This window comes from Triturus cristatus, chromosome 1_1 (genome assembly GCF_964204655.1).
Source record: "Triturus cristatus chromosome 1_1, aTriCri1.1, whole genome shotgun sequence".
Lineage (NCBI taxonomy): Eukaryota > Metazoa > Chordata > Amphibia > Caudata > Salamandridae > Triturus > Triturus cristatus.
The window spans coordinates 41375350-41487427 of NC_140579.1; the positions used below are offsets into that span (position 1 = coordinate 41375350).

General features: G+C 45.3%; 1 pseudogene across 1 annotated transcript; it reads left to right on the top strand.

The window, feature by feature from the left end:
• The first annotated feature begins 603 nt into the window (after window positions 1–603).
• Window positions 604–94947, top strand: LOC146869309 (E3 ubiquitin-protein ligase TRIM39-like; annotated as a pseudogene). The gene is made up of 6 exons (XR_014979798.1): window positions 604–1068; window positions 27368–27463; window positions 47407–47637; window positions 73049–73071; window positions 80612–80661; window positions 93835–94947. The product of XR_014979798.1 is annotated as an E3 ubiquitin-protein ligase TRIM39-like (transcript).
• The last annotated feature ends 17131 nt before the right edge of the window (window positions 94948–112078 follow it).

The following is a 112078-nucleotide window of genomic DNA, read 5'->3' on the forward strand; positions in this document are numbered from 1 at the left end:
TCTTTAATAATAAGAATCGATTTCTAGCCAAATTAACTTTTTGCAACATTAATCAATGTTCTAATAATGTATACTTTGCAGTGTGTTTGCAGTTCTAGGATGAAAGTTAATAGCTCACTGTTCTATATTAGGACTTCAAGTTATAAATTGCAAGTAACAAAAAAGATGTCTCTTTTGAAAGCAGTAACCTGCTGATCTGTTTACATCATAACACTCTGTAATCTACTTGGTACACGTTCTTTGCAGCAGGCACATTAACCCTCTGCACTAACTTCACCTAAAAGTCAAACCTCAACTATACAAAACGCTCATCTCTCTCCAGGAAGATAATTAATCACACGAGCTATCTTGACATTTATGTGAGGCCTGGTAATTGCCGGGGGAAAGAAACGCTGCAGCAGGTGCTTCAAAAGCATAATAAACTTTCAAACACGGCGCCCCAAGGAAGCCAGCACCCGGTGCGGTGGCACCGGTCGCACCGCCCTAAAGCCAGCCCTGGGTAAAGCTCAAGCAGCAGAGATGTCATTTCTCTGCTCTGACTGTAACATGAACCCGGAAGTCCCAGCGCAGCCAGAGAGGGGCAGACGCACAGACACGCCCACTTCACACAGAGAGAGAAATGAAACTTACCTTTACTTCCTGCATTTCTGAATCATGGCGGCGGCAGCTCAGCTCGGGAACCTCAAGGAAGAGGCCACTTGTTCCATCTGTTTGGAATATTTTACTGATCCTGTTTCCATAGAGTGTGGACACAACTTCTGCCGCTCCTGCATCAACCAGAGCTGGGAGGGAAGAGATGGAAACTTCCCCTGTCCACAGTGCAGGGAAATATCTTCTGGGAAAAGCCTCCGACCCAACAGGCAACTGAAGAACATGGTGGAAATGTTAAAACAGCTTCATCTGCCCCCCATGAGGGCCCCGGAGGAGAATCTGTGTGAGAAACACAACCAGACACTGCTGCTGTTCTGTGCAGAGGATCAAAGGATGATATGTTTGGTGTGCCGGGAGTCCAAGGAGCATAAAACTCACTCAGCAAGTCCTGTTGAGGAGGCTGCAGAGGAGTACAAGGTATGTGTATGGGCAATTAGGGATTGCAAAGTCACACTGTGAGCCCCATTGAGGAACCTGCTAAGGAGCACACGGCGGTGTGTGTGTGTGTGGGTGTTCTGGAACTACACGTAAAGATCACAGGGTATGTCTGTCTAAATTCAGGGATCACAAGGCCCTCTGTGAACCCCATCAAGGAGGGAGCCTGAGAGCAGGAGCTATGTGTGGAAGGTTTCAGAGGTGACAAAGTAATTCAGTATACCCCATAGAGGGAGCTGCAGAAGAGCACAATGTGTGTGTGTGGGTGTTCAAGATTCACACGTGAATACACTGATGGAGTCTCTCAGAAGATGCAGTGTCCCTGGGTGTTCAGGGATCAAAGGCACCCTGTGTGTCGGTATGTAAATAGGTGTTCAGCGTTCACTAATGAAGACATGCGATGAGTCCCATAAAGGAATACACGGTATTTAAATCAGATTGTTAGGATTACAGGTTAGTTGGGCCTCATAGAAGGGGCTGGAAAAGAGGACACGGTATGTCTGTGATCAATCAGGGATTACTGTCCACTCTGTGGGTCTCCGCAGGTCCCTAGAGAAGGCTGCCCATAAGCATAAGATACGTTTTCGAGTTGTAGGTGAGTGTCAAAGTGATACCTATGTAAGAAACTGTAGAAGATCGCACTGCGTGTCTGTCAGTGCCCCGAGATCAGAGGGTGCGCACCTTGCACCACATAAGCAGTTGTAGAAAATCATAAGTCATATGTATGTGGGTAGTTTGGTATACAAAGACAGACTCAAAGGGTTTAATGGGTAGTGCAGTGTGTAGCACCTGGGCTCACACATTTGTTAGTGTTACAAGACTTGATGCGACAATACAGGGGCTCATATGGCCATGGTACACAGCAGACGAGGTGCAGTGATGCAGGGTGTAGCACACGTGGTCTCATGGTCATGGTACACAGCGGACGAGGTGCAGTGATGCAGGGTGTAGCACACGCGGTCTCATGGTCATGGTACACAGCAGAAGAGGTGCAGAAATGCAGGGTGTAGCACACACGGTCTCATGGTCATGGTAGACAGCAGAAGAGGTGCAGACGCAGAGGTGCAGTAATGCAGGGTGTGGCACACAGACAAATGGGTATGGTACACGGCAGAAGTGGTGCAGTAATGCATGGTGTGGGACAAACAATCTCATGGTTATGGTACACACCAGAAGAGGTGCTATAATGCAGGGTATTGCACACACATGATCTCATGGAAATAATACGCACCAGACGAGGTGCAGATGCAGAGGTGCAGTAATGCAGGGTGTGGTACACATGGTCTCGTGGTAATGGTACACAACAGCAGAGGTGCAGTAATGCAGGGTATTGCACACACAATCTCATGGTCATGGTAAACACCAGAAGAGGTGCAGACGCAGAGCTGCAGTAATACAGGGTGTGGCACACACTGTCCCATGGTCATAGTACACAGCAGAAGAGGTGCAGTAATGCAGGGTGTGGCACACGCTGTCCCATGGACATGGTACACAGCAGAAGAGGTGCAGTAATGCAGCGTATGTCAGACACGGTCTCATGGACATGGTACACACCAGAAGAGGTGCAGGAATGCAGGGTATGGCACACACAGTCTCATGGATATGGCACACAGTAGATCAATCAAACCAATCAATCAATCAATCATTTGTTTGTTAAGCGCGACTACTCACCCGTAAGGCTCTCAAGGTGCTGGGGAGAAGGGGCGGTGCGGGTTCCAGTCCATCAAGGAGGGGGGTCTGTCGAAGAGCCAAGTTTTGAGGTTTCTCATGATAATGGGGAGCGATGTTGTCTGTCTGAGGTGGAGCGGAAGGGCGTTCCAGGCTCTGGCCATGAGGAAGGAGAAGGAGCGCCCTCCCGATTTGGTATTTCTGGCGCGGGGGACCACGGCGTAGGATAGCTGGGCTGATCGTAGGGTCCTTTGGGGTGCGTGGAATTTGAGTCTGCTGTTCAGGTATGCTTGTGTTGTGGAGGGCTTTGTGTGTGTGGGTGAGAATCTTAAAGGTGATTCTAGCCTCGATGGGGAGCCACTGGAGTGTGTGCAGGTGCTGGGAGATATGGCAGTGTCTTGGCAGGTTGAGGACCAATCTTGCGGCGGCGTTCTGGATGTTTTGTAGCTTGCGGTCGAGGTTTTTTTTCATTCCGGCGTAGAGTCCATTGCCGTAGTCGAGTCTGCTGGAGACGAGGGCGTGAGTGACGATCTTTCTGTGCTCGAGGGGGATCCATTTGAAGGTCTTATGTAGGAGGCGGAGGGTGTGAAAGCAGGAGGATGCAACAGAGTTGATCTGGCGGTCCATTTTGAGCTCGGAGTCCAGGATGATTCCAAGGTTGCGTGCGTGGTTCGTGGGGGTGGGTGGGCTTCCAAGGGCGGGGGCCACCAGGTGTCGTTCCAGGGCGTCGGGGTTTGGGCCCATGATGAGTACTTCTGTTTTGTCAGTGTTGAGTTGTAGGCAGCTGCTTTTCATCCATTTGGAGACAGCTTCCATGCCTTCTTGAACGTTGTGTTTGGCTGCGTTGGGTTAGTTGGATAGGGAGAGGATGAGTTGGGTGTCGTCTGCGTATGAAACAATGTTGAGTCCATGGGTTCTGACGATGGGGGTGAGCAGAGCCATGTAGATGTTGAAGAGCGTAGGGCTGAGGGAGGACCCTTGGGGGACTCCACAGGTGGTTGGTGTAGGGTCCGAGAGGAAAGGAGGGAGTCTGACCCGCTGCGTTCAGCTGGAGAGGAGAGAGTGAATCCAGTCAAGGACCTTGTCCTGGATCCCTGCGTTGTGGAGTGTTAGGGTGCGGTGAGAGAATTTGATGAAGGCTGCTGAGAGGTCGAGGAGGATGAGGGCTACTGTTTCTCCTCTGTCCAGGAGGGAGCGGATGTCGTCTGTTGCAGCGAGGAGGGCGGTTTCTGTGTTGTGTTTTTTTCTGAAGGCGGTTTGGGAGGAGTCGAGGATGTTGTGCTCTTCGATGAAGGTGGCGAGTTGGCTGTTCATCACTTTCTCGATGACTTTCGCTGGGAACGGTAGCAGGGAGATGGGTCTGTAGTTTTTGAGGTCATTGGGATCCGCCGAGGGCTTCTTCAGGAGGGGGTTGATCTCGGCGTGTTTCCAGTCATAGGGGAAGGAGGCGTTCGCCAGGGAGCGGAAGATGGTTTGGGGAAGTATGGGTGCGATGGTGTCAGTGGCTCTGTCGAAGATGTGGTGGGGGCAGGGGTCCGTGGGGGCCCCGGAGTGGATTGTCTTCATCGTCTTCAGTGTGTCTTCGGTGGTGAGGGCTGTCCAGCTGTCAATCGTTGGCTTCAGGGCGTCGGAGGTGGCTGGTGAGGGTTCTGTGTGTTGGTTGTCTTTGTCGAAGTTGTCGTAAATGTTCTTGCGGAGGTTTAGTGAGGGAGGAATGTCAGTAGCCTCGCCAATGGGGTTGGGGAACTCCTTGATGATGGTGAAGTGTTCTTTGTGTGGAGATTCTGTCTTCGATCGCTATTTTTCTCGTATTTCTGATGAGTTGGTGGTGGCTGTGAAGTTGTTGTGGGCTTCTGTGGATTTGGAGTTCCTCCAGGCCTGTTTGAGGCAGCGGCATGTGCATCTGGACTTTCGAATCTCGGTGGTAAACCATCTGGCTTTCTTGGCGTGTGTGTTGTTGTTCTTCTTGAGGGGGGCTATGGTGTTTGCGCTGTCAGAGATCCATCTGTGCAGAGTTCAGACTGCGGTGTTGGGGTCGTCGTCTTCTGCGGTGGTTGGAGTGGAGTTGCCGAGTGAGGAGGTGAGCTGGGCGGTGATTTTGGTCCAGTTTCTTTGTGGGAGCAGGTGTGTGGATGGTGGGTGTTCTGAAGGTGAAGTGGATGCATCGATGCATCGATAGTCTGTCCACTGGAGTTCGGTGATGTGGCTGAAAGTGATGGAGTTTCCTGTTGTGAAGAGGGGGTCGAGGGTATGTCCTGTAACGTGCGTGGGTTCGGTCACGATCTGGCGGAGTCCAAGGTTGTGGAGGTTGTCCGGAACAGGATGTGGTGTTGCGGTCTGGTTGGTTGTCGAGGTGAAATTTGAGGTCTCCCAGCAGGGTGTAGTTGGTGGATGCAATGGCATGTGGGGAGATGATGTCCGTGATAGAGTTGGTGAAAGGTCCACGGGGTCTGATAGATGAGTCCCTCGGAGGGTGGTGGTAGGGCGGGCCTGTATCTTGAAGTGTAGGTGTTCCATCAGGTCTGTGGACTCGTCGGGGAGTGTGCTCAGCCGGAGGGTGGATTTGTGGACGATGGCGATTCCTCCTCCCGGGCGGGTTGGGCGGTCCTTCCGGGAGATCTTGTATCCTTGAGGAATTGTGATGGCGATGTCCGGTTCCGAGGTGCTGTTGGTCCAGGTTTCTGTGAAGAATGCTACGTCCGGCGTGGTGCTGTCGAGGAGGTCCCAGATTTCGGTGCCGTGTTTGTGGAGTGATCGGACGTTGACGAGGATGCATTGCAGGGTCTTCGGTTTGGTTTTGGTCTTGCGGGCGGGCAGTGCTGGGTCCGTGTTTCTGGCGGTGCTGCAGGTGTGCTGGCAGCGGTGACAGCTGAAGTGTCTGTGGGTGTCGGCTGGTGATGCTAGCTTGCAGTTATTGTTGCGGCCTGGGTTGAGTGCGTGGAGTGCCGCTGGGTTGTAGCGTTGGCAGTGCATAGGTTCAGGGTTCCTGCTGCTGGTCGCGGATGGGCGCAGACGGGCTTGCCTTTGGCCCGTCTTCGGCATGCCAGCGGCACGCCCGCTGCGCGCGGCTGCAATTAAGTAGGGGTCGGGGAGGGCTGGACAGCTGGGAGGCAGGATCGGGGAGGGGAACTGGCTTGGGCTGGTTGCACTGGGGGGGAGGGGCCGCGGGGGCAGCAGCGGCGGAACGAAGAACAGGCACAAAAGTGGGAAAAAGGAAAGTGGAGAAAAGAGTGAAAGGGTGAAAATAAAAGAGTGAAAGGGTGAAAATAAAAACGAAGAGTGAAAAACAAGGAAAAACGGAGCAGAAAGGAGAGGTTAGAGCGGAGCGAGAGAAGGAGTCAGAGGTCCACTGGACCACCAGGGATGAGGCGCAGGTATAACCTCCGGGTGGAGGAGGGCCTCAAACACCAACACAGAGTGCAGGGAATCAGGAGGGCCTCACTTAATGGTGGAGCTGCGAGGGAGGGAGAGCAATTTCACTGACAATGTGTCAGTGGTCTTGCTCGCCTGTCCTCGCAGCGGCCGCCATTAAGTAGGGGTCGGGGAGGGCTGGACAGCTGATAGGCGGGTTCGGGGAGGGGAACAGGCTTGGGCTGGTCACGCTGGGGGGAGAGACCGCAAGGGCAGCAGCGGCGGGAAGAAGAAACAGCGCAAAAGTGGGAAAAAGGAAAAGTGAAGGAAAGTGGAGAAAAGAGTGAAAGGGTGGAAATAAAAATGAAAAACGAGGAAAAACGGAGTAGAAAGAAGAGGATAGAGGGGAGCGAGAGAAGGAGCCAGAGATCCACAGGACCACCAGGGGTGAGGCGCAGGTATAACCTGCGGGTGGAGGAGGGCCTCGAACACCAACACAGAGTGCAGGGGCTCAGGAGGGCCTCACTTAATGGTGGAGCTCCAAGGGAGAGAGAGCAACTGACTGAGCAGATGAGGTGCAGTAATGCAGGGTGTGGCTCACAAGGTCTCATGGTCAGGATACACAGCAGAAGAGGTGTAGTCGCAGATGTGGAGTAATGCAGGGTGTGGTACGCATGGTCTCGTGGTCAGGATACACAGCAGAAGAGGTGTAGTCGCAGATGTGGAGTAATGCAAGGTGTGGTACGCATCGTCTCGTGGTCAGGATACACAGCAGAAGAGGTGTAGACGCAGATGTGGAGTAAAGCAGGGTGTGGTACGCATGGTCTCGTGGTCATGGTACACAGCAGAAGAGATGTAGTAATGCAGTAATGTAGTAATGCAGGGTGTAGCACACGGTCTTATGGAGATGATACACACCAGAAGAGGTGCAGGAATGCAGGGTATGGCAAACACTGTCCCATGGTCATGGTACGCAGCAGAAGTGGTGCAGTAATGCAGGGTGTGGCACACACAGTCTCATGGTCATGGTACACAGCAGAAGTGGTGCAGTAATGCAGGGTGTGGCACACACAGTCTCGTGGTCATGGTACACAGCAGAAGTGGTGCAGTAATGCAGGGTGTGGCACACACAGTCTCATGGTCATGGTACACAGCAGAAGAGGTGCAGACCCAGAGGTGCAGTTATGCAGGGTGTGGCACGTGGGTGCACATTAGCATTGGCGCACATGGCTCTAGTAGTGCAGGTCGCCTTGTATGACTCGCCAGCTTCACACGATCATCAGGCACAGAGAAGCCAGCAAATGCTGGGCCAGATGTGCTAGAGTTACAGCTTCAAGGCACACTTGGTCTGGGACCCCTCGCAGGATGAATGAATGAATGCATGTCATGCTGGACTGTGATTACAGGGCCTGATCTTGGCAGTTTAGGAGTCTCCGACCTCCTTCCTTTAAGTTTCTGAACACTGACCATGGGCTCTGGGTGATCCGGATGAGTCCTCTCCTCGTAGGCCGTCCACCTCCGGGCTCTTTCAGCAGCAGTGTTTCTTCCTCGGTCCCGGGGTCTAGCACCTCCTGCAGAAGGGAGGCGCCCAGGATCCCTGTCTCTGGCCTCGTCTTTCTCTTCAGTGCTGTGCAGAGCTCCTTGACGTCAGCAGCAGCACCGGATGTGCTGCTGCATTCAGTTTATATCCTGTCCAATCAGATCCATTGTTCACCCCAAACCTTTGAAGGGGGCCTGTGAAGTTGTGAGTGAACCACAAACTATTTCTTCTCCATTCAGGACAGATATTCAAGACGGACAGTGGTACGAGGCCTTGAAACCTTCTAATGGAGGACAGGAGTTTGAGGAGCTGTGAGGGGGCCGGGGTGATACAAAGATAAAGGGGGCTGTAGGCACTGACTACAACTAAGACTTTGATACCCCCTGTTATATTTCATGTATGGGGATCTCTGATGTATTTCTTGTTGTCATGCAATCCACAGTTTCCTAGCAACGGAGTTTCACTGGGGATTCTAGATTGTGGATTCCACAGAGAGACTGGGATGTGGAGCTGGGAGAATACATCTGGGGGTCTATGCTCTTCACTGGAATAAATCTACTTATCATCTACCTTGGAGGTGTCCTGTGATCCTTAAAAATGGCGACGAGGATGGGATCCAGGTAATCATCTATCAATGGGAACACAGATGATCCAGGTGTGATGTTAATAGCTCTACTAGACCCCCAGTTTGAAATTGAAGCCTTCAACAAAACGGTTTACATGGAGAATCTCAAGATTGCTGAAGACCATGTATGATTACTTTGCTTTCAAGTACTGAGAACTACTTTTGTGAATTGATAAGACAAAGGATTCACGAGTTGAGACCTTTTTGGATTTAATTGAAGGTTGTGGCGTATGTTTCATCTCAGTGAAACGCGATTAAGCTGTTGGAAAGAAACTAATTCTTGTGTCGAGCAGAAAGTCTAAAAGTGAATCGAACTGTGCCTGGTACCGTGTGAGAAACGTATCTCTGTGTACTGAGAGATTTGAACGGACCGTCACATTTTATGGCCCCGCGCGTGAAGTGAAATTGGGAACGGTGGTCTGAACGGGGAGTGCAGCGGTGAAATAAACGCCACAAGGAAGCATCGAACATCGATCTGTTACCTGTTTACTTTCAAGTGCGTGGAGGAACAGCTGGAGCACGAGTGCGGACATCCCTGCTTTCTTTTGAAAGGTGTTCTCTCGAGTGAGTGCATCGCGGACATTCTTGCCTCCATTCCTGTGGTCTCGAACGGTGGCAGCGTCAGACGTCAACCAAGTGACAAGCGCAGGGATTGGTCGAAGCCATCTCACGCTACGAGCATTCAACGAACACAGCTATTGGTGAAGTCAGTGTTGTCATCAGGTTGCTAGGTGACGAACGATCGCAGTGTCTAACAGGAACAAGTGAGAACTAGCGCAGAGCACAGGAGGGCTTGAAAGAAGCTGAATTTTTTTTTTAATTTGAGAATTAAGCAACTGATGTCTTAGAAAAAAAAACACAAGAGGGGGAATTTTGAAAGATAAATAACGTTGATGTTGTGAGAGTATTTTTCAACTATTTCTTCTTTATCTTGCAAGATCTTCACTAATTTCGTATTCTCTTGTCTGTTGTAAGCTCAAATTAGTGCTGTGCTAAATAGTTTAGGCGCATTGTAAAACTGTTACGTTTGCCTGTATCAAACAATGGCCACACAGAATATTCCTCCACCTCCTACCTTTTTGCAAGAGCCAGGTCCCACGTGCATGGAGTGGGAGGACTGGAAGGAGGCTTTTGTAACTTATCTGGAAGCTATAGGTGATGATGTGTTTTTACCAAAAAGAAAATTCGCTATTTTAAAATTAAGCTTAGGCATTGAAGGCAGGAAAGTTTTAAGTACACTACTAAGTTTCTCGGAACACGTAGAAAACGATAATTCCGATTCTGGGGATGATCAATTTGACATTTTTGAATGTGCATTATCTGCACTAACTGAAAATTTTGGAAAAAAATTGAGTCTCGTGGTAGAGAGACACAAGTTTTTCTCGCGGGTTCAAAAACCAGGGGAGAAAATTGAACAATATGTTGCTGCCTTACGTAGATTGGCAATCTCCTGCAAGTTCAAGGATCTAAGGGATGAGATAATTAGGGACCAATTAATTAATAGGACTAACAATTCCAAAATCCAAGAAAAACTTCTAGATCTAAAAGACCCTACCTTGGATAAATCTTTAGAAATTGCCAAACGTGTTGAGAACACATCTCAATACGTCAAAGAGTTAGCGGATAATAAGTCAAAAACTAACTCCGACATTAGTAAGGTATGTGCAGTACAGGCTCCTAAAAAAAATTCCAAGATAAGCAGTGAGGACAAGAGGGGACCATTTGTGAAACATGATAATGATAGCAAGAGAATGGCATGCTACAGGTGTGGAAGTAGCAAACAAACGGCAGAGGCTAGCCATTGTCCAGCTGTAAAAACCCGATGTTATAAGTGCAAAAGAATTGGCCATTTCTCCAGGGTTTGTAAAGGAGTCAACTTTCATAATGTGAGAAAGTCGGTGAACGTAGTAAATGATGATACCTCAACTCTTTCTGTTGTGGATACCACGAGTGACATAGATTCTGATATTGAAGTGATGGTGGTTGGGGAGGAATCACCTGACAACAAACTTCTGGATATGGTAAAAAGTGATAAGTACATACCACCCAAGTGCATAATCAGTATAAACAATGTAGACGTTGCTATGTGGGCTGATTCTTGTTCCCCATTCTCTATAATAGACAAACAGAAGTGGAAAGAGTTGAAGGGTAATGAATTGATGGCAACTGATGTGGAACCTCAAGGGTACTGTGGGACAAAATTACCAGTCATAGGTTATTTTAATGCGTCTTTGTCCTTCAAGGAAAGAGTAGCGGAAGCAAAAGTATATGTTGTAGAAGCTGGGAAGTGTCTATTAGGATGGGTAGAACAGAGAAATTGGGAATTATCCTCGATCCCAATCATCCCCTTGTGGTAAATATTTTAATTACCTGTACTATTTTTGATGCGGTAAATCTAGTAAGAATAACTCAGTAAAATAAGAGGCAGAATCCGTGGTATTAGAGGTTCTGAAAGGGCTTTATTCCTCTACAAAGGAATTACAGTTCGAACTGCAGGCATCATATTCCATAACCACGGGGGTTCAGGAAGGGAAGGCAATACATTATTGACAGGTAATCGTTTTTATATGAAAAGAATTACATTAAGACAGATGCAAGAGGCGTAACAGCTGATAATAGAGATAACAATACACATACGTAATAAAAAGGGCGTACATTTGGGCGTAACTAGAAACGTCATTATACATGATGTCACAAATGGGTGGATCCATAAGAGAATCCTGCAATGTCAGCAGAAATAATTGACAGAGATGCGCGCGCAGCCGCATGACGTGTGATTGACGTGCAACTAGGGGGTGAAGGGGACTTGACATTTAGTTCTACATGTGGAGACAGAAGTCTGGGGGGTCAAGTCAACCTAATCCCAAATCATATCTAACATCCTATGTTTAAAGAACTGTGTTATCCAAAAGGAAAGGTCTCTCGGACGAAATCTATTCTATACTGACTGTTAGTGCGTGTACAAGCGTCTAAGTGTCTACATGAGATGCGAGGGGGCAGGAATCTTCCATGGTAACAGGGGCTATGAGTTACTTGCATGAGGACAGAGAAGCCGGGCCCTTTGCTCTGTAGCTGGAAGGATGTTTACCTAAACTACTAGACAGGAATGCATTGGATGAGGAGCGGAGCAGATAATCTTGAAGGTGAAATACAGCTTTTGGCAGGCAAACAGGCCGAGTCAGGCACCGTTAGCCGCGCAGGGAATAGGACAAAGTTCATGGATACAGATGCGAGCTCAGACTGGAGCTGTCAAAGGTAGAAGGCAGGAAAAGGCTTGATGGCAGAATTCAGGGCCTACTCGCCTGAACTGCAAAATGGAGTAAATGAACCATATAAAGTCGGTGGCCTTTCATACTTAGGAATGGAATATCCGGCCCATTCATGGCGGATCTGAAAGAGGACATGTTGACGGTGGACGCACATGTGTTTGCGTCTTCATAACTGGAACTGGAGGGAACATACATGTACTTATAGCATATACATGGAGCCGTTGGGGTCTAAGATAGGGGACATAACTGATCACAAAATTCATATTTCCTCATTCCCTCCTTGTCCCCTACGGACCCTCAGGAGATATCAATCTTCATCAATCCATCGATCTGTTCATATAGCATCATTTGTTCTTCTTTCTTCTTCCGGGATCTTGAGCGAAAACTTGGATGTGGAATACACGATGTGGCACACAGACCACAAATCGCTGGCCCACATTGTAGACATAAGCAGCAACTGAATAGTATGAGAAAGCCAATACCTAGGAAGGATAGAATCCTCCATCCCCAGGCTGACAACACGCTCCAGAACCAACCGGACCAAGTCCAGGTGCCTGGACTCTGGTGTATCTGGCTTACAATCTTATGAAGACGAGTTATGGCTTTATATACAGATGGCGAGTTTTCTGGTATGAATACGCAGCAACTTGATCCGATGACCCTACAAGCTCCGCCCCTATCGGCCAGGATGACGTCAAGGACAAGACGATTTTGGAGAACAACAATCCGCATCGCAGACTGCTCCTCTGTTAAGTTGCCTAAGGCGGAAGTAGTTTCATTTACTACTGCTTCAAGGGTTCTAGTTAATCTACGTATCAGCTTACTATTGGTGACTGTACCTATATAGGGAAAGAAACCTTTATTGAAATCTGTATATTTTTCCCATGCCGTTTCAGTGTAATCGACAATTGGGAGATCTCTCCGTTCTCTATTGTGTACTAAATGGGTATTTCTGTGATAATCAGGAGGGGCTAGGAAAACAGGTGGCAAAAGGAATGCGATGTAACAGGTACCATCCCAATCTAGAGGCAAACGTATATATGCAGTCTGACCACATACGAAGTAGGAATGACGGGAAGCTCTAAATGTAGACCTGCCTTGATCACCGAACTCCACCACAGCGGTGCATTCACTATGGCCCATATGTATTGAACCATTCTTTCTTACACATAATTCACCTCTAACTGGAAATACTGACATAGCGGGCAAGATTGGTGCGGCTTCGGATTCAACATTCAGGATCATGAGGTTAAGTGTAAAATTACCTAATCCATATACTTCATTTTCTAGATCAGTTCCTGTTCTTCTGGGAAGTCCCTCCTTGTTAGGGTAGCAGACTTGAAGCAAAACTAGGTTCAGGTTTCCCCATACCCAGTTGTCTTGATAAACTACTGAATTTGAATCTAAGGAATTAATCAAACTAAACCATGCTCCACAGGAGCCATTGTGCGTAAACGGATATGGAAAGAGAGGCAGAACTCCCTTATAGTTCTGATAGGGAGGGAGTCGGCCACATATCCAACAATTGGTAGCATTGCTGGTCTGATGGGAATGATGTAACATACTAATGAAAGTGTTATTGCGCAGCGCAAATCTATAGGACAACTCATGCGGGGGTAATTCGCTAAAAGAATGTTCAGCAGTAACATTGTAAGCACGTTTAGAAATAGGGTAATACATATGAAGCAATATACTAGTCATGATGATCAGAAGACTTAGAAAAAACAAAATTAATAATGTTACTGTGCAATGACTACGCAGTGATTTACAATACGCATGCTTTTTAAGCTGCATCTGTCGATTTCTTTCTCTGTTCAGGTCTAGAGGATACATGTCAGAGACAAATTCAACCGATTCACCTTGGAGAGGACTTAAACAATCAAATTGTCTGACTTGCTAGACCTTAATTTCAGTTTATAAAGTTCAGTTTCTGTAGGTTCAACCAAGGGGAGCTTTGAATCAGTCTGTGAAGGAATGCAAGGCTGAGTGTTCACATCGGACGGTAGTCCATAAAATTTCTTGATATGACTCGAGTGTAACCACCCTTTACGTCCCTCGATCTTCACGGCTGTCCTTGTTGTTAGTAGAACGAGTTTAGGTGCCTGCCACCTAGGCTCCAGCTGGGTCTTCCGGTCGAAATTCCTCACTAGCACAAGATCCCCTGGAACCACGTCATGGGGCTTCACCTCAGTGTTATCGGGAAAAGCTGCAGCTACCTGTGAACGACAAGATTGTAGTGCAGACATCAAGGAAGCCAGGTAATCTGTCAGCATATTACAGTCAACATCGGTTATTTTACGGTGTATAGGCGTCCCCCACATATTTGGTGGTCTACCGAAGATCACCTCATACGGGGATAGCCCTGTTCGAGAATGTGCTACCATTCTCATGTAAAAGAGTGCAACTGGTAAGGCTACTACCCAATCGACACCTTTCTCTCTACATATTTTAGACAATCTAATTTTTAGAGTTTGATTATGGCGTTCCACGAGGCCTGCTGCCTCGGGATGTCGGACACAGTGGAATTTCCATTGGTAACCTAACAAAAGTGAAACGTGTTTCATCAGTTCGGATGAGAACGGCTGGCCGTTATCTGAGTAGACAACACGTGGTAAACCGTACCGTGGGAAGAATTCTCGAACTAACTGTTTGGCAGTAGTCGGGGCAGTGTAATCTGAAACCGGGTAGGCTTCTGTCCAACGGGAAAGAGCACAGACAACTACGAGAACATATTTGAATCCTCGACATCGTTCCATCTGGATATAATCCATCTGGAGGACTTCAAAAGGGTGATCAGGAGGCTGAAATCCACCCTGTTCTACGGGAATGCTTTTACCTGGGTTAAACTGACAACATATCATACAGGTACGAACTTTTTGTTTAGCTGCTGCTCGTAAATGTTTGTTGAACCAGATGTGTTGAATGCTGTCTAGCATAGCTTTCTCTCCTAGGTGTGCTGGACTATGTATTGTGTTAATGATGACTTGAACCATGGAGTCGGGAAGAAACCATATAGATTTTTCCTTCGTCATCCATCCTTGATCCGTTTGGATCCCTCCTAATTCAGTCCATTTCTTTATTTCTTCTGGTGTAGCATGTGTCTGTATGTCAATTACATCAAGAGCGGGATCCTTAACTGTCATACACTGTGTTGGTGTCGGGACTATTGTCTTTGTCATGTCAGTTGTGTGAGTTTGAGCAGTCTGTTTAGCTGTTCTGTCAGCTAGGTCATTACCCTGAGAAATGATATCAGTAACTTTCGTATGTGCTTTGCATTTCATAATCGATATTGCAATGGGTAGATGAATTGCCTCTAATAAAGCATGAATGAGGGGTCCGTGTTGGATGTGGGCACCGTGAGAAGTTAAATAACCTCTCTCTCGCCACAGCACGCTGAAGTCATGTACAACTCCGAATGCATAACGTGAATCTGTGTATATATTGACTTTCTTATTTGTGGCTTGAATACAGGCTTGTGTCAGAGCGATGAGCTCTGCTGCTTGAGCTGACAAAGTGTAAATACAATTTGTTTCAATAATCTCAGTGTCCGTTGTGACTGCATACGCGGCCACTAACTCTCCTGTACTTGTTCTCATGCATGAACCATCTACATAAAATGTCAGATCTGGATCTGACAATGGGATGTCTGTCAAGTCTTGTCTGGGTTTTGTCGTGATAGTAATGACTTCAATACAATCATGTGCTAGTGGGTCTGTTCCATTTACTGGCAAAAGTGTGGCAGGATTTAATGTATTACACCGTCTGATTTCTATGTGTGGCTGGAACAATGTCAATTCGTAACCAGTAAGTCTTGCTATAGTCAAGTGTTGTGTTTGCGTTCGGTTCAGAAGAACCTCTACTGCATGTGGTACTTGTACTGTCAATGGATGTCCTAACTCTATGGCATCGCTTTGTCTGATCGCTAAAGCTGTCGCTGCCACTGATTTCAGGCACGCAGGCAGAGCCTGAGCTACGGGATCTAATGTACTGGAAAAATAAGCACATGGTTTGTGTGATCCTGCTTGTTCCTGAGTGAGTACTGACAAAGCAGTACCTTTGCGTTCTGTAACAAAGAGTGTAAAATGTTTATTGTAACATGGTGTTGCTAAAACAGGTGCTTGACATAAAGCTTTCTTTAAGCTTTCAAAGGCTTGTGTATGTTCTTGAGTCCAAGGGAGGACAGTCGATGTGGCTGCCTCCTGTGTCGTCAACTGAATGAGTGGTTTTGCTAGAAATGCGTATTGAGGGATCCACTGCCTACAGTATGAAGTGAGGCCTATAAAAGCCCTCACCTCCTTTTGTGTCTTGGGTGGTGGCATGTTAGCTATTAACTGGATGCGATCGGGTGTAAGCTGTCTTCCCTCCTTGGACAGCGAGTGCCCAAGATAAACAACTTGCTGGACACAGAATTGCAGCTTAGAAGGGGACACCTTGTGCCCCTTTTCGGCCAGAAATTGTAAAACCGTCAGTGATGCTTTTTCACATTCAGGCTCGCTTCGAGCAGTGATCAGCAGATCATCGACATATTGAAGCAGGGCAGTGTTGACTGGCATATGAATACTGTCAAGTTCTCGTTTGAGTGCTTGGCTATAGATGCTGGGGCTTTCTGTGAATCCTTGAGGTGCGCGTGTGAATTTAAAACTTCGTCCATTTAAACTGAACCCGAACAAGTATTGACTTTCCGGATCGATTGGGACGCTAAAGAAAGCATTCTTGAGATCAATTACAGTAAAGAACGTTGCTCCTGAATCGATAGCTGTCAGTAATGAAGAGATATCTGGGACCACGGGATATTGTGGTACAATGCATTTATTTAATTCGCGCAGATCAATAACTAATCGATATACTGGCGGAGCTTTTGGATCCGTTCTTTTGAGAATCGGAATTATCGGGGAATTACATACATTTGAGTCGGTTTCCACAACCACTCCTTGTGCAATGAGCTCGTCAATGATTTGCAGTAAAGCCACTACAGCATCTGGTGGTAATTTGTATTGTCGCATTCGTGGTAGTACCACTCCTGCTTTTAATGTGACTCGATATGGTGTAATGTTCATGCAACCAACATCAGTGGGGCCTTGTGCCCATAAATGTGTAGGTAAATTCTGCAGTCGGTGATCCATGTCTCTGGACACATAGTGACCTTTGAAGTCACGTAAAAATAATCTTACTCCTTTCGGAGAACAACATATTATGGCTCCTAGAGCTTTCAAAGTTTTTATACCTAACAGGTTTTCTGGACATGATTTAGTAAGCAATAGATCTGTAGTTCGTGTCAATGGACCAACCGTGAGTGGAAGGGGTTGCGATACTTCATTAATGATAGGCTTTCCTGAGAATCCAAGGGAAATATTCTGTGAGCCTGAGAGGGGTGCCCCTGGAACTTCACTGCGTCGTATGGTTGTTCTGCTTGCCCCTGTATCAAGTAAAAACTTTCTGTCTTGGCCTAATAGTTCACTATGTACATAAGGTCCCTCTTGGTCTACAGGAACCTCAATAAGGGGTAAGCCAACTTCCCTCTCTAGGCTGTTTCATGTGTATCGTTGATAATCGGGATAATCTGTTTGTGCATACTGATACATCTGTTGCGTTGTTGCGTGCGTGGCAGCAATAGGCTGCTGCTGTGTTGTAACTACGATCTGTGGTGGAGCTGGCATAGATTGTGGAGCTGGCATAGATTGTGCATGCTGAGGGATTTGTTGTTGGTTCTGATCCTGTCTAGGTGGACGTGGTCTTTCCTGGGTTCTACCTGTGGCGATATTATGTTTCAAGACTGCACAATCGTGTATATAATGACCTGGTTGTTTACAATAGTTGCATGTCCCTTTTGCAGGACCTGTGGTATCACCCTTTTTATGACCGTCAGCTGGAACTGACTGTGCCACAAACATTTTCATTTTCGTGTCTTTCATACGTCTTTGTTCATGTTCTTGTTCCTCTCTAATTCTATTGTGATGATATTGCAACATTTGTAACATTTGTGACGGGGTGTTACCTTGCCAGGTACTCTCGAATTTCAATACTCTATTCTTAACTTGGGGCAGGGAATTTTCAACTAATTTTGTCACAAACAGATGTGGATATGACTCGCTACTTGCTTTTATGCCACTATTTATACCAAAACATTTTTCGAATCGGGAATAGAAATCACTAGTGTCTTCATCTTGCTTTTGTTTACAGGCTGAGATTGCACCCCAGTCTTCCTTTTTCGTAGTTAATAAACGTGGCAGTACCTGCACTAGTAATCCTGGTAATGCTTTAGTCTTGTCCCCAAGCCCTGACCCTGCAGCTCGGGCCTTTTCTTCGTTTTCTAATGCTGTCCAATCTATCTTTTGGTCTCCCACCTCCCAATCCTTTTCTTTGAGTTTTTCGTAGACACCAGCAGGCATTAGTACTTTTAATATTTTCATAATGTCGGGGTAGGTATACTCCCCCATGAGTAACATGTCTTTGATCTCACGGTGGAAACCCGCTGGGTCTTTGTCATGGCTAGGTACTACTTTCTTCATTTCTAATAATTCAATTTTAGTTATAGGTGTGTACACAAATACTCGTTGGAAATTATTGCCGTCGCCTCTAATTGGGTGCACTTCGCGTAAGGGATTCTGTCTGTCCATGTAATACGTCGTTCTTTCCTTGATGGGAAGTGAGACATGTTCTGGGCATACGAAAACAATATACTGGTTTCTGAATTCTAGAATTTCTTTAATTAAATCAGTACCTGAACCTCTCCATCTATTCGTGAGTAATTCAGTCAATATGTCAGGTAAGGGACCAGGATCGGAGTGTTGGCTTTTATATAATATAAGGAGTTGTTGAATCATGTATATACCAGCTAAACGCTGTTCGTCTGGGGTAAGGTTCAAAAACGTGTGTGCTAGTGCATCATCACTGTATTTTCCGGGACTGTCAGCCCATAGGACTGCTGACCTGGCTAATTCTTGTTCGTCCATAGAATCGAGCATATGATACCCCCTTCGTTCTCGGAGTAAATTATCAGCAGCTTGAAATAGGTGTTCAGGAGACCTTATATTTATTATAGGGGTTTGGAAATTTCTGTTACATTCTGGGCGTGTCGGACGTATTGGATCATTAAAACATCTGGTATTATTATGAGGTCTTCCTCTACCTACATAAGCAATCGTTTCTAATTGTCCTGCGGCTATTTCTGATTCTTGCTCCTCCTCTCCCTCTGATTCAATTCTGTCTGCTTCTCGTCTTTCTTTATGTATTCGCTCTACTTCCTTGCGGATCTTTCGGTACATGGCGACTATACATCCCTGTTTATCATGTTTCTCTTCCGATATATTCTGACCCCATTTGGCAAGTTTTTGCATGGTATCATGATCTGCCTCAGGCCTGTCTTGGTTCCTGATCACGCAGTTTATAAAAAATCGTAGTAGTTGTTTTTTGTACATCCACTTTCTGGTATTCCATAGCTTCGCTAATACTTTCAGGGCCGCGCCCTGTTTGGACAAAGTGATATATATTGTCTAGGTGTTCAACCATTCCTGGTATCGTCAGTAAATACAATGTAGCTCGTCGTATACGTAGTGATGACAGTAGCAGTCTGTCCTGCCTACCTGGCACTGGATCATATCTACAATCCACAAGCTGTTCTTTAAACATGTCGGTTGTTGCTAGTTGGGGTGTACGTTGGAGTGCTAAATCTCTAAGGGTCTGTTTATTTCGTGGCGGTGTGGCAAACATGTCTGTCGTACCTCCTGTAGCACCATCTGAGGTGCTGGGCAAGAAAGGATTTGTTGGATGTAAAATAGAAATTGTAGATGCGGGAAAAGCGGTAGAAACGGACGGACCTGCGGGAATGGGTGTAGGAGTTTGTTGTTGCGGGGATACAGTCGGATGGTCTTGGCGTTGAACACCATCAGCAAGCGGTCTGTGTGGTGTGGTATTAGCATATTCGGGAGCTACGTCATCTAAATAGGAGGAAAGGAAAACATCTTTTGCTGTTTTGGGATGCCCTTTTGGATGTGCTTTTATCGGGAGTAATGGAGGTGGCAAGTCTTTCGGTATTTCCGGGATAGCCTTAGGTAACCCTTCGGCCAGAAGAGGATACATACCATTCACAAGGGTATTTCTTTGTCTGTCTACTTGTTCTGATTTTACTCGAGTACCTTCCTCGATTAATAGATTTTCTCGGGCTTTATTTGAATTCTCCTTACTTTTCTCTTCCTGTCTGAGTGCTTTTTCTGTACGTCTATATGATTCTTTACGCCATAATTCAATGGCATCTTTCTGTGACTGTCTGGCTTTCTTTTTCCATAATTCTTCTTCTACTCTCATGATGCAATCTGCATCCCAGGTCCCAGCTGCGGGCCACCTCTGACTTTCTGGTAATTCCTTGGTGTAGTCCACCCATAAATCAAGAAATAATACGGCGTCTAGGCCATGCTTATGATACATAAAGTACCCTGGAGTGTCCCTAGGAGGAATGGGAACAGCTTCTTCGAGTACCCCTTTTCTAGTTTTGATCTGTCTTAATTTCGAAAAGAGCGGCATTTTGAGATCTGGTTACTTAATCTTGAACACACTTAATACAATAAACACAATAATGAACAGTCATTCACACCACAACATGTAGAACGTATTTAAAACATTTAACATTTAACATTTAACGAACAATGATGACTAATAGGAAACTAGTTACTGGCATAATACTAACACTGGATGATACTTAATTTTATATACAAGACATACTAGATATACTGCTAAACAGTACAGATACACTGCTGAAACAGTGCAGACCGGATTTGTGTACCCAAACCCGTCTTGACCGGCACAAACTATGTGCACGTGTAAATGCCTCCCCGGCAATGGTACTCACCGGGTAGCACGGAACGGAAGGCCTCGGAACTGAACTGGACTGGACCGGACTGGACTGGACTCGACTCGACGCGGAACTTCGGAACCTGGTGGGCCTCTGTATACCTCGGATCTTGCTCTCTCAGCTAGGCTCTGGTCGGGATACTTCGCACTTCTCACCGCCTTGTCTGGGTGTTGATCGCAGCCTCAGTCACCCCCGCTTGGCAGGAGGGAGATACAGGAAATCCTGCGGGCACGCGTTGTTGTCCGTCCAGCTGTGGCAGGAGACCGGGCCTGCAACGCACCTCCGGCGCGTGAGATGAGAAAGTGTCCCTGTTCGGGCGCCATTTTATGTGGTAAATATTTTAATTACCTGTACTATTTTTGATGCGGTAAATCTAGTAAGAATAACTCAGTAAAATAAGAGGCAGAATCCGTGGTATTAGAGGTTCTGAAAGGGCTTTATTCCTCTACAAAGGAATTACAGTTCGAACTGCAGGCATCATATTCCATCACCACGGGGGTTCAGGAAGGGAAGGCAATACATTATTGACAGGTAATCGTTTTTATATGAAAAGAATTACATTAAGACAGATGCAAGAGGCGTAACAGCTGATAATAGAGATAACAATACACATACGTAATAAAAAGGGCGTACATTTGGGCGTAACTAGAAACGTCATTATACATGATGTCACAAATGGGTGGATCCATAAGAGAATCCTGCAATGTCAGCAGAAATAATTGACAGAGATGCGCGCGCAGCCGCATGACGTGTGATTGACGTGCAACTAGGGGGTGAAGGGGACTTGACATTTAGCTCTACATGTGGAGACAGAAGTCTGGGGGGTCAAGTCAACCTAATCCCAAATCATATCTAACATCCTATGTTTAAAGAACTGTGTTATCCAAAAGGAAAGGTCTCTCGGACGAAATCTATTCTATACTGACTGTTAGTGCGTGTACAAGCGTCTAAGTGTCTACATGAGATGCGAGGGGGCAGGAATCTTCCATGGTAACAGGGGCTATGAGTTACTTGCATGAGGACAGAGAAGCCGGGCCCTTTGCTCTGTAGCTGGAAGGATGTTTACCTAAACTACTAGACAGGAATGCATTGGATGAGGAGCGGAGCAGATAATCTTGAAGGTGAAATACAGCTTTTGGCAGGCAAACAGGCCGAGTCAGGCACCGTTAGCCGCGCAGGGAATAGGACAAAGTTCATGGATACAGATGCGAGCTCAGACTGGAGCTGTCAAAGGTAGAAGGCAGGAAAAGGCTTGATGGCAGAATTCAGGGCCTACTCGCCTGAACTGCAAAATGGAGTAAATGAACCATATAAAGTCGGTGGCCTTTCATACTTAGGAATGGAATATCCGGCCCATTCATGGCGGATCTGAAAGAGGACATGTTGACGGTGGACGCACATGTGTTTGCGTCTTCATAACTGGAACTGGAGGGAACATACATGTACTTATAGCATATACATGGAGCCGTTGGGGTCTAAGATAGGGGACATAACTGATCACAAAATTCATATTTCCTCACCCTACAAGTATTACTGACCGGATGTGAGGATAACAAGTGGACAAGGAAATTTCCAAATTTATTCAAAGAGGGTTTGGGTTGCCTCAAGAAATTTGAACATCAGATAATTTTAAAAGACGACGCCACACCCAAGGTACACAAAGTTCGCACTGTACCTCTAGCCTTGAGGGATAAATTGAAACATGAGCTGGAAAGATTGTGCAAGGAGGGTGTAATAGAGGAGATAGAGGCCTCAGAATGGTTAAGTCCCATTGTGATAGCGCACAAGCCTGGGGGAAATATTCGTATGTGTGTGGACTTGAGGGACCTGAATAAATGTATATGGGTAGACAGATATCCACTTCCCCACATCAATGAAATGCTATCTACAGTGGCTGGTGGGAAATGTTTTACGACATTAGATTTATCCAGCGCTTATCATCAAGTGCGTTTGAAGAAGGAATCGAGACATTTGACATCTTTTATAACACCAGAAGGCGCTTATCAATTTGTAAGAATGCCTTTCGGGTTAGCGTCAGCGTCTGCAGTTTTCCAGAGGGTAATGCAAACTATACTGAAGGGCATGGATAAAGTTTTGGTATTCCAAGATGATGTACTAGTATGGGGAAATGACAATGTTCAACATGATGCTACTTTGTTCAAAGTTTTGTCTAAATTGGAATCGGCTGGTCTAACCATTAGTTTACAGAAATGCAAGTTTGCTCAACCTTCTGTTGAATATTTAGGACACACAGTATCATGTGAGGGCATTAAGCCAAAGTTAATTTTAGTAACTGACTTAGAAAAAGCTCCTTCTCCCCGTGATAAAGAGCAATTGAGGTAATTTCTAGGTTTAGCCGAGTACTATTCCAAATTTGTGTATCATTTCTCCAATCTAGTACATCCATTACGCTGTCTGATGAAAAAAGGGGTACCTTTCATATGGTCTTTGGAATGTCAATCTGCATTCGTGAACATTAAGAAAGCTGTGGCCAATGCAACTGCGCTAAGTCCATTCAATCCTCAACATGATACGATGATCGTCACTGATGCCAGTGGATTTGGTTTGGGGGCTGTGCTGATGCAGAGGTGCAAAGGGAAGGAAAGAGTGGTAGCATTTGCCTCGCGAACTCTCAAAGGTGCTGAACCTTCTTATTCCTCCATAGAGAAGGAGGCCCTTGCTTTTTGGTGGGGTGTACAACATTTTAAGATCTATGTGTGGGGAACAAAATTTGAAATATACACGGATCATAAGCCGCTGATAGATGTTTTTACTACATCAGGAGCGGGAAGAGCTACTCCCCGAATAGCCAAGTGGTTATATCGGTTGCAAGAATTTTCATTTGACATAAAGTACATGCCGGGTGTAAGGAATGTCTATGCAGACTGCTTATCCCGCTTGCCTGTAACCAAAGATGAGGTTGATTCTTACGTGGATGAGGAATGGATGGTAGCAAGTATTGAGGAAGTGTGCAAAGCCATTACAAAGCAGGAATGGCTGGATGCAATTGCTTCGGATGCAGACATGATGGAGGTAATAAAACATTTACCTACGTCCTTCGGATGAAAGTTGGCTGAATCGGTGAAAAGCTTTAAGGAGGTATGGGAGGAATTGTCTGTGGTTGACGGCATTGTAAGGAGATGCGATAAGTTAGTAGTTCCATGTTCATTGAGAACACGGTTGATGGAGCTATTACATGAAGGCCATGGTGGCATGTCAGCGGTAAAAAGGAAGGCCAGGAAGGATTTTTGGTGGCCAGGGATGGACAGAGATATTGAGACGTTTGTGAGAGAATGTATTTCCTGCACATGCAGTGATAAATCTCACGTCTTGAGAGAAACCCCTATAACTCCCATCAAATTACCGGGTGGACCATGGGAGAGATTAGGTATAGATATATGTGGCCCGTTTGATTGTCTTCCACCATCAGAAAGATATGCCATTGTCATGATGGATTATTATTCAAAATGGCCTGAAGTGGCATTTGTAAGGGAGGTCAAATCTAGTACCGTAATTTCATTCTGTGATGAGGTGTTTAGGAGAGAGGGTAGTCCTGCGGAGGTGTTGTCGGACAATGGGCCCCAATTTACTTCTGAGGAATTCAGTGATTTTCTTGGTAGAATGGGCATAAGGCATTTGAAAACTCCGGTATATCATCCTAGGGGTAATGGATTAGTAGAACGCTTCCACCGAGTTTTGGGGGATTGTATACAATTGTGTCTATCTGCCAATAAGAATTGGAAAATTGAGGTAAAAAATTTACTTTGGAATTACAGAACCACTCCCCATTCGGTGACTGGGGAGACCCCGTTCAAATTACTCAAGGGACGAGAACCTAGCTCTATCTCAGTACCGGCGTGGATGGGAAGAAGTGGTAAGAAAAGTACAAAAATCTCTGAAGTGCGTGCCAAAGTTGAAAGGTATCAAAAGGCTTACCAGAAGAGGCATAATGACAAATTAACCAGGGCTACTGTGGTTATTAGAAAAGGGGATGTGGTGAGGTCTTGTTCTGGAGGCATGACTAAAAAGGGTGGGTCAAAGTATTCTGATCCAAAGGAAGTGATAAATGTGAGAGGAGATTCAGTAGAGCTTTCGGATGGTAAATGGTGGAACACACGAAGGATTACAAAGTGCATTGAGACAGAAGTGAAAGTGTGGTTGGATAAGAATACTCATTGCAACAAAACTCAAGAGGTTCCTGTAAGGTCCAAAAGGAAACTAAGTGAGCGTGTGAAACATAAACCCAAGAAGTTAGAGGATTATTTGTGTGATTGAGGTGGTCATTTTGAAAAGGGTTAAGTTCTTCTAGTAGGTATGATAATTCTAAAATGTTTATGGATAATGAAAATTTTTAGATGTAGCAATTGTAAAAAAAAAAAAAAAAAATTGTGTTGAATGTTTAAATGGGGAGATGTGTTATATTTCATGTATGGGGATCTCTGATGTATTTCTTGTTGTCATGCAATCCACAGTTTCCTAGCAACGGAGTTTCACTGGGGATTCTAGATTGTGGATTCCTCAGAGAGACTGGGCTGTGGAGCAGGGAGGATACATCTGGGGGTCTATGCTCTTCACTGGAATAAATCTACTTATCATCTACCTTGGAGGTGTCCTGTGATCCTTAAAACCCCCTACAACAGAAAGCATTTCACACAGATAAGACTCCTGTCACCCCACATGGGAACCTCACCTCACATATTAGGTGTCTAAGCCTGACAGCACCGTGAGGCCCTGTAATTGTAATACAGCGCTGTACAGATCTGTGTCACAACATGCATGCTGCACATGTCATACATACAGATGGAGTCCAGATATGACAAACTACTCAGAGTCAGAAGGTAGTATCAGCCACTCTCCTCTCTGAGTTTGAGGCAACATCTACCCCACTACTATACTCGTCTGCCACAACCCTTTAGTAGTGTCATGGGCTGGTCATCGGAGGGAGATCTATTTGGGTTAAAAGCGGGGCCACTCTGCGTGCATCTCAATCTGCTCTGCTCTGCTTGAGAGCAAGGGGGCTCCTGGTGCGGGTCTCCTGCACGAGAAGATAACCCCGGCACGGATAGTAAAAGGAAACCAGTTTGTCACATGGACACTGCGCCGAAACCTTTGCCGCTACTCTTCACAGTCTCGATCTAACTGCTGCCATGCTTGGGGTCGGTGTCTGTTTTCTTGGCTGCCTGTTCCTTGTTGCAGACTCTGCATCAGTGTATTCCCTGCTCTCTCACTAATCCTGCCTGTTCCCAGCTGCAGCCCTGGATTAGGTCGGTGCCTGCTCCCTCTTGCAGACCCTCTAAAGGGCAGGTGTCTGTTCTCTTTTTCTGGCAGCTTGCTTGACACAGACCCCTTTATGAGCCTGTTGCCTGTTTTCTCTTGCAGACCCCGTAAGAGGCTGGTGTCTGATTCCTTTTTCAGACCTTGTAAAGGGTTGGAACCTGCTCTGTTGCAGACTCTCTGCGGACAACAGCCTGACTCCTGGCCTAGACCCTGAAAGGGCTTTATGTCTGCGCTCACTCTCTCTCGCTGCCTGTTTAATGTCTTCTACTCTGCATGGTGTCTGCTGTCTGTTCTCTATCACAGACCCTGTATGAAGCTGGTACCTGCTCTCTCCCTGTGACTGTGTGTTCTCCATCAGACACCCTGTATGAGTCTGATACATGCTCTCAATATGTATGTTCTGTGTCACAGAGGCTGGCACCTGTTCTCTTGCAATGACTGTCTGTTCTCTGTGGCAAACCCTGTATGGGGCACGTGTTTGCTGTCACTTTGGCACTCTGTTTCTCTGTCACAGACCCTTTATGAGGCTGGTTGCTGTCCTGTTGTGCCTGTCTGTTCTCTTTCGGAGAACCTGTAGGAGTCTGATACCTGCTCTATCATTATGTCTGTTCTCTGTCACCATCCCTGTAGGAGGCTGGTACCTGCTCTCTTCCTGTGTCTGTTCTCTGTCACAGACCATGTACACATTTGGTGCCCGCTCTCTCATTTTGGTTGTGTGCTCTCTGTCACAGACCCTGCTTGGGGTTGGTACCTGCACTCTTCCTGTGTCTGTCTGTTCTTTGTCACATACCCTGCCTGGGGTTGGTGCCTGCAGTCTTCCTTTGTCTGTTCTCTGTCACAGACTTCCTGGGGTTGGTGCCTGCACTCCTCCAGTGTCTGTCTGTGCTCTGTCACAGACCCTGCTTGGGGTTGGTGCCTGCACTCTTCCTGTGTCTGTCTGTTCTTTGTCACAGACCCTGCCTGGGGTTGGTGCCTGCACTCCTCCAGTGTCTGTCTGTTCTCTGTCACAGACCCTGCTTGGGGTTGGTACCTGCACTCTTCCTGTATCTGTCTGTTCTCTGTCACAGACCCTGGCTTGGGTTGGTGCCTGCTCTCTTCCTGTGTCTGTTCTCTGTCACAGACCCTCCCTGGGGTTGGTGCCTGCACTCCTCCTGTCTCTGTTTGTTCTCTGTCACAGACCCTGCCTGGGGTTGGTGCCTGCTTCTTCCTGTGTCTGGTTGTTCTCTGTCACAGACCCTGCCTGGGGTTGGTGCCTGCACTCCTCCAGTGTCTGCCTGTTCTCTGTCACAGACCCTGCCTGGGGTTGGTGCCTGCACTCCTCCAGTGTCTGTCTGTTCTCTGTCACAGACCCTGCCTGGGTTTGGTACCTGCTCTCTTCCTGTGTCTGTTCTCTGTCACAGACCCTGCATGTGGCTGGCACCTGTATAGAACGAGGTCCTGATATGTTTATTCAGTCAATGAGATGTAGATGTAACACATTCATGAACGGAGCCAAAACACTGACACCTTTGTCTGTGTCCTTCTCTGTGATCCTTAGGGCTGGTGCTTACAATCTGGATTTGTGTGGCTGATAATTACATTATTAATATATGACTGGTACGTACCATATGGGTCCATGTGGCAGGTGCTGTAGTGACTCTGTTTTGTAAGTAAGACCGCACTCTACTGATCCTCACTCATTTCTTGCGCTCTCATCCCTGCAGGCAAAACTTCAAGAGTGGCTGCGTCTCCTGAAGAAAGAGGAGGAATATATTCTGGAGTCTAAAGTCAAGGAAGAGGAACAATATAAAACCATGAGGGTGAGTGGCTGCAGTGAGTGCTGTGTCTCTGTGTGTCTGTATATGTCCATGCCCATGTCTTTTTGTGGCCTCTTAGAGTTCAAGAACACAGAGGCTGATGAGTCACCCTACAAACTGGGTCATGGTCCCCACCAAATAAATATACTGACCGGAGTCACTGCACTTGGATATTGGGGGTGAAATCGGCCATGGGCTCATCCTAAAAAATACTTAAAATCAAGAATTACTTTTCTGACCTTAAAGTAGTACTTACATGGTGTGTATATGTGTGCACAGGTGTCGCATTGTGTGGCTGTGAGTATGTACCAGTATGTGTGTGTGTGCATATGTGTGTGTGTGTGTGTGTAGGTTCATGCTTAGGTGTACGTGTCTAAGTGTGTGTTCATGTATGGATGGTCCTGGAGTTATCTTTGGGAGTGCATGCATGTCTGCGCATCTCTATGTCTGTCTTTTTTATGGGCTTGGATTAGTGCTTGTGTGTGTCTGCATATGCATATATAGATTTTGAGACACAGAGTATGTAAATACATGTGCTTGTCTATGTGCATGTGTGGTTGAGGGTTGTGTATGCTTTAATCTGGATTTAGTGGCTGTGGGCTTTACTTGCATATGTGAGGGCCTGCCTATGGGTTTGTATATCTCAATGAGCGGTGGCATTTGTGAGTGTGCAAATACATGTGTGCATCTGTGTATGTATATGCATAAGTCTGGAGTTACACAACAGTGAGATTTTATATGCATCTGTGGGTGAGTATATATATATATATATATATATATATATTCACTGAAAAAACCTTAGGTTTCACACACGTTATAGTTAGGAATTGGCATTTAAAAAACCTTGCAAATTCACTGAAAAAACCAGAGGTTTCACACACGTTATAGTTAGCTGGACATTTTACTCGTAAAAAACCAATGACATTCCCCCGTTATAGTTAGTTCAGCTAACTATAACTCGCGCGCCCGCAATCCACTGCTGATGACGTCACATATTACATCACTCATGACATGGTCAGTGACATGACTGATGACATCACTGATGACATCTCAAATGACATCACTGATGACATCACTGATGACATCATCCTTGTGATAGAGTAGCACATCTTCTCACACTCTAATATAACCTTTGATACACCGACTAAAAATGTAAGAGTTCCATTCTCAAAACCATACATACTGCAATACCAATAACTACATACACAATTAATAACTCTTAGGTCTACATACACCTCCACACACTCACCTGTACAGTCACTCATACTTACAGTCACTTCATACAAAAGTATCATATGAATTTATACACACACATATATAGACACTCACACACTACAAATCATCCATAGAGGTGCTCTCACACTTACTCAATCATGCAAATAATCACACTCCCATTTACTCACCTAGGCAGTGAAACACACTCAAGTTCACTTACTTATAAAAATAGTATCACATTCTTACGCTCTTATACAATCATTGATACAAGCACACACTCATCCATACAGCCACTCTCACAATCACACACTCTCACATATACCCACTTATATACTCTTACACTCATATATACTGCCTTTCACATATGTAGTTAGTCACACGTGCCACTAAGATATACATTCAATCCCTAACACACCCATACATGCATTTATCCAACCATACAGTCCGTCACAGATGCACTCTTAAAACCATGCACCCATAGAATCACCCACTCACACATCTATGCATAGAATGACACACAACCTACCCACACAAACACTCATGAACCCATACAGATACTCACACAAGCAATCAATAACTCATATAGACACTCATATAGCTGTTCTCAAAACCATGCAGCCACTTATACACCAACATACAGACACATACATACATTTACACAGTTTACTCACTAGTCTGCAGTAAGATACATTTAATGACTAACTTAAAGAATCATGTTATGCACCACAGAAAATCATCCATTTACATACTTGTACACCCACTCATTCTTAAACAGGCCTTTCCCTATATATATTAAACATATTGAAATTTTTCAAAAACACATACTCACTAGATGATGTCATCAGTGATGTCATCAGTGATGTCATTTGAGATGTCATCAGTGATGTCATGAGTGATGTCACTGACCATGTCATGAGTGATGTAATATGTGACGTCATCAGCAGTGGATTGCGGGCGCGCGAGTTATAGTTAGCTGAGCTAACTATAACGGGGGAATTTCATTGGTTTTTTACGAGTAAAATGTCCAGCTAACTATAACGTGTGTGAAACCTCTGGTTTTTTCAGTGAATTTGCAAGGTTTTTTAAATGCTAATTCCTAACTATAACGTGTGTGAAACCTATGGTTTTTTCAGTGAATTTCAATGGTTTTTTAAATGCTAATTTTTTATTTTTTTATTATATTTTTGAAATATTTCTTTTTAAAAAACTTCCCTATGTATACATTTATATATTATCTGTATCCTTTAATTTGGTGTGGCTTATTTTTTTTTAAAGTTTTATTTAATTTAAAGTTGAACAGCATAGTTAATATCGTCTATTAAGTTATGTCCATTTTTTTATTTTTTATATAAATTCTTGGGGTGCGCGCTCAGAGCGCGCACCTAGTACTTTTGCGTAAATTTTTCATGAATTCCGGCGTACGTTATTTACGTACACATACATACGTATTACTGCGCGCTCGGAGCGCGCACCTAGTACGCATGCGTACGTATGCACGCTTACGTGCGTCGTACGTACTCCACGCGGTACACTTCCGTATACGCGTAGAGTACGCGTGCTGACGTTTACGCATACGCGCGTGCTGCGTATGCGCGTTACGTACGCGCATAGTACGTAAGCACATGCGCGCATACGCGTTCGCGCATGCGTAATTGTACCGTGCGCGCAGGGAGCTTGCTCGGTGCGCGCACCTCGGGGTATGTGATGAATAAAACAACACTTCTAATTGGTTTTCATTACTTTCAGTTTCAGATTGTTTCAACACCACACCCAATCCCCTCATGGCAAGTCATGTGATCCAGAAACATCACTTTTCATTGGTTCAAAGTACTTTCACTTCCAGATTCTTTCAAAATCACACCCACCCCCCTCATTGTTAGTTCTGATTCCCTAGGAGAAGGAGCTAATCTGTGTGTTGAGATACAATGGCAGAGCAGCAGCCATCTTCTGAGAGTGAGCAGAACACTCTTGAGAGACAGAGGCAGAGGAAGCAGAAAGACTCCTTTATATGGCAGTTTTTCACTTTTCCAGAGGGACAAAAGAAGGTGAATGCACCAAAGGTCACCTGCAAACTGTGTCAGTGCGTCTTGTCACGTGGGAATCCTAACAAGAAGTATTCTTTTAGTATTCATACTATGACGAGGCACGTTGAGAAAATGCATCCAGTGACTTTTCGTCGAGCTTCTGGAGCAAATCCTCCACCTGCTCAGCTGACGACATCTGCAGCAGCTCAGCCGAGCACATCTTCGGCAGCTCAGGCAAGCACTTCTTCTGCAGTGGTGCCTTCACCTTCTACCACACCTCTGGATATTCGTCCTTGTTTTTTGAGGATGAGTACTCACTGCATGGATTGTGGTCGTCTTATTACTTTGGGTGAGAGCAGTATTGATCTCATTCAAAGAAAATTTGAGGAGCATCCTTGCGAGAGGCCATAATTTTCTTATTTTTTTTTTTCGTTTTTCTCTTCCTCTGTCCCTACATTAACTCAAGGGCTCTTTTTAGAGCCACCTAAAATCAAAACACCACAACTTGTTTTTTACAATCTATTTCTTTTTTTTTTTTTTTAGAGTGCGCGCACCCAATGTTTTTTTTTTAAAAAAACAACATTTTTTTTCACCTTTAGTAAACCTTCAGGAACTCCTTGAGAAAGAGAGGGGAGTGGCAAAGTAATTAAAAAAGAGATGGTGTACATTTCACAGATGAACGTAAGACAGTTTTCCTATTAAACTTTAAACTCTGCATCAGTATTTATGTATAGGTACCTAAAAAACATAATAGCTCATTTTAGTGCTGCATTTGAATTGGCTGTATTTACAAGGAGAGGAAAAGACACACAGAGAGGCTTATCCTCTCCTTGTAAATATAGAGGAGCACCCTGCGCCACTAGTACGTCAAGAAAATTGACGTAGTGGTGGCGCAGGTGGCTTGTAAATGTGCCCCAGAGATGTTAAGGAAATTAAGGGTGAAACAGACAAATCAAGAGTGACAGATACAGACACAGAGAGCAAACAACTGACAAGGAGTAAGGCAGTTAACAAGACTAAGACATATGGATACAGAAAAAGAAACATGGATGAAAAATTAGTGATGGAGGTAGTAAAGGTAGGGGAGTAGTATAGAAGGAGTGAGGAAGTTACAAAAGAGTAGTAAAGCAGGAAGAGAGAGTGAGAAGAGAAATGAGAAAAGTAGAGTAAGGAGAGGTGAAGAAAAGGAAGCATGAAACGAAACCAGTGACACATACAGATATGTTAAACTTACCTGACCATCAAAATAAATAATTTAGATTTAAATGTTTTTATTTAATTGCAAAGATAACTGAATAACATCTTCTAAATTTTCTTTCTCGTTCTGAAAAAAAGTATTAATATTCAACAATACACTTTATTAAACAGTACATGTTTTTTCATATTTAGCAAAGCAATTTTTTGCCCTTTTTTTGCTGTTTTCAGAATGTTTTGATTTTCACTGAAAATAGTGAAATCAATTGTATTCATCATTTAACAGCGGGCAAAAAAAAAAACAATCTGAAAGATTGTTTAAAAAAGCCCCAAATGTATCCTCACTAAAACATACCTTAATAGAAATGTTAAAAATACCTTTTAAGAAGAATAACAATTTCCAAAAAATAACGTCTGTAAACCTTGTTGCAAAAGAACATCTTCCAAAATAATATCTGTTAACCCCTTCAGTGCCCGCCCCTTTCCCCGCCCTGTGCCGGCCGTTGAATTAGCGGGCGGGGTCTATGACGAGCTGGACTCGTCATGGGCACAGCGCCACCGCGGCCCATGACGAGTCCAGCTCGTCATGGGCACTGAAGGGGTTAAAGAAGTCCACAATTGTTTGTTTTACCTTTCCTTACGGCCAAATGATAAGTTTAAAATCTCTTTTGAGCGAAATATCCAATTTAAATCCTTTTAAATTTTAATAATGCTTTCTCCCAATGATGATGTTAGTATTTAAAATTTGGGTTTCAGAAAAATTAGGTAACAATTGGGTAAATCATAAGGCAAACGTTGCTTGAAAATCAATTGAGAATCATTACACAGTGTCCATCCTTTTTCACATTTAAGATAAACTGTGTAATGACCAGAAGTTATAGAAGGCCCATCATGAAAAATTATTGCAACTGCAACAAAAGTTTTTCCAGATATTGATAATTGTTGTCCTGTAAACTTCTTTATTAAAGTGTCCAGTTTTGAACCATCAGCTCTACAAGGTTGCATCATTAAAATTACATGCTGTCCATATTTCTTTAAAAATAACGTTGACAACATGTCTGATTTACATTGAGAACATTCCATGTTGTGATTAGCATCTTTAACTAATTTACTAAAAGTCACTGTTTTACTCTCTGGTAATGGTAAATATATGAACCTTTCAGAATCAACATTACTACTGCTTGTGTTCATACAGTTATCACAACAATGTTCCCATTTATAAGAGACACCAAATACATTTTCTACTTCTACCCCTTCATCTTCCAGTACCATCAGGATATACATCAAGAATTCCTGTGCATCTTGCTGGACATTTTGTGTAAACTGTGTACGTCCAGAACATGCATCTAAAAGATTTCTAACATCAGAAGCACTTTCTATTTTAGTTTTATCATTACTCAGCTTCTCATAGAGGAGACTCAGCAAAGAACAGAATCTTTTTTCTTGATTTAGTGTTATCTGCTCTTGCAAAAATTCAAGATAAAATACAACATTCAGCACTACATTTGCGTAGCAGTTGACACCAGAGCTATTTTCAAAATGACAACCAACAACCTCTTCAGCATTGTCCTTTTTCTTTTTGCTTGCAGTCACATCACTATCTTTTTGTTTTCTCTTCTGTACATCCTCATTACAGATATTCTCAATTCTCCTTTTCCAACAAACAACACGTTTTTCAAACAAAGGATACTGACCTAAATGAGGAGCATAGCTTCTTCTTAATCTATTATACTCCTTTACACAGTTTGCATCAGCACTTACTTTTGAGTCATCAAAGTCTATCATGAATAAACCAGATCATTTTTTCACGCGTGACAAAGCAACATATGCCATACCTTCTTTAAACACACTAGATCCAATGGTTACAAAAGCACTATCAACAGTTAATCCTTGAGACTTGTGAATAGTTACAGCATATGCTAGAGAAAACGGAAACTGCTTCCTACGCACATATAAGTCTTTCACAAGCAAGAAACGAACTGAACAACGACAAATGTCTTTAACCTCTTGTATCTGATCAAATTTTATTTTTAAACATTCAATTCCAACTTTTTTCTGGTAATTAATAAAACCCACAACTCTTCCCATAGCTCCATTCACTAAACCTTTCTCTACATCCAAATTCCGTCTTAAAATTACTCTACAGTTCATACACAAAAGATTCTTTTCCAAACCTGCTGTTTTTGAAATGTTTTTCTCCAGAGAATCCAATTTAGTACCCAATTTGCCTGTCAATATAACAGTTATTCGTTCATGTTCTATTTTATCCACAGCTTCCAGTTTTATAATCTCTTCATTTTCCAATTTCAAAAGTTCTTGATTGAATATAGAACATTCATGCAGTGTTGGCATTAAGCAGATTACAGTATTTTTTTCTGCAATTTCCTTGTATATTTTCTCTGGAACTATTTGTTCTGTTGGAAACAAATTACTCAGCAATCGACTCTGTAATGCTTTTCTGCCATGTTCTGTGAGTAGTCCAATTCTTATATCTTTCAGAATACTTGCATAGTACTCATCATTTGCTTGCCTCATATTGGTAATGAGTTCCTTATACTCAAAATATGTCCAAATATTTACATTGCCTATACTTCCTAATGACTTTTTTGTGTCTTCATGTGTAAGTGTATGGAATACCGGTTGTCCTTTAACTGGAGTAAGTTGCAAAAGATCTCCAAAAACTATGACGTGTTTTCCTCCAAATAGGACGTCAAACTCTGTCTTCAGAATTTGCTGCATTCTTAAATGCACAAAGGCAAGCATTAAGTTTGATACCATGCTTACCTCATCAATAATGAGTACTTTCATTTTCTTCAATACTCTTTAAACTTCCAAGCATGCTTCTCCTGCTAGTTTGTGGTACTGTATTTTGTTCTCATGCTCTACTGGTAACATTAGCAAACGATGTAAGGTAACTCCTTTGATGTTATACGCTGCTAACCCAGTTGGAGCAGTAACAACACAAGACAAAATGGAATCCATTTTCTTCTGTAGGTAGCTTCTAATTACATTAATTAAGAAACTTTTTCCAGTTCCTGCTTGTCCACTTACATACATTCTCATTGGTTCAAAAGATGTGCATGAGCACTCTTTATTTTCATGTAGTAATCCGTGATCAATTTTTTGTCTGACTTCTTCATAAATTTGTTTTTGTTCTTCATTCAGTTGCTCCTCCAAATATGTTAAGTCTACTAAATCTTCCTGAGCTTGATTCATAGCTGTTTCCACTTCGTTCATGGCTATTGCTGCTTCATTTTCAATGATCGGTTGTCCTAGAGGATCTTGACTGAATGTCCCAGAACTTTGACTGTCTTGAGAACTGTCTCTAGCTACTTCAGCTGCAATTGTTGCTTCTTGTTCAATTTCTTCATTTAACATTTGAACATAAGTTGTGAAAGTACTGCATTCGACGCTGTCTTTGCTAGCATTGAAGGAATCTTCATAGCTCTGAAATTCTCCAAGTAGTTCCTCCTCTGTACGCCATGGTTTAAACAGCTGCAAAAGTGCCAAGTAGTAAAATTCCTTTTTATCAGGAGTGTCGCAACTCAGCTTCCGGTGATTTATCAAACTTCCTTTTGTTTGCTTCACCAAACATCCTTCCTCACCAATGACTTTATATTTTCCATTGTTGATATCTTCTGTGACATTCCGTTTAAAAATAAAGTTCTGCAGCGCTTCATAGAGACACATATTCTCAAGGTGATGACTTCTTTGTGGATAATATGTGTCCAACATGTTTGTTCTTAAAATGTCTGTACTTTCTGGTTCGAACTCTGCTAAATATTCAATTTCTCGAATAGATTTCAGTACCCGATTTCGCATTCCTGCAAGGCCTAAACTTGCCCAAATTATTCTTCTGGATTTGGAGTACAGACTTGCAGATGATAACCTATCTGAGCATTCGTAGGATCCAATTTCTCGATGCGATAACATCTTTAAACTGAAACTGTATAGCTTCTTACTGACAGTCTTCTCGTGAGAAATCTCTTCCCACATTTCCTTCAATTCCGTTTTCTCAGATTTAGTGATGTAAGATGTGACATAGCGAGCAACAGCAATAGAATTGTCAGCCACATACTGTATATCCATGTAAGCATTCCACATGGATAAATTGACTGGGTTGTAGTCATTTATATATTTTGACTCTTCTTTTCTTCTTAGGTTGTAGGTATTATTAGGCGATTTTCTTGTAATAGTATGTCGCACAGCTGACATAAAACTGTTTACTCTTCCTTTTGAAAGAACAGGTCGTGGAAATCCAAATCGACATTTTGTGTAGAATTTATCTTTACTCTTGTACTTCCGTCGACAGTATTTTCCACACCGATGACTTTGGAATCGTAAAACTTGCTCTTTTAAATTTTTCTCTTCTGTGCTTTTAGGTATAGCACATGTTGCATGTCCTTCGATGAAACTTAAAACTGCATCATCAGAATCTGTTCCAAATTTTGGAGCATCCTTGATCCACAACAGCATATGAATAAGAGGAGCACCTCTGGCTTGGTACTCTTTTCTCCAAAAGAAATCCACAACTTCTCCAAGAGGTGGATTTTTTTTATTGCAGATGAAGGACATCATAGCCTCAAATCTATGATTGAAATATCTGCAAACATTAACCGGATTCAATGAGCACAATTCTCCTGCTGTCTTGTATTGGATGTTTTCAATATTTGAATTTGCCTCTCGAAGAAAATCCAGAAGATCATCCCAAGCGTACTCAGCACAGCTTAGGGTAAGGAACCATGTAGGAGTTCCTAAATTCCGTAACATACATTTCAATTCTCCATGGCGTCGGTACCAATATTCATTCGTCCCACGCTGACAAGCCATCAAATTGATCAATTGAGATTCCAAATGATCATCTCGCTGTGGCACTTTGTTCATAAAATCCTTTGCAGTCACATTACATAGATGTACTCCAGTTTTCAAAATGTGATTTACTGCATAAGATAGTGCTGACAAGTCACTTTCAAATAAAAGATGGAACAAATAAGGAATACTTTGATGAAATCTCGGATCTTCAGCATATAGTCTTGTAGTCCGATACTCAGAAGCAGGAATCTGTACTGGACGTTCATCATATCGTCCTCCTTCTCCTGTAGGAAACAGCTGGGGAAAACAACGAGCTTCCAAGCTCTCCTCCCATACACTCACGGGAGTTCCTTGTGCTTTCTTCATCTGAAACAGATCAATAGCGTTTCCCATAACTTCTTTAGAATGTAGAGGATGTATGCTGAAATGTTCATAAATTTCTTCTTCTTTTGACTTATCCACTTTTTCAAGTTGCCCAGTTGGTATTCCTGTGTCTTCTAGTATTTCTTCTTCATCCATATAAATGGCTTCATACCATTTATTATTTTTTTTCAAATACAAATTTGCTCTTTGTACTTTTCGTACATCCACCAGCTCCTGCCAAATTTTCTTATTCTTTGTAGGTACACCATTAACCAGAATAACTAATGGTTCAGTTTACAAAGTATCTGCATCAATTGTTTCCATATTTTTTTTCAAATCTAATGGCAAATAGACAACTCTTCCTTTTAAACCTCTCTGTAAATCCGAAGGAGGTAATTTACCAGTTTTTGGCTCCATACGCACTATGGTCTGAAACGGATGGACACATTGAATGAGTATAGACTCATACGTATTTAAATCAGAAAGTTCTGGAGGAATATCAACCAATTCTAAATTATTATGTACAGCTCTAGCTGGCATTCTATTTTCTTCTAACTTGTTATAACAGTATTTACAAATACGCTGATCTTCACCCAAATCAAAACAATTTTCCAGAAATATATATGTTGCAAAATCTTTCCACTTATAATTATCTTCATTTTCACTTTTTTTATATAGATCAACATTCCTTGTTTGATTTTTGTAATGGCTTCTCCGGCAGCATATACAAGTAATATTTGGTCTTTCATTAGAGAAGATAGCAAGTTTTGTCATTACATCATCAAAATTTTTACTAACAGCGAGTTCTACATTCTCTTCCACATTTTCATCAATAACTGTGTCATTTTCTGCACTTTCTTGTTCTGGACCAAAGTAACAAAACTGAATTTCATCAGTAACCTTCACTACATCTGATACAGATCCACGGAACAGAGCATTATTCAACTCATTTAACTTTAGTGCTGGACTTTTAGCAAAATACAATGTTCTCACAAACTTTCTCATTTCAGTATGATGAACAGCCAACATCCTAAAATGGTGAAAAACACTTTGACACACTTTCCGAGATAGACAAGCCAGAGAATGTCCTTGCAAACCAGTATTCTCTCTCGCTCTGCATGGATCTAGTCTTTGAAGCACCTTAATTTTCTGTTTAACACTCTTTTTACTATATTCTCTTAGAAAGTCACGTAATTTATCAATAGATTCCTGACGCACAGTACAAATACTACTACAATTCCAAGTGTACACTGGGGCTTTAGGACGTCTCCCCATAACCTCATCAGCCATCACTTGTTCCTCATTTCTTGGAACCATTTTCTCCTTTTCCATTACACAACCATCCTTAACTTCATAAGCTCTACCATTGGTGTCAACTGCATGCAACAAACTATTACTTTGAAAATAACTCTCTTCATTAAAAAATGGTTCAGTACTTGAACTATGTTTCCATTCTCCTAAGAACACTTTACAAAAGTTTTTTTTTTTACTTCTCTTTTCCTTTTGCTTTGTTACTTCATTGCATTCACTAATTTATCTAATCTATGCATCCTGTTCAAAATTAAAATGAATAGTTTTTTTTTTATTTCTAATGCCTTGGTAACAATATTTTCAATTAATTTCTTTTTCTTATAAAATTTGGTTTTTTTCTTATATTTTTTTCATATCCTTCAGCAAATTTAACATCACTCTTCTCTGAAACATTTTTCGACGAATGTTTTTAAAATCTATTTTCCGTGTTAAGTCACTCTTCCTAACTTCTGAGTCTATATTAGCATTTTGTTTTTGCTGTCGACTCTGTTGTTGTTTTGTACTTGAAACACTGTTTGAATGTATCTTCCGATCATTTTTTTTTTTTTTTAAGATATTTTTTAAAAATTCTTTAGTTTGCTTACCAGAAGACTTTTTCTGTTTTCCAACACGTGCTTCGCCTCCTATTTTTTTTTTATCAGTCGTCTTCAAATATAGTTGTTGTTTCTTTTCTTTTGTTTATCTTGACTTTATAGGCATCTTTGTATTTTTTCACTGTTGCTCACCAATACCTGCAAAAAACTAAAAAAAAATACCTTTATGTAATTTAAATTCATTACATTTTTAAAAAAACAACTTTTCAAATCCTATCACATGAGCTGATCCTTTCCTACGAGTCAAACTCTTACAAAATAGAAGAAACATGAATTAAATCTCTGACAACAATTCCTGTGTCCACACAGACTCATGGTCTGATTCTAGGCAGAAAGCGATATTTCCTTTGGCAATTTGAAAGCATATTTACTACTGGGGTAGAGCAAGTGATCATTACTGTAACAGCCTGACACATGTTCCTTCTAGTTTAGACAGGCAGAAAAGAGCACATGTCCTAACAGCTCCTTGAGACCATGACCATGTGTTAGAGGGTGACTGATTAGACTAGAGCAAAGGAAATGAGCCTTGGTGATTTTGAATCTGTTTGCGTTACACACTGCTATCTGAAACACCACACTGAGCTGACTATTACACATGGGAGTGTAGCAGAAGCTACTGTGTGTGTGCAAAGAGTGTGTTTCTGGAGACTGTGTATTGTCAGCTGCAAGAGAGATCTGCATGGAGACTCCCACAACTGCATGAAGAGTACAGACATGTGTGTAAGAGTACATGTGTGGTAAGGGTTAATTGGAGTTTTCAACATGTAGGAACCACCTCAGCCATAGCAAGAATTGATGAAAAATCTACCATGCTATTTTCAAATGTGTTTGCATTTGACTCACATTTTTGAGATACTGATTTCGGCTGAGTGCTAACCAACACATTGGAAGAAAACAAGCTGGGCCTTTCCTGAATATGCAAGTTTTACAGAACAACAGCAACACAAATTAAAACGCTGACAACAATTCCTGTATCCACACAGACTCATGGTCTGATTCTAGGCAGAAAGCGATATTTCCTTTGGCAATTTAAAAGCACATTTACTACTGGGGTAGAGCAAGTGATAATTACTGTAACAGACTGACACATGTTCATTCTAGTTTAGACAGGCAGAAAGGAGCACATATCCTAACAGCTCCTTGAGACCATGACCATGTGTTAGAGGATGACTGATTAGACTAGAGCAAAGGAAATGAGCCTTGGTGATTTAGAATCTGTTTGCGTTACACACTGCTATTTGAAACAGCACACAGAGCTGACTAATACACATGGGAGTGTAGCAGAAGCTGCTGCGTGTGTGCAAAGAGTGTGTTTCTGGAGACTGTGTATTGTCAGCTGCAAGAGACTTCTGCATGGAGACTCCCACAACTGCATGAAGAGTACAGACATGTGTGTAAGAGTACATGTGTGGTAAGGGTTAATTGGAGTTTTCAACATGTAGGAACCACCTCAGCCATTGCAAGAATTGATGAAAAATCTACCATGCTATTTTCAAATGTGTTTGCATTTGCATCACATTTTTGAGATACTGATTTCTGCTGATTGCTAACCAACACATTGGAAGAAAACAAGCTGAGCCTTTCCTGAATGTGCAAGTTTACAGAACAACAGCAACACAAATTAAAACGCTGACAACAATTCCTGTATGCACACAGACTCATGCTCTCATTCTAGGCAGAAAGCAATATTTCCTTTGGCAATTTGAAAGCACATTTACTACTGGGGTAGAGCAAGTGATAATTACTGTAACAGACTGACACATGTTCCTTCTAGTTTAGACAGGCAGAAAGGAGCACATGTCCTAACAGCTCCTTGAGACCATGATCATGTGTTAGAGGGTGACTGATTAGACTAGAGTGTTACAAAAAACAAGCTGCCCCTTTCCTGCGAGTGCAAGGGTAATAGAGCAAGACCAACCGGAATGAAATCTCTCTTTACATTTCCTATGTGCTCACTGTCTCATGGTATGATTCTAGGTAGAAAACAGTATTCCTGAGTGATACCAGTACACATTAACTTATAATGAAGACATACTCCATAATATATAACATGTTCAAGCCACTTAAATATCTTCCTTAACATAAAATGTTAAACACAACTTTTAAAGTGGTAGGAAAATGTACCATACTATTTTCAAATGTGTTTGCATTTGCCTCTCACTGATCAGTAAATGATTTCTGCTGAATGCTAACCATCACACTTTAACATAATAAACGACCCCTTTTCTGCGAGTGCAAGGCTAACAGAACAAGAGCAACACAAATTAAATCTCTGTAAAAAAATCCTGTGTGCAGACAGACTCATGATGTAATTCTAGTCACAAAACAATATTCCTCACTAATACCACTACACCTTAACTTACAGTGAAGACATACTCCATAATATCTTACTAGTTCAAGACAGTTAAATTTCTCCTAAATCACAAAATGTAAAACACAACTTAAAAACAAGAATGACAATTCTATTATTTATATCAAAATACACCACATACTTCCCCTCTCAAACTCATAACTCACCTTTAAAATTAATTAGTTGAGAAAGAAATGTGGGACTCAAACAGCAGATTATCAGAGCCAGAATCTCAGAGCTGTACACCTCTCTCCTCTCTCCACAACCAGTAAATGGCAATTTTTCCCTCTCTTTTTTCCCACATATACATGTTAATGTAAAATCACAGTCCTTCCCACATTTTTTCAAATGGAATCACACATTTCTATTGGTTGCAACTTTCAACCCCTTTGCAAATCATCCCTTCCCCCAACATGACTTCTGCCTGCTACCATAGCAACAGCTCATGGAACACAGGTGTGAGCAGAGAGGTCAGAAGTTCAGCAGACATTGTTTCAAATCAAAACAGCAAGAGTGCTTGACTTTTCAAACCTAACAGCAAATCCAAAGTAATGTTCAGTGGGAACACATTTTTCTGAACCAATCCAAAACATGCTTTTAAAAATTTAAACATACAGCCTAGTTTTAACTGTAAAATGGTTTAAATCAGCCAATGAGTTATTTTTATCAAAAAAAAGTATGTATGCCTCCATTTTCCAACTGTGTTTCTTTTCATATTGCCATTCTACTGAAAGACACCTTCTGAGTGCATCCAGATCTCCTTGAAACATGTTCACAGTGTGGATTGTAGGTCATAGCTATGTCTTCTGGAGTGAAAAATTTGCAGAAAAAAGAGGTATGGTGAGAGACCTTGCTTTGCCAAAAATAGACATTAAGGTGCCGATCACGATCCGGTAAAAAAATTCCCCGTGCGACTCGTATCCGGTCTTTTTACCGTACGAATCGTACAAGTGCCGTACGAACTGGCAATCATGATTCGCATGGGAAAAAGACCATACGAATCGCATTGGGAATAATTCCCCACACGTCCTCGGGTCGGAAAAAGTGTCCGACACGTCCTCGTACGATTTACCGTACAAACGTGAAAAGCGAAGTCCGACCGGGGAATCACGATCCGTCCCGGGCGTCCGAATGTACAACCGTATGGTTAAAAGACCGTCCGCACCGAACTCCTATAACAACCATGGAGACGTCCAAACAGGTGCCCGGTACGTGCCGTACCCCCCCCAGCCCCCGCATGTACGCGCCGTACCCCCGCCAGCCCCCGCATGTACGCGCCGTACCCCCGCCAGCCCCCGCATGTACGCGCCGTACCCCCCCCCGCCCCCGCATGTACGAGTCGAACCCCCCGTGTATGTACACCCGAGTACGTGTCGAACCCCCCCGTGTATGTACACCCGAGTTGGTCCTACTGTGCCCCCCTGACAATGACTAGGGGGTCTAGAACTCCCTACCCTGCCCCCTGTTCACGGTCTCCACCTTTCCTTTTTAGTGCGACAGACAAAATGGCGGCCGACACTTCCTGATTTCGACCGATTCGAATGTTTACTGACATCTAACAACCAATCAGAATTACGCTCGCGCACGGCAAGGTGCGCGCACAGGGCTTGCTCAGTGCGCACACGGTGCGCGCGTATAGATATTGATATGCTTTTTAATGCTATTTTCTCAAGAAATACTGAACAGATTTACACCAGACCTGCGAAATGCACTTCCTTGGCCTTATGGCTACCTCTCTGCCAAATTTCAAGTAATTCTGTTCAGCCGTTCGGGCTGTAGCTGTGTCTAAAGGTCCTACGGAAAAATGCATGGGGAAAACGAGTTTTGGGACCCCCCTTTTTTCTCGGCCCCCCGCTTGACGAATCACCCCGAGACTTTCAGGGTAGGAGCTGAACGGACCGCCCCATTAGTTTTGAAAATTTCGCGAGGATTCGTCAACCGGCGCCAAAGTTATTCAAAATAGAATTTTGAGATTTCCTATGGAAACATGGTCCTAACTATAACTATCTACTGGCGACCGCCAGTAGATAATATATATATATAATTTTCAGATTTCCTATGGGAACTCGGTCCTAACTATAACTATCTACTGGCGACCGCCAGTAGATAATATATATATATATATTTATATTCAAGGATGTGTGTCTCTATTAGCCTGTGCATGCATGGACTGTATCCATTTGTAAGTCTTTACAAGATTTGTATGTGAATGTGCACATTAATGTGTGCATCTGTATGAATGTGTACCTCACTAGGGTTGTGTATGCGTGGATCTGGAGTTATCTATCCATCCATCAGACTGAGCAAGCCTGGTGTAAGCCCCTTCCTAAACAAAGGTTTTAGCGATGTAATCATGCTACGATATTGTATATACAACAACCCACTGAGGAATATGATGTTTTATGACTGCAAAACTGAACCAACTCACTGTAGTTTAATTATCACTGCACTACCTGGACCAAGAGGCCATTGGGTTGGCCCCGCCCACTGAGGCAGCCAGGTGAATATAAGAGTGCCGTGATCTGGTTAGGTGTATGCGGAACGGCTGCCATTGAAGAAGGGAACCGTTGTTCCCGAAACGCGTCTGGTTAAGCTGTGCACTGTGTTTGGACTTTCCAGCCCTTCATCTGTTTGCAAGTTGTCACCATTAAAATCCGAAGATCGTAAAGCAACTGTTGGCGTCTCTCACTGGGGCTAACTCATAGATGTGGATTTGTAGCGGCTTTGCTCAGCCGCGAGAGATGCTCACCGGAAGACTCGGGCCTGTGGTGAAGCCGTGATCGGTTTCATCGATGTAACGGGAGTTGCAATCGGGGTGACAATCAACGATTGACAAGTGAAGGCAGCTTGTTGTCCAACAACCCACTGAGGCATATGATGTTTTATGACTGCAAAACTGAACCAACTCACTGTAGTTTAATTATCACTGCACTACCAGGACCAAGAGGCCATTGGGTTGGCCCCGCCCACTGAGGCAGCCAGGTGAATATAAGAGTGCCGTGATCTGGTTTGGTGTATGCGGAACGGCTGCCATTGAAGAAGGGAACCGTTGTTCCCGAAACGCGTCTGGTTAAGCTGTGCACTGTTTTTCCAGCCCTTCATCTGTTTGCAAGTTGTCACCATTAAAATCCGAAGATCGTAAAGCAACTGTTGGCGTCTCTCACTGGGGCTAACTCATAGATGTGGATATATATATATATATATATATATATATATATATATATATTCAAGGATGTGTGTCTCTATTAGCCTGTGCATGCATGGACTGTATCCATTTGTAAGTCTTTACAAGATTGTATGTGAATGTGCACATTAATGTGTGCATCTGTATGAATGTGTACCTCACTAGGGTTGTGTATGCGTGGATCTGGAGTTATCTATCCATCCATCAGACTGAGCAAGCCTGGTGTAAGCCCCTTCCTAAACAAAGGTTTTAGCGATGTAATCATGCTACAATATTGTATATACATCGTCAAACCACAGAATATCCAACAGAGTTTATATAAGTAATAAGCGAGCATGAAAACTCCAACATTGTGCAGATGGGTTTTTAATCCACAAAGAGTTCATTAAACCAAATGCCCTCTAATTGTAGCACGTTTCGGGACATGTACATTCCCTTCTTCAGGACATTTGCATTTCTAATGACATGAGCACCGCTCAGCTTCACCGCTGACTTCGGACATTCTCTGTTCTGCTCAATCCACATTGCAAGGTTTTTCTGCAACAGTCTAATTAATAGCCATAGTTTGACGTGTCAGATTTTATGCCTTCATTAGACTTCTCTTACAGGGATAGGCCACAGCTGACCGGAATGTCCCAGGATAACTAGTGCACTTAACTCTGCCTATGGATGGAAGAAAGGGCAGGCCTGTAACGCGGAAGCCCCTTCAGCAGTGATGCACATTTATCACCACTCTGACACTGCCATTGGTTGTGATATTTAAGTGTTCAACAGGGGCATCTGTAGTGATACAGTTAACAAGGGTGTCATTGCCATAAACCTTTCATGGTATCTGATAAACTCTCCCACAGTTTTGGTGAAGTGGTTTTTTCTAAAGTACACTCTTCATTCTGTAGTGGTTGCTACCTCACTTGTCGCCCTAACCCCTAATTGTATCGTCATCTGAGTGCCCGTTCATTGCTGTAAAACACAGTACACAGGACTGTAGCTCTATGCACCAGGCTCAGGGTTTTAGTACGGCCAGACCACGATCGGGGGGAGGAGGGACACAGGTCAGAGAAGAGCTAATGATCATATTGGTTGAGGTTGTTTGACTCTCGTGTCCTGGGGTTTGTACTACTATGGCTCGGAACCAGACAAAGGACATCCCTTTCTGCACTTGACTCACAGGGTAGCGAGGTCGAGCAGTCAAAGGCTTCTGACGGTGGCAGAGGGCGTGGCAGGCACTCAGAACTCAACAGTCAACCAACGGACACAATAATGTTATGTCTAACCAAGTACTTATTTTTAGTAAGAAAAAAAGTATTTTAGGGTCACGACAAAATAAATACCAGCCAGTTCAATAAAGGTGCAATTACAGGGGTGAACTGTATGGCCCCCAGAATAGCACAGCAGACTTCTGGGAGCATATACCCTCTGTAAGAGTTCTAATGACTATGGTCCCCAGTATGGCCTATCGGCAGAGGTATTAATCAAGCACAGACTCTGGGTTACTCCACTGGCTACTGTGAAGATCAGTTCAGTGGTTTTTACATCAAAGAGTTCACACGGATAAAAACGATATTGTACAGACTGCAGATTTCTCTGCCCTGCAATACCTACTTGGTGGTGGCGTGCTCGGAGTACCCGTTCCTTTAGCACAGGCTTCAGTTATGCGGAGCTGTAGGGCAGCCTCATTCGACCCAAGAACTGATAGCGCTAATCACTTTGTCAGGTCTCCACGGTGCCACTTGTCTTTGACACATGTGGGCTTCCAGGACAGTTGCACACAGATGCTCAGTGATAAATGTTCCAACCGCAGGGTCGAGTCTTCAGCAAGTGGTCATCACTGGCAGTTGCGACTTGCCGACCCTGATCAGTGATCGTTTGTGGTGGGTCTTCTAAGGGCAGCTCTGACGTCAGGCACCAACGACACAATGTTGATTCTCCCGTGCATGGTTTGGTACAACTCACTATGGGAACTGCTCAGGAAGACTAGGAGACCCCACTCCACACATATTGCTCCTGTCCTCTCTCCAACCGGCCGTCAGCTTTCTCTGGGTGCTTCTCATGGCGAGAATATACTGGGCTTCTCTTTTGGACCGGCTGTACTCTTTCAGCACATGACACTCTCCTTCCCTCTCTTATCAGGGGGGCATCTAGGTGTTAGGTAGACCCTTGACTTTTCCAGCAAGCAGTGTAGAGTTGAGGTGATGTTCCCTCACTTCTGGGGGACTGATGTTATGCAGATATTAGCCCTGGTCACACAGCAATCCGAGTACCGTACAAAGCACTCCCATCCTTGGTCAAGAAGAACTTGGAATTCAAACAATATGGGGTGAACTGGGTCCTACTTTATTGTACTCATTTTTTAGACATGGGATGCAGATTCTGACTGTCATGAGCCTTCCTGAAGCCGTAATATACAGGGCTTCTCTCTTGAACAGGCTGTACTCTTTCATGACGTGACGCTCTCCTTTCTTCTCTCACCAGACAGGCTTCTAGGTGCTAGGCAGACCCTTGGCTCTTCAAACAAGCAGTGCAGACTTCAGGTGATGTTCCCTCACCTCTGGGAGACCGATGTTATGCAGACACCAGCCCTGGTCACACAGCAATCCGAGTAGCGTACAAAGCACTCCTGTCCTTGGTCAAGAAGAAAATGGGGTGAATTGGAGCCTACGTCATTGTACTCATTTTGCAGACAGGGGAAACAGATCCACTCTCTAAAGCTTTGAAACTGGTTTAGTCAGACTCTCTTTCAAATGTCATGTTTGGGATGTCTGTCAGACACAGCATTTGTACGAGGTGACGACAATCACAATAGGCAGCCTATCCACTCTTCTCCTGGACTCCCACTCTAAGGACTGCTTGTAGGAAGCTTTTTTTATTATATCTAACCAGCTTTTCTTTGCTTCTGACAGGAGAAGTTAAGAACTGAGATGAATAAAATTGAATCTGAGTTTGAAAAATTGCGGCAACTCCTGAAAGAAAATGAGCAAACACTGCACGGGAGACTGAAGGAGATGGAGAAGAAAATTAGCATGGTGGAAAATGCAAATATCACCAAACTGTCCAATCAAATCACCTCTCTCAATTCTGTGATAACGGAGATAGAAAAGAAATGTAAGGGGCCAGCGTGGGAACTCCTGAAGGTGAGATACTGTTTGGTAAATAAAACAGAAAAAAGGAAGTGAAATATTCATATTTTGTGTGCATTATTAAATGTATGAGTGGGACACACATGAGCTCCTGGCAGGGTCAATGCACAGTGACCCCACGCACTCTGACAGCCGCACACAATATACAGTCATGGATTATTTACACTGTTCTACTTGAATCTGAGAGCCCAATTCAATGTACAAACAGTGGAATGTACAGTGACCTCTTACAGTGTCATATACAAGTGAATGCAACGCACTGAGCAATTCCAGTGACAGTAATTAACATATAGAGATAATGGAGCAAAATGTGAAAAAGCAGCATAAAAATGGAAAGCATAATATGAGCCAACAGTTTAGAGAATTGGAAAAGAATCCAATGTCCTCCTTTTCTAAGAAGTTTGAAAACATTTCAATTGTAAATTGATTACTTTTCTCCTGATGCAAGTAGCCACTTACTTTCACGTGCACCTATCACTTGTGGGGTAAACAGCTGTATAATTAAGGATTTGGAATAGGTAATGGCTAGCTCACTGGGTTTTTGTTGCCTTAGATCAGGGTTACTCATAGTACGGCCCGCGGGCCGCTGGCGGCCCACCCGGCCTTCATTGGCGGCCTGCGGACCTTGTTCGATTACACTATGCCACAGTTCCTTCCTTGGAGTAAACAGGGAAGATGGCCGCAGGAGCAAACGTTGTGAATACCCTTGAATACGTATTCACAACGTTTCCTCCTGCGGCCACCGTCTATGCTTACTGCTTGCCTCTGATTGGCCTGCCTGCTTCTGACGTCACACACGGACCCGGGCGCGCAGCTCAGGCCCTTTAAAAGTCAGCTGTAACTAGCGCTAGTTACAGCTGACTTTTAAAGGACCTTTTGGTGAGCTTCCTGTGTCCCTGTTGACGACTTCCTTCCAGCCCGCAGCCCCGGAGAACCTTCACAGCAGCCTGGTGCCCAGAAAATCTTCAGCGTCTCTTCACCTGCACAGGTATGGTTTTTTTTGCCAACTCCCTAACAACCTTCATATTTACAAAATATCCAAATAGGCACATGCATATTTCTATCGGGAAGCAGGCACTCTTGCTCGAAATCTTGTCTAGCTGTCTGCCACTCCCTCGGCTTCACATCGAAGGAGATACTCTCCCCTTCCGCTGAGCCATCTCAAACGTCAGGAGTAACCACCCTGGGGCGGTTGCCTTTAAATAAAGTAGGGAACTATTTTAGACAAAATTAAGTATGAGTGCGTTATGCCTCTATCTAACCACGTATTTCTTACTGCCCTCCCTGTTCTGTGGGATGGTTTCTTTTTGCATCTAAAAAGCCCCCAAACAAGAGATGTGCATGTTGGTACTTATGATTCTTGTTGGGCTCCAGGTCCCATGCAGTGGACAGAGTCGGGAAAGAAAGTGCAATCAATATGTAAGGGGGGCACTTATGTGTATCACTTTCGGGAAACTAAGACAACATGAAGCTGAACATCACCACCCTTTGGCACTTCGGAACTACAGTTAAAATCTTCACATAGTCTGGCTCCTGGAGATATACTAAAGGTGAGGAATCTGTTCTTAAATAGTGTATCCACCTAAAAAATTGTTATCGAAGGTAAGTAACTTGTTCATTTTGACATATCCCAATTTTGACATATCCTGGTTCCCTAGATTCAAATCCAGCTCAAAAAGCTTTTGAACTGCATTGCAAAATGCGATGCTCTTTGTAGTTGCATCTGATTGTGAAATACAGCATTGTCTAATGTTTTGAAAGGCTTTTTTTTAACTCTAGCTCCCCCCCCCACTGCTTCCGCCCCCACTGACTCCACCCCTACCAGTGCGGCCCTCGGCCACTAACCACACTGTAATTTTGGGCCCCGACAGAAAGTTTGTGAGTACCCCTGCCTTAGATAAAGATAGAGATTGCCACAGAAAGCCCTTTCGTTTGAAGAATAGTGGCAATTTTATATTATGAGTAGCCCTTGATTATATGACAGAGCGTGTGAAATGAATGTCCACAAATTGCTGCCCGGCCGCAAAAGAAATGTGATTTATGACTGTATTATCATGAAACCCTGAACGGCAACCAAATTCCTTAGCAATATGGCTTAGAGTGGGGTTAGAGGTGTAAACCTCCTTATTAGGGTCATAAGCTGTCACTTTAACAGTGATGCTCTGCTCTGATAGGTTGATTAGTTTAGAGCCAAGAAGCTTCCTGAGAAATAGCTCCATGTAAAGGGCATTAGATGAAAGTAACAGGGAGCAACTTTCCCAGGGCGCAGGAGAGCATCCCTCCGAGGGCGACAAAGGGCATCCCTCCGAGGGGGACAGAAAGTATCCCTCCAAGAGTGACACAGAGCACCTATCCGAGAGTTACAAAGAGCAACCCTCCAAAGGGGACAGACAGCATCCCTCTGAGGGGGACAGAGAGCATCCCTCAGAGGGCATCAGAGAGCATCCCTCCAAGGGTGACAGAGAGCATCCTTCCAAGGGTGACAGGGAACATCCCTCCAAGGGTGGCAGGGAACATCCCTCCATGGGTGGCAGACAGCATCGCTCCGATGGTGGGAGAGAGCATCCCTCCAAGGGTGACAGAGAGCATCCTTCCAAGGGTGACAGAGAGCATCCCTTTGAGGGTGACAGAGAGCATCCCTCTGAGGGTGACAGAGAGCATCCCTTTGAGGGTGACAGAGAGCATCCCTCTAAGGGTGGCAGCCAGCATCCCTCCAAGGGTGGCAGAGAGCATCCCTCTAAGGGTGACAGAGAGCATCCCTCTAAGGGTGGCAGAGAGCAACCCTCTAAGGGTGGCAGCCAGCATCCCTCCAAGGGTGGCAGAGAGCATCCCTCTAAGGGTGACAGAGAGCATCACTCTCTGGCTCCACAGCCAGTTCTGAAACAGTCTAAGTTAAAATAGTTTATAATGACCATGACCTGTCAATGTTGGTACAAACATGTAATTTACTAGTCAGTCTAAACACATGTTCAATCGCCATTTTTGCTTCTAGGAAAATGATACATAGTAAACCTATGTCTCCCGGGTGACCAATTTGGTGACCTATCTGGGAATCAAGCCCACCACCACCACCAATGTAGCTAAAAGTTTGGCGTATAGTTTGGTGTCGGCATTGGTACAAAATGGGATCCATAAGACCCACAGTCCAAGGGAGGGTCATCCTTCTTACAAGAGAGGACCACTCTTGCCTCCTGCTAGGATGGTGGACCATGACCCCACAATTCTAAGATGATCTCCCGTGACCCTCTGATGTAACCTCTATTGTAACTACAGGACGGTGTCTCTTGACCTGTTGATGATCCTCTTGTGTCAGTCAAGGACGATGGCCCATGACCTGTTGATGAACCTCAAAGGGTCCTATGTGTTTGATTTATCTGATAATAGTGGTCCTCTGCTTGCTACCACCCACTAAGGCAGTAACCCCACTGACTTATAATGTCAATAGACCAGGCTTCTCCAATAAGGAGCTTGTGAGCTACTGGTATCTCCCCAGATACCTGCAAGTAGCTCTCATGTGTGAAGCCAACCTACTAAATTAGACGTTTTTGTTTGGTTGAATTAATGTATGTGTACTAAAATTCTGAAGCGTGTATTTGAGATGAATATGTATTTAGTTTCAGAACTCACTAACTGACGTTTTGAGAAAAAATGGGTTTCCAAAATATATTTGAAGCTGATATTTGAGTGATAAATTGTGCCACTTCGGAGAGACGTATTATTAATATTATTACCATGGGGCAGAGGCATTGCACCTATGGCCGTCATGTATTACTCATGCAGCTTTGGAGAGACGTATTATTAATAATAACACCATGGACCAGGGGCATTGCACCTATGGCCGTCATGTATTACTCATGCAGCTTTGGGGAGACGTATTATTACTATTATTACCTTGGGCCAGGTGCATCGCACCTGTGGCCGTTATGTTTTACTCATGCAGATTTGAAGAGACGTATTATTAATATTTTTACCATGGGCCGAGGGCATCGCACCCGTGGCCGTCATGTATTACTCATGCACCTTTGGAGAGACATATTATTAATGTTATTACAATGGCCCAGGGGCATTGCATCTATGACTGTCATTTATTACTCATGAAGCTTTGAAGAGACGTATTAGTAATATTATTACCATGGCCCAGGGGCATTGCACCTATGGCCGTCATGTATTACTCATGCAGCTTTGGACAGACATATTATTAATAATAACACCATGGGCCATGGGCATTGCACCTGTGGCCGTCATGTGTTACTCATGCAGATTTGAAGAGCCAGGATCCCATTTTACATTTCTCTCATTATTTTATTACATTTTATAATGCTTCCAGTGAGGGTCTTTAGGATTCGTGAACATGCACAGCCCGCTTCCCCACCAGTCAGCCTGCACTGCCAAAATAACCAGTATTTAAGTAGCCTTTTCTGAGATAACTGTTTAATTTTTCTTTTAGTTTTATGTAGCGTGAACTCGACCCGAAGGAATCAGAGCTCTTTACATGATCACCAGTTACGTTGCAGATGGGCGCATTCATTTTGTTAGGCTTGGAGAGATTAACTGATTTGCTCAGAATCACAGGTTGTTGAGCATCTCTGCAGAGACTCAAACCTGGTTCCCCAGCTTCGAGGTTGACCGCTCTAGCTGTTAGGCCACATCCCGTTCCCTAATTATATCACACACCGGAACTGTGAACCTGCCTCTGTTGTTTAAGATGTGGAAGCTGGAGCTGGTTCCAAGGTCGTGCAAGTGCCATCTAATATAAAAGCCATTAGCTAACGGGTGCTGTTGTTGATTATTCATTTTGGATCGCACCCAGAAGGTCATGGTGCAGGGTGCTGAAGAGGAACCACCATCATGTCACTTGACTCTGAAGAGAACGACACACTGCACTAATGGAAACTCACCAGCACAAACATGCACACAAAAGGGCGTTTTTAAGTTTAATAATGGCGTTTTTAAGTTTTTGAAGCAGCTGATGCACTTCTGTTTCTAGAGAAAGCTTCAATATCCACAGGCGCCGCACTAGCAAAGCAGCTGATGCACTTCTGTTTCTAGAGAAAGCTTCAATATTCACAGGCGCCGCACTAGCAAAGCAGCTGATGCACTTCTGTTTCTAGAGAAAGCTTCACATCCACAGGCGCCGCACTAGCAAAGCAGCTGATGCACTTCTCTTTCTAGAGAAAGCTTCACATCCACAGGCTCTGCACTAGCAATGCAGCTGATGCACTTCTGTTTCTAGAGAAAGCTTCACATCCGCAGGCACCGCACTAGCAAAGCAGCTGATGCACTTCTGTTTCTAGAGAAAGCTTCAATATCCACACGTGCCACACTAGCAAAGCAGCTGATGCACTTCTGTTTCTAGAGAAAGCTTCACATCCACAGGCGCCGCCCTAGCAAAGCAGCCGATGCACTTCTGTTTTAAGAGAAAGCGTCACATCCACACGCGCCGCACTAGCAAAGCAGCTGATGCACTTCTGTTTCGAGAGAAAGCTTCACATCCACAGGCGCCGCACTAGTAAAGCAGCTGATGCACTTCTGTTTCTAGAGAAAGCTTCAAATCCACTGGCGCCGCACTAGCAATGCAGCTGATGCACTTCTGTTTCTAGAGAAAGCTTCAATATCCACAGGCGCCGCACTAGCAAAGCAGTTGATGCACTTCTGTTTCTAGAGAAAGCTTCACATCCACAGGCGCCACACTAGCAATGCAGCTGATGCACTTATGTTTCTAGAGAAAGCTTCACATCCACAGGCGCCGCACTAGCAAAGCAGATGATGCACTTCTGTTTCTAGAGAAAGCTTCACACCCACAGGCGCCGCACAAGCAAAGCAGCTGATGCACTTCTGTTTCTAGAGAAAGCTTCAATATCCACACGCACTGCACTAGCAAAGCAGCTGATGCGCTTCTGTTTCTAGAGAAAGCTTCACCTCCACAGGCGCCGCACTAGCAATGCAGCTGATGCACTTCTGTTTCTAGAGAAAGCCTCACCTCCACAGGCGCCGCACTAGCAATGCAGCTGATGCACTTCTGTTTCCAGAGAAAGCTTCACATCCACAGGTGCCGCACTAGCAAAGCAGCTGATGCACTTCTGTTTCTAGAGAAAGCTTCACATCCACAGGCGCCGCACAAGCAAAGCAGGTGATGCACTTCTGTTTCTAGAGAAAGCTTCACACCCACAGGCGCCACACTAGCAAAGCAGCAGATGCACTTCTGTTTCAAGAGAAAGCTTCACATCCACTGGCACCGCACTAGCAAAGCAGCTGATGCACTTCTGTTTCAAGAGAAAGCTTCACATCCACTGGCGCCGCACTAGCAAAGCAGCTGATGCACTTCTGCTTCTAGAGAAAGCTTCACATCCACAGGCACTGCACTAGCAAAGCAGCTGATGCACTTCTGCTTCTAGAGAAAGTTTCAAATCCACAGGCGCCGCACTAGCAAAGCAGCTGATGCACTTCTGTTTCAAGAGAAAGCTTCACATCCACACACGCCGCACTAGCAAAGCAGCTGATGCACTTCTGTTTCTAGAGAAAGCTTCACATCCACAGGCGCCGCACTAGCAAAGCAGCTGATGCACTTCTGTTTCTAGAGAAAGCTTCAAATCCACTGGCGCCGCACTAGCAATGCAGCTGATGCACTTCTGTTTCTAGAGAAAGCTTCAATATCCACAGGCGCCACACTAGCAAAGCAGCTGATGCACTTCTGTTTCTAGAGAAAGCTTCACATCCACAGGCACCGCACTAGCAATGCAGCTGATGCACTTCTGTTATTAGAGATAGCTTCAATATCCACACGCGCCACACTAGCAAAGCAGCTGATGCACTTCTGTTTTAAGAGAAAGCTTCACATCCACACGCGCCGCACTAGCAAAGCAGCTGGTGCACTTCTGTTTCTAGAGAAAGCATCACATCCACAGGCGCCGCACTAGTAAAGCAGCTGATGCACTTCTGTTTCTAGCGAAAGCTTCAATATCCACAGGCGCCGCACTAGTAAAGCAGCTGATGCACTTCTGTTTCTAGAGAAAGCTTCAAATCCACTGGCGCCGCACTAGCAATGCAGCTGATGCACTTCTGTTTCTAGAGAAAGCTTCAATATTCACAGGCGCCGCACTAGCAAAGCAGTTGATGTACTTCTGTTTCTAGAGAAAGCTTCACATCCACAGGCGCCGCACTAGCAATGCAGCTGATGCACTTATGTTTCTAGAGAAAGCTTCACATCCACAGGCGCCGCACTAGCAAAGCAGATGATGCACTTCTGTTTCTAGAGAAAGCTTCACACCCACAGGCGCCGCACCAGCAAAGCAGCTGATGCACTTCTGTTTCTAGAGAAAGCTCCAATATCCACACGCGCCGCACTAGCAAAGCAGCTGATGCGCTTCTGTTTCTAGAGAAAGCTTCACCTCCACAGGCGCCGCACTAGCAATGCAGCTGATGCACTTCTGTTTCTAGAGAAAGCCTCACCTCCACAGGCGCCGCACTAGCAATGCAGCTGATGCACTTCTGTTTCTAGAGAAAGCTTCACCTCCACAGGCGTCGCACTAGCAATTCAACTGATGCACTTCTGTTTCTAGAGAAAGCTTCACATCCACAGGTGCCGCACTAGCAAAGCAGCTGATGCACTTCTGTTTCTAGAGAAAGCTTCACATCCACAGGCGCCGCACAAGCAAAGCAGCTGATGCACTTCTGTTTCTAGAGAAAGCTTCACACCCACAGGCGCCACACTAGCAAAGCAGCAGATGCACTTCTGTTTCAAGAGAAAGCTTCACATCCACTGGCACCGCACTAGCAAAGCAGCTGATGCACTTCTGTTTCAAGAGAAAGCTTCACATCCACTGGCGCCGCACTAGCAAAGCAGCTGATGCACTTCTGCTTCTAGAGAAAGCTTCACATCCACAGGCACCGCACTAGCAAAGCAGCTGATGCACTTCTGCTTCTAGAGAAAGTTTCAAATCCACAGGCGCCGCACTAGCAAAGCAGCTGATGCACTTCTGTTTCAAGAGAAAGCTTCACATCCACACACGCCGCACTAGCAAAGCAGCTGATGTACTTCTGTTTCTAGAGAAAGCTTCACATCCACAGGCGCCGCACTAGCAAAGCAGCTGATGATTTGATTTGATTTGATTTTGGGTTTTGTAGAGCGCACAGCTACCCTTAGGCATCCCGGCGCTAGTGAACACAGTCCTGTAGGGTGGGAAGTCATGTGGGGGAGTGCTCAGGGAAAGAGTAGGGTCTTCAGTCTTTTCCTAAATCTGAGGAGGTTTTGTTCCTGCCTCAGAGAGAGTGGGAGGGCATTCCATAGTCTGGGGGCATTGTACGAAAACAGGCGACCACCTGTTCTGGCCTTCCTAATTCTGGGGACTTTTGCCAGGGAGAGGGAGTTGGATCTAAGTTGTCTGCTTGATTGTTGATGGGACACAAGAGGCCTGAGGATGGGAGGGCCTTCATTGTGCAGTATTCTATGGGCAATGCATAGGGTCTTGAAGTTGACCCGTTCCTTGACTGGCAGCCAGTGCAGACTTCTGAGGGCTGGCTTGGCCGAGTTCCTTGCTGCGGTTCCTGTGAGTATTCTTGCCGCCGCATTTTGTGCGCATTGAAGTCTGTGGGCTACAGAGACTGGGGCCCCCAGATATAGGACATTCCCATAGTCCAATCTGGAGTTCACCAGCCCCTGCATCAAGAGCTTCCTGGATTGAGGGGGGAGTAGATGGAGGATCTTTCGTGCCATCTTCATAAGGCCGAAGCACATTCCCGCAGTTTTCCTCGCTTGTGTTTTAAAACTGAGATCCTGGTCCAGCCATATCCCTAGGCTTTTTACTTCGGATTTTGGGGATGGTGGAGATCCCATACATGGTGGCCAGGGAAGAGGTGTGGGGATTTTATTTGGGTTTCCTAGGAGGAGTATTTCTGATTTTTCCCCGTTCAGTTTCAACCGGGACTCGCACATCCATTGGTGCACTTTTTCCAGACAGCTAAATAAATTGGTGAGGGCGTTGTCTGATTGGTTGAGGGAAACGACGAGCTGAGTGTCATCGGCGTACATTATTGATTTAATCCCAAAAGGTTTGACAACATCCTCGAGGGGAGCCATGTACACGTTAAAAAGTGTGGGGCTCAGGGAGGACCCCTGGGGCACCCCACACTTGAGTGCCTGAGCCTTGGAGATGGAGTGCCCATCTGTCACTTGGAAAGACCTGTCTTCAAGGAAGGATGAGATCCAGGCTAAAGCGGAATCCGCCACTCCAATCAGTTCAAGACGGTGAACAAGGGTTGCGTGGTCCACCGTGTCGAAGGCGGCACTCAGGTCGAGGAGGATCACTGCCACTGATCCTCCTATGTCTAGTATGCCCCTAGCTTCTTCGACCACGGCTAACAATGCGGTATCCGTCCCTTGTCCTGGTCTGAAGCCTGTCTGGGTTTGGCGGAGGAGATGGTTGGTCTTTAGGAACTCAGAAAGGTGTTGATTCGCTACTCTCTCGGCGATTTTGCTCATCGCCGGTAGCAGTGAGATCGGTCTAAAGTTTGATGGGTCTGTGGGGTCAAGATGCGGTTTTTTATGAGAGCCTTCACAGTGGCTTTTTTCCAGTTTGCTGGGACTGTGCCATGTTCGAAAGAGGCGTTGATCAGGTTGGTGAGAGGAGGGGCTATAGTGGAAGCAACTTGCTTCAATTTACTGATCGGAGCTGGATCTGACGGGGCGCCGCTTTTGACTTTGTGCAGGACGTTGAGAAACGTTTCGGTGGTGATTTGGGGAAAGGAGAGCAACCTCGGGGTGTCTTGGGAGGCCGGGTGGTAAGGGCCTCTTAATGCAGTTGGCGCCGCCGGGAGGGAGTTGAGGATTTTTTCGAAAAGAATTCGGCCATCTGGTTGCATTTTGTGCCATCCAGGTCTGGCGGTGGAGGGGCTTCCTGTATTTTGGAGAGGAGTTTGACTATCCGATAGGTCTCTTTTGCGGAGTTGGTCGCGGCTGCTATTTGATCCTCAAAGTAGGCGGCCTGTGTCGCTTTTAATGCATTTTTGTAGAGCCTAATGTGGGCTTTGTATCCACTTCTGTCTTCTGTGTTCCAGTGCTTTCTCCATTGGCGTTCAAGCCTTTTGCCTTTCCGTCTTAATTCACGTAGTTCCTCAGTGAACCACGGTAGTTTGGAGGATTTCCTGTTGGGAGGGAGGGCTTTGAGTGGCAGGACTGTATTGAGAGAGTCGCTAATCCAATTATGTAATTGAATTTCGGCTTTGGAGGGGTCGGGGTCGATTGTGGGTAGAGTGGAGGACAGAGAGCGTTCCCATAGGCTAGTGTCTAGTTTTTTCCATGGGCGTGACGGGGCCCGGGGGCGAGGAATATCCGAGATCTTCCCTGGAAGTTGGAGTTTGAGAGGAACCAAGAAGTGGTCAGACCAGGGGAGAGGGAGAAGAGTTTGAACAGAGAGTTTGGAGAGGTTAGAGAAGATGGGATCCAATAGGTGTCCTTTCATGTGGGTGGGATCATTACTGAGTAGTTGTAGATTCAGGGAATTTAGATCAGTTTTTAAGTCTGTGGCAAGTTTATTGCCTTGATCATCGAAGTGGAGATTTAAGTCCCCGAGGATTGTAAAGTTTGGCGTCCCGCACGCCAGGGAGGAGATGGCGTCAATGAGTGAGTTTATGAAACTCCCTACCTGTCCTGGCGGACGGTAGATTAACACCCCAGTTAGTGTAGTAGAAGGTGGCAGGTGTAAAGAAAAGAGGAAATTTTCACTGTCGAGAATGGGGCTGTCTTTGAATTGACATGTGAGGTTGTCACGATAGATAATCGCGATGCCCCCTCCCGTTCCTGTCGGTCTATTGAGGGTTTTAATGAGGTACCCAGGAGGTAGTGCTCGGATGATGTCCGGGTCGGAGCTCTCGCACAGCCAAGTTTTTGTTAAAAACAGAACGTCCAAGTTTGACTCTGTTAATAGTAGGTTAATTTCAATGTGGTGTTTAGGGAGTGACCTGCAATTCAGCAGGGCCATCTCCAGGCAGGCAGGTTCGGAGTAGGATAAGGGCGTAGCCCTGTAGGCGCAGATAGGGCATCTAAGAAGCTCCTGTTCCGGGGTAATAAGTCTGTTACATCTAGTGTTTAACGGATCTCTGAGTTGGTACAGAGTTTCTTGTGAATATTTGATTCGGAGCGCATCAGAACCGGCCAGGGGTGTGGGCTCTAGGCTCGGTCTGGCGCGGACGGGCGCAGACGGGCTTGCCTTAGGCGCGCCTTCGGCACGCAAACGGCGCTCCCGCTGCGCTCGTCCGCTGCGCTTCCGCCATAGGCACATTTTATGGAGGTTGATTGAGGGAGGGGAGAGGGGGGTGTGGCCAAACAAGTGGGCGTGGCCTGAGTCCTCGCACTGCGAGCGTCCGAGGAGTGGAGCAATTTAGGAGTCAGCTGGCAGCATTAGAGTCCGCTACGTGAGCTGGGTAAAGTGCTCGATTGTTTAGCAGTTGCAGGGTGCTGTGGTGAGTTTTCTAAAAGCTAGCACATGTTATTCAGTGACAGTTTTTAAATTTTTAAAAGCAAAAGCAATGCGCTGCGCGCTCTCCCGGCTTCCGCCTCAGGAGTGTGATCAATGGCTACCTGGCGCTTTTATTCAGCGTTTAAGTAGTCGTCTCGGGGGGCGTGGCCAAACAAGTGGGCGTGGCCTGAGTCCTCGCGCTGCTAGCGTCCGAGGAGTGGAGCAATTTAGGAGTCAGCTGGCAGCGTTAGAGTCCGCTACGTGAGCTGGGTAAAGTGCTCGATTGTTTAGCAGTTGCAGGGTGCTGTGGTGAGTTTTCTAAAAGCTAGCACACGTTATTCAGTGACAGTTTTTAAATTTTTAAAAGCAAAAGCAATGCGCTGCGCGCTATCCCGGCTTCCGCCTCAGGAGTGTGATCAATGGCTACCTGGCGCTTTTATTCAGCGTTTAAGTAGTCGCCTCGGGGGGCGTGGCCAAACAGGTGGGCGTGGCCTGAGTCCTCGCGCTGCGAGCGTCCGAGGAGTGGAGCAATTTAGGAGTCAGCTGGCAGCGTTATAGTCCGCTACGTGAGCTGGGTAAAGTGCTCGATTGTTTAGCAGTTGCAGGGTGCTGTGGTGAGTTTTCTAAAAGCTAGCACACGTTATTCAGTGACAGTTTTTAAATTTTTAAAAGCAAAAGCAATGCGCTGCGCGCTCTCCCGGCTTCCGCCTCAGGAGTGTGATCAATGGCACTTCTGTTTCTAGAGAAAGCTTCAAATCCACTGGCGCCGCACTAGCAATGCAGCTGATGCACTTCTGTTTCTAGAGAAAGCTTCAATATCCACAGGTGCCACTCTAGCAAAGCAGCTGATGCACTTCTGTTTCTAGAGAAAGCTTCACATCCACAGGCGCCGCACTAGCAATGCAGCTGATGCACTTCTGTTTCTAGAGATAGCTTCAATATCCACACGCGCCACACTAGCAAAGCAGCTGATGCACTTCTGTTTTAAGAGAAAGCTTCACATCCACACGCGTCGCACTAGCAAAGCAGCTGGTGCACTTCTGTTTCTAGAGAAAGCATCACATCCACAGGCGTCGCACTAGTAAAGCAGCTGATGCACTTCTGTTTCTAGCGAAAGCTTCAAATCCACTGGCGCCGCACTGGCAATGCAGCTGATGCACTTCTGTTTCTAGAGAAAGCTTCAATATCCACAGGCGCCGCACTAGTAAAGCAGCTGATGCACTTCTGTTTCTAGAGAAAGCTTCAAATCCACTGGCGCCGCACTAGCAATGCAGCTGATGCACTTCTGTTTCTAGAGAAAGCTTCAATATCCACAGGCGCCGCACTAGCAAAGCAGTTGATGCACTTCTGTTTCTAGAGAAAGCTTCACATCCACAGGCGCCGCACTAGCAATGCAGCTGATGCACTTATGTTTCTAGAGAAAGCTTCACATCCACAGGCGCCGCACTAGCAAAGCAGATGATGCACTTCTGTTTCTAGAGAAAGCTTCACATCCACAGGCGCCGCACAAGCAAAGCAGCTGATGCACTTCTGTTTCAAGAGAAAGCTTCAATATTCACACGCGCCGCACTAGCAAAGCAGCTGATGCGCTTCTGTTTCTAGAGAAAGCTTCACATCCACTGGCGCCGCACTAGCAAAGCAACTGATGCACTTCTGTTTCTAGAGAAAGCTTCAATATCCACAGGCGCCGCACTAGCAAAGCAGCTGATGCACTTCTGTTTCAAGAGAAAGCTTCACATCCACTAGCGCCGCACTAGCAAAGCAGCTGATGCACTTCTGCTTCTAGAGAAAGCTTCACATCCACAGGCGCCGCACTAGTAAAGCAGCTGATGCACTTCTGTTTCTAGAGAAAGCTTCAAATCCACTGGCGCCGCACTAGCAATGCAGCTGATGCACTTCTGTTTCTAGAGAAAGCTTCAATATCCACAGGCGCCGCACTAGCAAAGCAGTTGATGCACTTCTGTTTCTAGAGAAAGCTTCACATCCACAGGCGCCGCACTAGCAATGCAGCTGATGCACTTATGTTTCTAGAGAAAGCTTCACATCCACAGGCGCCGCACTAGCAAAGCAGATGATGCACTTCTGTTTCTAGAGAAAGCTTCACATCCACAGGCGCCGCACAAGCAAAGCAGCTGATGCACTTCTGTTTCAAGAGAAAGCTTCAATATTCACACGCGCCGCACTAGCAAAGCAGCTGATGCGCTTCTGTTTCTAGAGAAAGCTTCACATCCACAGGCGCCGCACTCGCAATGCAGCTGATGCACTTCTGTTTCTAGAGAAAGCTTCACCTCCACAGGTGCCGCACTAGCAATGCAGCTGATGCACTTCTGTTTCTAGAGAAAGCTTCACATCCACAGGTGCCGCACTAGCAAAGCAGCTGATGCACTTCTGTTTCTAGAGAAAGCTTCACATCCACAGGTGCCGCACAAGCAAAGCAGCTGATGCACTTCTGTTTCTAGAGAAAGCTTCACAGCCACAGGCGCCACACTAGCAATGCAGCAGATGCACTTCTGTTTCAAGAGAAAGCTTCACATCCACTGGCGCCGCACTAGCAAAGCAGCTGATGCACTTCTGTTTCAAGAGAAAGCTTCACATCCACTGGCGCCGCACTAGCAAAGCAACTGATGCACTTCTGTTTCTAGAGAAAGCTTCAATATCCACAGGCGCCGCACTAGCAAAGCAGCTGATGCACTTCTGTTTCAAGAGAAAGCTTCACATCCACTAGCGCCGCACTAGCAAAGCAGCTGATGCACTTCTGCTTCTAGAGAAAGCTTCACATCCACAGGCACCGCACTAGCAAAGCAGCTGATGCACTTCTGCTTCTAGAGAAAGTTTCAAATCCACAGGCACCTCACTACGAAACCAACATTATTCAAGTGCTGAAGACAGAGTCGTTGCACGCAGGGGCTGGCAGAGGCAGTGTACGCACATCCCGCCTTGTATATCAGCCAATGGGAAGAGGACAACATGGACTGGAAGTGCACCAGTTACTGATGGTGGGCAGTCTAACACTGCTTATGCAGGACTGACGTCACTCGCTTTGCCCCACCCCTCTCCAGTGAAGCTTAGTAGCCAATGGGAGCAGTTGGTGTGTGTGAAAGTGGGCAGGAATGGATAAGAGGCCAAAAAGGCCTGAAAATAAACAAAATTGCTATGACAGGATACAAAAGTGGGGGTCAGGCTACGAGGTACTGACAGGTTGTCAGCGATCTACTAATAGCTCGTAATCGACTGGTTGCAGACCCCTGCTTCAAATGTTTCTGGATTTTCTCCCCATAATTCTAGACTGTAATTTCATAAAAAATTAGCCAACGTACGACCACAGGACGCTCGCTTATAATTAATCATTTATCATCCTGAAGTCCTACTGTAACGAACCAACATAGGGCTATGGGACGCTTGCTTATTATCCTGAAATTTTATCATCCTGAAGTCGTGCTGTATTACCGTTTTAGTGCCGCTTGGCCTTCTTAGATCGTCTCCGGGTTTGCATGGTTCACTTAAGTGATGAAGTCTACATTTTACCAATCAGAAAATGTATATTTTTGTGTCTCAATCATCTGGCTTCCCGTTGTGATTTTATTTTTCACTCCTCTTTTGTTTATTTCTTGACACCCTTCAATTTCATGGTCCGTTTTCATGATGTTTTTTACCATATTCTGAAGCAGCTGATGCACTTCTGTTTCTAGAGAAAGCTTCAATATCCACAGGTGCCGCACTAGCAAAGCAGCTGATGCACTTCTGTTTCTAGAGAAAGCTTCACATACACAGGCACCGCACTAGCAAAGCAGCTGCTGCACTTCTGTTTCTGGAGAAAGCTTCACATCCACAGGCGCCGCACTAACAAAGCATCTGATGCACTTCTGTTTCTATAGAAAGCTGTTTCTAGAGAAAACTTCACATCCACAGGCGCCGCAATAGCAAAGCAGCTGATGCACTTCTGTTTCAAGAGAAAGCTTCACATCCACACGCGCCGCACTAGCATAGCAGCTGATACACTTCTGTTTCTAGACAAAGCTTCAAATCCACTGGCGCCGCACTAGCAATGCAGCTGATGCATTTCTGTTTCTGGAGAAAGCTTCAATATCCACACGTGCCACACTAGCAAAGCAGCTGATGCACTTCTGTTTCTAGAGAAAGCTTCACATCCACAGGCGCCGCACTAGCAAAGCAGCTGATGCACTTCTGTTTTAAGAGAAAGCGTCACATCCATCCGCGCCGCACTAGCAAAGCAGCTGATGCACTTCTGTTTCGAGAGAAAGCTTCACATCCACAGGCGCCGCACTAGTAAAGCAGCTGATGCACTTCTGTTTCTAGAGAAAGCTTCAAATCCACTGGCGCCGCACTAGCAATGCAGCTGATGCACTTCTGTTTCTAGAGAAAGCTTCAATATCCACAGGCGCCGCACTAGCAAAGCAGCTGATGCACTTCTGTTTCTAGAGAAAGCTTCACATCCACAGGCGCCGCACTAGCAATGCAGCTGATGCACTTATGTTTCTAGAGAAAGCTTCACATCCACAGGCGCCGCACTAGCAATGCAGCTGATGCACTTATGTTTCTAGAGAAAGCTTCACATCCACAGGCGCCGCACTAGCAAAGCAGATGATGCACTTCTGTTTCTAGAGAAAGCTTCAATATCCACAGGCGCCGCACTAGTAAAGCAGCTGATGCACTTCTGTTTCTAGAGAAAGCTTCAAATCCACTGGCGCCGCACTAGCAATGCAGCTGATGCACTTCTGTTTCTAGAGAAAGCTTCAATATCCACAGGCGCCGCACTAGCAAAGCAGTTGATGCACTTCTGTTTCTAGAGAAAGCTTCACATCCACAGGCGCCGCACTAGCAATGCAGCTGATGCACTTATGTTTCTAGAGAAAGCTTCACATCCACAGGCGCCGCACTAGCAAAGCAGATGATGCACTTCTGTTTCTAGAGAAAGCTTCACATCCACAGGCGCCGCACTAGCAAAGCAGATGATGCACTTCTGTTTCTAGAGAAAGCTTCACATCCACAGGCGCCGCACAAGCAAAGCAGCTGATGCACTTCTGTTTCTAGAGAAAGCTTCAATATCCACACGCGCCGCACTAGCAAAGCAGCTGATGCGCTTCTTTTTCTAGAGAAAGCTTCACCTCCACAGGCGCCGCACTAGCAATGTAGCTGATGCACTTCTGTTTCTAGAGAAAGCGTCACCTCCACAGGCGCCGCACTAGCAATGCAGCTGATGCACTTCTGTTTCTAGAGAAAGCTTCACCTCCACAGGCGCCGCAATAGCAATACAGCTGATGCACTTCTGTTTCTAGAGAAAGCTTCACATCCACAGGTGCCGCACTAGCAAAGCAGCTGATGCACTTCTGTTTCAAGAGAAAGCTTCACATCCACTGGCACCGCACTAGCAAAGCAGCTGATGCACTTCTGTTTCAAGAGAAAGCTTCACATCCACTGGCGCCGCACTAGCAAAGCAGCTGATGCACTTCTGCTTCTAGAGAAAGCTTCACATCCACAGACACCGCACTAGCAAAGCAGCTGATGCACTTCTGTTTCAAGAGAAAGCTTCACATCCACACATGCCGCACTAGCAAAGCAGCTGATGCACTTCTGTTTCTAGAGAAAGCTTCACATCCACAGGCGCCGCACTAGCAAAGCAGCTGATGCACTTCTGTTTCTAGAGAAAGCTTCAAATCCACTGGCGCCGCACTAGCAATGCAGCTGATGCACTTCTGTTTCTAGAGAAAGCTTTAATATCCACAGGCGCCACACTAGCAAAGCAGCTGATGCACTTCTGTTTCTAGAGAAAGCTTCACATCCACAGGCGCCGCACTAGCAATGCAGCTGATGCACTTCTGTTTCTAGAGAAAGCTTCAATATCCACACGCGCCACACTAGCAAAGCAGCTGATGCACTTCTGTTTTAAGAGAAAGCTTCAGATCCACACGCGCCGCACTAGCAAAGCAGCTGGTGCACTTCTGTTTCTAGAGAAAGCATCACATCCACAGGCGCCGCACTAGTAAAGCAGCTTATGCACTTCTGTTTCTAGAGAAAGCTTCAAATCCACTGGCGCCGCACTGGCAATGCAGCTGATGCACTTCTGTTTCTAGAGAAAGCTTCAATATCCATAGGTGCCGCACTAGCAAAGCAGCTGATGCACTTCTGTTTCTAGAGAAAGCTTCACATCCAGAGGGACCACACTAGCAATGCAGCTGATGCACTTATGTTTCTAGAGAAAGCTTCACATCCACAGGCGCCGCACTAGCAAAGCAGATGATGCACTTCTGTTTCTAAAGAAAGCTTCACATCCACAGGCGCCGCACTCGCAATGCAGCTGATGCACTTCTGTTTCTAGAGAAAGCTTCACCTCCACAGGTGCCGCACTAGCAATGCAGCTGATGCACTTCTGTTTCTAGAGAAAGCTTCACATCCACAGGTGCCGCCCTAGCAAAGCAGCTGATGCACTTCTGTTTCTAGAGAAAGCTTCACATCCACAGGTGCCGCACTAGCAATGCAGCTGATGCACTTCTGTTTCTAGAGAAAGCTTCACATCCACAGGTGCCGCCCTAGCAAAGCAGCTGATGCACTTCTGTTTCTAGAGAAAGCTTCACATCCACAGGTGCCGCACAAGCAAAGCAGCTGATGCACTTCTGTTTCTAGAGAAAGCTTCACACCCACAGGCGCCACACTAGCAAAGCAGCAGATGCACTTCTGTTTCAAGAGAAAGCTTCACATCCACTGGCGCCGCACTAGCAAAGCAGCTGATGCACTTCTGTTTCAAGAGAAAGCTTCACATCCACTAGCGCCGCACTAGCAAAGCAGCTGATGCACTTCTGCTTCTAGAGAAAGCTTCACATCCACAGGCACCGCACTAGCAAAGCAGCTGATGCACTTCTGCGTCTAGAGAAAGTTTCAAATCCACAGGCACCTCACTACGAAACTAACATTATTCAAGTGCTGAAGACAGAGTCGTTGCACGCAGGGGCTGGCAGAGGCAGTGTACGCACATCCCGCCTTGTATATCAGCCAATGGGAAGAGGACAACATGGACTGGAAGTGCACCAGTTACTGATGGTGGGCAGGCTAACACTGCTTATGCAGGACTGACGTCACTCGCTTTGCCCCACCCCTCTCCAGTGAAGCTTAGTAGCCAATGGGAGCAGTTGGTGTGTGTGAAAGTGGGCAGGAATGGATAAGAGGCCAAAAAGGCCTGAAAATAAACAAAATTGCTATGACAGGATACAAAAGTGGGGGTCAGGCTACGAGGTACTGACAGGTTGTCAACGATCTACCAATAGCTCGTAATCGACTGGTTGCAGACCCCTGCTTCAAATGTTTCTGGATTTTCTCCCCATAATTCTAGACTGTAATTTCATTAAAAATTAGCCAACGTACGACCACAGGACGCTCGCTTATTATTAATCATTTATCATCCTGAAGTCCTACTGTAACGAACCAACATAGGGCTATGGGACGCTTGCTTATGATCCTGAAATTTTATCATCCTGAAGTCGTGCTGTATTACCGTTTTAGTGCCGCTTGGCCTTCTTAGATCGTCTCCGGGGTTGCATGGTTCACTTAAGTGATGAAGTCTACATTTTACCAATCAGAAAATGTATATTTTTGTGTCTCAATCATCTGGCTTCCCGTTGTGATTTTATTTTTCACTCCTCTTTTGTTTATCTCTTGACACCCTTCAATTTCATGGTCCGTTTTCATGATGTTTTTTACCATATTCTGAAGCAGCTGATGCACTTCTGTTTCTAGAGAAAGCTTCAATATCCACAGGCGCCGCACTAGCAAAGCAGCTGATGCACTTCTGTTTCTAGAGAAAGCTTCACATACACAGGCACCGCACTAGCAAAGCAGCTGCTGCACTTCTGTTTCTGGAGAAAGCTTCACATCCACAGGCGCCGCACTAACAAAGCAGCTGCTGCACTTCTGTTTCTGGAGAAAGCTTCACATCCACAGGCGCCGCACTAACAAAGCAGCTGATGCACTTCTGTTTCTATAGAAAGCTTCAATATCCACAGGTGCCGTACTAGCAAAGCAGCTGATGCACTTCTGTTTCTAGAGAAAGCTTCACATCCACAGGCGCCGCACAAGCAAAGCAGCTGATGCACTTCTGTTTCTTGAGAAAGCTTCACATCCACAGGCGACGCACTAGCAATGCAGATGATGCACTTCTGTTTCTAAAGAAAGCTTCACCTCCACAGGCGCCGCACTAGCAATGCAGCTGATGCACTTCTGTATCTAGAGAAAGCTTCACATCCACAGGTGCCGCACTAGCAAAGCAGCTGATGCACTTCTGTTTCTAGAGAAAGCTTCACATCCACAGGTGCCGCACTAGCAATGCAGCTGATGCACTTATGTTTCTAGAGAAAGCTTCACATCCACAGGCGCCGCACTAGCAAAGCAGCTGATGCACTTCTGTTTCTAAAGAAAGCTTCACCTCCACAGGCGCCGCACTAGCAATGCAGCTGATGCACTTCTGTATCTAGAGAAAGCTTCACATCCACAGGCGCCGCACTAGCAAAGCAGCTGATGCACTTCTGTTTTAAGAGAAATCTCCACATCCACACACGCCCGCACTAGCAAAGCAGCTGATGCACTTCTGTTTCTAGAGAAAGCTTCACATCCACAGGCACTACACTAGCAAAGCAGCTGATGCACTTCTGTTTCTAGAGAAAGCTTCAAATCCACTGGCGCCGCACTAGCAATGCAGCTGATGCACTTCTGTTTCTAGAGAAAGCTTCAATATCCACAGGCGCCACACTAGCAAAGCAGCTGATGCACTTCTGTTTCTAGAGAAAGCTTCACATCCACAGGCGCCGCACTAGCAATGCAGCTGATGCACTTATGTTTCTAGAGAAAGCTTCACATCCACAGGCGCCGCACTAGCAAAGCAGCTGATGCACTTCTGTTTCTTGAGAAAGCTTCACATCCACAGGCGCCGCACTAGCAATGCAGCTGATGCAGTTCTGTTTCTAAAGAAAGCTTCACCTCCACAGGCGCCGCACTAGCAATGCAGCTGATGCACTTCTGTATCTAGAGAAAGCTTCACATCCACAGGCGCCGCACTAGCAAAGCAGCTGATGCACTTCTGTTTCTAGAGAAAGCTTCACATCCACAGGCGCCGCACTAGCAATGCAGCTGATGCACTTATGTTTCTAGAGAAAGCTTCACATCCACAGGCGCCGCACTAGCAAAGCAGCTGATGCACTTCTGTTTCTTGAGAAAGCTTCACATCCACAGGCGCCGCACTAGCAATGCAGCTGATGCACTTCTGTTTCTAAAGAAAGCTTCACCTCCACAGGCGCCGCACTAGCAATGCAGCTGATGCACTTCTGTATCTAGAGAAAGCTTCACATCCACAGGTGCCGTACTAGCAAAGCAGCTGATGCACTTCTGTTTCTAGAGAAAGCTTCACATCCACAGGCGCCGCACAAGCAAAGCAGCTGATGCACTTCTGTTTCTTGAGAAAGCTTCACATCCACAGGCGCCGCACTAGCAATGCAGCTGATGCACTTCTGTTTCTAAAGAAAGCTTCACCTCCACAGGCGCCGCACTAGCAATGCAGCTGATGCACTTCTGTATCTAGAGAAAGCTTCACATCCACAGGTGCCGCACTAGCAATGCAGCTGATGCACTTATGTTTCTAGAGAAAGCTTCACATCCACAGGCGCCGCACTAGCAAAGCAGCTGATGCACTTCTGTTTCTTGAGAAAGCTTCACATCCACAGGCGCCGCACTAGCAATGCAGCTGATGCACTTCTGTTTCTAAAGAAAGCTTCACCTCCACAGGCGCCGCACTAGCAATGCAGCTGATGCACTTCTGTATCTAGAGAAAGCTTCACATCCACAGGTGCCGTACTAGCAAAGCAGCTGATGCACTTCTGTTTTTAGAGAAAGCTTCACATCCACAGGCGCCGCACAAGCAAAGCAGCTGATGCACTTCTGTTTCTAGAGAAAGCTTCACACCCACAGACGCCGCACTAACAAAGCAGCTGATGCACTTCTGTTTCTATAGAAAGCTTCAATATCCACAGGCGCCGCACTAGCAAAGCAGCTGATGCACTTCTGTTTCTAAAGAAAGCTGTTTCTAGAGAAAGCTTCACATCCACAGGCGCCGCACTAGCAAAGCAGCTGATGCACTTCTGTTTCAAGAGAAAGCTTCACATCCACACGCGCCGCACTAGCAAAGCAGCTGATGCACTTCTGTTTCTAGAGAAAGCTTCACATCCACAGGCGCCGCACTAGCAATGCAGCTGATGCACTTCTGTTTCTAGAGAAAGCTTCAAATCCACTGGCGCCGCACTAGCAATGCAGATGATGCATTTCTGTTTCTAGAGAAAGCTTCAATGTCCACAGGCGCCGCACTAGCAAAGCAGCTGATGCACTTCTGTTTCTAGAGAAAGCTTCACATCCACAGGCGCCACACTAGCAATGCAGCTGATGCACTTCTGTTTCTAGAGAAAGCTTCAATATCCACAGGCGCCGCACTAGCAAAGCAGCTGATGCACTTCTGTGTCTAGAGAAAGCTTCACATCCACAGGCGCCGCACTAACAAAGCAGCTGATGCACTTCTGTTTTAAGAGAAATCTCCACATCCACACACGCCCACACTAGCAAAGCAGCTGATGCACTTCTGTTTCTAGAGAAAGCTTCACATCCACAGGCACTACACTAGCAAAGCAGCTGATGCACTTCTGTTTCTAGAGAAAGCTTCAAATCCACTGGCGCCGCACTAGCAATGCAGCTGATGCACTTCTGTTTCTAGAGAAAGCTTCAATATCCACAGGCGCCACACTAGCAAAGCAGCTGATGCACTTCTGTTTCTAGAGAAAGCTTCACATCCACAGGCGCCGCACTAGCAATGCAGCTGATGCACTTATGTTTCTAGAGAAAGCTTCACATCCACAGGCGCCGCACTAGCAAAGCAGCTGATGCACTTCTGTTTCTTGAGAAAGCTTCACATCCACAGGCGCCACACTAGCAATGCAGCTGATGCAGTTCTGTTTCTAAAGAAAGCTTCACCTCCACAGGCGCCGCACTAGCAATGCAGCTGATGCACTTCTGTATCTAGAGAAAGCTTCACATCCACAGGTGCCGCACTAGCAAAGCAGCTGATGCACTTCTGTTTCTAGAGAAAGCTTCACATCCACAGGCGCCGCACTAGCAATGCAGCTGATGCACTTATGTTTCTAGAGAAAGCTTCACATCCACAGGCGCCGCACTAGCAAAGCAGCTGATGCACATCTGTTTCTTGAGAAAGCTTCACATCCACAGGCGCCGCACTAGCAATGCAGCTGATGCACTTCTGTTTCTAAAGAAAGCTTCACCTCCACAGGCGCCGCACTAGCAATGCAGCTGATGCACTTCTGTATCTAGAGAAAGCTTCACATCCACAGGTGCCGTACTAGCAAAGCAGCTGATGCACTTCTGTTTCTAGAGAAAGCTTCACATCCACAGGCGCCGCACAAGCAAAGCAGCTGATGCACTTCTGTTTCTTGAGAAAGCTTCACATCCACAGGCGCCGCACTAGCAATGCAGCTGATGCACTTCCGTTTCTAAAGAAAGCTTCACCTCCACAGGCGCCGCACTAGCAATGCAGCTGATGCACTTATGTTTCTAGAGAAAGCTTCACATCCACAGGCGCCGCACTAGCAAAGCAGCTGATGCACTTCTGTTTCTAAAGAAAGCTTCACCTCCACAGGCGCCGCACTAGCAATGCAGCTGATGCACTTCTGTATCTAGAGAAAGCTTCACATCCACAGGTGCCGTACTAGCAAAGCAGCTGATGCACTTCTGTTTTTAGAGAAAGCTTCACATCCACAGGCACCGCACAAGCAAAGCAGCTGATGCACTTCTGTTTCTAGAGAAAGCTTCACACCCACAGACGCCGCCCTAGTAAAGCAGCTGATGCGCTTCTGTTTCAAGAGAAAGCTTCACATCCACTGGCGCCGCACTAGCAAAGTAGCTGATACATTTCTGTTTCAAGAGAAAGCTTCACATCCACTGGCGCCGCACTAGCAAAGCAGCTGATGCACTTCTGTTTCTAGAGAAAGCTTCACATCCACAGGCACCGCACTAGCAAAGCAGCTGATGCACTTCTGCTTCTAGAGAAAGTTTCAAATCCACAGGCACCTCACTACGAAACCAACATTATTCAAGTGCTGAAGACAGAGTCGCTGCACGCAGGGGCTGGCAGAGACAGTGTACGCACATTCCGCCTTGAATCTGTTTCACAGCGTAAGAGCAGCGTTGGGATTGGTTGGAGCAGGCAAAGTCAGCTCTCCTTTGGAGACCGGGTCGCTGCGGATAGGATCCCTGGCTCACTAACGTTGTGCGGGTAGGAGAGGCCTTATGTGCGCTTGCGGGGTTGGTCATCGGAAGACATCCATCCATCCTGACTTGCGCACTCACACATCTTTAGACCCAGACACTCTTCCGGTGTTGTCTATAATGATGCAACGCCCCCGCCCCCTCATAAATTGAAAGTCTGCTGCTTGCAATGTGCAGCCTGCCCACCCCTGTAATTTAAGCACCGCGACCGGGAATATAAACTGTCTAAATGCATACTAGGGTCCAGGGGGCAGCAAATACAGGGGGGCAATGCCCCCATGGAGAAATCGCACCTGGGTGGAATTACATCTAGTACATCAGGACTATGATTGTTGCCCCCGTATGTCATGGTTTTCCTCCCTTATGCCAAGAAGCATCTCCAATGAGCTAGTGCCTGTATCTTGCCACAGTTACCCCCTATGCCAAACATTGCCTCCAGTGTGCCAGTAGCAGTAGTTTTCACAGGTGCCTGTCCATACCAGCAAAGCAATTGCCTCCAGTATTCCAGCAGTAGATTTTTTCCATAGGTCCCTCTATAAGCCACAAATTACCTTCAGTATGTAAGGGCCTATGGCAGACTAGCAAGCATTACATCATATTCTCACTCACATTTACTCAACCACACTCAATCATTTATTCTCACTCAGTCTACCTCACTCTCACTCATTCTTACTCTGACTCCACCATACTTGCTCATACTCACTTGCTCTAACTCTGTCATTCTCACACATTCTGTATCACTCATTCTCTCTCCTCCATTCACACTCACACTAACTCCAACTCTTACTCACTCATACATTCTCACTCGTGCACTCACACTTATTGTCGCACATTCTGACTCACTCATACTCACTGACACTCATCCTCACTTATTCTCACTCACTCCCTTTTAGTGGCTCTCAGACACTACCTGTCACTGACACTCGCTGTTACTTACACACACTCATGCTCACACGTACAAACACATTCACAAACACACAACCACACTCCGATCCCCAAGCTTCTACCCTACATACATTTAAAAGCATTTTTTACTTGTCATCTGCCACAGAAGTTCTCATTCTAGATCCTCGTGCCCCATTTTTTATTACACTAACAGTGAATAATAATCTATCATTCACTATTAGTGTAATATAAAATTGGCTGAAAACAAAGATGGAGCACGACTCCCATAAGGGTGAGCTGCCTCTGTGTCCTTGGTACTCATTTTGCTACCTCTGAAGCCAGAGGTCGCACAAGCAGTGTCAGGGGTCACAAGGGGCAAGCCTGGAGTCACAGCTGTGACCCCTGGCAATCGCTAAATGATGCCCGTGCATGTGACCCTGTTGTCAAGTGACCTCATTCAGAATATCTGAATGTGCTGTGTTTTGTGACTCCATTCAGAATGACACTGTGCTGTGTCATTACCATTCAGAATATCAGTTTCTGTTATATCTTGTGACCTCATTCTGAATATCACATTTTGTGCTTAGTCAGGCAATACCCCAGAATGTGCTGTGTCATGTGACCCCAGTCACTGTTTTCTAACCATAGATAGTTAAGTGTTTCACTCCTAAAAATACTGCCAAAACTTTAACATTTCCTGTGGAAACTGATTTCACTGTGTTTGTTTCCCTGTTTTGCAGGATGTCAGAAGCACCCTAAGCAGGTAAGGTTGGTTTATTATCCTCCTATCAGTGTGTAAGGAGCAGGATTCAATGCTGCTGTGTGTAAATGCCACCACTGAGCTCACACAAAGTGTTAGGAAACTTTCAGATCCTCGTAAAATCAATTTACATTCTCAAAAAAAAATCTTACGTCCTCAGAAACCTCCCCTGCGTCATCAGGAAACTCTCTTAAATTTTCAGAAATTCCTGCAAGTTTTCAGCAAACTCTTTTGAGTCTTGAAATAATTGCTACAGAAATGAGCTGCTGTCCTCACAAAACATATTTGTATCTTTAAAGCCTAACTGAAGTCGTACGAAAAGTACCTTGAACATACAGAAAAAGCAAGCCCATTCTGGAAAAGTCCCCTCAGGTTTTCCTCCATTCAGACTTGTGCATAAACTAAGACATAATTTCCTAACTATAGAGACACATATGGTGGCTCTGCTTACAACAATTGCAGATCCAATTTTCAGCACTATTGTTAGAGATGTTAGAACATACACATATATCTTCATGTGGGGTAGAGGTTCTACCATGGTACGGCAGACACCCCGCCACCGAGGGTGTTCACCTGCTTGGGACAATGTCCTTGGCAACAAATATACAAAATAATAAGTACTAGAGCACACATAGAAAGTCCATTTAATAAATAAAGTAGTCCTAATATGAAGTCCATCAAATTTGTTGTTCTTTTTTGTGAAGTTATTTTATTCCATTTGTAGTTTCCACAATGTTCGGTTTTTATATAAGCAGGAACGGCCAATATCTGGTCTATACGAGCACAAGCAGCTGACACGTGTTTCGTCCATTGGGCTTTGTCAAGGCTGCAGAAAAAATACATACATTGGAATGGAACATCATATCTCACGAAATCTTTTACGTAAAATTCTTACGTGTCAAAACTTCAAATAGCAGTGATGAGGCGAAGGAAAATAGTGACATGAGATTATATATGCCGGTCACAACGCACTGGGGATATTGTGTAAAAATGCATTGTAGCGTCAGCTCACCCAAAGCCATAAAAAGTGTTAGCCGTGATGGGCGATGTTGAACAAAAGATGAGAACCCAAGGAAGGGGGCCATAGAGAATGCCAGTATATATTATAATACAAGCGAAAAACTAGATTTTACATGCATTGTGCTCTATAAGATACGAAGAAATATGCATGTTTAGTGTTCCATTTTGCATGCAAGGATAGAATAAACTTTAGTAGTGAGATTTAATAAGAATATAGAATACCTGAGCGCCCTGTAGTAAGGACAGTGTCCAAAAGTAGTTCGAGAGATGCAGAGCAGATCTTGTCAGAATCTATTTAAAATATATATAAAATTGTATGTATATTCGACCATGCTGAGGAAAAAATAGTAGTGTGCGGAAAAGTAAACATTAGTACACCGCAAGGAGAGCGAAGTCTCCTGAGTAGTAGAAAGGGCAGTGCAAATAACAACATATAAAAGTAGACCAGTTCAGAATGGAAACTGATCACCCAGGTGAAACGAGGGAAGTGATTGCATGTGTAGTGCAATACAATTAAAAGGGCCAATGTATGAATATTTTTCTTGTGAATTTCCTAGTGGAGTGGGAAATAAGCAAGTAGCATTTTATGAGTGACTGGTGGTGATCGGTCAGTATAATACCAAAAGAGGCCATCTAGGGTAACCTACCAAACCCACACATTTCTGAAAACTAACTAGAGACCCGGGAGAGTCCAGGGAGATATGGCTTGCGTGGATCCCCCAACGTTTCCCTAGCCAGAATCCACTGCAAACCTCAAATTTTGCTGAAAAAATCAAACTTTTCTCAAATGTCTGTGTGAGAAAGTTCTAGGATCACAGGACTGACACAAGTTTCCTGACACTCAGCGCTCCCCCAGGTCTCCCGATAAAAATGATACCTCACTCGTGTGGGTGGGTCAGGTACCCATGACAGGCAAGGGCCCAAATCATATTGTGGAGACTTCAAAATTACCCATCAAAAAAACGACCGGGTTTTGCAGGGAGGGGGCACCGGGGATTTTTTGCCCCTGGGATCGCAGCCATCTAGGGGAACCTACCAAACCCATTTCTGGAAACTAGACAACTTGGGGAGTCCAGTGAGATAATGCTTGTGTAGATCCCTCAACGTTTTCTTACCCAGAATCCCCTGCAAACCTCAAATGTAAGTAAAAAAAATCACTTTCTCTGTAATTTTTTGCGTGGGATCACCGTGCCGGCACAAATGTCCTACCACCCAACGTTCTCCTTGTTCTACTGAGCAAAATGATACCTCACCTAGGTTTGCAAGGGATTCTGGGAAGAGAACCTGGTGGAAGCCACACAAGTCACCCCATCCTGGATTCCCTGGATGTCTAGTTTTCAAAATGTTATAGGTTTGCTAGGTTTACATAGGTGCCAGCAGAGCTAGGAGTTCAAAGTGTACAGCTAGGCACTTTGCAAAAAAAGGGTAGGTTTTCACTGTAAAAATAAGGTGTATCCATGTTGTGTTTTGCGCCGTTTCCTGTCACGGGCACCAGGCCTACCCACACAAGTGAGGTATCTTTTTTATCGGAAGATGTTGGGGAATGCAGGGTGGGTGGAATTTTGTGGCTCCACGCAAATTCCAGAACTTTCCATCACAGAAATGTGAAGAAAATGTGTTTTTTTAAAATAAAGTTTGAGGTTGGCAAGGAATTCTGGGTAAGAGAACCTGGTAAAAGCCACACTAGTCACCCCATCCTGGATTCCACTGGGTGTCTAGTTTTAAAAAATGTATAGGTTTGCTAGGTTTCCCTAGGTGCCGGCAGAGCTAGGGTTCAGAATCTACAGCTAGGCACTTCACAAAGAAAGGGTCAGTTTTCACTGTAAAAATATGGTGTGTTCACGTTGCGTTTTGGGCTGTTTCCTGTCTCTGGCACTAGGCCAACCCACACAAGCGAGGCACCAGTTTCCTGTCGCTGGCACTAGGCCTACCCACACAAGTGAGGCACGATTTTTGCTGGGAGACTTCGGGAAACATAGAATAGTAGAAGAGGTGTTTTTGCCAATTGACTGTATATGCATTTATCCCTTCCAAATGTAGGACAGTGTGTAAAACAGTATAATTTTCAGAAAAGCCCTCTAATTCACTTGCTGGTATAGGTACCCACATATATGGACTTGAGCAAATAACCACTGCTTCAAAATACCCTTCTGTTGTTCCCATTTTGGAAATACATAGTTTTCCTCGATACCTATTTTTCACTCTTTATATTTTACCGAGTGAATTGCTGTACACCCGGTGCACAATGAAAAACCATCGCAAGGCGCAGCTCAGTTACTGGCTCTGGGCACATTGGATTCTTAGTGAACCTACAAGTCCTATATGTCCCCACAACCAGAAGGGTCCTGTGGATGTAACGGTATATTGCTTTAAAAAATCTATCATATTTAAAAGAAGTTACCGGTGACAACGTTGGCACAAATGGCTGAATTTTCAACTCATTTTCAATTTTCCCTATTTTTAACTGTTACGTTCTATAAGAAAACCTTGAAGAATCTACACAAATGACCCCTTACTGAACTCAAAGTTTTGTCTACTTTTCAGAAATGTATAGCTTTCCAGGATCATTATTGCTTTCATACCCATTTGTACCAATAACTGAAAGGAGGTTGAAAGCACAAAAAATAGCAAAAATGGGCAAAGTCCCAGTAAATTGCCAAAACTTTGTAAATAAATTTGGTTTTCTGACAGAAGTCTGTCAGTCCCTGAAAGCTGGGAAGATGGTGATATCAGCACCACAAACCCTTTGTTGATACCATTTGCAGGGAAAAAATTGACGCTTTCATCTGCAGCACGTTTTTCCTATTTTTTCCCCAAAATTCAAAATTTAACTGTATTTTGGCTAATTTCTGGGTCCCCTCCAGGGGAATGCACAAACCTTGGGTACCTTTAGAATCCTCAGGATGTTGTCAGAAAAGGACGCAAATTTGATATGGATACTTTATATGGACAAAATGTTACTCATATCACCTTCCAGCTAAGCTGTGAGCCAAGACGCCTCTACCTGGAGTGTCTAACGTATGTGTTTGCTGACTTTTTCTTATAGTTTTGCCCTTTTGTAGGAAGGAGAACTGCCCATTTCTTAGCAAAATAGAGGTGTAGTAATAGGATGTTACAATTTTCTTTGCCATATCACAAAGGGACACCATCTTTGATCTACTGATATAAAGCTGCTGACCCTCCCTTGCTTCAGTCTCCTCCAGAACTTCTTTCATGAGATCCTGGCTCCCCTGGAAGCCCATATAAAGCTGCCGACACTCCCTTGCTTTAGTCTCTTCCTCCTTTCAGGAGATCCTGGCTCCCCTGGATGGCCATATAAAGCTGCCGACCCTCCCTTGCTTCAGATTCCTCCTTCTTTCATGAGATCCTGGCTCCCCTGGATGCCCATATGAAGCTGCTGACCCTGCCTTGCTTCAGTCTCCTCCAGGGCTTCTTTCATGATATCCTGGCTCCCCTGGATGCCCATATAAAGCTGCCGACCCTCCCTGGCTTCAATCTCCTCCGGAGCTTCTTTCATGGGATTCTGCTCCCCTGGATGCCCATATAAAACTGACGACCCTCCCTTGCTTCTGTGTCCTCCGGAGCTTCTTTCATGAGATCCTGGCTCCCCTGGATGCCCATATAAAGCTGCCGACCCTCCCTTGCTTCAGTCTCCTCCGGAGCTTCTTTCATGAGATCCTGGCTCCCCTGGATGCCCATATAAAGCTGCCGACCCTCCCTTGCTTCAGTCTCCTCCGGAGCTTCTTTCATGAGATCCTGGCTCCCCTCGATGCCCATATAAAGCTGCCGACCCTCCCTTGCTTCAGTCTCCTCCAGGGCTTCTTTCATGAGATCCTGGCTCCCCTGGATGCCGATATAAAGCTGCCGACCCTCCCTTGCTTCAGTCTCCTCCGGAGCTCCTTTCATGAGATCCTGGCTCCCCTGGATACCCATATGAAGTTGCCGACCCTCCCTTGCTTCAGTCTCCGGAGCTTCTTTCATGAGATCCTGGCTCCCCTGGATGCCCATATAAAGCTGCCGACCCTCCCTTGCTTCAGTCTCCTCCGGCGCGTCTTTCATGAGATCCTGGCTCCCCTGGATGCCCATATAAAGCTGCCGACCCTCCCTTGCTTCAGTCTCCTCCGGCGCGTCTTTCATGAGATCCTGGCTCCCCTGGCTGTCCATATAAAGCTCCCGACCCTCCCTTGCTTCAGTCTCCTTCTTTCATGAGATCCTGGCTCCCCTGGCTGTCCAAATAAAGCTGCCGACCCTCCCTTGCTTCAGTCTCCTCCGGAGCTCCTTTCATGAGATCCTGGCTCCCCTGGATACCCATATGAAGTTGCCGACCCTCCCTTGCTTCAGTCTCCAGAGCTTCTTTCATGAGATCCTGGCTCCCCTGGATGCCCATATAAAGCTGCCGACCCTCCCTTGCTTCAGTCTCCTCCGGCGCGTCTTTCATGAGATCCTGGCTCCCCTGGCTGTCCATATAAAGCTCCCGACCCTCCCTTGCTTCAGTCTCCTTCTTTCATGAGATCCTGGCTCCCCTGGCTGTCCAAATAAAGCTGCCGACCCTTCCTTGCTTCAGTCTCCTCCGGAGCTCCTTTCATGAGATCCTGGCTCCCCTGGATACCCATATGAAGTTGCCGACCCTCCCTTGCTTCAGTCTCCGGAGCTTCTTTCATGAGATCCTGGCTCCCCTGGATGCCCATATAAAGCTGCCGATCCTCCCTTGCTTCAGTCTCCTCCGGCGCGTCTTTCATGAGATCCTGGCTCCCCTGGCTGTCCATATAAAGCTGCAGACCCTCCCTTGCTTCAGTTTTCTCCTTCTTTCATGAGATCCTGGGCAGTCTCCTCCGGAGCTTCTCTCATGAGATCCTGGCTCTGCTGGATGCCCATATAAAGCTGCTGACCCTCCCTTGCTTTTGTCTCCTCCGGAGCTTCTTTCATGAGATCCTGGCTCCCCTGGATGCCCATATAAATCTGCCGACCCTCCCTTGCTTCAGTCAGCTCCGTCTCTAATGAGATCCTGGCTCCCCTGGATGCCCAAATAAAGCTGCCGACCCTCCCTTGCTTCAGTCTCCTCCAGAGCTTCTTTCATGAGATCCTGGCTCTCCTGGATGCCCATATAAAGCTGCCGACCCTCCCTTGCTTCAGTCTCCTTCTTTCATGAGATCCTGGCTCCCCTGGCTGTCCAAATAAAGCTGCCGACCCTCCCTTGCTTCAGTCTCCTCCGGAGCTTCTTTCATGAGATCCTGGCTCCCCTCGATGCCCATATAAAGCTGCCGACCCTCCCTTGCTTCAGTCTCCTCCGGAGCTTCTTTCATGAGATCCTGGCTCCCCTGGATGCCCATATAAAGCTGCCGACCCTCCCTTGCTTCAGTCTCCTCCGGAGCTTCTTTCATGAGATCCTGGTTACCCTGGATGCCATTACAGCTAACGATGCCCAAATCTGGCCTGGATTGTTGCCAGATTGTTTCCCCAGCCGGCGGAGCAGTGCTAGTGCGTGGCCATCTTGTCGTGGACTCAAACCACTCCCCCAATTCTTGTGATTATTAACAGGAGATTAGAGGCCTTGGCCATACCATTTGCACCTATAAGTCATTGGGTAATTCATAGAGCTTCCTTCCAGGCACAAACCCCTTTTGATCGAAATGGATCAACTTTTGAAGGACATCTGACAACCTCTTAGCCAAGATTCCTGTAATCATTTTGTAATCAGAGTTCAACTAAGATATAGGTCAATCGGACTCTGCTAACCTAGCATCTTTACCCGGCATAAGGATCATAACTACAGTTGCCTCATATTAGGAAGGTGGAATTTAACAGCCTTCCAGAGATATCTAATTAAAATAAGATACCCAGAGAGAGACGTAAGAGTTTATCAATTTTTATAGCGTTCAGATGGGATCCTGTCTGGGTCTGCTGCTTTCCCTTTACTGAGCCTCCTAACCTGTTCCCTTATCAGTCCCTCTGTGATCCTTTCCCTACAGCCTAAAATCTGCTGTTCCGTAAGACGTGGGAGTTTTTGTTTTGCAACCAGTTTTTCATTACTAAGCGGTCTGGGTTCAAATCGTTCGTATATATCCCACTAAAACTACCCAACCTCTTGTTTGTAGAAGATGGTGACAAGGTTTACACCGGCAGGGAGTGGATGTGACAATGTTGTGTTGTGGGCGCTGTCGGGAATTCACGTGTACCTCAGGTAGGAAGGTATTTATTAAGTATATACACGAGACTCCACCAGGAGCAGATGTAACCTGTCTCTGCCCCCCTCTCACTCAGCTAACGGCCGCTCCTACAAGACCCACGCTGCCTTAAAACACCCACATCCTGTCATCCTGTCAAAAGATGTTAAAGGTACTTTTGGATATCGTTAGAGCTTTTACTGTTGTGTATAAACAGTAAGTCACACTGAGCTTTAGTCCGCAGGAGCTGCTCTTAATACTGAATCTTATTTGAAATACAGGTCTTATGTGATGTTCATTCTTTGTTCCTGTGGCTGTCATTGCTCTTTAATACAAAGATGATGTGTGTGTTATTAAAGGTGTAATAATGTGAACATTCAGAGCCCAGAGGTGGTGAAGAGTTATAAAGGTAAATATCATTGTGATGATAAGTTCTGAATGCTACTGTTCAATGATATGGTATGATACGGTGTGGTGTGCTATGGTATGGTGTGATGTAGTATGGTGTGGTAGGTTATGGTGTGGTGTGGTATGATGTGGTATGGTTTGGTGTGCTATAGTATGGTGTAGTGTGCTATGGTATGGTATGGTGTGGTGTGGTATGCTATGGTGTGGTGTGATATGCTATGGTGTGGTGTGATATGCTATAGTGTGGTGTGCTACGGAATGGTATGGTATGTATGGTATGTTATGGGATGTTATGGTGGGATGGATTGGATTAGATGGGATGGTGTCGACTGGTATGTTATGGAATGTTATGATGGTATGGTGTGGTGTACTATAGGGTGAGATCATGGTATAATATGGTATAGTGGTATGGGACGGTTTGTATGGTGGTAATGGATGGAATGGAATGGCGGTATGGTATGGTGTGATATGGTATAGTGTGCGATGGTACGGTGTTGTGTGGTGTGGTGTGGTATGGTATGGTGTGGTATGGTATGGTATGGCATTTAGTGGTAACGTGCACTCACGCCAGGGTACAGTTACTTGATTTGTGTCTCTGAACTTTGTTTTTTACAGATTTTTCTAGATTTCTACTTATCTCCATTCTGTATACGTGCTGACGCATTTCCTTTGTTTAAATCATTCTTACCCTTGGACATTCATGCTAAGTTTATTGGAAATTCAGATGCGGTAATTTCACACCTCACATTAATGATACTGCTAGGATTGACAACTGCGAGCAACTCAGTTACTGCCGTATTCTGGGACTATTGAAAGGGAAATTACCTCAGAATTTGGTATTTACCACATAGCACATTCTATTTACCAGACCTAGCGCATGCATCTACACGGACCCAACGCATGCATGTAAACTGACCTGGCACATGCACCCACACTAACCTAGCGCATGCATCTACACGGACCCAACGCATGCATCTAAACTGACCTAACGCATACATCTACACGGACCCAACACATGCACCTACACTAACCTAGTGCAAGCTTCTTCACGGACCCAACGCATGCAACTACATTGACCTAGAACATGCATCTACACGGAGCTAGTGCATGCATCTACACTGACCCAAAGCATGCATCTACACTGAGCTTGTGCATTCACTTGCACTTACTTAATGAATGCATTCACACTAACCTAGCGCAAGCATCTACTCTTACCTGGTGCATACACCTACACTGACCTAGTGCCTTTACCTACACTGACCTAGCGCATGCATCTACACAGGCCTATTGCACACACACACAGTTTATAAGATCTTCCCTCACAGTCTACACTCACACCATGCACTCGCAGTTAGACCCATCGCATCACGCACATATGCTCTCATGCCATGCACGCACACACACAACACAAGACAACAGTAGAGACTGCTGCACTTTATTTCTGCAGATAATTCCTGAATAATATTTGTCATTTTCCTGCTACAATTTCTGTAATTTCAGCCAAAGTGGAATGTGTACCCTGTAATATCTGGTTGATTTGAACTGCATGTGGTAATACTGCATGTGGTTATGCTGCACATGGCAATACTGCATGTGGTAATACTGCATGTGGGAACACTGCATGTAGTAATACTTCATGTGGTAATCCTGCATGTGGTAATCCTGCCTGTGGTTATACTGCATGTGGTAATACTGCATGTGGTAATGCTGCATGTGGTTATGCTGCACATGGCTATACTGCTTGTGATAATACTTTATGTGGTAATACTGCATGTGGTTATGCTGCACATGGATGTACTGCATGTGGCAATACTGCATGTGGTAATCCTGTATGTGGTACTACTGCATGTGGTAATACTGCATGTGGTTATGCTGCACATGGCTATATTCCATGTGGTAATCCTGTATGTGGTAATGCTGCATGTGGTAATGCTGCATGTGGTAATACTGCATGTGGTTATGCTGCACATGGCTATACTGCATGCGGTAATACTGTATGTGGTTATATTGCATGCGGTAATATTGGAGGTGTTTATACTGCATGAGGAAATCCTGCCTGTGGTAATACTGCATGTGGTTATGTTGGATGTAGCTATACTGCATGTGGTTATGCTGCACATGGCTATACTATATGTGGTAATCCTGCATGTGGTAATACTGCACGTGATTATGTTGGATGTGGCTATACTGCATGTGTTAATACTGCATGTGGTAATCCTGCATGTGGGAATCCTACATGTGGCTATACTGCATGTGGTAATCCTGCATGTGGTAATACTGCAGGCAGTTATATTGTATGTGGTATTACTGCATGTGGTAATACTGCATGTGGTAATCCTGCATGTGGTAATACTGTGTCACTTAGAATACAAGTTGGGCAGAAACTTAAATGTTCGAGGCATATGAGCTGCAGAATTCATACTTTTGCATAGATCGCCATCTGGTGTTGGGCTCGGATGATTGCAGTTTGTTGTTGTCTTGGAAAAAGTCTTTGTAGAGATAGGTGAGTCCTCTCTTGGATGACAGTGCGCATGGGCATCGACTCCATCCTCAGATTGTTTTTTTCCGCCATCGGGTTCAGATGTAACTTCAGCGTTCCAGTTCAGTACCGTGTTTTCCAAACCTTTTCGACGCGCAAACCTTCACAACTCGACGGTATTGTTTTCGTTCACGTGCTCTTCGACGCGCTAACTCAAAAATACTCAATTCCGGTCATTGACGCGGGCCGCTGGGCCTATCGGCGCCATTCGGGCCTACGGCTAATGGAAAGGACTCCATTCAAGAAATACCCCCAGTTTGGAGCTAAATTTCCACACAGCGACCACCACAACAAGGTCTGCAACCTTTGTCTCTCGCCAGAATACGAGGAAAAAGATTGCCAAGCCTGCGCCTCCTTTCGATCCAAAAAGACTATCCGTGATCACGGGGCTTGACGACATGTTATGACCGGTGCCAGAAGACATCTTCGATGAAGGCCCGACGTTCCAGAGGCAGAGTATTTGGAAGAGCTCTACATCGTATCCGAAGCTGATGACACTTATGGCCACATCACTCCAGGTCAACGAATGAGTACAACTGCCCCTGCACCTAGCCCACCCGAAAAAAAGAAGGCTCTGGCAAAACTTTGCCTGACGGTCTTAGTTGCTACCTAAAGAAAACTTCAGAAGCCGCGCCTCCAGGCCCGGCTCCGAAGACAAAGGAAAAGCCTTCCGGCCTCTCGGGACCGAGCAAGCCGCATATTGTGCCCAAAAAACACTATCGGTGCCAAAATCGGGAATACATTCTACTCCCGTTACCTCCAAAAAGGCCTCGGCATTGAGCTCTTCGGCACCGAAAGACCAAAAAGCCTCGGATCTGAACAAACCCCAAAAACATTCAGATCCGAAAAAGATTTCCGACTCGACATCGAGCAAAAGATCCCTTATTAGGCTCCAGAGCAGAAATCAACACCACGTTCGGAACTGAAAATATCGTCCCGAAAGGAGACACAAACCAGGAAGAACTGTTTCAACCAGATCCTAGCGATCTGAAACAAAAGACATTGCATGTGGACCCTAAAACAGGCCATATTGTCAGTCTCCCAACAAAGAAGAGGAAATTGAATACCTTACACACTCCTGAGGTGCCTGTGAAGAAAAGAGACTTTGCCACTTCACTCCTAAGACCCTCTTCTCCTGTTTTTCCTACTAAGCCTTTGTCTCCTACAAAGTCTCTCATACACTTTCCTAGAGTCTCTCCACCACCACAGAATGATAATGACCTAGGGGAAGGGGGTGGACATAATGACCCTTTATATGACCCTGATGATGACACTGCTATACCAGAGGACACATGGGCAGATTACAATGATCCTGCAGATCCGCCAGACTTTCCTGACCCAGATGCATACCCAACACGGCCACCTCCCCCGATGACAACATAGGATTTAGTCAGCTTATTGATAGAGCTGCCCAATATCATGGCGTACAAACGCATTCAGACCCCATGGAAGAAGACTTCCTGGTAGATACTTTTGCCCGGTCACAAAAGACAATACAAATATTGCCCATGCTCAAAGGTGTTAATAAACACGCTCCAGACGTCTTCAAAGACCCTGTCAGGACAAGAATTCTCAATCCTCGCATTGATAAAAAATATAAACCCGCCCCCAATTATCCCACCTACATTAAAGGACAACTCCCTTTAGATTCTTTGGTAGTGTCCAATGCAAGGAAACATGCCAATTCTCAAACCTCCGGTGATGCTCCGCCTCCAGACAGAGAGTCTAAACTGCTTCAGGCAAACGAGTTGCCTCCCAAGCAGCCAATCACTGGAGGATAGCTAATCGCAAGCACTGCTTGCCAGGTATGATAGGGCTCACCACAATGGGCAGCTAATCACTGGAGGATAGCTAATGCACAAGCACTGCTTGCCAGCTATGATAGGGCTCACCACGATGAGCAGCCAATCACTGGAGGATAGCTAATGCACACGCACGGCTTGCCAGGTACGATAGGGCTCACCACGATGAGCTTGAGGACCTAATTCAGCATTTGCCTGACCAATACAAGGCCAAAGCCAATGATCTGGTCCAGGAGGGCAAGTTAATTACAAATGCATCCATTAAATGTGCCCTCAATGCAGCAGACACCGCATCTAGATCTGTCAACACCAGTGTCTTACTACGTAGACATGCATGGTTGCACATTTCTGGTTTTAAACAAGAAGTGCAAACTACTATCTTAAACCAGCGTTCGACCAAGAACACCTGTTCGGCCAAGCTGTAGACACAGCTTTAGAAAAAATGGAGAAAGACACAAACACTGCAAATTCTATGGGATCATAACAGTCTCCATCAACACGAGGCTCCTTTCGTCGCTCCTTTTACAGGGGCGCATCCAAAAACATGAGCGCAGACACTGCTTCCTCCTCCTACAAAAGCCCCACACAAACTTCCCCCAACAAGGGATATTTCAGAGGTGGGTACAGGGGAAATAACAACAAAGGCCGAGGTAACAACACGCGCGCCTCTCCCACTACCAAACAATTACTTCCCTACACTCCCTCCAGACTATTCCACTCCGGTCGGAGGGAGACTCACACAGTTCCTACCTGTCTGGAACTCCATCTCCACAGACAGGTGGGTAAAACAAATTATCCAGTATGGTTACTGCCTGGAACTTACTGCAACTCCCCCCAACATACCGCCAGCATCCAATGTCCACGGAACTTCTAACGCTCCTCAAACAGGAAGTTCTCTCACTGCTTCAAAAGCATGCAATAGAACCAGTTTCCCTACAGCATCAAGGGACAGGGGTTTACTCCCTGTACTTTCTTATCCCCAAAAAGGACGGTACCCTCAGCCCAATACTGGATCTCAGACCTCTCAATCTCTTCGTACAGTCAGATCACTTTCACATGATCACTCTTCAACAAGTCCTTCCACTGCTGCAACAAGGCGACTTCCTTGCCACTTTCGATCTCAAGGACGCCTACTTCCATATTCCTATACACCCTGCTCACAGGAAATATCCAAGGTTTACAGTGGACGGCCAACTCTATCAGTTCAAGGTTCTCCCATTCGGAGTAACCACAGCACTCAGGGTCTTTACAAACTGTCTTGCGGTAGTAGCCGCACACTTGCGGAGACAACAGATTCATGTGTTTTTATACCTGGACGACTGGCTAATGAAAGCCAAGTCACACAGCCAGTGTATTCACCACACTTACCAAACAACTCAGCGGCTCCACGGCTTGGGGTTCACAATGAACCTCACCAAGTAACATCTGCAGCCCTCCTACCTACATCAGTATCTAGGGGCCACAATAGACACTTCTAAAGCTCTGGCATACCCCAATCCATCCAGGATAGCCAGTATGCAAACCCTCATCACAAAGTTTCAACCCCAACACTCCCTACCAGCTCGAGTGTTTATGCAGCTCATAGGCATGATGGCCTCTTGCATTTTCATAGTACCTCATGCAAGACTTCAGATGCGCCCTATACAGGAATGCTTAGCACGTCAATGGAACCAGGCTCACGGTCAGCTTTCAGATCTGGTGTTGGTGGACAGCCGCACACATCGCTCTCTGCAGTGGTGGAACACACAAAACCTTTCCAAAGGGCGGCCGTTCCTAGAGCCAGCTCCACAGATAGTGCTAACAGCGGACGCATCACTCACCAGCTGGGGAGCCCATCTCCTAAACCATACAATTCAGGGCAGGTGGACCCCTCAACAAAAAGTGCTCCACATCAATCACCTAGGGATCACTGACAGAATATCGAAGACAAGAATATCGACCTGCAAAAATATCGAGGAAAAAATATAGAATGCCAAAATATCGAATGCCTATCTACAAACAGGTAAGTACTAAAATATTGATTCCAAAATATCGTTGTAAGAAATATAGTTAGTCAAAATATCGAATTTTTTAAATATATTAAAAGTAATGTAAAATTAATGAAATAATAAATATAATTAACTAAAACATACTTACAAATACTTAAATACCTTTACAATTAATAAATAATTAATGTAAGTTTAGAGAAAAAAAAAATGTAATACCTATATACATTAACGTAATATTAATAAAAAATATTCTATATTTTTAGCGTAGGATAGCGGGCGGGTCAAATTTACTATTACCACTCCAGTAAGTCCAACAGTAGGGAAAGCATTGGATAGCGGGATGGTAAAAATTACTATTCCCACTCCAGTGAGTGCAACAGTAGGGAAAGCGCTGGATAGCGGGAGGGTAAAAATTACTATTCCCACTCCAGAGAGTACAACAGTAGGGAAAACATTGGATAGCGTAGGGGTAAAAATTACTATTCCCACTCCAAAGAGTGCAACAGTAGGGAAAGCGTTGGATAGAGTAGGGGTAAAAAATACTATTCCCACTCCAGAGAGTGCAACAGTAGGGAAAGCGTTGGATAGCGAAGGGGTAAAAATTACTATTCCTACTACAAAGAGGGCAACAGTACGGAAAGCGTTGGATAGCGTAGGGCTAAAAATTACTATTCCCACTCCAAAGAGTGCAACAGTAGGGAAAGCGTTGGATAGCGTAGGGGTAAAAATTACTATTCCCACTCCAGAGAGTGCAACAGTAAGGAAAGCGTTGGATAGCGGGAGGGCAAAATTTACTATTCCCACTCCAGAGAGTGCAACAGTAGGGAAAACATTGGATAGCATAGAGGTAAAAATTACTATTCCCACTCCACAGAGTGCAACAGTAGGGAAAGCGTTGGATAGCGTATGGGTAAAATTTACTATTCCCACTCCAGAGAGTGCAACAGTAGGGAAAGCGTTGGATAGCGGGCGGGTCAAATTTACTATTACCACTCCAGTAAGTCCAACAGTAGGGAAAGCATTGGATAGCGGGATGGTAAAACTTACTATTCCCACTCCAGAGAGTGCAACAGTAGGGAAAGCGCTGGATAGCGGGAGGGTAAAAATTACTATTCCCACTCCAGAGAGTACAACAGTAGGGAAAACATTGGATAGCGTAGGGGTAAAAATTACTATTCCCACTCCAAAGAGTGCAACAGTAGGGAAAGCGTTGGATAGAGTAGGGGTAAAAAATACTATTCCCACTCCAGAGAGTGCAACAGTAGGGAAAGCGTTGGATAGCGAAGGGGTAAAAATTACTATTCCTACTACAAAGAGGGCAACAGTACGGAAAGCGTTGGATAGCGTAGGGCTAAAAATTACTATTCCCACTCCAAAGAGTGCAACAGTAGGGAAAGCGTTGGATAGCGTAGGGGTAAAAATTACTATTCCCACTCCAGAGAGTGCAACAGTAAGGAAAGCGTTGGATAGCGGGAGGGCAAAATTTACTATTCCCACTCCAGTGAGTGCAACAGTAGGGAAAGCGTTGGATATCGTAGGGGTAAAAATTACTATTCCCACTCCAGAGAGTGCAACAGTAGGGAAAGCATTGGATAGCGGGAGGGTAAAATTTACTATTCCCACTCCAGTGAGTGCAACAGTAGGGAAAGCATTGGATAGCATAGCGGTACAAATTACTATTCCCACTCCAAAGAGTGCAACAGTAGGGAAAGCGTTGGATAGCGCAGGGGTAAAAATTACTATTCCCACTCCAGTAAGTGCAATAGTAGGGAAAGCGTTGGATAGCGTAGGGGTAACAATTACTATTCCCACTCCAGTGAGTGCAATAGTAGGAAAAATAATAATTTAATATTTTATTAAAAATAAATTAATTATTAAATAGTAATAAAAAATGTATTAACATTATTTACTAATCACACAACCTTTAATAATTAATTATTTATAAATACCAATAAATATTTTTTTAAATTAATTACCTATTAATAATTATTTAACAACCAATTAATGTTCAATAAAATTTTTTTAATAAATACAAATACAAATTAATAATTAATTCATAATAAATTAATTATCAATATACAAAAATAATTTCAACAAATTATTTATTTACAATTAAATAACTTCCCACCATATTCCCCTATAAACCCACAACCCACTACAAATAATAAATTAATACAATTAACATAATTATCAATTAAACAATTAATAGAAATTAATTACCAAACAATACACATTAATTACCAATTAATAATTAATCAACAACCAATTAATTTTCTATACCAAAAATTGATAAATAATAAAAAATACCAACTAATAATTAACAGTAAATTAATTATTAATACACAAAAATATTTTCAATAATTACTTAATTATAATTAAATTACTTCTCACCCTATTACCCTATAAACCCACAACTCGCACCGAATAATAAATTAGTACAATTAACATAATTATCAATTAACCAATTAATACAAATTAATTACCAATTAATAAAAAATAATTACCAATTATTACAAATTAATTACCAATGAATAATTAATTACAATAAATTAGTTACTACCAATTAATAATTACTTAATAACAATTAAATTACTTCCCACCCTATTCCCCTATAAACCCACAACCCGCTACAGAAGTAAAACGCAAACTTAAATTACAAATAATTAATAATTCCTAAAAATTATTATTTATTGTACTATAATTAAATTACTTCCCACCCTAATCCCCTATAAACCCACAACCCGCTACGGAATTAAATTACAAAAAAATTAACATAAAATTCATTACTTTAAAAATATTCAAACATACATTCCAAAATTAATACATACTTTTAACACATATACTAACACTTAAAACACTATAAAAAAATTCGATATTTTTAACAACTGTATTATGACTGTCGATATTACTTACTTCGATATTATGCAAATCGATATTTCTTACCTGATTTTCTTCACCACTATATTTTGGTATGTCGGTATTCTGTCCATTCTATATTTAAAACTCGATATTCTGTCCACTCGATATTTTTTTTTCGATATTTTGGCTGTTTACCATCACCTAGAATTACTGGCAATATTTATAGCATTAAAATCAATCCATTTTCTCTCAGGAGAGTAAGTGAGATCCAGGCTTTAACCATACAAGAACCTTTCTTACAAATACATCTTAACAAGGTGGTTCTTAGAACAAATCCAAAATTCCTTCCCAAAGTTACCCGTGTTTTTCCCAAACCCAGATTCCGTAGCAGAGAGAGCTCTTCACACACTTGATGTCATTACATTGACAGAACTAAACCCTTTAGAAACACAAACCAACTGTATGTAGCTTTCTCTTCACCTCATAAAGGAAACCCCATCTCCAAAGCTGGAATTGCCAGGTGGATAGTAAATTGCATTCAAATTTGCTTCTAGAAGGCAAAACGCACATTACCAATTCCCCCTAGAGAGCGCTCAACACGCAAACTAGGGGCTTCCATGGCATTCTTAGGGAACATTCCCTTAGATGACATTTGTAAGGCAGCAACATGGTCTACAACACACGCCTTCACCAAACACTATTGTGTAGACGTGCAGGCAAAACAACAGGATTCTGTTGGCCAGGCTGTTCTTAAAGCACTTTTTCAGACCACTACAACAGATACAGGTGACCACCGCTAGGGGAGTCACTGCTGTACAGTCTATGCAAAAGTATGAATTCTGCAGCTCATTTGCCTCGAACGGAAAATGCTACTTACCAGTATACATCTGTTCTTGGCATGTAGAGCTGCAGAATATCACTCACCCACCCGCCTCCCCGGAACCTGTATCTGTTCCTGTGCTATCTTACTTAGATACATTCACATTGACATCTTTTCTGTTTCTTACAAACTCCATCATTTCCTATCATGGCGAAAAACAATCTGAGGATGGAGTCGTTTCCCATGCGCACTATTGTCCAACGGAGGAGTCACCTATCTCGTGACTACAAAGACTTCTTCAAAGACAACAACAAACTGCAATCATCCGAGCCCAACACCAGATGGCAAAATATGCAAAAGTATGATATTCTGCAGCTCTACATGCCAAGAACAGATGCATACTGGTAAGTAGCATTTTCCTTTTAGTCCAATTGGTGTTTACACAGAACTGTAATTAGGAATCTCTGGGCTGTGGCTTCTGATAGGGCAGTGGAGTTTAGTAAGATATTCTGGCTCAGCCCCTGTAGTGTTTCTACAAGATAACTGGGTCTCGAATATGTCTGTAAATAATCGGACACCTACATTGTAATCTTGCTTTGTTCCCACTGTAACTTTCTAACCCACAAATGATGTGCAGTGGTTTATTTCCCTAAATACATTTATTGGGAAAACGTGAAAACCCTCCCACACAACCCTGTAGTCTTGACTTCACTAGAGTTTAGCTCAGGCCTGGCCGGCCCCTGCTGGAAGTTAATCAGATTAAAATGATCCTCTCTCCGGCTGCACTGACCTGCTGTAGGAATGTTTATTCCCTCTCAGACATTCCTAAGGCTAGACAGGGGCCCTGAGAACATGGACCTGAGATTGGACATCCCAAGAGATGGACCTCGGCTTTCCGGCCTTTACGTCACAACTGAATGTCTTTCGTCCACAGCACTTCTGATCAGAAACTTAACTGTGGCCCCCAAATCCTGGCTGAGGTCTAGTAGGAATAGGAAGACGCCGTCTGTGGACAGCTAAAGCCAAAGGCAGTGTCTGCAAAGTCTGTGGGAATCTAAAAGACACGGGGACCACCAGCAAGATGTGCAGAGTGGTATCTGTGCATGAGTTTACCTGCTGTGGCCTTACACCTTGAATAACAACTGTATCTACACTCATTAATTCTACTAATGCCAACCAATCGAAGCATCCCTAAAGGGTGGTGTCTACCTGGGTCACTAAACTAGTACAGTATACCTTCTAGAAGCTCTGTCATTGTGTGCCATCTGATACCGTGTGCTCACTAGTACTGTACACCTTCTAGTAGCTCTCTTACTCTGCGCCATCCAATACAGGGTACTGCCTAGTACTGTATACCTTGGAGTAGCTCTGTGCCTCTCTGTCATATAACACAATGTACTGACTAGTACAACATACCTTGGAATACGTCTGTCAGTCTGTACCATCAAATGCAGTGTACTGTATAGTCCAAAATACCTTGGAACACGTCCGTCACTCTGTACCATCTAATGGATTAGTACAGTACATTTCTAGTGCCTCTGTCACTCTGTGACATGTAATGCAGTGTACTGACCAGTACTGTATAGCGTCTAGTAGCACTATCACTCCGTTCGATTGAATGCAGTGTACTGACTCTGTTACTCTGTGGCATCTAATGCAGAGTATTGACTAGTACTATATACCTTCTAGTAACTCTCTCTGTACAATCTAATACAGTGTACTGACTATTATAGTACACTTCTAGTTGATCTGTTAATCTGTGCTATCCAAAGCAGTGTACTGACTAGTACAGTACACTTCTAGTACCTCTGTCACTCTGTGACATGTATACAGTGTAATGCCTAGTACAATACACCTTGGAGTAGCTCAGTCACTCTGTATCATCTGATGCAGTGTTCTGTCTAGTACTGTATACCTTCTCATAAGTCTCTCACTAGTGTACTGACTAGTACTGTTTCCTTGTAGTGTTTCTATCCCTCTGTACCATCTAATGCAGTGTACTGACTAGTACTCTATACCTTCTTGTAGCTCTTTTACTCTGTACTGTTAGAGAGTACTGATTAGCACAGTAAACCTTGGAGTAGCTCTGTCACTCTGTACCATCTAATCAAGTTGCTGTTAGTCTCTGCTATTGTAGTGTGCGTCATGTGTGGTAGTGCAATGTAGCATGCTGCGTGGTGCAGTGTAGTGTGTAGTAGAATGTCCTATGTAGTGTAGTGCACACTTAGGTGTAGTGTGTGCTCTGGATGAATGCGTGCTTTAGTGTAGTGAGCAGTCTACTGCCGCGCGCTGAGCAGTCTAGTGCTGCACGCTTTAGTGAAGTGAGCAGTTTAGTGCTGTGCGCTTTAATGTAATGAGTAGTCTAGTGCCGCATGTTTTAGTGTAGTGAGCAGTCCAGTGGCGCACGCTTTAGTGTAGTGAGCAGTCTAGTGCTGTGTGCTTTAGTGTAGTGAGCAGTCTAGTGCTGCACGCTTTAGTGTAGTGAGCAGTCAAGTGCCGCCCGCTCTAGTGTAGTGAGCGGTCTAGTGCAGCGCGCTTTAGTGTAGTGAGCAGTCTAGTGCTGCACAGTTTAGTGTAGTGAGCAGTCTAGTGCCAGGCACTTTAGTGCAGTGAGCGGTCTAGTGCCGCACGATTTAATGCAGTGAGCAGTCTAGTGCTGTGTGCATTAGTGCAGTGAGCAGTCTAGTGCCATGCGCTTTAGTGTAGTGAGCAGTCTAGTGCTGTGCGCTTTAGTGTAGTGAGCAGTCTAGTGCCGTGCGCTTTAGTGTAGTGAGCAGTGTAGTGCCGCGCGCTTTAGTGTAGTGAGCGGTCAAGTGCCGCACACTTTAGTGTAGTGAGCAGTCTAGTGCTGCATGCTTTAGTGTAGTGAGCAGTCTAGTGCCGCGTGCTTTAGTGTAGTGAGCAGTCTAGTGCCATGCGCTTTAGTGTAGTGAGCAGTGTAGTGCCGCGCGCTTTAGTGTAGTGAGCAGTCTAGTGCCACACACTTTAGTGTAGTGAGCAGTCTAGTGCTGCACGCTTTAGTGTAGTGATCAGTCTAGTGCCGCGCTCTCTAGCGCCGCATGCTCCTGCCAGATGTGGTGGACATTAATCATATGTAAAACAGAAGCAGTAATTACAGCCTTTCTTTGTGTCATTAAATCTCTAATTGTGAATCTCTTCTCTGCAGTGATGGTGACTCTGGATCCTGACACGGCTCATCCTCAGCTCCTCCTGTCTGAGGGGGGGAGCGTGTGAGAGACACGGGCACAGCACAGCCCCTGCCGGACACCCCCAAGAGATTCACCCACCACACCTGTTTGCTGGGGAGCGAGGGGTTCACCTCCGGCAGACATTACTGGGAGGTGCAGCTGCTGGAGGAGGGGGAAGCGTGGCATGTGGGGGTCACAGCAGAGTCTGTGAACAGGAAGGGAGGCTTCACATGGTCACCGGAGGGGGGAGTCTGGGCTGTGCAGGGGTGGAATGGTCAGTACGAGGCTCTCACCTCCCCTTGGATCCCTCTGTCCCCTCGTGAGAACCCCCTGAAGCTGGGGGTGTATCTGGACTACGAGGGGGGGCGGCTGTCCCTGTACAATGCTGACTCCATGGAGCTTCTCTGCTCCTTCCCGCAGGCGCCGTTCACGCAGAGGCTCTTCCCGTACTTCTGTCTCTGGGGAGGAGCGGAGCTGAGGCTGGTGTGAGCTCCCTCCCTCCCCCTCGACTGTCATCCACGGTTCAAACCCCAACTTTCCAAAGAATCTTCAAACACCAACATTCCAAAGGTCCTTCTTCACAATGACCCTCTCACCTGTTGCCATGACAAGCAGAAGCCTCACGTGAAACTACGTATCTCTTTTCCTTGTACATTTTTAAAACAAGGGCAGACAATGTTTGCCGTGTGAATCATGCACCAAACCGCATGTAACATATGATAAAGTCTCTGCAGAATTAAACAAGCATTGGCATAGCCAACAGGTCTCGCCTTTAGGAGCTTGTAAGTGTTTAGGTATGTTGTAGAGCAGTGTGGCTGCTGTGCTCCGCACTGCAAACTTGGTGTCTAGTGCAGTGACGTGGGGCAGTGGCATGGTGTGGTGTGCTGTTGGTGGGATGCATGTGGGTAGTGTACTGGGGTGCATGTGGGTGACATATGCATCTTTACAGCAAAAATCACCAATTGTAACTAGATTAATAATGCTTGTCTGCAAACTATTGAGAGGGCAATAAGGGTAAATGTAATATGCATGGCCCCATGGACCAATCTAACACGTTTATAATGGTAAAATATCGATTAAAAACAACAAAACTACTGGCCTGTCATTAACTCTTACGTTTACTGTTTGTGTTTCCAAATTGTTAAATCCCTAACCACATCGATTGGCGGCAATTTCCCAGAGCACACAGTCACTCATTGCAATGATTAGCAACTTTCTGTTTTTAAATCTCCGAAATTTACTGTTCCCCATAAAGTACAATAAATGCACCAAATTCTACCCCCCAAAAAAAGACTCTGGACTCACACACCGTTTCCTTCACAAATGCACCCTCCCCATTACCAGATAAACTCTTTTTGTAAAGTGAAATCTAGTTCCGCTGTAGACCCCACACATCCCCACATACTCCTTCAAGGATACAGCCACTAGCTACAACTTCCTTCTCACTCCCGCAGGAACCTTAATCGCCAAAGTTACATTTACATTTTTATTGTTGCCTAAAAACCTCAGAACACACAAGGACATGTTCTTTGCAGCAGGCATCTTGATCCTCTGTGCTACTTTAGCATGAGTGGAAACAGCCACAAGATAAAACTTCCATCTCTCTCCCACAGAAACATTAATAGCCAAGGTTACCTTTACATTTTTATTGTTGCCTGAAAACCCCTGGACACACTAGGACATGTTCTTTGCAGCAGGGCTCTTGATCCTCTACGTCACTTTAACATGAGTCGGAACAGCCACTAGATAAAACTCTAATGTCTCTCTCCAGCAGGAACCTTAATTGCCAAAGTTACCTTTACATTTTTATTGTTGCCTGAAAACCTCTGACCACACGGAGATATGTTCTTTGCAGCAGGCACCTTAATCCTCTGCGCTACTTTAGCATGAGTGGAAACAGACACTAGATAAAATTTCCATTTCCGTCCTGCAGGAACCTTAATCGCCAAAGTTACCTTTACATTTTTATTGTTGCCTGAAAACCTCTGAACACACAAGAGCATGTTCTTTGCAGCAGGCATCTTAATCCTCTGCGCTACTTCAGCATGAGTGAAAACAGCCACTAGATAAAACTTCTGATCTCTCTCCCACAGAAACATTAATTGCCGAGGTTACCTTTACATTTTTATTATTGCCTGAAAACCTCTGAACACACAAGGAGATGTTCTTTGCAGAAGGTACCTTAATCCTCTGCACTACTTCAGCATGAGTGGAAACAGCCACTAGAAAAAACTCCCATCTCTCTCCAACAGGAACTTTAATCGCCAAAGTTACCTTTACATTTTTATTGTTGCCTGAAAACCACTGAACACACAAGGACATGTTCTTTGCAGCAGGCATGCATCTTAATCCTCTGCGCTACTTTATCATCACTGGAAACAGCCACTAAATTAAACTCCCATCTCTCTCCAGCAGAAACATTAATCGCCAAAGTTCCCTTTACATTTTTACTGTCGCCTGAAAACGTATGAAAACACAAGGATATGTTCTTTGCAGCAGGCATCTGAATCCTCTGTGATCCTTTAGCATCAGTGGAAACAGCCACTAGATAAAACTTCAATTTCCGTCCGGGAGGAACCTTAATCGCCAAAGTTACTCTTACATTTTTATTGTTGCCTGAATACCTATGAACACAGAAGAGCATGTTCTTTGCAGCAGGCATTTTAATCCTCTGCACTACTTTAGCGTGAGTGGAAACAGCCACTAGATAAAACTCTGATCTCTCTCCCGCAGACACATTATTTGCCAAGGTTAACTTTACATTTTTATTGTCGCCTGAAAACCTCTGATCACACAAGGAAATGTTCTTTACAGCAGGCAACTTAATCCTCTGCGAAACTTTAGCTTGAGTGGAAACAGCCACTGGATAAAACTCCGATCTGTCTCCTGCAGGAACATTAATTTACAAAGTTAACTTTCCATTTTTATTCTTGCCTCAAAATCTCAGGGCACACAAGAACATGTTCTTTGCAGCAGACATCTTAATCCTCTGCACTACTTTACCATGAGTGGAAACAGCCACTTGATAAAACTGATCTCTCTTCAGCAGGAATATTAATCGCCAAAGTTACCTTTACATTTTTATTATTGCCTGACAACCTACTAACACACGAGGACATGTTCTTTGCAGCAGGCATCTTCATCCTCTGCGTCACATTAACATGAGGCAGAACAGCCACTAGATAAAACTCTAATGTCTCTCTCCTGCAGGAGATACCTTTACATTTTTATTGTTGCCTAGAAACCGCTGAACACACAAGGACATGTTCTTTGTAGCAGGCATCTTAATCTACTGCGCTACTTTAGCATCAATGGAAACAGCCACTGGATAAAACTCCCATCTCTTTCTGGCAGGAACATTAATAGCCAAAGTTATCTTTACATTTTTATTATTGCATAAAACTCCCATATCTCTCCGGCATAAACATTAATCGCTAAAGTAACTTTAAACATTTTTATTGTTGCTTGAAAACCTCTGAACACACAGAAACATGTTCCTTGCCGCAGGTATCTTAATCCTCTGCGCTACTTTAACATGAGTGGAAACAGCCACTAGATAAAACTCCCATCCCTCTCCAGCAGCAAATTTAATCGCCAAGTTACCTTTACATTTTTATTGTTGCCTGAAAACCTCTAAACACACAAGGACATGTTCTTAGGTATCTTAATCCTCTGCACTACTTTAGCATGAGTGGAAACAGCCACTAGAAAAAACTCTGATCACTCTCCCTCAGACACATTATTTGCCAAGGTTAACTTTACATTTTTATTGTTCCCTAAAAACTTACAGACACACAAGAACATGTTCTTTGCAGCAGGCACCTTAATCCTCTGCACTACTTTATCATGAGTGGAAACAGCCACTAGATAAAACTTCCATCTCTCTAGAGCAGAAACATTAATCGCCAAACTTACCTTTACATTTTTTTTGTTGCCTGAAAACCTCTAAACAAACAAGAACATGTTCTTTGCAACAGGCATCTTAATCCTCTGCGCTACTTTAGCATGAGGGAAAATAGCCACTAGATAAAACTTCCATCTCTCTAGAGCAGAAACATTAATCGCCAAACTTACCTTTACATTTTTATTGTTGCCTGAAAACCTCTGCACACACAAGGACATGTTCTTTGCAGCAGGCATCTTAATCCTCTGCACTACTTTAGCATGAGTGGAAACAGCTACTAGATAAATATTCTGATCTCTCTCTCACAGAAACATTAATTGCCGAGGTTACGTTTACATTTTTACTGTCGCCTGAAAACCTCTGAACACACAAGAGCATGTTCTTTGCAGCAGGCATCTTAATCCTCTGCGCTACTTCAGCATGAGTGGAAACAGCCACTAGATAAAACTTCCATCTCTCTAGAGCAGAAACATTAATCGCCAAAGTTACATTTACATTTTTATTGTTGCCTAAAAACCTCAGAACACACAAGGACATGTTCTTTGCAGCAGGCATCTTGATCCTCTGTGCTACTTTAGCATGAGTGGAAACAGCCACAAGATAAAACTTCCATCTCTCTCCCACAGAAACATTAATAGCCAAGGTTACCTTTACATTTTTATTGTTGCCTGAAAACCCCTGGACACACTAGGACATGTTCTTTGCAGCAGGGCTCTTGATCCTCTACGTCACTTTAACATGAGTCGGAACAGCCACTAGATAAAACTCTAATGTCTCTCTCCAGCAGGAACCTTAATTGCCAAAGTTACCTTTACATTTTTATTGTTGCCTGAAAACCTCTGACCACACGGAGATATGTTCTTTGCAGCAGGCACCTTAATCCTCTGCGCTACTTTAGCATGAGTGGAAACAGACACTAGATAAAATTTCCATTTCCGTCCTGCAGGAACCTTAATCGCCAAAGTTACCTTTACATTTTTATTGTTGCCTGAAAACCTCTGAACACACAAGAGCATGTTCTTTGCAGCAGGCATCTTAATCCTCTGCGCTACTTCAGCATGAGTGAAAACAGCCACTAGATAAAACTTCTGATCTCTCTCCCACAGAAACATTAATTGCCGAGGTTACCTTTACATTTTTATTATTGCCTGAAAACCTCTGAACACACAAGGAGATGTTCTTTGCAGAAGGTACCTTAATCCTCTGCACTACTTCAGCATGAGTGGAAACAGCCACTAGAAAAAACTCCCATCTCTCTCCAAAAGGAACTTTAATCGCCAAAGTTACCTTTACATTTTTATTGTTGCCTGAAAACCACTGAACACACAAGGACATGTTCTTTGCAGCAGGCATGCATCTTAATTCTCTGCGCTACTTTATCATCACTGGAAACAGCCAATAAATTAAACTCCCATCTCTCTCCAGCAGAAACATTAATCGCCAAAGTTCCCTTTACATTTTTACTGTCGCCTGAAAACGTATGAAAACACAAGGATATGTTCTTTGCAGCAGGCATCTGAATCCTCTGTGATCCTTTAGCATCAGTGGAAACAGCCACTAGATAAAACTTCAATTTCCGTCCGGGAGGAACCTTAATCGCCAAAGTTACTCTTACATTTTTATTGTTGCCTGAATACCTATGAACACAGAAGAGCATGTTCTTTGCAGCAGGCATTTTAATCCTCTGCACTACTTTAGCGTGAGTGGAAACAGCCACTAGATAAAACTCTGATCTCTCTCCCGCAGACACATTATTTGCCAAGGTTAACTTTACATTTTTATTGTCGCCTGAAAACCTCTGAACACACAAGGAAATGTTCTTTGCAGCAGGCAACTTAATCCTCTGCGAAACTTTAGCTTGAGTGGAAACAGCCACTGGATAAAACTCCGATCTGTCTCCTGCAGGAACATTAATTTACAAAGTTAACTTTCCATTTTTATTCTTGCCTCAAAATCTCAGGGCACACAAGAACATGTTCTTTGCAGCAGACATCTTAATCCTCTGCACTACTTTACCATGAGTGGAAACAGCCACTTGATAAAACTCTGATCTCTCTTCAGCAGGAATATTAATCGCCAAAGTTACCTTTACATTTTTATTATTGCCTGAAAACCTACTAACACACGAGGACATGTTCTTTGCAGCAGGCATCTTCATCCTCTGCGTCACATTAACATGAGGCAGAACAGCCACTAGATAAAACTCTAATGTCTCTCTCCTGCAGGAGATACCTTTACATTTTTATTGTTGCCTAGAAACCGCTGAACACACAAGGACATGTTCTTTGTAGCAGGCATCTTAATCTACTGCGCTACTTTAGCATCAATGGAAACAGCCACTGGATAAAACTCCCATCTCTTTCTGGCAGGAACATTAATAGCCAAAGTTATCTTTACATTTTTATTATTGCATAAAACTCCCATATCTCTCCGGCATAAACATTAATCGCTAAAGTAACTTTAAACATTTTTATTGTTGCTTGAAAACCTCTGAACACACAGAAACATGTTCCTTGCCGCAGGTATCTTAATCCTCTGCGCTACTTTAACATGAGTGGAAACAGCCACTAGATAAAACTCCCATCCCTCTCCAGCAGCAAATTTAATCGCCAAGTTACCTTTACATTTTTATTGTTGCCTGAAAACCTCTAAACACACAAGGACATGTTCTTAGGTATCTTAATCCTCTGCACTACTTTAGCATGAGTGGAAACAGCCACTAGAAAAAACTCTGATCACTCTCCCTCAGACACATTATTTGCCAAGGTTAACTTTACATTTTTATTGTTCCCTAAAAACTTACAGACACACAAGAACATGTTCTTTGCAGCAGGCACCTTAATCCTCTGCACTACTTTATCATGAGTGGAAACAGCCACTAGATAAAACTTCCATCTCTCTAGAGCAGAAACATTAATCGCCAAACTTACCTTTACATTTTTATTGTTGCCTGAAAACCTCTGCACACACAAGGACATGTTCTTTGCAGCAGGCATCTTAATCCTCTGCACTACTTTAGCATGAGTGGAAACAGCCACTAGATAAAACTTCCGATCTCTCTCCCACAGAAACATTAAATGCCGAGGTTACCTTTACAGTTTTTATTGTCGCCTGAAAACTTCTTGATACACAAGGACATGTTCTTTGCAGCAGGTATCTTAATCCTCTGTGATCCTTTAGCATCAGTGGAAAAAGTCACGAGATAAAACTTCCATCTCTCTCCAACTGGAATTTAATTGCCAAAGTTACCTTTACATTTTTATTGTTGCCTGAAAACCTCTGAACACACAAGGACATGTTCTTTCCAGCAGGCATCTTAATCCTCTGCGGTACTTTAGCATCATTGGAAACAGCTAATAAATTAAGCTCCCATCTCTCTCCAGCAAGAACATTAATTGCCAAAGTTCCCCTTACATTTTTATTGTCGCCTGAAAACCTCTGAACAAACAGAAACATGTTCCTTGCCGCAGGTATCTTAATTCTCTGCGCTACTTTAACATGAGTGGAAACAGCCACTAGATAAAACTCCCATCCCTCTCCAGCAGCAAATTTAATCGCCAAGTTACCTTTACATTTTTATTGTTGCCTGAAAACCTCTGAACACACAAGGACATGTTCTTTGCAGCAGGCATCTTAATCCTCTGCACTACTTTAGCATGAGTGGAAACAGCCACTAGAAAAAACTCTGATCACTCTCCCTCAGACACATTATTTGCCAAGGTTAACTTTACATTTTTATTGTTCCCTAAAAACTTACAGACACACAAGAACATGTTCTTTGCAGCAGGCACCTTAATCCTCTGCACTACTTTATCATGAGTGGAAACAGCCACTAGATAAAACTTCCATCTCTCTAGAGCAGAAACATTAATCGCCAAACTTACCTTTACATTTTTATTGTTGCCTGAAAACCTCTAATCAAACAAGAACATGTTCTTTGCAACAGGCATCTTAATCCTCTGCGCTACTTTAGCATGAGGGAAAATAGCCACTAGATAAAACTTCCATCTCTCTAGAGCAGAAACATTAATTGCCAAACTTCTGTAGTAGGGGATCTCTGTGTATAGTCATAATCTATGAATAGTCCCGCCCATGTGCGGGGACCCCGGAGCAATCAAAATATCTCTTAAGCTGTCCTGCATTTGCAAACCTGCAAATACACTTAAGAGACAGACAAAATAATACAGCCTAATAACCACATGGCTGCACTGGCCAACACTTCCTCTGAAGTGAACACAAAAAGCCAAAATAAAGTTTAAGTGTAATTTTTATTCACATCTGACATGTTCCTTTATTGTATCACACTCCCTTTACCAAAATCCCTTTAAACAATAGAGAGGAAGGGGTGGACAGACAAGCCCTATAGGCTGTCATTATGTGTCTGCTAAAGGGATACCGTGCCTTTAAGGAACTCTCCAGAGACCCCCGGTATCCCAGGATGCACAGCCAAAGCAAGTTACTTTCAGTTCTTTTTTCCGGCTCCTGCTAGCAGGACCCTGGAGCTTGAGCTCTACCCTTTTGGGTGGATATTTGGACTAAATTTGGTTTTTTTGGATAAATAGTGTGTTCATTCGACGTCTAGAGCCTTTCCCTACTGCATCCTGCATTTTGGGGCACTTTGCCCACTCTTAACATTGCTTTATTTGATAAATGCCCTGAGTGTGGGAGGAAAAAGGCCAAGACGGACCCACATGATGTCTGTATCCTCTGCTTGTCATCCTCACATGTCCCTGCTACATGTGCCATCTGCAAGACCTTCTCCAAGAGGACCCTGAGGGACAGAGAGAAGATTCGCCTCCAGGGACAGGAGAAGCAGAGGACAGGTGGGACTTCGGGGCATGGAGGATCTCATTCCCCTTCCTCTGCCCATGCTTCAGCCACTGGAGGGACCTCCGGGCAGAAAAAGCAGCAGAAGCGACACCTACCGTCTGGTAGATCGCGTTCGACGTCGAAGGCGACGACGTCGACGGCGAGAGGTAAAGCACCGGTGTGTTCGCCGTCGATCCAGGGCTCTGGATCGCGGCGTTCTCGACGTTCGACGTCGAGAGAGGGGCCGGCGAGACCTAGGACTAGGTCGCCGTCGAGGATTCCACGGTCGACGCCGTCACACCATCGACGTCGTACCGAGCCCCGCGATGGATCGACGACGTCGACGCCGAGACACCGGCGACTGCCGTCGAGACGAGGAAGATCGCCGTCGAGGCACAGATCGCCGTCGAGGCACAGATCGCCGTCGAGGCACAGATCGCCGTCGAGGCACAGATCGCCGTCGAGGCACAGATCGCCGTCGAGGCTTAGGAGGTCGACGTCGAGGCACGGATCGCCGTCGAGGCGAAGGAGATCGACGTCGAGGAGACATCGTTCGCCGTCGACGCGGAGAGACTCTCCGTCGACCCGGCGTTGGACGTCGAGGGGCCACCGTTCGACGTCGAGGGGACGCCGAACGGCGAGGAGACGCCGTACGAGGTCGACGATCAGTTCGACGTCAGTGACATCTGGTAACACGTCTTCGGTGATTACGATCTCCAGTCATAGATCTAGGAGACGACGGCGCTCCCCCTCATTTACTTCAGTTCGGGAGAGGCCCGCCAAGAAGAGAAGGGTGGACGGGAGTCCGGACAGTGCTGGTCCAGGTTCTCCTGCAAGGAGTGATGGAGCTCCGCAGCCTCTCCCTCAGCCGCTGCCTCAGAAGCCTCCTACGCCTCCTCCGCCTCCTCCTCCTCCTCCTCCTCCTCCTCTGCCTCCTAAGCGGCCTACGCCACCGCCGGTGCCTCAGCTCCCGCCGTCTCCTCGGCTACCGGCCATTCCTAAGGCTCCACGCAGACCGAGGACACGCTCTCGTTCTCGCCGGAGGTCACGGAGTAGACACAGGTCGTCCACTCACACAAGGCATGGACGACGGAGGTATAGATCTCGTTCCAGAGGCACGAGGTATACGGACTCTTCTGGCAATGGACGGCTCTCCCCCTCGCTGTCGGAAACTCCGCCTACTCGAATATCGCCGGTGGATGATATTGCCACTTTCCAGGAGGTGCTGATGAGGGGGGCGGCAAAATTGGGAATCTCCGTAGCAGTCCCGGTTCCCACTACCTCGGTGATATTTGAGACTTTGCACAAGGCTCACCTGTCACGCCCCCTCCTTCCTTTGGTTCCGGGTTTGGAGGAACCAGCCATGGAGGTTTTCTTGACACCAGCGGTGGTGAAGTCTGCTCCCTCACGGTTGCAGAAGAAGTACAGGGCCCCTGATTCGGACCCAGCGTTCCTCAGGGTGGACCCTCCCCCGGACTCTGTCATTGTGGTTGCGGCTCGTAAACAACACTCCACGACGCCCTCTTCCACGGCTCCTCCGGATAAGGAGAGCCGCACGATGGACTCCTTGGGGAGGAGAATGTGCTCTACGTCGGCCACGACTATGAAGGCTGCTAGCGCCTCTGCCCTGCTAGGTCGCTATGACCGATCGCTTTGGGACTCTCTGCAACAGTTTGCTGCCTCCCTGCCTAGGGACAAAAGGGAGGACTTCCAGGAGGTGCTGAACGAGGGCATGATGGTCTCCAACCAGATCATCAGTGCGGCGGGGGATGTATCGTTGCTGGCGGCCCATGGGTACTGTCATGGAGTACACATGAGGAGACATTCCTGGCTGAGGCTTATCTCGCTAAAACCTGAAGCGCAGCAAAAGATTGCTAACTTGCCTTTCTCTGGCTCGACGTTGTTTGGGTCTCATGCGGATGACGAGATGGCCCGCATGAAGGCCGAGGCGGAAACCCTGAAGGCCGTGGGGTTGGAAAAACCCAAGGAGCAGAGGAAGTCATTCCGTTCCTATGGCAGGCGTTATTCTAAGCAACGCGGTCAAGGGCGTCAGTCTGGTCACCAACAACAGCACCAGCAACAACAACAGTTCCCGAGGCAGTCCTTTCAGAAGTGCCAGAGGGGCAGAGGCCAGCATCAATCCTCGTCGGGGAACAAAGGCCCGGCCGAGTCGAAGCCCTGAAAGGTCACTTCCCCCTCGTCCGTTACCCGCTCCGATGGGGGGAAGTATTCAATACTACCTGGCAGAGTGGAGGACAATAACTCAGGACAAGTGGGTGCTGAATATTGTTTGCAATGGATACAGTCTTCGTTTCACCAGCCCGCCTCCTCAGATTCCACCAGTGCGCTCTCTCTACATGGTGCGGGAGCTCCAGGAGGAGGCGGACGTTCTGTTAAGGAAGAAGGCGATAGAAACTGTTCCTTTGAGGCAAAGAGGAAAAGGCCTTTACTCCAGGTTCTTTCTCGTCAGAAAGAAGGACAAGAATGAGTTCAGGCCTATTCTAGATCTGCGTCAAGCAAACAAGTGGATCCGCAGAGAGAAGTTCCGTATGTTGTCCCTGCATCAGATTTACCCTCAGTTGCATCGAGGAGATTGGCTGTGCGCCATAGATCTGCAGGACGCTTACTTTCATGTGCCGATCGCACCGAAGCATCGCAAGTTCCTGAGGTTTCTGGTAGGCAACAACCATTACCAGTATACAGTACTCCCGTTTGGTCTGAAGTCTGCCCCACGGACGTTCTCCAAGTGCATGGCAGTGGTGGCAGCACACTTGCGGAAGAACAAAGTGTTTGTGTATCCATACCTGGACGATTGGCTGATCAAGGCTTCCACGTTCCGGGAAGCCCAGTGTCACTTCAAAAGGACAGCTGCCTTGCTTCATCGCCTGGGGCTGCACATCAACATGTCAAAGTCAGTGCCGATCCCTGTGCAGTGTCTCCAGTACTTGGGGGCCTCAGTCAATACCTTGAACGCAAGCGTGTGTCCTTCGGAGGAGAGACGCTTATCGATCCGTGGGAAGGCCCTGCACCTCCTCTCAGCCCACTCTCCTACAGTGAGGACGGTGTCCTCCTTACTGGGGTCGATGGCTTCCTGCATCTTTCTCACCCCCATGCACGTCTGCATATGCGGCCCCTGCAGGAGTGTGTGGAGGATCAATGGGACCAGAGGCGGGGGCGTTGGGAGGACACGATTCATCTGTCCCAACACGCTCTACAAGCTCTGAAATGGTGGTGCTCCTCAGAGAATGTCTGCAAGGGGACTCCCTTTCACAAGGATATTCCGGTCCGGACCATAGTGACCGATGCGTCTCTCCAGGGCTGGGGAGCGCATTCGGGCCCTCTTCAGATTCAGGGGGTATGGTCACAGACGGAGATGACTTACCACATCAACTTTTTGGAACTCAGAGCAGTACACTGAAGGCGTTCCATCCCTCCTTCACGACGAACTCCCTGCTAGTTCAGACGGACAATACTACTACCATGTATTACCTCAACAAGCAGGGGGGCTCCCGTTCACGCACACAGTCTCGGGAGGCACAGACGATCTGGAATTGGCTGGTGGCCAGGAACCTCACGATCACGGCAACCCATCTGCCGGGAGTGCAGAATGCCCAAGCCGATGCGCTCAGCAGGCTCGTTCAAGAAAATCACGAGTGGGTGCTAAACGACGACGTGCTAAGAGACGTCTGCGCGGAGTGGGGCACTCCGGACATCGATCTGTTCGCTACGGCAGAAAACAGCAAATGCCGCGACTTCGCGTCCAGGTACTACCAACCAGGGACACTGGGGAATGCCCTATGGATCAGCTGGTCCAACAGCTTTCTCTACGCCTTTCCACCCATTCCCCTGATTCCGGCGGTGCTGATCAAGCTGTCGCAATCCAGAGCCAGGATGATCCTGATTGCTCCGGAGTGGCCGAGGCAATGGTGGTTCACCGACCTTCTTCATCGGTCTGTTCTGCCACAGCGGCGCCTGCCGTGTCGGCCGGACCTTCTCACGAAGTTCGGAGGACAGATGGTTCACCCCAATCTCTCGTCCTTGAGTTTGGCAGCATGGCTCCTGAGCTAATACAGTATGGACACTTGAACCTACCTCAGGACTGTATGGAGATCTTGAAAGAGGCGAAGAGACCGTCTACGAGGACTTCTTACGCCTATAAGTGGAAGAGATTCTGCTTATGGTGCAAGGCAAAGGACATTGACCCTACATCCTGTAAAGAAGATGTTATTTTGCCTTATCTGCTACAGTTAGCTCAATCTGGGCTTAATTTTCAGTCTATTAAAGTTCATCTCGCAGCTTTGACTGCGTATAGGAAGGGCCCTTCCCAAACCTCATTTTTTCAAATCCCTGTGATTCAAGATTTTTTGGAGGGTTTGCGTAAGGTGTTTCCCCCTGTTAGACGACCTTCTCCACCATGGGAACTGAACGTGGTGTTGTCCAGATTAATGAAGGAGCCTTTTGAGCCTATTCATAAGGCTTCTCTGCAGCATTTGTCCTGGAAGGCCGCTTTCCTTGTGGCCATTACATCGGCCAGGAGAGTAAGTGAGATTCAGGCTCTGTGTTGTCAAGAGCCGTATACTCTATTCCATGCTTCTAAAGTGGTGATGCGTACTCATCCTAAGTTTTTACCTAAAGTGATATCTGATTTCCATGTAAATCAAATGATAACTTTGCCTACATTTTTTCAGCATCCCTCCTCTCCGGCGGAGAGGTCTCTGCATTCATTAGATGTGCGTAGGGTGTTGAAATTCTATCTAGATAAGACAAAAGACATCCGCAGGTCGGATCAACTGTTTGTGAATTATGGTTCAGTAAGAACTGGTCTAGCTACCTCGAAACAGTCCATCTCCAGATGGATTGTGTCCTGTATTCAGCTCTGTTATCAGAAAGCTAATAAGACGTTGGGGGATAAGCCTACAGCGCATTCGACTAGGGGCAAAGCAGCGACTACAGCTTTGCTTAGGAATGTTCCAATCGCTGACATTTGTAAGGCTGCCACCTGGAAGTCGGTCCATACGTTTACAAAGCATTACTGCCTGGACTCTGATGCTAGGGCAGATGCGCAGGTTGGACAGGCTTCGCTGAGGAATTTGTTTGCACAGTAATTTGTTGGTGTTTGGTTTTTACTCCACCGCTGTTTGTTGGTGCGGATGGGCTTGCCATTCTATTCATAGATTATGACTATACACAGAGATCCCCTACTACAGAAGGAGTAGTTTCTTACCTGTAACTCCAGTTCTGTAGTAGGGGTATCTCTGTTATAGTCATAAGCGACCCTCCCTCCTCCCCGGTGGAGTAAACTGACAGTATCAGGCCTGTTGTTATACACCTTCAAAAAGAACTGAAAGTAACTTGCTTTGGCTGTGCATCCTGGGATACCGGGGGTCTCTGGAGAGTTCCTTAAAGGCACGGTATCCCTTTAGCAGACACATAATGACAGCCTATAGGGCTTGTCTGTCCACCCCTTCCTCTCTATTGTTTAAAGGGATTTTGGTGAAGGGAGTGTGATACAATAAAGGAACATGTCAGATGTGAATAAAAATGACATTTAAACTTTATTTTGGCTTTTGTGTTCACTTCAGAGGAAGTGCTGGCCAGTGCAGCCATATTGTTATTAGGCTGTATTATTTTGTCTGTCTCTTAAGTGTCTTTGCAGGTTTGCAAATGCAGGACAGCTTAAGAGATATTTTGATTGCTCCGGGGTCCCCGCACATGGGCGGGACTATTCTTAGATTATGACTATAACAGAGATACCCCTACTACAGAACTGGAGTTACAGGTAAGAAACTACTCCTTACCTTTACATTTTTATTGTTGCCTGAAAACCTCTGCACACACAAGGACATGTTCTTTGCAGCAGGCATCTTAATCTTCTGCACTACTTTAGCATGAGTGGAAACAGCTGTAGGAAGGTGGATATCTGACTATGGTTACCCCCAACTTTTTGCCTAGTGTCTAGCTGGTTTTTCGACTAAGTTGGCCTGAGATCCTGCCATTCAGGGTCTCAGGCTGTCTGATCTCTCTTTAAAATGGACTTCATGTACCCTAGGTACATAACCAATTGGTAAGGATCACCTTATTGGACCCTGTACAGTGTACCCTAGGTACCCAGGGCATAGGTGTACCCTAGGCCTCCCAGGGGTTGCAGCATGTATTATGCCACCCCTGGTCTGGCCTTCCAATCAGACACAACTGGCTGATCACTCAGCTGGGGCAAGGTCGTGTAAGCACCCCTTGCTTAGATATAGTATGCCTATATCTACCCTTATATATAGACACATGTGTACCTATCAGTCACTCCTATGGCAGGCCTTAACAATCCTGGAGGCAGAGTGCTTGGTAACATGTGAGATGGTGCTCTAGCATGAGCTGAGCCTGTCTGCAGCTTTCGGAATCATGTCCTTATAGCTGTTCTATGATATAGCCTACCATATACTCTTAAAGTGCCTTATAATCTTAAACGGTTATGGTAACTATGGTTTGGCTTTATCGAAACATGTCGTGTAAGGTGTCTAACACTGTGGAATAATACCCCCATACCATTTCTGGATATGAGGATATTGTTCCCCCCTTCTAGAGGGAAAGACATGTTGAAATCATACTTTGCTGTTAGCCTCTGACCAAAGCCTCAGCATCACAAAATGGATGCTGCTGCCACGACACAAGTCTGACCTCCTGCTGCTGGGAGTGATCCCAGCCAGGGAGGCCTGGACAATAGGTTTCCTGCTTGGGGAGGTGCTAGCACCTCCCCAGACAGCCTTTAGTGTATTGGGGCAGGGTGGGCTGGAAGGAATGAGACATGCCTGGGGCACACAAGGTGTTCCTTGCATAGTCCAGTTCAAACCGGCGCTGGGGCACTCCAGCCCCAGCTCTGGCGCAAAACTGGACAAAGGGAAGTGGGTGTAACCACCCCCTCCCAGGTCCCACCCATAAGGCGTGACCTAGCAGGTATCCCAGCCCCCCAGATTAGTATAAGAGTGGGAGTTGGGCCTCAAGACTTTAGATTATCCTGAACCTGCAACTTGAACTGAAACTCTGGACCTTCGACATTCGACGAAAGAAGAAGACTGAAGAATCTCCCTTGTGGCCAAGGAGTAGCTACCCTGTGCAAACAGGCACCATCAAGAGACTACCCTTTGCTTTGCCTAAGTTCTACGAGGAACCGACTGCAGAGCCCGACCAGAGCTTTGACTTCCAGACTTCTCCGACCCTGATCCACATCCACAGCAGAGCTGAGATCCGTGGAGGCGACGAGCGACGTGGGACCGGCTACCTGGGAAAAGTGGCTAGTATCTTCAAGCGCAGCTTCTGAGGTACCCTCGAAGTTGTGCACCGGGGATTGAGAAGCCCCAACCCCAAGCACCATTTGCACCGACGATCAGCCCCCCACACTCCACGAGTCCTGCGTGGGGCCCTTCAGCATTTTCCTGCTTGCCGCGTCTGTCCGGTTGCTTGCCCGCTGGCTAGTGGCCTTTGTGACGACGCATCCTGTAATCTTCACCACTGGTTTGGCTCCTCCAGACTGGCTCCTGCTTCTTTGAAAAAGAGAAGCACCCCAGACCTTCCTGGTCTGCACCAGAAGCAAGTCCTTCGTTCTGCGTGGGTTCCGCTTGCCAAGGCATGGTGAGTCCTAGTCCAACTTCGACGCCGCCGACAGCAAGAGCCTTCGTGGGACAGCTCGCCTCCTGGTCCTGGTCGTCCTCGACGCTTCCTGGTCCTCGTGGCTGCAGCGACAAGCTTCACCTTCACCTGCAATCTTCACGACATCGCCTGGTTCCTTCCTGGTTCCACGTGGTCACTGGCTAGTGACCTTGACTCTGTCCCTTTTGCTTGCAGGTCTCCTCTCTTCTTGATCCCAGCCTTGGGATCCACCGGACACTCTTCACTGACTGCCTGTCAGCATCTTTCTTCAGGCATCCATAGGAGTCGACGACGAAGCCCGACGCAACTTCACCCCTATGCACCCGCAGCCTGTGGGCTAGGTAACTTGGGTACTCCGGTGCTCATCAGGATAGTGACTATCCTAGTGTCTAGTTTTCCAGTCTCTACTTCCTAGCTACTCCGGAAGTGTCCTAAATCTGTTTAATTCTAAACTGTACTATTGCTATTGACTTTTACGCATTACGCGTGATTGTTTCCACTCTGCACCTGAATCCCGTGGGCCTCCCACTTCCTAACCTTTGGTAGTATAGTGTAGCCCCAGCGATTCCCTAGGCCTAGGCCTATCCTATTTCCGTGACAGTGGTCCTTATACCACTTACTTAGTATATGGTTTGCGTGGCTCCTAGGGCCTAACTGTATTACTTACCTGTGTGACTTAATGTATGCTTGAATAAGACTGTGTTGTACTTACCTCTAATCTCATAAAGAGTGCTGAGGGTTTGACTAGAATAAATACACTTTATTTTATATATATATCTGTTGTGGTGTCCTTTCATTTGGTATTTAAGGGGTTACAAATGGTATAACAGCTGGCTTCACATGCCATTCAGAGTTTAGCCTAAGACTGCTCTTGTCCATGCTACCACTAGGATAGCTGGTCTATAAGGTTGACTTTACAACCAATCACCATAAGGGTATTTGGACTGATATAAGGTGTACACTAGAACTAGTGACATCATACATCAGGCCAACTTCTCACATTGGTGAGCAGCGGTTGGGATCTGAGCTTGCTGTTGTAATACCATTGTAATCTTAAAATACTAAATTGAAAGATCACACAGATATTGTCTAGGTACATATAACATAGATTATAATACTTAAGTCCTACTGGACTTAGTAGTTGTAGGTTGAAGGGAGTAACACACCCTGACTACAACTACCAGAGAGGTTTAGTAGAAACAACTAGTGTAGGTAGGTGCACACACCACACCCTCACTAGATCATGCCTCTGGGAGGAGATCAAGTAGATGCTCTCTCAGGAGGGTCAGGTCTGCAGAATACCCCCTCTGGATATGATACCCTAACATTCCAGGAGATGAGACAATTGTGTACCTCCAGAGGAATAAAACAGTGTGCAAACCCTACCCTCCTTCAGTTAAGACAACTCCTAGAGGAGTATGATGCTCTTAAAGCCTCACAGGCAGGTACCCTAGGTACAAAGGAGGGTCTACCCACCACAGAGGAGTCAGATGGGACTTCAGATGAAGAGGTAGACAGCCAGGGCCAAGTAGGAAGACTTAGCCAGGCTAACCTAAGCTTACATGGGAGTTTGCATGGGGTCCCCCCATACAGACCCCCAAGTAGGCTTACACAGAGAAGCAGGAGGGACAGATCCCCTTCAAGGGAATCCATCCACTCCCATGTCTCTAGCATCTCTAATGCTTCCTCTCACAGGGGAATGACTTCCCCTGAGAGAAAGGAGCATGAAGCCAGAATGAGGGAAGCTAATCTGAGGATTCAGAGGGAAGAACTTGCCCTTGCCAAGGAGAAGCTTGCTCTGGCTAGAGAGCAAAAATTGTGTGGGTCAGAACCCACTGGTGGCAGCAACATTCCTAGAGATAGGGATA